At 39.4% G+C, this 140,809-nt stretch overlaps 5 protein-coding genes across 11 annotated transcripts in view; 2 read left to right on the forward strand and 3 right to left on the reverse strand.

Moving 5' to 3' along the window:
- Nucleotides 1-343, reverse strand: part of oxld1 (oxidoreductase-like domain containing 1) — a 3,031-nt gene extending 2,688 nt beyond the window's left edge. The window contains exon 1 of the mRNA XM_042507786.1: nt 176-343. Within this exon, the coding sequence (XP_042363720.1) occupies nt 176-241 (66 nt within the window). The 5' untranslated portion in view covers nt 242-343. The remainder of the gene's footprint in view (nt 1-175) is intronic.
- A 13,282-nt stretch (nt 344-13,625) lies between these two features.
- Nucleotides 13,626-26,651, reverse strand: gprc5c (G protein-coupled receptor, class C, group 5, member C). Of its 5 annotated transcripts, none has more exons than XM_042508602.1 (5): nt 26,391-26,651; nt 20,966-21,968; nt 17,097-17,197; nt 16,045-16,176; nt 13,626-14,725 (listed from the first exon to the last, which is right to left on the reverse strand). In XM_042508602.1, the coding sequence occupies exons 2-5, from the start codon at nt 21,951-21,953 to the stop codon at nt 14,693-14,695; spliced, it is 1,254 nt and encodes a 417-aa protein (XP_042364536.1). In that variant the 5' UTR covers nt 21,954-21,968; nt 26,391-26,651; the 3' UTR covers nt 13,626-14,692. The 5 variants fall into 5 exon arrangements, with proteins under 5 accessions (XP_042364536.1, XP_042364535.1, XP_042364537.1 ...); XM_042508601.1 differs by having other exon boundaries at nt 16,045-16,179; XM_042508603.1 differs by lacking the exon at nt 16,045-16,176.
- Nucleotides 26,652-33,681: 7,030 nt separating this feature from the next.
- Nucleotides 33,682-43,363, reverse strand: gpr142 (G protein-coupled receptor 142). Its single transcript, XM_042508428.1, has 3 exons — nt 43,296-43,363; nt 37,163-37,317; nt 33,682-34,668 (listed from the first exon to the last, which is right to left on the reverse strand). The coding sequence occupies exons 2-3, from the start codon at nt 37,299-37,301 to the stop codon at nt 33,710-33,712; spliced, it is 1,098 nt and encodes a 365-aa protein (XP_042364362.1). The 5' UTR covers nt 37,302-37,317; nt 43,296-43,363; the 3' UTR covers nt 33,682-33,709.
- Nucleotides 43,364-52,229: 8,866 nt separating this feature from the next.
- LOC121959206 (BTB/POZ domain-containing protein 17) lies at nt 52,230-57,297 on the forward strand. Its single transcript, XM_042508429.1, has 3 exons — nt 52,230-52,317; nt 54,878-55,169; nt 56,223-57,297. The coding sequence occupies exons 1-3, from the start codon at nt 52,236-52,238 to the stop codon at nt 57,295-57,297; spliced, it is 1,449 nt and encodes a 482-aa protein (XP_042364363.1). The 5' UTR covers nt 52,230-52,235.
- A 2,694-nt stretch (nt 57,298-59,991) lies between these two features.
- On the forward strand, nt 59,992-86,462 carry map2k6 (mitogen-activated protein kinase kinase 6). 3 transcript variants are annotated; one of them, XM_042507890.1, is made up of 12 exons: nt 59,992-60,379; nt 73,730-73,793; nt 74,930-74,978; nt 76,470-76,583; nt 76,883-77,002; nt 78,389-78,505; nt 78,586-78,637; nt 78,933-79,060; nt 80,617-80,694; nt 83,924-84,063; nt 84,997-85,042; nt 86,124-86,462. In XM_042507890.1, exons 1-12 carry the CDS (start codon nt 60,289-60,291, stop codon nt 86,232-86,234), a joined length of 1,110 nt encoding a protein of 369 aa, XP_042363824.1. In that variant the 5' UTR covers nt 59,992-60,288; the 3' UTR covers nt 86,235-86,462. The 3 variants fall into 3 exon arrangements, with proteins under 3 accessions (XP_042363824.1, XP_042363825.1, XP_042363826.1); XM_042507891.1 differs by having other exon boundaries at nt 60,052-60,082; XM_042507892.1 differs by lacking the exon at nt 59,992-60,379 and adding an exon at nt 72,508-72,528.
- Nucleotides 86,463-140,809: the final 54,347 nt, after the last annotated feature.

Below are 140,809 nucleotides of genomic sequence, written 5' to 3' on the forward strand. Positions count from 1 at the left end.
TGCTACCCTGTCTTCACCCTAACAGTCGATTACAGCTGTTAAAACGCTATAAATAACATTAAATATATAATATTACAAACCGGTGTTAACAAAATTAAATGTAACATTTGGGTCAAGAAAAGAATGCTAGTTTGTTAGCTTCACCGTTAGCTTCACTGTTAGCTAAGCTACCAACCTTTTGTAAAGACACCGACGACCTCACGGCGTTAACGCCCAAACACAGCATCGTCCTAGTAAACATGAAGCTCCGTTAAATGTCTGTATAACTCATTTTTCTCCAAACTTAAGATTTCATAACGTTTCTTCCTTCTGAATGTTATATGAACGGCACCTTGCGGCTAGTGGCGTCACATTATTTCCCTGATGACCTCTGTGTGTAGTTGTAAACAGAAACGCTGATTGGCCGACAGGAAAAATCGTGACCAATCAAATGGCTCAGTTCTGATTTTTAAACCAATGGGAAGCGGAGAATGGTTCCTGGGGCGGGTCCCTGAAAATATGACGAGCTGCATTTCCAGTTTCTGACCAGCAGGTGTCGGTGTTTCATATGAATAAAATAAAATTATATATATATATATAATAATATATATATATATATATATATTTTTTTTTTTTGTTTGTTTTTTTTAAATGAAAATTGAAATTACCTAGACAAAATATATATATTTTAAAGTTCTAGATTTAGATGTTTCTTTTCTTGGGAGAGGAACTTATGTCTTACATTTGTAAAGAAACAAATGGACACTTCTGTCACTCCAGTATCACTGTCAAACAGTACCTCTGTGATATAAACCATCTTATTTTTAAAGTTGATTATAACAATTAAGTCCAGCAGCAGAACAATCATGCATCATAAAATATGCTGCTACTTAGATTCATGTTTGCTTTGTATTGTTGCCATGCACCATTTAATTGCTCTGCAGATTGTGTGTTTAATCAGCATCATGTTCGCATGTCCTGCTGAGTACTTTTCCATCGAGCAGCACTGATCAGCAGAAAGGAGAAGACTAATGCTGCAAATTTAATGTCTCTTGTTATTTACCATGTTTTGTCAAATCTGATGACTCTCGACTTGACAAAATCTAAAAAGACTTGACTTGTGTCTTCAACTGGACTTTAACTTTGTAGATTCAATTGGTTTTATATCCTCTCTATGTCCAGAGATAAACCCTTCAAAACCTGAGTAAATTGGCTTGATTTCTTTCCAAAACATGGAAGGGTGACGAGCAGCTTAACAAGAAACGACCCAAAACTTAGCAAGAAATTTGTAAAAAGTTATGAGAAAATTACCTGAAAATAAGTACAATAAAGTTGGAAAAAGCAAAATACGAAATATGAATTTCTGGATATTTTCCCCTTGTTTTTTGTATAATATCTAATAACCCCACAGCAAATTTTGGTTTTGGTTTTTTGTCAACTTACACTAATCTTTTGCAAGGCATAAAGACATCTGAATTCAGCAGAGGAAAAGGGATGTCAATCCAGGAGCATCATGATATGTTTAGGACTCAAAACACAAAGTTCAGGACTTGGACTTGACTCAGGACTTCATGAATAAGACCTGAGACTTTCTTGTGTGTGCAGACAATGACTCGGTCCCCCCTCAGGTGGAGGATGTGTTTCTGATACACCTGTACTGAAGGTGGGATCATATTTTGGTTGTATAATGTAAGCAGAAACTATTATTTAAGACAGTTGTTGCCTTGAGGTTTTTCACTGGCCTGGATTTGGATGAATTATGTGTCACTGAAAGAGCTTTACAGAAACTAAAGCAGATTTGGTTTGTGAACGAATCCTTTATGCTCCTGAGTGAAAGTAAAACCTCTGATGTCGTTTTTCTGCAATTTCTGAAGTATTTGACCCACGCACTGATGCATGACGAGGTGCGTGTGTTTATTAAGAAGTGTGAGCCTGAGGTCCCCAGACCTCAATGTTTGCAAGCTGCGTCCATGGTAACGCGGTGTGGAAACACGCAGCTGCTCAGCCTGGCAGCAGATACCAGGTGTGTGGTGGGGCATGCTATCTCACCAGAGGCCACGCTGTGACTTTACCCCGAGGAGACGTTCTGCCGCAGTCACGCTTCATAGAAACTCAGACCTTTTATTCAAGCACATAAAGCCGACCACAACTAAAGGCTGCAGATATGATTCTGAAAGAACAGATTGGACAAATAATCTCTGCCGAGTAACAAACAGAAGGAAGCTGAGCACAGTTTTATTGGCCTCCATGAGTCAGTTTTTATCATTACCATAATAGATTAAACAGAGTTTGAGTTATCAGGAGGCTTTTCTTCAGGGTCATATTTCAGCCATATGTAAGAGGGGCGGAGCAGATTTTACTCTTTCATGGAGTGACATCATATTGTGGATATACTGTAATAAATCATTTCCTGTCAGTTATATGTAGATATAATGCTATGATGTCAGATGTTTATGTTTCATATCATTTTCAGATAATGAGGTAAAAATATGTAAAAGTGAGTAAAAAACCTCAGATGGTTCTGAATACACTTTATTTTTGTTTTGCATGTCTTTGCAGTGGTCGTCATCTTCTTGTGGTTTTCTGTCTTTTTATGTGTTTCTCTAAGGTCAGTTTGTGTCTTTTAGAGACACATTTGTCCTTTTTTTGGATGTTTTTGATGTCTCTTTGTAGTTCCATTGTATGTATTTGTTGTTGTTTTGTGTCTCCTTGAGGTCGTTTTGTGTCTCTTTGTAGTTCCACTACAAGTTTTTGTTGTTTTTGTTTTGTGTGTTTTTGTAGGTCCATTGCATGCTTTTGTTGTTGTTTTGTGTCTTGTTGACGTCATTTGTGTCTCTTAGTAGTTCCATTATGTCTTTGTTGTCTTTTTGTGTGTTTTTAATTGTCATTTTGTGCATCTTAGAGGGACACTTGTGTCTTTCATAAAGTTTTGCGTCTCTTTGTTGTTGATCTGCATCTTTTTGTGGTCTTTTTGAGTCTCCTTCAAGTCCTTTCTGTCTCTCGTTGTAGTTTCTTTGCATCTCCTTGTAGCCATTGTGTGTCTCCTTTAAGTCATTTTGTGTCACTTTGTAGTTCTATTGCATGTCATTGTTGTCACTTTGTGTGTCTTTGAAGGTCAATCTGTGTCTCTTTGAGGTCAATCTGTGTCTCTTAGAGGAATATTTGCATCTTTTTACATCATTTTGTCTATTTGCAGTCCCTTTGCATCTCTTTGTGCTCATTTTGAATCTCATCCTGGTTGGTAAATATGAATTTGAGTGACATTTTGCAGGTAAAGGGCCGGTGTGGCCTCTGACACTTTGGGCCCCTGCAGTCTTTTCCCGGCCACAATGATGACGCACAATTTTAAATGCAAGACTTTGGCACAGCAGTAATCTGACTTTGCTTAAGTAAAGGATCTGAATACTTTATCTTTCTCTGACTGTGACATTGAGGCACACTACAGCAAATAATAAAATGATCACAGGCGAAAACATATCACATCATATGAAAAAGGCATTTTATTCATGTGTGATGTGATTCAGGTCATGGCTGAGATGACCTGCAGTGTTTGGTGTCACCTTGTGTTGCGAGTATTTCAGGTATGTGAGCGCTCAGGAGGCTGAGGGGTCCGTTTTCCCCAAGACTCTCCTCACAAACAGTCCCCCCTCAGACCCGCGGCTGGATTAGGTTTCTATCAACACCTTTTGCCTTGGAAATCCTGCAGCCTGGCTTCACCTCCGGCAGGCGTTTCCTGAGGGGCCCTTTGCTGGAGGGAAAGATAGATTAAGTCAGGCACATGACAAATACTTTAAGAAAATAAGCTCAAGGGTGGGAAGGAGACTATTTTTATGCAGTTTGTTACTTCTGAAACTTTTCACATGACCCACTGGTTCCCAAAGTGCAGCCTGAAGACTCTCGTAGGCTCTATGGGAACTCCCGGAGGCCTCCCAAGATCCCTTCAGCAGGTCAACATTATTTTACTGCGTGGAAGTTCACATAAGGATAATATTGTGTCTATAAAGATGCCAACTTTACTAATAGCTCTGATAGGGTCATGTTTATTAGTGGCAGAGATCAAGAGTTTTATGTACCAGGCTGTGAACATGTTTATTTCTGCTGTACAGCTGGACATTTTCACACGACGCTGTTTATGAGCCAGCCTCAGGTGGACATTAGTGGAACTGCAGGATTTGATGTCTCAGTGTAGTCTTCATTTTTCAGCCCCTGAAGGCTAACAATTACCATCATTGTAAAGCCCTACAGAGCTACTAGCATAGCGGCAAAATTTGGGGACGTTATTGGATCTACAGAAAAGTCATAAGAGAAAAAAACTTCAGTGATAAAGTCAAATGCAGAAATGTTTAAAGGGATTCTTGATATTAAAAAAAAAAAAAAAAACACACAGCTCTGCTGCAGCTGCAGGCGTTGTGCATGAGAGGGATTATCTTCATCACTGATAATCCTGGTGAAACCCTGCTGGCAGAGTTTTCTAACAACTTGCTGCACATTCAACAGTTTTAGTTTAGTTTTTGTTGGTTTTAATTTCTGTAATGCCAGTCTGGCCCATCCCACACGGGATTTAGAGGACGGCATCACAATACAAAGCATGTGTCATCCACTGCCTTTACAGATATTTCCAAAAAAAAGAAAGAAAACAAATTAAGTTTAAAATAATATATTGTCAATATTCCTGAAAATGGGAATAAGAATTTTACAAATTTGACGTTTTTACAAATTTTACAATTTTTTTAAACTTTTCAAATCAACAGTTTACCTTGTCAACAAGCTTGTTAAATTAAGAAGCTAATTTAAATATTTCATACTTAAATAACCAACTCAGCCTTTATGCATCATCCATATAACTCAATGTTTGTTTTTTGTTTTAAACATACGACAACTACAGCACTGTTCCACTATGAATGTGACACATTTTCCAGGAATGCAAACTGAGAGCAGATAAAGAGAGAATTTTAGAAATGCATGAATGTAAAACAACAGTGGTATGTTTAAATGTTTAGTTTCTGACTTCAGAGGTTTGATTTCTCTCTCCTGCAGGGTTCAGCAGAGTTTGGGCTGTCTGGGCTCCTGTAATGTCCCTCTGATACAGTCGTGCAGTCTATAAGAAGTATTTTCTAGCTGCAGCTGTGTCAACACTCTGAGCAAACAGCTCCCCTCAAATCCTTCAAAACACAGAAAAGCAGCAACAAGGTTTTTCTGTTTTACTTAATGTGCTGAAACGCACCAACGATAACACCTCTGATGACCTAACATCTCTTCCATCTGTGGATCTGCAGGACAGATGAGCTCAAAGTGTGACGGGCTGCGTTAAACAGGTAGTGGAGAGGTGTTTTGGGTGCTCAGGTGTCCTTCGTCAAGGTTCTCCGGCTGACTCACAGCACCAGCTTTGTCCCGAGCACACAAAGACCACACTGTTCATTTAACCAGAGAGGACGGCGTCCCTGCTGCTGTCCAAAAATGACAAGTCAATGATATACACCTCAAATGGTGACTCAGAAGTGGCAGAAATATGTTTGTGTCAGGAGGCTGAAACAGGAGAGTGGATGGAGTTTATTAAGAAAACAGAGAAAACTTAAATTCAGATACATTTTTGCTATCGATATTTCTTTCAAAAACATGGGGAAAAAGGCATGAGAAACTAGGTAAAAAAAAAAAAAAGTTCCACAAAGTGCACGAAATTAGTAGATTTGGAAAAAATATTTTTTAGAAAGCTAGGGGAAAATAGGGAAAAAAGAATTGTTAAAGAACTATATTTATGGCTAATCATCATAATTACAGATTTAAAATTATGTTAAAGAATTTGTAGGATATTTAAATTACTTTCCCTTTTTATATTATATTATATTATATTATATTATATTATATATTTTTATTATAACTTTTGAACTATTTTTTCTTTGCTAATTTTTGGGCTATGTCTTGTCCAGTTGCTCCTCGCCTTCTCCCCATGTTTTAAAAAAGAAAGACAATGTGCTCAGGTTACAAAACGTAAAAAAAATAAGAGGCTGATAATTGCAATAACCTCTATAACACAACTAAGACTTTTCCCTCGGAGGACGAGACGGTAACGAGACAAACAAGGGAGAGTCTAATGAAGCACAAAGGCGTGATGAACTGGTCCAGGTGAAACTACAAGAGGTTGTTTAAAAAATGCATCCAGTGGTTTTCAAACTGGGGACCACGACACACCTCAGACTGGAGCCTGTAATAAAGGGTTTGCATTGCTGTGTTTTGCATCGCGTGGATATGAAAATGAAGGCGCAGCTGACGCCTCTAATCCTCTAACCAAAACCACTCAGTGAATCCACTCTGTGTTTACCCGAGTACAGTTCAGGCTGCTGGTAAATCATTCTTCTGCCGAGGTCACGTGAAGGTCTGCGATGGCTGAGTAACTCCAGTGAATGCAAACGTGTTTCTGGGTATTAACACTCACGCTGCTCAGACCTCTGCAGCACGATGTAAAGCCGTTAATGAACTACAGGCTCGGTTTACTTTCTGGAAACATGAAATAAGTTGAATGTGATGTGAAGTCATCGATGGCCGCGGGGCCGTGGGAGCCTGAGGAGGAGGGGGAGCTCTCTGGGAGGGAGGTGGTGTTATTTTGGAGGGACAGAGGTGCTTTGACACAGACTGTGAAGTGCCAGAGCTTTGAGCTGCCAGCTAAAGTACGCCAGGCCGACTTTATCAGTCGGAGCCTCACCGGGGTAAACAAAAGCCAACGCAGAATGTGGTCATGGAAAATAGCAAAGGGCATTCACTTTAGCTCTAATACAAGATCTGAGCTCGTAAGTTCTCACTCTCGTGTGGTCACATAACGCAGCTCGGTCAGTGGCCCCTCGAGGTAAACAAGGTTTGGGCAACCAGACAGTTTCAATAGCAGAAGCACTTTAGATTTAGGAAATAAGATGATTTTACCACCAAATCTACTCTGAGTGCAGGCAAGAAGATAATTTAGCCTGCAAAAGTACTTCAACTTTATGCAACTAAATGTTTTTACCACCAAAACTACCTCAGGTTAAGACAACGAGAGAATTCACCAGAAAAAGTGCTTTAGGTTGAGAAAACGAGATGATTCAACAAGCCAACAAGACAGTTTTATAAGCAAGTAGTTAAAAGTACTCAAAGTTTATTCAGCTGCATGGTTTAACAATGAAAACTACTTAAGTTTGAGGCAAAAAGATGATTTGACCAGAAAAATTATTTTAGGTTTAAGCAACAAAATGGTTTTACTGCCAAACTTCTTAAGGTTGAGATAACAAGACAATCTGGTTTCATCAGCAAAGTATTTCAGGTTCAAGCAACAAAATAGTTTTACCACCAAAACTACTTTAGGCTGAGGCAACAGGATGATTCAACTAGACAATTTTATCAGCAAAGTACTTCAGGTTTGGGCAACGAGCTGATTTTACCAGCAAAAATACTTCTGGTTTAGGCAACAAAAGTATTTAGTTTGAGGAAAGATGATTTATCCAGCAAAAGTATTAAATGTTTTGGGCAACAGAATGGCTTCACCACCAAAAACTACTCACATGTTAAAGCACCAATAACAATCCACCCATATTTGTGCAGTATTATCTGCATGATGAGTAGTTTTACCTCCTTATGATACTTTACTCACGTAAATGTAAGTGCAGGACAGGTTATAGAATATTTTTACAGAGCAGTACTGTAATATATGTATAACTGACGTGCGTGACTCTTTCGCGCTGCATTGTTATTATGGTTTCTCTGCAGCGTGCAGAGTGTGTGTGTTGTCTCAGAGATGACACGGCGCTCTCACTGAGTAAACAGCGTCTCTGACTGAACATTATGTCCTCTGTGTCCTCTGTGTCCCGAGAACCAGAGCAGCGTTTAAACATATCGCAGACTCCGCAGCAGCTTCTTCTTCTCTCTTGTCGTTTTGTTCACTGCACATATGTTTGTGTGTGTGTGTCACTGACTAATTGGGCAAAGCTCTATCAGCAGGATGCAGGCGCCGGCTTCTAGCACCAATTAGCTCTCAGTGAGACGACTCACACCCCCGACGCTGCTGTTCCAGGAAGCGTCCATATTCCCCCGGACGCACGGCCTCGTCCTCCCACAAGCATTTCAGACGACCCGCTGAGGCTCGCGCAGGCACCGACATGGCAGACTTTAATCGGGCTTGTTTGTAAATCAGGAAACAACTGTTGACAATGTTTCCACATGTTTGATATCAATGTTGTTTCATGCTTTTCTCTATAGCAGTGATACTAACTTAGGGCCCAAATTTGGCCCTCGACTGGGTGCTGGGTGGCCCCACAACCATTTTCTAATTCACAATAAAAATAAAGTTATTCACAGTGAGAATCGTTTCTGTACTTTTATAACACATAAGGTGTCAGAGTGCAGAAAACAACATCAAAATAGAGCTTGATTATAATAAAAGTGCCAGTGGAGACGAAGAGGAAGCAGTGCTGCCAGATTGGAGATGTTATTGTATCAGAGTCTCAAAATTACCGAATTTTGAGGAAAATGATCGTACACCACTCACAGTCACAACAACAAATAGGTTACATTTATAACTTTAGTAAACAAGTATTTAAATGACTTTCTGACACATCTACAAGTTCACCCACTGCGTCAGAGAGAAGCTGTTTCTCAGTCTACACGGCTGACGCAGGGTTTTTTTTTTGAGAGTATATGAGTGGGAGGGTTCAGGTCACGTTCATGTCATCATGGCCTACACCAAACGTGATTGGCTGTGAGGAGATGGTGTGACAGGTGATGCGTAAACACAGATGTAGCAGCCAGGAAATGAGTTAAACTGAGAGGTGTTAACTGAACTAAGTGCTTATTGTAAGTGTCACAATGGCCGCTCCCACGTATAAGGGGCTCACCTTTCCATTATGGCTCCATAACACGCCTACGTGGCCTTCGCAATTATCGACATTTCAAAAATATCGCTAAAGTTTTGTGCAAATCTGTGATGGAAGCCATAACACCGTCCACCATCACAAACAGCATTTTCTATCAAACAATAAGGAGCATTTTGCATCACGTGCAGATTGTTATGTAATAGTAATCTAACCCAGGTCTAAAATAAGGAGCTGCATGTCCTCTTTTCACCCTGCAAATCCAACATAATACATCAGACCTATTATTGATATCCTCGGTATAATAACCTGAGGTCATAGCTTTTGTAACTCGACATTATCAGTGAAGAAGTGAAATCCTCCCGCTGGACATAAAAGGTGAAAAAGACAAAGAATATTGTTGCATATTTATCTCCTCATGTGTGTTATCTGTCCCGCTGCAGCAGCTCTGCAGAACTTTTACTGCTCACGTTAAAATGAGAATCAGTGATAAAAAACACAAGCAGGGCCGAAAATAGAGCCGGGACGTGGCCTCATATCGCCTCCTCAGGAGACTTGGAGGTTTATCAGGCCACAGCAGTTGGACCGCTGATAAATCACAGTCCGACCTCTTGACCACAGAGCGTTACCGTGGCAGCAGGCAGACGGAGCCGGCTCAATAAACACACATGAAATATGAGCACGGGGAGGAGATCTGTGTGTGTGTTTGTATGATCATGTCAAGATTACATAAGGTCCTCCAGCACCTAATGATGTTGTAACTAGTGGTAAATGTGATAACTTTAACCAAAAATAAATAAATAAATAAATGAATAAAATAAGATAAAAAAAAATAAAATAAAAGATAAAATAAAACAAAAATAAATGAAAAATAAAATAGAATAGAATAAAAAAATAAAATAATATTTAAAAAAATAAATAAATTAAAAATATACATATCTTTCCTCTCATCTGTAGTGCTATTTATTAATCAAGAGAGAGTTTTGGTGAGATTTTTAGCAGTACATTATATCATGTGTATAATGTAATTTAATGGAGAGAAAAGAAATGTTTTATTTTATTTAAAGAAATATTTATTTTTAATTTACCTGATATCTTGCATTTCAGTCCAGCATCAGTCTTTATGCTAAGCTATAGATAACCACCTCCTGATTTCAGCTTTGTACGAAACACACAGACATGGCGGTGGTTTTGATTTTCTAACCTCATTAAGAAATCAAATTTCCATTTCTAAAAAAGTTGAACTATTCCTTTAAAGTCTGTACAATTTGTTATTTCAGTCAGAATCTTTTTTATTTTTTATTGATTTTTTTTTAACTTCATTTTACATTTTACATCCTTTGTGGAATTATTTCTCTTTCATTTTTTAAAGAGTTGTGACTTTATTGAAAAAAATTTTAACATTTTAGCATTTTATCTTTTTCTCTTTACACACCAGAATGAACCGGTTGTCCGACAGTTAACTCAGAGAGGCGGTGAGTCACAGCTGGACGGGTGGAGCTGGTATCAGACAGTAAAAGCAGAGACGGTGGACTCCGCCTCGTAAACAAACGCCTGTGCGGCGCGGGTTTGATGATGAGAACCTGAATGAAGGTTCGTTTAAACAAATATTTGGATGAATAAAGTTTCCCCTGGGTGTGGATGCTGAAGTGTGTTTGAGAAGACGTTCAGTGATTTAACCTTTTTATCAGTTTTCTTGTGCTGCATTCAGACGCCTTTCACAAGCTATTTAACCCTTTAAATCCCTTAATGTTTCAGACCCAAACTCAAACATGAATAAAAGTACGTTGCCTTTAAATTTTAATGTTTTAAATCTTTTTTTCTGATTTTGCAATGCACTTAATGCACAGATAATAATACAAAATTTTGCTTTGAAACCTAGAACCACATCCGATTTCTACTGTTGCATTCAGACGCCTTTCACACGCATTTAAACGTGAATGAATTAATTAGATTTCTTTTGTGAACACCGGGGGAAAATTTATTTTAAATTTAATTTAAACCAAAAACCGTTTTTTTTTAATATTAGAGATTATATATACTATTAGAGAATAATCCCCCCAAATTTGGAAAAATGCAGATAAAACTATTTTAATAATTATAATTTCATATTTCCTATTGTTACAGAAAAAAATATAATAAAATATACAAAACTTCTTTAATTTCTTGTTTGTTTTTCTATCTTTTTTTTGCTTTTCTTTTCTTGTAACTTTTTTACTGATTTTTTGCTATTTTTTGGTGATGTCTTGTTTAATTGCTTGTTGCCTTCAGAGGGTTAAATCCAGCCTGCTGCTGCTGTTTTCCTCTCGAGCAAAGAGATTTGGCATCACAGGAAACAGATAACTGAAACCACCATCAGTTCTCTTCGTCTCCTCTGATGACCTTGATGAATTCGGCCATCTGATGTCCAAGGATCAATAAATGTGTTTGCACGAGTTGACGAATGATTGAATGTGTGTGTGTGTGTGTGTGTGTGTGTGTGTGTGCCTGCTGTTATTCTTCTCATTAAACACTGCACAGCCAACATGTTTCCAAACTGCAGCGTCACGTCCTGCACAGGCATCATGCGTGTGGAAATAAATCATATGTTAAACTGTCTGACAGGATATACAAAACACACGTCCGACTGAGCATCGACACGCATGAACATCATTTTGCATTTTTCATAAATGCAGAGTAGCTGTGAGGTCTCGAGCTGCAGAATCAGTTTCCATTCACATCATCTGAGGTCCAGTTCAAATATTCAGCTTCATCTATACAGTAAATTTCATAATATCACAAGTAAATATTTATTTGCTGAATAAAAATCAGGCAGTAGCTATGGCAAAGAAAAAGGCCAACACATAAAAAAAAAAAAAAAAAATCAATAGTTGTGAGATCCTTCCTTGCAATGCAACATATTTTCTCTTTAAAGCTCCACTTGAGTGTCTTAAGCATTTTTATGATATTTCATATTTTTCTGACAAATATGTTTTGGCAAATAATAATAAATTTGCGCTCAAAGTCAGGAAAAATAAAGTTAAAATAAAATAAAATAAATACAAATTTTTAAAAAAAAGACAGATTTCCACATAGTAAAGTCAAGTGAAGAAGTACATACCAATTTATTTAAGAGTATGGACACAAAAGATCACATACTATCATGTTTTATGAAAGATGATAAAAGAAAATGACAATGAGCATTAAAAGTTAATGAAACAGCGAATCACAGGTGTGATTTCAGCTCTCTACTCTCATGATTATTTGATTAGTTTACTGTAAAATCGGACAAATTCATCATACTTTAAATAATTTGGCGATTGATTGCTTTGAAAAAGTAAGGTTAATACAACTATTAATGTCAATTTCTGTTTACTTTATATCAAACTGTTTACTCAAAATTTTGCCGTGTTTACTTAATTTTCTGAAGTTGATAAAATTGTTATAATAAAATAAAAATAAAATAATAATATAATAACAAACAATAATAAATGATTTATGATAAAATAATAAATAGAATAAAATAATAATGAATAAAATAAAATAATAAATTAAATAAAAAAAATAAAAAAAAAATAAAAATAATTAGAAAATGAAATATTTAAACTTAAAAATGATAATTGAAATTGCCTCGTTCTGTCTAAGTGTCAGCAACTTCAGTAATCCCAGTTTTGTTAACATGTCTAAGAACAAACAAATATGATGCAGCCAGCAGAGTGCAGATATACAGCTCAGTAAACGTGGTTTACTGACGTTGCTAAAACTTAGACAGTAAAGGTAAATTTGTAACTTTTAAGTTGAAACCACTTCAACAAAATTAAGTAAATACAACTCAATTTTAAGTACACTTAAAAGTAAACATTAATTAAGATTAATAGCTGTATCAACTTACAATTTTCCAAGGCAAAGTAAAAACCAACTTGTCCGATTTTACAGAAATGAGATTAAATAATTAAATAGCACACAGAGGTGCCCATAAATAGTATTAAATATACATGCAGCGTAGATCCATTGACACATTAAAGACATATTTACATGACTTGACACCAGCGGCTCAATTTACGTGTGAACTTTGCAGTTATTAACAATATTCACAATCCAGGCACAGAAATAGATACAGACTCCTATAATGAACTTGACTGTGCTCGTAACTTATTAAATAAGAGTGAATTCTGAGTTTCTGTAACGGATTAAAGAGCGTTTCTTTGGTGTTTGCTGTGGTTTGTTTGTTGTTCAGGGGGAAGAAAGCACTTTTATAAACGTGTCTGTATATGTGAAAATCATCGTGAGCCAAAGACACTTCACCAAAAATTTAGCCCGATTATTCTCTTCAGCCATGTTTTTCGCTCCGTCAGCTCCGTCTCTCTCCAGCATAGCGCACTCTCAGTTCTCTCTGAAAGGGCGACCGCTTTTTTTTCAAAAAAGTTCTTTTTTCCGCAGCAATGCCGTGGCTTCATCCCCTCGCTTTCACTTCCAAATGAAGTCTTTACTGTCTGAAACCCAGCGGCATCATGGGAAAACCAGTCAATAGGAGGTTTATAGGCGTGACCCGGCGTTTCACCTCCGCAGTTGGTCGACGGGTTCCTCTCAGAACCAGCTCAGGGGGAACCGTGGTGCTGAACGGTTGTAATACACATGGTTGATGTGGGGGTTGAAGTTTCAGTGTGGATGGTGACAGTTGGTCTAGGCCGCTGCGTAGGGCGCAGAGACGATGAGTTTTGTAGGTTAACGTGGGAACATACCGATGTGCGTAGTAAGGGGGGGGTATGGTTTGGTGTTATTAAAGAGGTTTTCTACACGACTCACATAGAACGTAATTAGAAAATGAAATATTTAAACTTAAAAATGATAATTGAAATTGCCTCGTTCTGTCTAAGTGTCAGCAACTTCAGTAATCCCAGTTTTGTTAACATGTCTAAGAACAAACAAATATGATGCAGCCAGCAGAGTGCAGATATACAGCTCAGTAAACGTGGTTTACTGACGTTGCTAAAACTTAGACAGTAAAGGTAAATTTGTAACTTTTAAGTTGAAACCACTTCACAAAATTAAGTAAATACAACTCAATCTTAAGTACACTTAAAAGTAAACATTAATTAAGATTAATAGCTGTATCAACTTACAATTTTCAAGGCAAAGTAAAACCAACTTGTCCGATTTTACAGAAATGAGATTAAATAATTAAATAGCACACAGAGGTGCCATAAATAGTATTAAATATACATGCAGCGTAGATCCATTGACACATTAAAGACATATTTACATGACTTGACACCAGCGGCTCAATTTTACGTGTGAACTTTGCAGTTATTAACAATATTCACAATCCAGGCACAGAAATAGATACAGACTCCTATAATGAACTTGACTGTGCTCGTAACTTATTAAATATGAGTGAATTCTGAGTTTCTGTAACGGATTAAAGAGCGTTTCTTTGGTGTTGCTGTGGTTTGTTTGGTGTTCAGGGGGAAGAAAGCACTTTTATAAACGTGTCTGTATATGTGAAAATCATCATGAGCCAAAGACTCTCCCAAAAATTTAGCCCGATTATTCTCTTCAGCCATGTTTTCGCTCCGTCAGCTTCGTCTCTCTCCAGCAGAGCGCTCACAGTTCTCTCTCTGAAAGGCGACCGCTGCAAAAAAGTCTTTGTTCCGCAGCAAAGCCGTGGCTTCATCCCCTCGCTTTCACTTCCAAATGAAGCTCTTTACTGTCTGATACCCAGCGGCATCATGGGAAACCAGTCAATAGGAGGTTTTAGGCGTGACCCGGCGTTCACCTCCGCACGTCTGGGTCGAGGGTTCCTCTCAGAACCAGCTCAGGGGAACCGTGGAGAACAGCAAATACACAGTCAGAGCGCAGATGAAGAGTTACCGTGACGAGGTGTCGAGGCCGCCGCGAGTTCACCACTGAGACGTCCTATGAAGACCGTTCCCCTGCAGAGACGAGAGGCGGTGGAGGTGGTGAACAAACAGAAAAACGATGAGATTTTTAAGGAGAACTCCACTAAAAACCTTTTTACAGAACCAAAAACTCTCTGAAAGACTGACAGGCCACTCTGACAAAGTTTGCAGTTTTCTCCTTCATGGAGGACAGCAGCAGAAATTCACAACAGTCACCGGAGGATTCAGAGGACGTGTTTGACATCACTGCCTGTTTTCTACAGAGTACACCAAATTTACCCTGCATTATCATATTTCTGGAGAAAAAGTAGTTTGCATAGTATCTACCTCTGCGATATACATACTTTTTTTCGTCTTTTCTAGGTCACATGATGCTGTGAGGTCACATGATGCTGTGAGGTCACGTGATGCTATCTCTATGTGCTTGTCAGTAGGAACTGGCTCCCATGATGCAGCAGGAGCTACAAGAGCTGTTATTGCATCACATAACGCTGAGAAAGTTTTGAATCCGCGATTCCTCTGTGAAATCGTGGACTACATCTCCCAGAAATCCCTCATACGTGGCCGCTCCCACGAATAAGGGGCTTGCCTTTCCATCACGGCTCCATAACACGCCTACGTGGCCTTGGATTGGAAATAATGACAGGTAGTTTGGTGGCTGCAATAGAAATAAAGCTGCTAATGTTTTGAACTTCCATCGCCATGGTTACTGGGATGTTATAAAGATAAAAAGCTAAGTTATCTACCAAATTATGTCTAGTTTCTGTATGAACTGGAGTCCCATTAGAATCCACTGTAACTGCTGTGAGTCCAAACTGATGCTGCAAATGAGATGACGACAAACTCTTCCAGAGCCACCGAAAAAAACCAAGAGGGGAGTGTTTTTTTATTCAAAACACAGGTTTTGAGTCAAGTATTGCATATGGAAATAACATATTTGGCAATTAGACTTCAGACATCAGGCTATCAGACTTTTAGAAGATAAATGATGAGTAAAAGGAAATATGGGAAACACCACAATAAGACCAGAAAGAGACAAATCAAACCGAACACGACCCTTTTTCACCAACACTTTTCATGGCAGTGAGAAAACAGACGGATCACAGAGTCCAGACGAGCTCACAGACAGGAGGCCTTGAGAGAGAGACAGAGCTCCTCCAGGTAAGAAAAAGAAACTCCAGACAAAGAGGTGATTCATAGTCAACCTGCAGAAGAAGTTGCTATGGCTACAGCGGAGCGGAGAGGTCGACATGCACAGAGGCGGCGGAGCAGAGAAGCATCTGGGGGGGAGCAGGGCGATAAGGAGGAGCTGCAGAGTGAGGAGGCGTCGGGGGCTCGGGGCCACGACCTACGCTATTTCCGTTAGTCTGTGCGTGTGTGGCGCCGGCGGTCTCGGTGTGCGTGGAGGGGGTGCTGGTCCCGCTGTTGGCTGCAGAGTGGGCGGACGCTCTGGGAATGACGATGTCATAGGACACGTCCGGAGGCTGCTGCGTGAGACGATCCGTGACAAAAACATCCAAAACATGAGGGAGGAGATATCAGTGAGCTCCTCCTCCACACAGAGTCACCGTCACCCTTTAGACTGCGTCTTTAAGCCCTCTGATGATTTAGAGGCTAATTTACAGGGTTCACACACATTATTGTGGTTAAGGACCCAAAATATTTTTCTTTCTTGCCTGTTTTTTTTTATTTAAACAGATCTAATTCAAGCTCTGTTCAAACATAATTTTAGTGTCCCAGAAAATGTTCAAAGACCATCAGAAATGCGAAAATTCAATGATAATTTCTGTTTTTACAGTTTCTGGCTGTAATAAATGCTGTCAAGAAAACAGTCATGCCAAGTTTTCTATTAAAATTACCAAAACAAAAACAACTAAGAAAAGAAAACATGCCTTCCTTACCTGTTTTCTTTCTTTTTTTCAGTTTTCTATAAAAATCTCCATTAGAAAAAATATCCAATAATAATAATAGTTTTCTGGCAATTTTGCAATTAAAAATAATTCTAACAATTCTTTCTCTCTCTCTCTGTTTATTGTAAATTTTTAGTTAATTTTCTTGTCACCTTTTCTTTATTACTTGGAGTTTTGTGGGCATCTCTTGCCTAGTTGCTCATTGTCTTTTTTTAATTCACACACATTTGCTCCAGTTTCACAGGTTTAAATGATTCTGAAAAGCAGCTGAACTCAGCACAATAAATCAGGTTTCAAAGGGTTAAACTGGCAGAAACTGTGCTCACACACGTTCAGTGTGTCTCATTTGTTTAAATGTTCCATGTAAATCATTAAACCTAACTGCCAAAGGTCCTTATTTCAATAATAATTTGCAAACGACAACAAACATATTCAAATGTGTGTGTGTGTGTGTGTGTGTGTGTGTAAACAAACCACACCAGTTTATTACTCACATTTCCCACTGCTTTGCTGATGAGAGCCAGCTCAGTGGGCTGGTAGACCGAACCTCGCAGCTGACCCGTGTAGCCGCTGTATGGAGACACGGGCTTGGACGCTGTGGTGGACAGACAGAGACAACGAATGGCTTTAATTTATCACCAAACAAGCAAAACGGCACGACTGTTTCCAAAAACACGGAGAGAAGGTGATGAACAACAACAAAAGAAAATTCAGAAAATTTGTAAAAAGAAAATCACCTAAAAATTAGCACAAATAAGGAAAGTAAAAAAACAAAAACATACAAGAATATGACCTGAAAATCATGCTGAAAATAAAAAAATATAGATTCAGTAATTTATTTTGAATATGTAATTGAAGTAATCATAAACATAATTTCTAGACATTTTTCCATTTTTGGGGTAATTTTCAAACATTTGTTACTTTTCAATCACAGTCACTTTTTACCAATTTCTTGCAACTGTTTCAGTGTGTATATATATATATTCTGTAACATATCTTTAATATATTATACTTTTTTTCTCTTTGTGGGGAAATAATTTTCTAATATTTTTTTTTCTCTCTTGCTCTCATTTTTAACATTAATTTTCAGGTTGTATGGAGACACGGGCTTGGACGCTGTAATGGACAGACAGAGACGACAAATGGCTTTAATTTATCACCGGTCGAGCCCTCTGTGTGATATCTTCAGGCCTCTTAAGTGCTGTTTCACCCAAACAAGCGTCTCCTGAATCTTTGTGCTGGAGTCTCATCAGATAAACGGCACTGAGGGGACGAGGCTGCGAGGCTCGACTCTATCTGTCCTCTATCTGTCCTCTATCTGTGATTTCAGGGACACGAGGAGACGCCCTGCAGAGATGCAGCTGACAGATGACTTTGTCACACTTTTGGATGAAACTGCTGCCACGCCTCAGTTGCCGTGGAGACAATGAAAGCACAGGGCGTGATGTTTGTGGTGGGAATCAGAGCGGGAGTGTGTGTGTGTGTGTGTGTGTGTGTGTGTGTGTGTGTGTGTGTGTGTGTGTGGGCGGGCGTATATGTATATGGCACACTCTCAGTGAGAGATTTGATACACGTTACCACATACCTCCCCACATTTTTGGGGAAAAAACGGCTGGTCGACTGTTCCCGTCCTGCACTGACGACTGTTTTTCACGTTGGGGTCGACAGATTATCGGCCTGCCAAATATCGGCCCGATTATTGGGGCCGATATTTGTCATTTTCCTGATGATCTGTATCTGCATTTTATTTAAATGATCGCCGATAAAAGAAATTAATTAAAAAGTTCATCATGGGAGGAACTTTTACTCTGCAAAGCCTCAGGGAGCTATTTTTATTTATTCATTTTTTTATTAAAACTTTCACTTGACTTTATAAAAAAGAAAAAAAATCATAAACTTGCTGATGTTGAAAATCTAAGCTTTGATTGTATTGCACCTTTAACCCTTTAAAAGCTGAGCAAATCGGCTTGATTGATTCCAAAAACATGGACAGAAGGCAACAAGCAACTTAACAGAAAAGGACCCAAAAAAGAAAATTAAATGACAAACTAAAATATATGACTTAAAATAGACACATAAACTATAAAAATGGGTTTTAAGAAGTAACTAAAAAAGTAAATTACTGGTACTAGGAACAAAATAACAGAATATATATTTTTTTCACCCTCAACTGTGTCACTGTTTCCACGCTTTCCGCCGATTCTGCTGCCCTGAAACGTCACGCAAACTTCACAACTTGGCAACTCGGGTGTCATCGAAATTTCCCACTCGTAATTACGACTTTGGAGGGCCGTTCATGTGCTTGTAACTCTTAAAAATTATATTTCCGAGGAGCACATAAAGGCAGCATCAGCAGCCACACATCCCCGTCATCATCCACGATGATCCATCGACTCCTCCGCCAGACTGCAGGACTTCATGTCCTGATCTTTGTGGATTTTTTACTGCAGCATCAGATCCTTTCAGCTCAGGACGACGACAGCAGCGTATCAGATTCAGCGGGCTCATCACGTAGATGCAAAACAACCTTTAAGGACATTCTGCAGAGTAATCTGTCTGTTCTGGTGTTTCTGTGAAACTTTAACTCATCTGCACAAGGTCACTGCATATATTCTATCATACGTCTATAATGCAAACAGCCAGTGCAAGAAGAGAATAAACAGCTCAACATTTCAAACGCGATGCAGGCCCTGGTAGACATTTTAAGGAACCTACAGTTTAACTGTGAGCGATATGTAGTTACTGTGTCACTAACGTGTCACATGCAAAGTGAATAATGTGTCAGTTGCAAAGTGAATGTACTTTTAGGCTCAAAGTTATTTGCTCCCAAACAAAGTGGAACTTTTTAAATACGTCAACCAGGCAAATATTTGTTTTACAGGGAACTCGGCCTCCTGCCAGACAGACGTGTGGAGTTTTGCATAAAACTCGGAGAAGTAAAGTTGATGGTATAGTTGTTGTCATGTATTTGGGTTTATTGTGTCAGACTGCAGTGAAATTACTGTCATGTACGAGTGTGTGTACGTTCCTGAGTCAACGGGGAAGATATTGTTTCGACACTGGGGGGAACACAAACGTACATCTTCTATATTTTTGAGAGGAGAACGTTTTTTTTCATCATGCTTGTTGAGAATAAAGTCGAAATGTCGAGAGTTATGTTGAAATACTATGTCGAGAAAAAAGTTGAAATGTTTAGAAAAAAAGTCGACATTTCGAGAATAAAGTTGAAATAAAATTTTGAGTTATGTTTGGAAAACATTTTGCTCGAGAGTTATTCATCACCAAAGTTCAAATCTGTCAACATCTTTCCAACTTTGTGTCACATGCGTTGTTTGTAAGTCTCACAAGGTTGACTTTATTATCTCAATTTTATTCTCGAAATTTCAGCTTTTTTCTCGATGTTGTATTTCAGCATTATTCTTGACATTTCAACTTTATTCTCAACATGAATGATGAAAAAAAAATCTTCCTCTTCTCTAAAATATTTCTTTTGCCTGGCTCGAATCCTCTTCCAAACCAAGGAAAGTGGGAACGTCAAAAACTTAATTTCCATCATTCTGAGACATTTTTCACCATAATTTGTGCCTTTCCTTCGTCAATTCAACGTGTCCTCTACTACTTTCATGTTTTTATTGAGGAGGACAAATGCATGTTGAGCGAAACATGTCTCTTGAGTCCCCTCTCAAATCTACGCCTGTGATCCAAGTTGGCAGAGTTTTGTAATTAGTGTACATGATTCATCAAAGTCAACAAAAAAGCGGCATGTGCTTCTGGTTTGGACTAGAACCTCATATCCTCGTAGAACGATTAGTGTGATTTCAATAACTCTCGATAACGAATGGCATTGTCATTGTACGTCTGAGTTTGGTTTTGGAAAGTAAAGCTACGTGTATTCGTTTTAAGAAAGTAAAGTTAAGTACGCTATTTTCGGTTGTGTTTAGGATGATTATGTTGGTTAGGTTTTGGAAAGTAAAGCTACGTAAGTTTGGTTTCTGAAAGTAAAGTTTCGAAGGTTAGATTTAGGAAAAGAAACATGTCGATGTTTCTAAAAGCATCTCAAAGTTCACTTGTTTTCTCATGATACATCTTCACTGTTCTGATGGAGGAAAGTCCCGTGTTTGTTTGACCACCTCATCCCGCCTCCTCAGACGAACTATTTATACCATTTCCTTCCCTACTCTTCTCAGCATATCCGTAACGTGACCCGAGTGTCGTGAGTTTTAGCTGTCCGTATGAACAGTGCATGAGAGCGGCCCGACTAAAAGATGGACAACAAACTGTTCAGTTCTACAGGAGTCGAGAGTTTTACATCAAAGGTGAAATAAACGTCAGAGCAGCTTTGACGCGGCGGCGGGTCACGTACCTTGGTTGGGCTCGTCCATGGAGAACGCCTTGTTTTCCATGAACATGTTTTGGGAGCTCTGCTCCTTCAGGATCGTCTCGTAGCCGACTCCACGGCTCGGGTACAGGTCTTCGCCGAAGCTCTGCTGGCTGTCATCGTCGCTGGCCAGACTGCAGATGTCGGGGATGGTGTAGAGGATGAGGAACGCCCACGCGTTCGCTACCAGGGCGATGGCCAAGGTGGGGTCGTCCCACGTGGGCCCCCCTGTCCGCTCATTCCCGTAGACGTACATGACGATCCACGCCACCCAGATCCCCACGGACACCAGGCTGGTGACGAAGATGAAGGCGCCCTCCTTCTTCCACTGACTGTGTTTTCCCGCCATGATGGCGAGACTCGCCACCACCACGGCCAGGATCAGCGTCATCACGTAGATCAGCGCCATGACGAAGTCCTCGTTGGCGATGTTGCAAGGCGTGGCCGTGGCTCTGCTAGCTGCGGCTGTGGCGTTGAGCGGCCCCAGTGGGTGGCGCACCACGGTGATGATGAGCCACTCGGTGTTGATGACGACTTCCACCAGCCACAACGCCAACGCCCCCAGACATAACGGCCACACACGGGGCGCGCTGTTCCGCCTGGCGAGGATGTTCAGCCTCACGCTCTGCATCAGGAGGCAGGCGAAGCAGCCGCCGAACAGCACCCCGAAGAGGAACCTCCGCGAGGCGCAGGTGGAGAAGTCCTTCCCCACGATGAAGGCGAAGGTGAGGCAGAAGAGGCCGGCGGTGAAGACCAGGAACCAGGCGCTGAGAGCCACCGAGCTCTTGCGGTTTTTGTCCCCCGTGAAGGGAAGGCTGGCCAGCAGCGAGATGAAAAGCACAAATGAGAAGATGATGCCGGCCGCCGCGAAGGCCTCCAGCACGATGCCCCACACGGCGTTCAGGTCACACAGGTTGTAGTAGAGGGAGTCCACGTTGGGGCCGCAGCCCTGAGGGGTGGCGTTGGCGGCCATTAGGACGAGGATCACCTGTTCAGACGGACACACAGGGAGAGTCTGAGAGACGGCGGACGTGGACAGATCTTTACAAAGACTGAAATACGTCACTGATGCTGGATTAGGATACTGTCGTCTACACCCAACTGAGCAAACATGAGTCAGAATACACGCCGTCACACATGGGATCAAACCTTTGTCGCCATGTTTACATGAAAATTGTAGAAAGTGACTTGACTGTTACTCAGAGCTGGAACGATTCAGAGAGCGGCATCCTCGACGCCAGCAGCCTCCAAAATATCACAGGAATGTCAAACTGTGGACTTTTTCCAACTCTGATGTTAATCATTAATGAGATCTGGGGACAAATATTGTTTCTGTACATCGAGACGCCCGAATCAATGAGGCAAAAGTGCATGAAGTGCTGTGTTTCAATCGAATCAAAACCAAAACTTTTTCTGACAGTATCATCTTTTTACGTGAAGTTGAAGACATTTCTTTGTGGCCACGTATTCCAGAAGTGTGGTTTGACAATTTAATAATTTGATTTGATTTGATTTGATTTGATTTGATTTGATTTGATTTAATTTAATTTAATTTAATTTAATTTGATGTGATTTAATTTAATTTAATTCTATATTATTTTATTTATCTTGTTTTTTTGGTTTTAACCCAGGTGTGCTTTTTCTTTTACTGGTTTACTTGTTTATCTATTATTTAATCTTATTTTGTCAGTTTTACTTTTATTCTTTTTTTAGTTCTTTTATTCTATCATTATTGTTATTGTTAGTTTATAAGTATTGTCCTTTTTTAATGGCCTATTTTTAGTATTATTATTTATTTAATTTGAACAAAAATGTATCAGTACTGACTCACATGTGCTTACACCTTTTATTGGTTTATTCTTCATCTTAATTAATTTTATGAGGTTTTATTGCTAGTTTAATGCATTTGATTCACTTTATGGACTTTTGCTCGATTTATTTTGTGCCTGAAACTTAAACCTCACACCTGCAATGAAATGTGCTTTAAAAGTAATGTTTTGCTTGATTTAAGGATTTTTTTAATAATAATAACTTTAGTTATATAACATTTTTCAAGCTTTATAACAAAGCACTTTCCATTTAAACGATTAAAAAATTTACAGAAATTTGAAAACATAACAGATTATGGAAGTGCAAGTTAAAATAAAAAAAACTAAATGAGTTAATTGTGCAGTAGAAAATTAAAATTAATACAATTTTGAATATTTTAAATATTTTAATATTATCTTTATTGTAATATCACATTATTTTTTAAATATATTTTCTATTTAAATAAAGGAAATAATCATATATATAGACAGATTATATGTAAATATATAAGACGATCTCACATAGAGCAGATAAAAGGCCAATAAAAAAAACCTTTGAATTTAAAACAGATGGATGTGTAAAAAATATAAAAATGCATATAAAAATTGAAACATGGTTACACTGAAAACATTTTACCAGGGCAACAAGCACACCAAGAATATTAAATGATAATTTAATGAGAATAAAACACTGTCATTTTATTTTTTGAAAGTGCAGGCTTCTAATAAACAACATAATGTGTGTGTTTGTGAATAAACGTCTCCACACTTTTGTCTTCTTTATGTCCGGCTCGTTGTTTTTGTCCCTCTCTGACTGAATGACACTGAACTGAGGACAGTCTCTGAAACAGATCATTATAAGTGTGGTGACGGACGTTTAGTTTATCTAACTTCACAACAAAGATCTTTCTGGAAGAAAGTGATTTAAACGTTTCTGTTTCTGCATGGATCCGTATTTGGTTGGTGACTCAGGTTTTGGTCATTTCCAGCAGCTCTGTGAGCGCTGTCAGACCTGCAGCGCAAACTAAACTACTATTAGGTTTGTTTTCATTTGAGGGTGCGACCTCTAATCACACGCTCAGCGCTGAAGCTCCTGCAGTTTTATTTTCTAGATTTCAGGCCAGTCAAACTGACCCTGTGTTAAAGGGACAGTTTGCCCCAAAAACAAAAATACACATTTTCCCTCTCAGCTGTATTTCTGTTTATCAAGCCAGATAGTTTTGGTGCGAGTTGCAGAGTTTTGGAGATATCGGTCGCTATAATGGAACATCATAATCTCACCGCGTGGTCCTTTTAGTGGCTCCTCTGGAGCTCTCACTCAGTACATTTGCATGATGTCGAATTATTGTGTAATTTAGACTAAATCTGGGCTTTTAAAATAAATGTTATCATGTTTGTCTGACTGAAATCGGACTACACTGAATTTCTCAAAATCGGACAAACACACCCAGATAATTCGATTGGAAGTCGAGCTATTTCGTCATGTCGGACTCGGCGTTCTGCACATGCACCCAGCTGCTGCACCGGCCACCATTAGTGTTTGTTTGTTATTTATGAAGGGGGGTGGGTGCTCCAAAAAGGTTATCGCATTTTAAAAAAATAAAAAAAGCACTGAGGAGGAACTTGTGTTTTTAATTTTGGCTTTGTTGAGGAAAATACAACTTGAAAAGGTTGTATTTTATATTTATTTTTGATTAAAAAATAACACCCCCAGCTGTGCCCCTCCTCTGATAAATAAATATAATAACACCCCACAGCACCGACATGGACGCTAAGTGATGTCCTGCTGGGAAAATCCCAATCAAATCCCAAATGATAAAAATGGATACAATATGTAGAATATATTGCTACTTTTGTAAAGTTTTTTTTTCTATTTTATTAACTATTTTATTGGTTATATTTTATTCTAATTTAAATATTTTTTAAAACTTTTTTTCTGCATATGAATGTTGTCCTCAGTGGAGTCTGGTGTTTTTAATATATAATATAATTCAAACCTGCGTTGGTACGAGCTGTCTGACAGTGAGGTAAAGCACTGAAAATATTCTAAATATAGTGTAAACTGATATTATTTTTTAGGAGGCTTAGAACTAATCCGTAAAAACAGAGTTTGCTCAGTATTATATAAACATGACGCTGCACTTTTCTACCCTGAAATTACTGTAAATAAACAGTTGTGTCTGTGATTGGGTGTATATCAAAGACTGTATAAATAATAAAGATGTTTTTGCATTTAGCTGAAAGAGGGCAGATCTCCACCTATACTGGGACGAGGACAGCCGTCCAGTTAAATGACCTAATGCAGCGTAACTGCAGCTCCACTAAAAGTGACGTCACACGGTCTTTATCGGCAGGAGTTTACCTGATAATCACGGTTTTTAAAATACAGGCGGTCAAAGCTTTGGGACAAACTCCCCCCACTGATAAAGATCGTACGATGATGTGATGAAAAGCTCGTCAGCAGATTCCTGAATGGACCCTGAGGTGTGACGATTGTTTTCTCAACAACAGCTTCGGTGTGTCAGACTGTAAAACCGTCGATCCAATCACACAGAAAACAGAAGCACGTTGAGGGGACCCCGGACTCCCCGGGCTGTGAGGTTTACTGTATCGTAATATTTGTGATTTATTGAAAATGTGTTTAGTAACATGAAACACTGAGACAGACATTAAACCGAGGTGGAATATAATGACGTGTCCTGTTACTTTAACACATCATGAAACCAGCAGACATGTGAGCATGTTTTCGTCTCTGCAAACCACACATACATTTGCATATTTCATACAGGAAGCAATGACCAACATGGCAAGAAATATCCCCCAAATTGCAAATAAAAAATTGTAAAAGGTGACAACAAAATTGACCAAAAAAAATGTTTGAGGATAAATGAGGATTAAAAAAATTGTATTTAAAATAATATCACAGATAAAATATAATAATATATATAAAATAAATTCACATATATAACTTATTTATTTATTTTAACTTTTTTGTTATGTTTTTCTTATTATTTTCTTGTAATTTTTTTATATATACATATATATGTGCTCATTTTTGGGCCATGTTTTGTTAAGTTGAGTTCACAAAAGGGGAGAATTATTCGAAAGTTATCATAAAAATGGGAGAAATGTCAAGAAAACTATGTTTATAGTTAGAAAACACGTTATATTGAAAAATATACCACAGAAAAAAAATCGAACAAATTATGCAAAAATAAATACATATATTATTTTATTTTTGAGACATTGCTTTTTTTTAAACAATTTTTTGCTCATATTTTGTCCCTGTCTTGATTATTTGCTCTTTGTCCTCTCCACATGTTTTTGACAGAAATCACACCGGTTTGAATAGAAAAAGAGCCCATTATCGGACACCTTCTCTGCTTCTTTAAAACAGACAAAAATAACACTTAGTGCTGTTTTACGCACGAAAGGCAGCTTGTAGTTTGCAGTTTCTACGCATCAAGATGAATATTTTGACATGAAATGTTTGTTAATGTGATTAAATCTCTTAATACAGCCTACATAAAACCATATCTAAACACGTACTGATGTTAAAATAAAGGGTGCACAGCAGGGAGGTGAGTGTGGGAGCTCGGTACCTGAGGGTCAGCACACTTCTGTCCCAGCTGCTCGCTGCTCTCTGCTCTTCTTCACCTGCTCCAAACGGCGGAAAACACCGCAAATCATCGAGAGGAATCACCGCCAAAGTTTCAGCTCTTCAGTGTCTGAAGTCAAACCTCATCAGCCTGAGCTCACACACTTTCTCTGCAAATGAAAAAGCAAAATAAAAAAGTTAAAAAGCCTTCACGAGCGCCTCGCAGCGAGCTGACTGCTGACAAACTCTCTGTCTCACTCTCACGTGCACGCACACGCACGCACACATGCACGCAAACGTATGACAGCTCTCTCTCACGGTTTCATATAATTGTTTTTTTTTTAAATAAATAAAATAAATATTGCACTTCTTTATTTCAGAATTCTGCACTTCTCTTTTTACTGGATGATGTTTTATTTTATGGGAGATAAAATAAAAAAATTGATGAAACATGTGAGAGCTCTCTGTTAGTGGTGTCCGGAGACATCTGCTGGTGAAAAGGGTTAAATCTTACAGCAGCAGAATGGTTTGATTTCTTTGAAAAATGTCGAAATAAATAAAAATAAAGTAAAAAGTGACATGAAAATGACCTAAAACTAGTTTTAACAAAGAGTGAAGGATTATCCCAAAAAAGGGAAAAATGTCCAGAAAACTGTATTTATAAATATAATAGTTTTATATTTAAAATTAGGTTTTAAAAAATATTTAAAATCTTTTTAAATAAATGCATATAAAGTAACAAGAAAATTATAACAATTAGAATCAGAAAACTATATTTATAATACTTTTAGATTTAAAATTAAGTTTCAAAGAAATATATAAAAATATGTCAAATAAATACACAGAGTATATATTGTTTTTAATTTTCAGGTCATTTTCTTATTCTTTTTTTTTTTTTTTTTACTTTATTTGTGTGCTTATTTTGATTTATTTTTTGGCCACATCTCTTTCTGTTGCTTGTTTCCTTTTTTCCATAATTTTGAGAGAAATCAAACCAGTTTGCTCAACTTTCGAAGGGTTAAAGAGGTTCAGCCACAGGAGGGGGGCAGCAGAGTACAGCTAGTTCTGTTAAAGTGAACATTTCAGTGGTGGAGGACGTTTTATGTCTTAAAGCAGCTCCTTGTTAGATGATGCAGTCACCTGGAGGACGACAGGTAGAGACACACACAGAACAAGCAGACAAAGTGGAGTGAGGGGACGTGTCCCTGTATTTGTCCTGAGAGGCTGATGAGGGAATGAGATGCAGGTGAGGCAGGTTTCCAGTGAGCTGATGGGGAACAGGTGTGTCCATGGGTGGAGCGCTCAGGTGACATCTGGTGGTCTGGAGTCTGAGGGACGGAGGGACAGACTGTGACACACAATTTAAATGTCCTTACTGCTGAAAGCTACTATAAGGGTGAAAACAGGACAAACAAAATGTTTACTACAGAGGAGCTCACAGGTCTGACAGAGTCTCACTCTGTCAAACTCTCCGAATCCAAAATATGACCAAATATTTTTTTTAAACCCTTTAAAACCTGAGCAACAAAACATTAGCAGAAGATGATCAGTTAAAAAAAAACCCCACAAAAAACCTATAAGAAAATTACTGAAATAATATAATAATAATAATAATAATAATAATAATAATAATAATAATAATAATAATAATAATAATAATAATAATAAGGTAAAAAAAAAATAACAAAGAATAAATAAGGAAATTACCTAACAATGTGTTGACAATAAAAAAGATAGTGTGATTTTTAGGTAATTTTAATTATCAGTGTCCTTATCAGACTGAATTATTTATGTTTTATCTTACATTTGGCATCTATTTGAAGCCATAAAGCCATTTACTCTTTACTTAAAGCGATGGATCGGTTTTATTTAATGCAGCAAACTTGATTTACGCTTTAAGTTTTTTACCACACATTTTAGACAGATTTACAATTATTAATATTTGTATTCATTTAGTTTTATTTATTGGTTTTACCGACTTACTTTTACTATTATATAACTATTTTATGACATTCATTTTTGCAATAAAAGGCACTAAAAAAATGTTTTTTTCCTGATAAATACATAATACATTTTGTACATATTCTACAGACTGTATTTTTTAATGAATAAAAAGCAACTTTGGCAACACAATTTTTGAAAAAAAAAAATCCACGAATGCCTCATTTATATTAGTTTATGCTAGAATTCCTCTAACTGAATGAGTCAACCCAACAAAAAGTTAATATATGTGGAGTGAAGAACACAATTTTATTTTATTTTATTTCATTCTTTTATTTTTTATTTTTGTTTTTTTTATCTTATTTTATTTCACAAATGTATCTGTTAGTGTGCCTGCTGTGCTGACAGTAGAGGGGTAAGATTTCAGTTTTTGGTCAATGATTAAAGGAGCAGTCCGCCCGCAGATGCGCTCTCCCTCCTGCTCTCCCTCTGCTTTCCTCTCACTCACACTTGTTGCTCAAGAGTCGATTACTCGTGCTTCATTTCCCTCAGTGAGGCCTCCGGCTGACCTCTGCAGAGTGGACCGCGTCTTGTTTGGATGTTCAATCTCTCCTTTCAGCTCCTTCATGTGTCTCAGTGATGCGACGTTGGCTCTCAGCTCTCCTTTCTGAGTAATTAAGTCCTTTTTTATTAATTCTCTCTGCAGCTCCGTCCATGAGCCCCGCCCCCCAGCTAATTCTCAAATCATTTCCTGGTCACCAAGTTTGCGGGACATTTCTTGTTTACTTCTGTATGTTTTTCCTGTATTTTTGAAATCAAGTCAGTTTTCTTAAGATTCAGAGGTTCAAATGCTTTTGCAGAAAGAGTTAATGCAGCTTTCTTATTGACCAATTGAACCTGAGAGAGGATGTGCAGCAGAGCGTCCTTCACTCCCTGCAGATTCATTATTGTTGACCTTTTTTTGATGTTTCAGTATGTGCAGAGCTCTATTTTTAGCTCGATATAACTTTATTATAATACTTTGGCATGATCTGTATATAAATCAAAAAAACATCCAAAGCACTGACTGATTTACATCCTTATTTCTTTTTCTATAATCTCCACTTTAACAGACTGATGTAAAATATGTGCTTCTCTGCAGTGATTGCACAAGATCAAATAAACTGCACCAGTCCTTCGTTCAGCATTTATTTCTTCTCCGTGTAAAACTCCTGTCAGTGCTGACAGACGAGATCATTCTGCGTCACAATTGAGCCAAAACGAAATAATGTAAACAAAGCACGAAACCACTTTAGCAACAACAACAGGCCGAAGACAGCAGAGAACAAACCTCTTCATCATTCACTGCAGGAAAAACGCCTTCTGACTGTGCATCCAAAATAAAACTTGTTCCATGTTAAATTAGTAAAGAAATATATGGAAGCCAATAAGAGACACGAATATTTTAATTTTAACCGCCTCTGAATACTGAATTCAACTGAATTCATAGCCCTGAAATATTTCACGTTAAAAAAACTTGTAACTGTATTTATTTGCTCTGATTTTGCCACCGTGAAATTAAAATATGAAATTTCCTGATTCACAAATTCAGATCCAAAAATTCAAGCTTCAGAATTTGAAATAAACAAAAAGATTCATGTCACTCAATTTCAGTTCACAAATTTTATATTATTTATATTAATTATTTATATATTTTTTTTAAATTTAGTTTTTTAAATCTGAATTTTTGACAATTTTAAACATAACTGCTTGAATCTGAATTTTTGATCAGTTAATTTTAACATTTTTTTACCTTAAATTTTTATTTCTCACAGTTTTTCTCCTAATTTAATAGTTTACAACTTATGTTTTTTAAATATATCAAATTTGACAGATTTTTTTCTATTTAAAGTTTTAATCTTGATTTTTTAAAATTAAAATTACCAGTAAAGAACGTTCATATTTTATTTTCAAAGGGGTGAGTTCAAACCAAATAAATTCAGAGTGGTTGTGTGTTTAACTTTTCATTATACGTTTTTGGTGTTAAAATTAAAATGCATTACAAACGCAAAATTACTCTGGATTATTCCAACTGTTTGCCACAGGGTCCAGATTTGGCTTTGAACACAAGGAATAAAACATATTGACCTAACGTGAACATTTTCCTTTAATTCATTTATTTATTTGTATTTTTTATTATTTACTTTTTTTTTTATTGTGGTTTATTATTCTTGTTATTTTTAAACAGACTTTTGATTTTTTTTAAAAAAAAATCATTTATTTATTTATTTTTTATTATTATTTTTTTTTTTTTGTCTTTTTTTTATTGTGGTTTATTATTCTTGTTATTTTTGAACAGACTTTTGTTTTGTTTTTTTTAAATCATTTATTTATTTATTTATTTTTTTATTATTTACTTTTTTTCTTTTTTATTGTGGTTTATTATTGTTGTTATTTTTAAACAGACTTTTTAAAAAAAATAATTAATTGATTTTTTTTATTTTTTTTTTTTTTTTTATTTTTTATTATTTATTTTTTTGCCAAACAGCTGTTAGTTATTTTTTTATGGACTTTTTTTTTGAATGATTTTATTGTGGTTGTTATCATATGTTATATATACCCCTCCTGCCTGTATGAATGTGAGTTGAGGACATCGCTGTGAACGAGGTCAATGGTCAGCCAATCTTCCCTGAATAAACAACAGCTGATGATTTCCTGTATTTAGACATTTTTATCTGATAGGAAACACTCGTCACTCTGGGCGCGCTTCGTCTTTCATGTGGTGCTCAGCAGCAGCAGGCGGAGCTGAATAGGCGTGGAGTTGTGGGACATGTCCAGTTGTTTGAACAGGCACAAAGGACAGGTGGCAGGCAGCCGGGGGGACGTGTGGCGGCGGGCGTTTACCTCCCTCGCTCCTCTCGTCTCTACGGCTCTGCGGAGGCTCCATTAAAGTTTAATCAAAGCCTGCTCTTCCATCTCAGCGTCACATTACAGTGTGTTGATGGAGTCATCTGTGTGACCCCCGCCGCCTGATCCAGTGTAAGGTCACCGCCGCTACACGCCCTCTAACGCCCCCCTCTGCTGCTGTCAGCCAGCAGGAGACGTCTTCAAAGACACTGTGTGAATCTCCGTCTGTGAGAGGACTCTCAGAACTCAGTGAGGGACGACTGACACGGGGACACACAGGGGGACGGACACTGTGTCTCTGACTGTTACAGTAAACACAGAGGGGACTGCAGAGCGACCAGAGCAGAGAGCCGGCTCACTCTGGAAACGTTAAACCTGTTTGGGTGGTCAGAGGAGTAAATGAAACAGAAGACGTATATGAAGTGTACGTTAGAAAACGTTAAAACGTTTATACAGAAAGATTTCAATGACTGAAGTTAGAAAGCTTCGAAGGTCGATCACGTCACGTCCAGAAAGACTTTTCCCACATTGATTTACATCAGGAAACCCAGACAGAAATGTTTGGTTCTGAAAACGTTCTGAGAACATTTAAAAGCAACCACTGAATGTTTTAAATAGAAATTAGCTTTTAGAAGTTTAAGTGCAGATCTGTTATTTTTTATATAAAACTGATTGAAGCGATGCAGACAGAGAAATTCTGATATTGTTACATGAGAATTCCTGTTGCAACAAATGGAAATGTACCAGCTGACATCTGTGTGTGCATGTGTTCGTACATGAATGAGTGTGCACCTTCGCATGTGTGTGTGTGTGTGTGTGTGTGTGCATGTGTTCATACATGCATGAGTGTGCAACTTCGTGTGTGTGTGCGCAGACCATCAGGCTAATCTGAGGTTTGTTTAGCTGGAGCCGAGGCCGTGTTGGTGATGTGTGTTTGAGGAGCAGAAGGTTTTCACTCATTTCAGGCTCCATCCAGTTAAATCTCATGAAAAACCAACAGACGCCTCAGCAGCGTCTGGGGGAGACGGAGTGCCATTTCTTTGCTCGATTGGCGATGCTCAGCAGGGCGGATTGTCTCTCAGGCATTCGGCGTCTTTACACAGCGGCAGAAACAGCAGCCAGAGCAAATTAAAACTCTTATTTATCCGGTTTGCCGCTTGCAGAGTGGATATCACAGCAGGGACATTAAAGAAGACTGAAGCAAACTGAAGGCCACTTGAGATGATGAAAGTGGGATTGATGGATGAATTGTTAAAATATTATCCTTCTCCGGGACTGCTCTTTATTTACAGGAGGAGGGGATGGCTGGCAACAAATACTTTTCGGCATGTTTTCTTTAAAAATCTGTGGTAAATTTAAAAAACAACAACAAAACAAAAACTGCATTTAAATGAATCCAAATTACAACCATTAAAGAAAAAACTTGGCAAAAGTTTGGCAAAAAAAATTTAAAAGAAAAAACTTGCCAAAAAATGTTTTTAAAGAACAAAAAAATTGGAGCAGAAATTGCTAAAATATTATTTTAAAAAATCATCAAAACTTTTTAAAGAAACAACATCACCAAAGATTTTTAAAGAAAAAAAAGAAATACAAAAAAGTCATAAAAGAAAAAATCATGCCTTAACCACAGTAAATCTGTGGTGAAATAAATATGAAATACAGCCATTTAAATGTGTGTGCCCCTCCCCTCAGGCAAAATAAATAACATAAGTCCCTCCCCAGGGCTTAAAATATGGTTAAAAATTTTTAAAAAAAATCCTTTTTGCCTCACCGTCCCCTTCATACATAATAAACAGTTCCTTAAAAATAACTTGAATTTAATAATAATATAATAAATTATTTATCATTTTTAACAAGAACTCAAACTACCTGAAATTAGCCGTTTTAATGAGATGTAGAGTGATTTTATCAAGCAGGATGTTTTCTAAGGACTGTGGGTAATTTAAAAAGTCAAGGATAATTTTTGTTTTTACAGTCTGGCTCTGATAAAGTATGTAATTTGGGACATTTTTAAAGAAAGCTGGCAGTAAAATAAATACAAAATTCAGCCATTTACAATAGTATACCCCGGCCCTAAGCCAAAATAAAAATCATGTTTTAAGCCCTCCCCAGTGTTTAAAAAACATAACACGCATCCCTCTCATAAATAACCAACAGTTTCGTATTATTTCTTTTCCTTTCTTTTCTTCTTTCCCGTAAAAACATAAAAAAATATTTTGTCTCATTTCTACCATGTATGGAAAGGGAAAAATACCAACTTTAAATGTGTTGAATTCTTCAGAGGAAAAATAAATATGCTGTCATCTTATCGGATTTACAAACAGCAGCCGGTGACAGATTATAATACAAAACACCGAGCGGCTCTCTGACGGAGCTCCAGGGCTGACTGGCAGCTGTCCACGGGCCGGCTGGAATGCAGTGTGCGTCCCTGGGGTCAGAAGTGCTCGGGGACCGTGGGATGATGGGCGTTTTGGATTAAGAGCGGAGGTCGCGGGGTCACGAGGGTTTCCTGGCCCTGCGAGGTGACAAGGGGGTGGAGTCCCGCTGCGAGCGCTTGGCGTTCCCACTGTACAGAGAGGAGATGGAGGCGTTGTTTGGGGCCTGCGGGTGAGGCAGAGAGCGGTGATGATACAGCGGGCCCCCCCTGAGCAGCACGACGTCCCGCACGGCGCCGCGGAAAGGCTTACTCACGAAGCAGTAGAGGAAGAAGTTGACGGCCGTGTTGAGCATGGCCAGCATGTTGGAGAGGTCGTACGCCAGGTGGACGCGCCAGTCTCTGTGGACCGAGGACACGTACAGGTGGTAGATGACCACCACAGTCCTGGGCGCCCACAGAACGGAGAACACAGACGTGATGGCGAGCAGCATCGCCGTGGTTTTGCCAAGTCGGCGAGGAGGCGCAGACTTCGGGCCGCGCTCCTCCGAGCATTGCTGCTGCCTCTTCCTCGCCCTCAGCGTGCGGATTATCAAAGAGTTCAACACCAGGAAGATGCTGCAGGGCAGGAAGTAGATGATAGTCACGTGTGTCCATATGAGGACGGTGTCCAGGGCCGTGGGCGGGTTGCTGTTCCTCCACATGTCCGACCACCAGAAGAAAGGCACGCCCGACACCAAAGACGTCGCCAGCACCGCCGCGATGATCTTCCTGGCTCGGGCCGGGTAGCTGATCTGGCGGTGGAGCAAGGGGTGGCACAGCGCCACGTAGCGGTCCACGGTGAGGGGCACGGTGGACCAGATGGAGGCGTGGTTGGCGGCGAACTCTGCAGCGCTGACGGAGTGCAGCAGGAGCGCGGGGACTTCGCGGTGAAAGACGGCCGTCTCCAACAAGAAGCCAACAAAGATGATGAAGAGCTGGGAGAGAATGTCTGAGCCCGTCACCGCCAGGAGGTAGTAGTACAGAGCTTTCTTAGTGCGGCAGGCGAGTCTGGACAACGCCACGGCCGTGAGGATGTTCACTGATGGAGACATATGGAGAAAAAATAAACATGATGTGCTCTTTATGATATTTCACTGCAAATATGTGATGTAAAGGTAAATATCCCAAAACAACTCATGCTACTGAAGAGTCCGAGCAGTTAATATTACTCTACAGATGTCTGTACATCAACACTGATACTTCAGCTCATCTCCTCACTCCGAATTCCTCACATAAGTCTACTCTGTCGCTGCTTCCGACCGTGACGCTATCAGACACCTTCCGCATCTGAACGAATTGCGGCTGGATGGCCTTGTTATTTCGGCCGACGGCACCACGCGGATTAGAACTGAATATCTGAACATAACTCAAGGACTTTTTGTTATTTATGAGAGGGGAGGGCCAACAGACGGGCATATTTTCTCTAAAAATTTTGGTGATTTTTGAAGAAAACATTTTTTTGGAAATTTTTAAAGATAATATATTGGGCGTCTTTTTTAAATTTTTATATTTCTTATAATATATTTGTAGATTTTAACAGTTGGTTAAACACAGAACCTAACGCGTCTGCGTGATACACCGCTGGATGGCGTCAGGTTGAAACGCTTTCATGCAGGAGTCCCGTGTTTGCCTCCCGTCTGAATGTTATGTTTTTTCAGCACCTCACCATGCGCTTCTTTTGCCTAATCCTAACCATCCAAGCCAACGTGTGTGTTTGTTGATTTCCCGCCGTTGGTTACTATGTGCTTTTTTTGCCTAAACATAACAACCTGCAGCAAAATCTTACCATGTGCTTGTGTTAGCATCATCGTAGCACCATCCCAGAACATAAACAGCGGACAGAGGGATACCTAGAGCGTAATATGTAGACGGAGGAGTTCACCGCAAAGCGGCAACATGTGACGACCGGGTATGAGAACCTGTTGGACACCACCATGTGATGCACTGTTAGGAGGCCACGGTCATATATCCATTTTAAGCTCTATTTTTTTTATAAATCTAATGAGCTTATTCATTTCATAGGGCAAAATAAACTATAAATTGGCCTTTTTAGGGAGAATGGGTTAAGTAATCCTGCGTTTTAAAGGCTGTGTTGCATTTATGGGAAAGAAAAGACATTTTTAGCACTATATATTACAAACCATTGGTTTTGTTTGTCTCCCTGCAGCACGTCTCATACATCATCTCTTCTCTAGACACAGAATCTGCAAAGGATCTGTTCTCTGTATGGTCTTTTAAGACCCCTTCAATCACACCAAAACTCATCCCAACTCGTCACACGGTGCCACTTCGTCAGTGACCTTCAATGTCTACTAATGACGTTTTTCGGTATCCTTCTGCGTCAGCCGTTACGCTCCGGATGAGTTTGGAATGAGAGTGTGCTGGTCACACAGCTGTAGACTCTGGCCTTGATATATTTATTTCCCTTTGGGTCTGATTACATGACGTTATGAATGCTCTGGTGACACTCTGCTGGATCGATACCAAATCAACGCCATCGACTTGTAGTCAAAGCACAGCAATGAAAACAACGCCGAGCTGAACGCTGTCCATCAAAGTGACAGTAATTTCCACTTTATGAGTTTCTGAGGTGATAAATCTGGATGGATTGCTGGATCAGTGGATGGATTAATACACATAAACTCAAGCAAATTGATTATCAGATTATTGTAACCTGTGAAAAGAGGCATCAGCGCTCAGTTTAATGTGCTTCTGCAGCATCACTGGTCCATTAGAGCGCTGTAATGTACCTCTAACTCACTGCTGTATCGATTTCTTCTGTCCTCTGCACTTCTGTTGTAAATAGATGTCAATGCAACAATTCAAGTGTGATTCAGTGCAAATGCAACTAATGAAATTACGAAGTGCATCAGTTAATAAAGAAGGCAAGTAACCCAAGGTACTCTTCTTCTAATAAACAGCTTCATTATAAAGGCTAGTTATTACTGGAACAGATCAAATCAAGCCAACATGTGTCGGCCACACAGGGTCTTTATCAGGGTCTTCATCAGGGTCTTCATCAGGGTCTTCATCAGGGCATGACAAAGAGAGAGGGGCAACATCTCTATGTAACCTGGGCTGTAATTAGCCAGATGAACATCAGCTGGTGGAGGAACAGGCCCAGGAAAAGGGAAACACCTGGTGAGACGGCTACAGCTAACAATGGTACCATGAAGAGGGAAGAGAAACAACAAACAAAGAAGGGAAGATAAATAAATAAAATAGAATAATAAAATAAATAAATAAATGAAAAAAGAAAGAAAAATAATTTAAAATAAATAAATAATAAATTAGAGGTTAGGTTAAATAAAGATGTTGTACCTCTTTTTTTGTCCTTATGAAGGCCATTTGTGGCCGAATCTTTTTGAAGGCCATTTGTGGCCGAAACATTGATTTTATCTGTTCCACTGATAACTAGCCTTTATAATAAAGCTTTTTGTTAGAATAAGAATGCCTTGGGTTACCCGCCTTCTTTATTAACTGATGAACTTTGTGATTTCATTTTGATCGTTGGTGGCATGGCAACAGTGTACCTGGTACTCCCACACAGAGCAGGATGCTGTAGTAGATGACCGGGATGAAGCCCAGGACACATTTGGACTTCGGCAGCTCCTCAGATTTGGGGCCCAGCTCCTGGTGGCTGGACGCTGTCACATTGGGCCAGTCGGTCATGACCTTAGCACTTCCCCTGGGAAATGAGGTAAAGATGGAGAAAAGGCGCAGTCAGTGTTTTGATTTCTTTAGCAGTGGCCAAGAAACAATTTACTATCAGAGGACAAATCTGTCTGGAACATGAAATGTATAAATTAAAAAGCTTTATTTTCTGATATGACGATATCAAACCGTTTGCAGACGATGACCCGCTTTATTTCGCTGTTTCTTATGACTGTGCTGACTATGACTGTTGCTGTTTTGCTGACGCCGATTCGTTGTTTACTATGACTGTGCTGTTTGCTTTTCCGAGCTGCTTGCTGTTTTTTCAGAGACAAACTGTGGAAACAACAAGTCCACTCAGTCAATTAAACTGCAGGTGGACAACAACAGATGGGCTGATGGTGATGACCCCGTCACCCTCCCCCCGAGTCATTATCGTCCCCTATCCCGTCTCACCTTTTCACCTGGTGAGCATCCATCCTGTTTTTCTCTGTCTGTCTCTCCTCTGCCTGCTCTCCTAATTTACTCCACTCATCCATGAAGCCATATTTGGACTGTGTTATCTCTCAAGCTTTCACTGACAAACCATTTGTGGATGCTTAACCAACGTAAACATCATCCGCGATCGCCCGAACTGTGAAACCGGCTCTCACGATGTGAGCGGGGCAGTCGGTCATACTTAATAGCTGCAATTGTAAATGCTATTTATGCACCAAAACCCTGCATGTGCACCATATGACGGCTGCATTTTATGACTTGTAGCAGGAATGTGATCATAAAAGAAATTTTTTTGGCTGCTCTGATTCACCTCAGCACAATAAACGAGCAGTAAGTGGGATCGAAAGGCAATCAGCGAGATCAATGGAGCAATTCAGCATGTGGGTGTGACGAGAAGAGGTCAGTGTGAAAACTGTCTCACGTCTGTCTTTGTATTTAGATTCTGGTCTTCAGTTAGCAAACAGCTGCCTGAAGACAGTTTATGACAGGGACACTCGACCTGCTGTGCTCAGGGGCCACTTTTGCAAAATGACAGGAGGCCAGGGGCCAGACGCAGCAGCCACATACAAGTTTCTAGGATTTTAGGACATTTGTAAGATTTAAGGACATTTCTAGTATTTCTGGTTGTTCTGTTTTGTTTTGGACATTTTTTTAGGATTTTAGCATATTTCCAGGTTTTTAAGAACATTTCTAGGATTTTACAATGTTGCTAGGATTTTAGGATGTTTAGAATTGTACAGAGTTATCTTTCGGTAATTGTCTTGTCACATTTTAATATACAATTTTTTTGTAACTTTTGGGATATTTCTTGCCTTGTTTTCAGCTGAAATCAACCCAATTTGCTCAGTTTTCAAAGGCTCAAAAAGCTTTTGAAAGGTGTTTGAAAGCAGTACAGAAAAAACTGCTGCTGATACAGGTTTCAAAGGGTTAATCTGACAAATGTTTTCTTATGTTCACATTAACATTTAGTGTGACATGAGATCGGGATAGATTATCACTCTTTTGTAGCTGCTCTGTCTGAATTAATCTGTTGAGCTGATGTATTTTTTGTTTTTTTTTTTTTCGGTCTCAGCTGCGTCTCGTGTCGTGATAAGAGGCCTTTATCACAGAACACTACACACGCGCAGCGTTTTGGCACAGAAAATCAATGAAAAAACTACAATTTGCAGAAGAAGACTGCAGAAGAAATGTGAGCTCAGTTTGCAGTATGATTTGCTGTTTTCTTAACTCTCATGTCCTTTATTTGCTTTGTTTATATATGGAACTTTCTCATGTTTCACTTTCTGATGTAACAATATCTCACGTGCTGAGATCGGATGTCATGCACAGTTTTAATAAGAGCTCAGCTCCCATAAGAGGTGTAACGCAGATATACATTCATTCCTACTGTGTTTGAACTCTTTTCACTTCGTTTTTTCCACAGTTACAGTGTGTGTTCATGCATAAACTCTGCACTGGTAAAAATAGAGACTATCCTCCTACCTACAAAAATTGACCACATTAGATGTTTTTAATCATTCTATCAGCGTTTCATGTGCAAGTTTTCAAGTGACGCCACCCATGTGCATTGCATGTGGATGCACCTGAATGCCTTCTGGCCATCAGCGTACAATTACAACGCTGAGTTTAGAGTGAGAACAAGCTGGTCCAGCAGCATATCTTAACACAGCATCCAGTTCTGTCCGGTTGCATCCGGTTGTGTATCATGCGAACACAGAAGGTGATTTTTGGCATCAAAGTCTTGAACCAAAATCACTGCAAAAGTGGTGGCATATGACTTTGTAACAGAATTGCTGCAACGTGGTCTCCTGAGGGAAGGTCCTGTGTTTGTTTGACCCATCAGCCACTCCAACCTGCCTCCTCATATGAACATTATACTACTTCCTGCTTTACTCCTGTCAGTGCATTGATGTGATTGCATCCCAACCGACTACATGTTACACATGACTGGTGGTGCTTTTGTAGAAATATGAACTAACAGTGCATTAGAAGAGTCTGCAAGTTGATATCTTCAAATAACTTGTTTCTTTCAAACAAGCAAAGAATACAATAAATCAGCAAATATTCACATATAAGATGCTGGGATAAAAAAAAATACTTGAACAGTTGATTGATTATCAACATTTTCTTTGTTTTGTTTTATTATTTAGCACCTGTTACATTATCATCTGCCTCAAGCACCACTGCATGATGTAATGATGTTTTTCAAGATTGAAATAGGATATCAATATGAGAGGCAAGCTAAAATTGTCTTCAAACACCACTGCTGCATAATTTACTGTTAAAACAGACTAAAATGGCTCCTGCAGACCTGTAAGAGATGACTTACTGCGTCTTTCAGACACCTGATATTTTCCCTCGAGAGGTTCATCTCAGGACCAGCAGAGAGAAAGATGACCGTTATGAATGAGAGGGTTGTCTGCAAAACACGGCACGAGGGAGCAGTAATTACACCGACTGATCGATATCCCTGCAGCCACTTCTTTTACATCTTTAATCCTGAGAGCAGATGCAATCTTGAAGCTGTGGGAGTTCTCTGTCTCCTCCATTTACTCTTCACTGGATTTTATTCTGCGGGACGTTTCCGGTGCAGACTAATCATGGTGTACAGTCCCTCGGGTGCCACAGATTTGAGGTGGGAATTGAGCTTTTCTCACGTCAGGGGTGTTTGATTAAATCCGCTCGTAGACTCTCACAGCGGTCTTACACAGTGGGAATGAAGTCTGACAGAATCATACTAGACTTAGACTTAGACTTCGACTTAGACACGTTTATTTATCCCACTTGTGGGAAATTAACTTTTAACAGCAGCCGTGTGTACAGAAAAAATATATCAAATATCAATATATACAAAATATAAAATATACAAAAGTGCACAAATGGCATGTATCAAAGAAGAAGAAAAAAATGTACAGGTTTTAAATACTAATCCAGTAAAGTGCCAGCGGACAGAGGGCGGGTTTCCATTAACCCTCAGATTGTGCAAATTGAAATTGCGAATATAAAATACGTCTAATTTGAGTCTAATACTTGCTAATTTGAGTGTATGAGTACATTTACACTGAGAAATATGCAACACATACCCTGATGGTGCACTCAAAACTCCCATTTTAAAAAGTTTTTAAGCTCGCATGAGGTGGAATTTCAGGCAATTCAAAAAAGCCATATTTTGCAAAACTGCAATGGAAACCCTTTTCTGGCTTTTCTAGGTCACATGATGCTATGGCTATGTGCTTGTCAGTAAGAACTGGCTCCCCCATGATGCAGCAGGAGCTACAAGAGCTGTTATTGCATCACATAACTCTGAGAAAGTTGAGCGAATCATTCAGAAGTTTTGAATCCACGATTTGAAATCGTGGACTATCAGCATCCAGAAATCCCTCATACATGGCCATTTCCATGTATAAGGGGCTCACGTTTCCATCATGGCTTCATAACATGCCTATATGAGGCTTGGATTAGAAATAATGATGGTTAGTGTGGTGGCTGCAATAGAAATAAAGCTGCTAATGTTTTGAACATTCATCGCCATAGTTCTTTTAATGTTATCGCCAAAGGAGAAATTGCGTAACATCACTCACAATCATCTCGCAATTTTGTTTCAATCTACATTTAGAAAATACTGCTTGAGTTTTGTGCAAATCTTTAATGGAAACCCGTCAAGCGATGCTGCCCCCCAACCCCCCCCCTCCCAAAAAAAACATCAGCTTTAACCAGAGCAGCTCGAGATCACAGGTCGAGGCATGTTTCTGATTAAGACTCTTCCCAGGGTCGAGATGCAGCTGGAGGCTTAGGGACGTGGCTCTGCAGGGGGCTCAGTGCCCAGGAAGCTGAACCTAATTTTATCTTTGCTCCACTGAGTCCTCTCAATAATTCATCAACAGACGGAGCACCTGAAACAACAGCCCTGGGAGATAAAGGGTGCTGCCAGCACAGTGCTCAGCAAACATATCAGTGTTTCACATGAGAGCGAGGACGATGCATTTAGGTGTCTATCATGAAAGTGAGCAGCTCAGTCAGCAGAGGAAAGTGTTGGTATTGCAAGTTTCTGCAAACCACAATTATGTAACATTTGCCTGGACTGTGCCACAACCCCCCCCCCAAAAACAGCAATTTTTGGCCAAAACATAAATTAAGACCTGCCAAGCTGCAGACCACTGTTCAAGACCAACAAACATCAAATTGCCTGTTTTTTTGGCTGTGTTTACAGCTGTTTTTTAGCCTCCAACATTGGTGTTTCTCTGGGAATTGTCACTGTTTCTCCAATCTAAGTAGTGCCACAAAAAAATTGGTGTTCTTTTTTTTTTCCCAGAACGACCATTGTATTTTCCGCCGGAAAAACATTAAAATGCCTGCGAAGCTGCAGCCCAACACGCAGCAAATCATCACTGTGTTTCCAGTGCCTTATTAGGGCCCTGTCACTGTTTTTCCAGTGAGTATCACAATGTTTCCTACTAAGATTATGCCACAAAAATACTGGCTACTTTTCTAACCAAAACCACTATTTTTTTGTGCCAAAATCACTGTTTTTCCAGCGGGAAGAATCAAGCCAAAACATGATCTTTTTTTCTAAACATAAAAAAAGTATTTTCTGTGCCTAACCCTATCCACTCATTATCCACAGTGTTTTCAAAACATAAAGGAGTGTAAAGTTTCAACCTGTCTGCTACAGAATAATGTGCAAATATCAAACAAGCTGCAGACAATGATTTGAAACTTTAGAGAGACATTACTGTGTTTTCAGCAGCTTTTTTGTCACCAAACATTTTTCAAAACAGGTGTTTTTATCCAAAACATGATTTCTTCTTAACATCAAAGTGGTTATTATACCTTAACCCATTTTCACCACAAAGTTGTTAAAATGTTAACATATCTGCACAATAATGTGCAAATGTAACATTTCCATGGTTTGCAGAAATGTACAACATTTATTCTGACAACTGGGTTGAAGTGAGAGCTACTTCAGGTGTTTTGTTAGAAGCTTTTTGATGTACATTAACACCACAGATGGAAAATCAATTGCTCAAAGGCAACACTATCTGGCCTCAAAGAAATTTCTCTTCATGCATGTGATGCTGTTCAGAGTTTGTCCACGAGGCCAAATCCTGACCCGCCAGTGCTGTTAGGAAGACAGAATCCAGAAGTGCATTTGGTAGAAATTACCGGCTCGTATGATGACAAATGTCTCTTTCTCAGAAGATTTAGTGGGTAAAATAACAAGGAAACACTTCAGCTAAATGTTGTTAATGTAAAAGAGCGAGTTCAAGACAATGTAAATTATGGAACAACTGGAAGTGAGACAGTCCAGACTCACTTCTCTAAATAACTTTAATAATAAGACTGTACCTTGCAAAAACATCTGAAGTCAGTGATGTGCAGCAGTGCTGATTGCACAAGAAACAGAAACATTTAATCTTTTTACAACAGAGCAGCTCAGACACTCGGACATAAACAGAGATCGCAGAGTTTTCTTTGGCTTTGTTTGTCCTTGTATGGTCCGTCTCACTGTCTTACCTTCACATCCAGATCTCACAGCGACTCTGCACCTGGATGCAGCCGGTCCCCTGCTCTGTCGTCCCCGCAGAGGCCCCTACAGAGTCCCCGACATCGCTGCTGGACACCCGCTGAGGAGACGTGGAGGAGGAGGAGGAGGAGGAGGAGGAGGAGAAGAAGTGGAGTCCAGGCAGCCGGTACATCACTGCAACGAGTGAGCAGAGGGAGAGGAGAGAAATGAGGCAGAGGGGAGTGACAGTGAGGGGAGGAGGGTGAGGAAGGGGAGGGATTGATCTGTAAAAGAGATGAAGGGGAGAGAAACAAGATCAAAAGAAATATAAGGAGATAAGGAAGAGTAAGGAGAGGAATATACAGGCAAAACTGACAAAGTCTGAAGGATAAAAGTGATAATGTTTCAGGCTGTGTTCCAATTTCACAATCAAACTGGAAAAGAGACAAGATAAATATACACAAAGCCATCAGTATGCAGACTGATGCTGCGTCTAAATTCCACTCTACATACTAACTGGAACTAAATGTACTCATTATCAGACAGTGGCACTCAGAATATGAGAAACCTACATGCACTCTAGAGTGAGTATTATGTAAGTGAGTATATAAACAGTCACTATGGAAACAAAAAAAATAATGCTTGGTATCTGAGTCTGTTGTTGATGCAAGCTATTGTCACATGATGCAATGCAAGGAGAAATCTGGAGCTACTCACAGCTGTCAAATAAATACATTGCATTTGCAAAGTTGCAAAACTGCATTGCAAAGAAAACGTGCATAACTTTTTCAGAAATTTGCAGCTTTCCAAAGTGCTCTTTTTTTTAAAAACTTTTAATGGAAACATATTATGCTTTCTTTAAATCCAATTTTTAAGTCCAAATCCATTTTTTGCCTATTATCAGCCTGAGGGTGGAGTATTATTTAGATAAAAATAATAATAATAATAATGCTCGGTTGAGTCTGCTGTTCAAACACTTTTGTCCCACAATGCAATGCAAAAAGAAATCTCACAGCTGTCAAAAAAGAAGAAAAAAAATACAAAATTGTTTTGCAAAAAAGTGCCCTATTTTTATGTGTGCAATATTTATTACGTGCCACCTGCTGCCTTTTATGCTATCTTTTTTATTATTTATTACGTATGTGAAAACGTGTGTGTGTGTGTGTGTGTGTGTGTGTGTGTGTATTGTTTTAGGTACTGCACAGCAAATCTTGTTGTGCAAATATGTTCAGGGACAAAAAGGCTATTCTGTTCTATTTCTGGTAAATTTGTGACTTTAATTGTGGAAATTCAGATTTTAAACTTACATTAACCCTAATATGTCATTGTACAATCAAAAGAAATAGACACAAAACTATCAAATTAATTTCCACAAAAATTAGCTCATATTTCATAAATACATAGTGTAGTATGTAGCATGGTGTTGGGACACACTGTTGGTGAGAGCTGAGGTGTTCATCAGTCTTGGAGGGATTAAAGGAGGACGGTGCATTGATCTGCATCCATCCTGCTGACACTGAACCTAATCGCAATCAAACAATAAATTTACCTTGTGGGGATCAAGTTTGTGTCCCCAACTAGAGCGTATGTCCCCATAATGTGACATAACATGTGATCAGATGTCCTTACAACATCATTAGAACAAGAACACACACACACACACACACACACACACACACAAACAAACAACAGGCACTAAAGCAGTGGCAGCTTCCTAATTTTGTGCATGTATTCTTAACAGTGGTTGAAACTAACACAATTACAAGCGAGAGAATAACTGAGGTCAGTCGATGTGGACGCTGAGTTGTTGTTCTGTTCAAGACGAATGTGTCCTTAATTTAGCTAAACCCTTCGAGTCGCACGACTGCAAATTGTTGACGATAGCAAAGCTCCAAAGCAAACATTCATACTAATTCATCCATCAGTTTGGTCTGTTGACCAACCAAACCTGAAGCCTACGTGAGCTCGCCGAGATCCAATTTGGCTTCCCGCACCCTGCAGCTGCATATCATTTTACGTGTTTATGTGACACACTGAGTTAGACCTCTGACTTTACGCTGCAGCGGGGGTCAGTCAGGCGAATAACCAACCTCAGCAGTCAACAATCATGCAAAGACATGACCGGCTATCGATCAGACTGGTTAGATTAGAGGCTGATGATGCAGAGGGAATAAATAAGATTAATGTGAGAGGTTAAACTTAATGGATTCTACTTAATGATTCTGATGCAGAAGTTGATATTCATCACCACGGTCAACAGAAATCTTCCTTTTATGGACAGCAGTCACCTCAGGAAACCCAGAGCGAGTCACTGAGGCCTGTGCGAAATGCAAAAAAGTATTGGAAAGAGAGCGTAAACTGAACATGCTTATACTTTTAGTGAAAAGTGAATTTGAATGTAGAAGTTTGCAACAAATTAATATAAAGTTGAGAATCGGTCACTTTGCAGTTAACGATGCTTGTGCAGTGTTTTGCATCCTGGCGCAACACTTAGAGTGTTTCTGATACAGATTTGTGCAAACTTTAAGTGATATTCTCAAAATGCCGATAAAACACAACTACGAGATGATGAGTGATGTGGTGAAACTTCTCCTCTGGTGATAACAATGTTCAAAACATTAGCAGCTTTGTTGCTATTGCAGCCACCACACTAGCCATCATTATTTCCAATCCAAGACCACGTTGGAGTGTTATGGAGCGATAATAGAAATCTCTCTTGTAGCTCCTGCTGCATCATGAGGGAGCCGGCTTTTTAAAAAAATATCTCGGAGCAGCTCTTTTTTCTTTTAAAAAATGGAAAAAATTAACATAAACTCTTCACTTGACCTGTGACTGTGAACTTAGTTCAAAATTCAGCTTGTTTGCTGAATGGATGTGAACTCTTTTTAATCTGTGTGAGCTGAACTGTGAGCGAGCGCCTGTGAACTTCCAATTCAATTGTACCTTCGCTTGCGAGTCACTTTTAGTAACTCAATCATTTGAAAACACCAGCTGTATCTTTTAAATGATAATCCTCCGCAGGTTAAAAAAAAGCTCCTGTTTACGAGAACTTTTTTGAAAATCACCCAAAAGCGGAATCAACACAACCTCAAATATTTACTAGACTTGAGTAAATGTACTTAGTCTCTTCCTGGCTCTGATGACATAATAGTGGATTTACACCAAGAGGTCGCATTCAGATATGTAATGACCATCTTTTTAGAGGATTTATAACTCATGAAGCCAATTTCACTTATGACTTTCAATTTCTCATCCCTCACAAACAAACACTGAAAAACAAATCTTTTTGTGCAGCTGCCGGAGGAGAAAAAAAGAAAAGGAAAGGAAAGAGCTAATGGAGCGGCTGCAGTGAGATAAAGTGATGCTGAGGCAGAGCTCGTCTCGCAGGTCACCTCAGTCTGGACGCCTGCCATAACCTCAGCTCTCCAAAGCGTCACCGTGTGCAGCTCTCGAGCGGTAAGAGTCTCTGCGACGGTAACATGAGCAGCTCTCCAGACAAACACCGTCATTTTATCTCCGCTCAGACACACACTCATGACTTCATGCTCTGTCTGTGGCGACATAACTCTGCTGAAAGACAATCTCTATGTTTGATTCAATGCTTCACTTGTAGATGCTTTTTTGAAAGGTTTTCTCTTTTTTTAATTTTTGCTCATTAATGTGCAGTTTCAGTATAAATAGAGGTTTTCCTTCTTCTAGTTTAGTTTAGTTTTTATTGCACTTTTAATAGTATTTTTGTATTTTTTTTAGCCTAAGTTCATTTTTTCCATATGCATTTACTGCATATGACAGTAAACGTCTGTTTAAATCAAAAGTAAAAAGTGTATATTTATCAATTTACCAGAATAAATGTTGGCATTGCACTTTTCTGCAAACCACAGATATGTCACATTCGTACACTTCATATATGGTTGATATTTTAACTCTTGAAGTTTCTTAATGGTTCAGTTTGTGATTGTATGTTTTGACAATGCTGTGGTTAAAGGTGAATATGTTTAGGCAAAAAAAACCCACCAAAACTACTTTGGCTTAACACTTTAAAATTCCTTTAAAATAATGTGGAAAAGAATTGTTGCAATGACATAATCTTATGAGGAGTCAAGTGTGTTGATAATTGCGGCAATTAAGCATATAACACTTTAAAATGTCTTATTATGTAAAAGAAATTCTCGACTGTGCTTAGTTACCATATTTATTAACACACATTTTTACATTAATAACTCATAAAAATAATATTGTTCCAACAATTTTTTCACATTATTTAAAGGGAATTTTAAAGTATTAAAACACCTGTTTGATTGCCATAAACACCAATGGAAATGTTGCAATGTTTCGTTCAAAAAAAAAAAAAATCACTTTTATCTCCAGAAACAGACTTGGAAAAGTCTCAACATCTTGTCAGAAAATGCTGCTGCTTTTGTTGCCACAAACACAGCTGGAAATGTCCAAGATCCTGATAAAAAAAATTCCCACCTTTGTTGCCAAAAGCATGGCCGAATATGTCCTGATGTCTCGATAAAAATACCTGCTTTTGTCTGCACTAACACGTCTGGAAATGTCCTGTCGTCTTGCTAAAAATTCCCACTTTTGCCGCCATAACTACGATTATAAAAATGTCCCAGGGTTGCGTTAACGGTTTCTAGTTTCATCACCACAAACATGATTGGAAATGTTCTACGTCTCGTTAAAAAAACACAGTTTTGTCACTACAAACAGGAAACGACCAGACATTTCATTTAAAAAAACAACAGCTCATATGCATGAAATTTGAAATACAACACTTTCAGGCGATTGGTCTGTCTCGATCAGCGTCTGGCAGGACGGTCAGATTGGTTGCAGCTTGCTCTGATTACAGCAGTAACGAGTAACTGTGTCCTGCAGTGAAATATCTTGTGGTTATCTTGTTCACTGATATCACATTTCTGCATTATTTTCTTAGATCATACCAAAGCAGTGACTCTTTACCAGAACAAATGCTTCATTATTCACCCAATTAAATCTGCCTTTGATTTATTTTAGTAAAACAAACAAGCACAAATGGCTGCATAGTTACCTCGGTCATGTGAAACAATGAATCACTTCATGTGATTAAAGAGCATCAGCCAGCTTTCAGTCCACCGAAACACACAACACAATCACGACACAATCACAACACAATCACCGCACAATCACGACACACTCACAACACAATCACGACACAATCACAACACAATCATGACACCGAGGCTTAAACTCATCACAAATACAGATCAAAACTGTCAGGATGTGCACGTGTCCACAGATAATTCACCTCATGGAGACTGTGCAGGATTTCATTAAGGTAATTTTTTTAAGGTATTTTTTTTTTTCCAATATAGATCTCTAAACATTTTTCCAGAGTTGCTGTTTGTTTGTTTTCCTTGTTGAAAATTATTTTCTAAATCTACTCATTTCTTTCAATTTGTGGGACCTTTCTTATCAGGTTTCTTATTGCCTTTTTCCATGTTTTTGAAAGACATCACACTTTGTGAAAGCTGTCTGAATGCAGCACAAGAGAAGTGATGTCGCTCCAGGTTTCAAAGGGTTAATGCTTTTTGTGTTTTTATATTTTAAAGAAATATTTTTTTTTCTTTCACTCAACTCAGCCAGTAAATTTTAATGTTGATTTAATTAGAATAAATAAGTGTCTCATCTTTGAATGTTTTTTGGCCACAGGTGCTCTCCGTAGGGGGTTTGAACCCACTTTGCCAAAACTCTGTTCATTCCTGTACAAAATTACCATTTTGCTTTCCTCTGACAACATTTATTATTTTTGTAGCATCCCTCTGCTTTTTATGTTTCTAACTGCATATTTCCACCAACACCCACTCTTACATGAACATATATTCATTTATATAATCAACGTTTGTGATTCTACCCGCATCAGATGTCACTTTTTACTTAAACAATCTGGTAATCAAACTTGCTTTTCTTTGTTTTCCCCCTTATTTACCTGTATTCTTTAGTTTTTCTTTTCATCTTTTCACATCCTGACGTCTTGTGTCGTCTGATTTTTGTTAAGTCAGGTCATGTTAAATCCATTTTGTTATTTTGCACCTAAAAATGGCCATAAAGATGTTTTTCTGTTAGAGTTTGTGATAAATCAGATGTAGATCATGCTGACCTCTCAGAGCTCACTGATGCTGAGATGTGGTCAGTCTGCTCTCTAGTGGACATAATGTGTAAATACATTAGTGGTATTTTATACAGCAGATTGTTGGCGAACATTTTGGCTGCAGCCTCTCTGCACACTGTGACCTCGTGCACATGTTGTAAAGACTTGGGATAGTTTAGTACATGCACCTGGATGAACTGAAGTGCAACCACAGCATTTTCAAAATATTAAAGGGCATGTTCACCCAAATTACCCCAACATACATTTATAAAACTACTCTCTTGCAGCATCTTTTCAGGCAGATAGTTTTGGTTAAATGTGTCCAGATTTTGAGATTTCTGAGATTCTCACAGAACTTGCAGAAGAAGAAAGTGATGCATTATGTAATTTTTGCAAAAGATCTCAGAGACAAATATTTCTAAACATTTCCACATCAAATCAAATCTACTCTATGATCAGAGGAGCAAAAAGGCTTCTGTTGTAATTTGGGTAAACTAACTCTAAAAGGAAGTAAAGGTCAAAAGTTCAAACCTGCAGCACAAAACAACTCTTACTTCCAGAAAACGCTGCAAACATGGTAACGTTTTCATAATTCATGTGTGTCACATCATTGCTTTTAAAGTGACGCAGTAAAAATGAATTGACCTTGTTGTTCGGGTTGTGAGGATGCTGTGACACCATGGCATGAAAAGCACCACCATCAGATCCTACATGTCGCTAAGCAACCAGATTGCACACCAACACCACATGACAGCAAAAAAAAAAAAGTTTCCATGCAATAAATATTTCCATAATATTAGTTACAACCAACAGAACTTATCACATACAATCTTGTTATGATCAAGCCGAGTCGTGACAAACCCCCGTGCTCCTCAGAAAAGTCCGTAGATGACGTGGGCTCTTCCCCTGAAGGTTTCTCATGTTTGGCTTCACTTTGAGTTCAGCTCTGAGTCTGGGAAGGTCAAACTGTCCTCTGTAGCTCTCATTCAGGCTCCTCAGCTCTGACTTGGGAATTGTCTGCTTGAATTTTGGGAACAGTTGTGAATAAAGCAATGCAACAAACAGCAGCCCCTTGTGATCTTCAGAATGCTGTTCAGGCTACTAAAACTGGTGAAGGGATGATGCATTTTTGTAGGCCAACCGGGAGTTAGCATCGTACTGGTTCTATTTATGGGATTTTCCATCATCGCCAAAAATAAGCTCTGTGACAAACACAAGTTTATGATACTTACACCTTTTGTTCAGCATGATAATCTTCACAGATGAACACCACGTTTGTGTGTTTTGAAGTGTAAATGAAAAAACTTGTGTGGTTTGTGGCAACCTGTCACCGTGTTTCAAGCTGATTTTTTGGCTACAGAAGTGTTTTGTAGAGCAGTTTTTCAAGCGGCATTTAGGTACCACGTATTTGTGTGTTTTGTAGCAAATTATAACTGTGTTTCGAGACGTGTTTTGGGCATTGAAAGTAGGTTTTGTCGAGACAGGTTGCAGTTTTTTCCAATAGTTTTGGGCACACTTCTGCCCTCCCTGTGTTTTGGCGTGAGATTTGGCAGACCCATAAGCGTGAGACACACAGCAGATGAATCAGTGGTAGAGTGGGATGTCGGACATGTCCGCGCTACGTCTCATATTTCAGTTGAGGAAAAGTTATATCGAGATTGATATTGTTATCGTTTTATTGCCCAGCACTAAGTGACCTGACACTAGTTTCCAGCTGCTTTTTAGGCACAAAACAACATGGCTTTTCTGTAGCAACCACTTATTGTATCCAGCAACTTTCAAGGCACCAAACATGGGTGTTTTGTAGCAAACTGTCACCGTATTTTGAGCAGTTTTTTTTGGCGTTTTATAGAAATACTTTGCAGCACCAGCAGTGTTTAAGGCACCAAACATGGGTGTTTTTATAGGAACCTGTCACTGTTTTTCCAGTTTTTTGTTTGTTTGCATGTTTTGTAGCAGCTTGTCGCTGCACATTGAAGGCCACTCTATGACCTTTTGGCTAACATCCAAACACAGAGATCCCCAACGCCAGACTGGTACAGACCTCATCCTGCAGGACCACCATCGACTCTGACACACATTTGATCCGTGCACACAGGCCGGGGTCAAAACCACCGACACGACACCACAAAACCACATCATAAACACAAATAGATATCAGCTGCAGAGTCATTCTCACTGACTTTAGTCTGCAACAGAACTTTAGTTTTGGTTTGTCATTGTGTGATTTTCCAAAACATGATGAGACTTTCAGTCAAAATCACAGAGAGAAAAGTATTGACCGTATAACTTACTCCCCCCTAATGAAGCGTGCTGCAGCCTGAGGCCGTGAATAAATTGCTTGTGTTGCTGTGTCACGCACATGAACACACTGACACACATTATTACTGCGTGTGCTAACTTCTGCATGACCTCTTAACACCGGCGCTTCATTATCAAGCTTCAGATTATTATCACTAAAAGGATTCAAAGAAAACCTGCGATGAAGATGCACCAGACAGCAATGTTTTCACTCCTCAACATCACAGCTGCGTCTCCGTCCACAGCTGTCTGAGCGTCCTCATCGGATCAATGTCACGCAGCAGCCGCTAATACCCAAGGATAGGAAAGTCTGAATCAAAGTGGTAGCCATGGAAACAACCCAGGCCTGTTTCCACCAGGCAATCGATGAGGTTCTGTGTGTGTGTGGTGGCGGGGCCGGATGTGGCGAGGAGAACCCCTGTCCCACATTCAGACACAGACCCCCTCGTCCTACACAGCAGAGTGGACACAAATCCAGACGTAGTAGTGAGGACAGAAGGACGGACGGAGGAAGACAATGGGGAAACAAGCTCAGATCCAGGTTTGGATGCTGATTTTGGCCCTCTGCGTGCACTCTGGGGCCGCGCTGCTGCAGGTGAGTTTTGCCTCATTAGTGAATCATTTGTGATCCAGTTTTATTTTAATGTTCTGCAGCACAAAGAGTTTGTTTGGTGGTTCTGGGCGTGTAGGCCACAGGCGATGCTGTAAATGAGTTATGTGGTTTTTGAACTAATAACAGTAATTACAGATGGTTTCCTTCTCATGAAAATGAATGTGTCATTTTGATGAAGTGCCCTTAACCCTTTGAAACCTGAGCAAAGTGCCTTAATTTCTTTCAAAAATGTGGAAAGGCAAAGAGCAACTAAAGAAATGACCCAAAAATTATCAAATTATCAATTATCAAAAAAACAAAAAAAAGAAAATGACCCAGAAAAGGTGCTTTAAAATGTTTAATTATATTATTGTAAACATAGTCAAAATTATTATAATTTTCCCTATTTTATTTTTTTCCTAGACATGCTCCCTACCTATTACTATTGTTATTATGATTATTATTATTATTTCTCAATCTACTAATTTATTGCAATTTGTTGAACATTTCTTACCAAGTGGCTCTTTTTTTTTTTTTTTTTTTTTTTACCATGTTTTATTTATTTTTTTAGTTCATCTTTTTTAGTCTTGATCCTGCAGAAAAAAAGAAAAATTAAATAAATGCTAATAATAATAATAATAATAATAATAATAATATTATAATTATTATATTATTATTATTATTATTATTATTATTATTATTATTATTATTATTATACAATAGTACACTAAAATAGCGTTTCCCTAACCTCTCCTCGCGCACCACCAGGCCTGCATGTTTTAGATCTCTCTCTGCTGCAGCTGATTCAAACCATCAGTTTGTTGTCGGCAGCTTCAGGAGTTCATAATGAGCTGAATCGTTGAATCAGCTGTGTCGGAGCAGAGAGATCTAAAACATGTAGGACAAGTGATGCTGAAGGAGAAGTTTGGGAAACACTTTTCTCACATGTTTTTGCCAGTTTGCCAAATCTCAGTTTTGAGAAGAGAGTGTAGCAATTTTCATTGTTACCAGTTTGTCACAGGCGCCATAACTGTTGTTATATTGAACCTCTAATGTGTGTGTTTACTTTTTTTTGTTAATTTTTGGGTAATTTTATAAGTTGCTCTTTCTCCATGTCTTAAAAGATGTCATGCCGATTTGCTTAGATTTCGAAGGGTTAAAATCTGTCATTTTCCAGTGAAACCTTTTCTTGTACTTTGACTCATTACCACTGAATAGCTCCTCCCACATGAACGGCCTGCACCTGAAACTGTCTGTGGTCCCGTCTGTGATTTAAACGAAACGTCGCGGCTCGCAACTGCATTTGTTCCTTTTTTTTTCTTTTTTTTTAATCAGGAGGAAAGGAAGTGCCAAATATTTATGAAGAATCAGAAAGAGGAAGCTGTCTTTGCTAATACGAATCAGGCCTCAGATCCTGTCAGTTCCTGTCTGCAGGGTGGTGGAGGTGGAGGAGGGGCGGCGTGCTACAACCGCCTCAGCTGATACAAAGCTTTAATTAAACGTGACCCACAATCCCTCATTATCCAGACAGCAGCTGGACTGATCAATGTCCTGGATCTGGATCATACTGCCCCACTATCTGCTCCACTAAACAACTGACATGCAACCTCTGCACGTTCTCCAGGAACCGCGGAGAACGTGCAATCATGTTTTTAAGAAAATCCTTTTAAATAATATTTTAAAAAATATTGGAACAACTTTAACACTTTAAAATTCCTTTAAAATAATGTGGAAAAATCTGTTAATCTGCCGATTTAATTTTTATTAGTAAAAAACTTTCAAATGTGTGTTCATAATTAGTGCATAACCCATAAAATTCTTTTAAATAATGTGAAAACATTGTTGCAGTAACATGATTTTATTAGAAATGAACTGTTGAAAATTGTGGTAATTAAGTGTATAACACTTTGAAATTTTGAAAGTTTTTTTACTGATAAAAATTAGATCTATCTAAAAAGAATATTTTCACATTATTTAAAAGGAATTCAAAAGTGTTATATATCTAATTACCATAATTTTTAACACAGTTAATTCATAATAAAATTATGTTATTGAAACTATTTTTCACATCACTTAAAAGGAAGTTCTTTAACATTTTAATCTCATGTTCAAAGAATGATTTAAGGACGTTTATTATTTCAAATGTTGCTGTGAGGTTGAATGCCGACTAAGACGTAACGTTTAAACTGCAACACTGTGAGGATGTTTTGGTGATGTTGAGAGGTGACAGATCTTAGAACGTTCTTTTATAAAACGTGCCAAAAATGTTACAGAACAAATAACGGTTTTAAAGCAACATTCAGAACATGTTACAGATCTTTTTTTTTAATGAAAATGTAATGTGATATGACAAAAATATAAGTACATTTTTTTATGTTTACAGAGAAACTTCATGAAGAACGTTCTGGGAACTTAAAGAAAACATGCTGCTAAAAAACATTACGGAAACATTGCATTGTACATTCTCAGAACGTTTTAAAAACCAACAATTGCTAGCTGGGAAAGCTGCTTAAAAGTTACATTTTTCTTCTAACTCAGAATATTCCTCCTTCTCTTCCCTCCACCAGGCATGCTGAAAGTCGACTTGGTGCAGGACGGAGGCGCCGGCGGGGACACCATCAGCCACTCCCTGACGCTGGTGCAGCGCCTCGAGGCCCTGCTGGTTCAGGGGAACGGCAGCGACGTGTCGCTCAGGGTGGAGACGCCCAGTGCGGACGAGGTGAAGGTGATCCAGGCGCACTCGCTGGTGCTCTCCCTGCAGAGCCCCGTGTTTGAGGAGATCCTGCTGAGCCGCAACAGCAGCACGCTGGTCCTGAAGGAGAGCTCCGACTGCGCCGCCGTGTTCGACAAGTTCATCAGGTGAGGTTTCATCCTGCTGCACGAAGCACTTCCTCCCTCTGTGTGATTGACTTATCTCGCCCTCTGGTGGCGTGACGTCTGCAGCTGCCGCCCCACATCTGACACAAACAATCGATGAGCCCAACGTAAAACAAACTGACCACCAGTGAGCTGCTGCGCGGCTCGATAGCAGCTCCTGTGGTGCAGCAGTAAGACATCCAGGAGCCTGAGCTGCAGCAGCAATCAATAACTAAATCTATTTTTATCTCGCATGCTAATGAGGTCGATCAAAACCTGAACTGCAGATCTGCCATCTGCCAGACTGACTGAGCCTCTTAACTCAGGTTTTAAACTGGACTTTTTCCACAGAACCAGAGTTCCCACTCATTTTCATGGACAGAATTCCAAAACCTTTCTATGGCTTTTCAAGGACCCATAATAAAAAGAAAAAATAATATTTTTGCCCCACTTGCCGGGCGTATTTTTAAACATATCAGATTTAGAGTTTTCTACAGAAGATGACTGTAACAGTTTCTTTACATGCAACAAAATTCTGTGATTCAAAATTTTCAATGTTTTTTTCTCCAAACTTTGATCACTGATTTTTCACATAATCACAAAAGCACCAGTTAAAAAAAGAAAACAGAAAACTACAAATGATTTATATGGTTGTCTGGATTTGAGAAGGAAGTTTTACATCCACTCGCATTAATTATGTTAACAAATGAATCCACTGGGGTCTCGAACAGTTTCGATTAAACATCTGGAGTCCGCTTTGTCCGAGATAAGACCGAGTCAAAATGCATTCGATTCAGATACGAGACCCTCTAAAAGGGATCTCAAGACCAAGACCGATTTTGAGTACCACGACACCAGTGGTTCAGGCTTTTTGAGGCCAAATTGAAAAAAATTCATTGCTTGCGAATGAGTTGGCGTGGCATTACTCTGTATAAAAACTCCCCTCATGCATGTTTTTGGAGCAGCTGTTTTAGCCTGAATGGTCGCGTCCTGTATGCATTTACGTTGTGCTTCAAATGCTCCTACATTAACCCTTTCCTCCCTCCCTCCGAGCAGGTATCTGTACTGCGGAGAGATTTCTCTGCGTCTGGATCAGGCCACGCCCTTACACAAGCTGGCCACTAAGTACCAAGTGACGGGTCTGCAGCAGGGCATCACCCAGTACATGACCCAGAATCTGGCCCGGGACTCCTTGTCGGGCCACGTGGCGGGCTGGTACGAGTACGCCCTGCAGGCCGGGGACGTGACTCTGAGGGACAGCTGCCTTCAGTTCATGGCGTGGAACCTGTCGTCGGTGCTGCAGAGCGGGGAGTGGGTGACCATCAGCAGCCAGCTGCTCATGTCGCTGCTGCAGCGCTCCGACCTCATCCTGCAGAGCGAGATGGAGCTCTTTGCGGCGCTGGAGGCGTGGATTATTCAGAACGAGCCGGACGGGTTGACGGCCGAGAACGCCTTGAGAGCTGTGCGCTACGCCATGATGCCGCCGCGGGAGCTCTTCCGCCTGCAGACCCAGTCGTCAGTCTTGGCCCGCTATCAGGAGTCGGTGCGTGACCTGCTGTACATGTCCTACCAGTTTCACTCTGCGTCGCCGCTGCACATGGCCAAGTACTTTGACGTGAACTGCAGCCTCTTCATGCCGAGGAACTACCTCTCGCCGGTGTGGGGGGCGCCGTGGATCATCAGCAACCCTTCACGGGACGACCGCAGCACCAGCTTCCAGACCCAGCTGGGGCCCAGCGGTCATGACTCCAGCAAACGGGTGACTTGGAACGCACTTTTCTCGCCGCGCTGGTTACCCCTCAGCATGAGGCCGATGTACACGGAAACTGGCGCCATGCAGCCGACACGTGTGGAGGGAGGACGCCCTCGCATCATCATCACACCGGCTACGTCCAGCGCAGACTTCGCCGGGGTGAACTTCCAGAAGACGGTACTTGTGATGGCGCAGCAGCAGGGGAAAGTGGTGGTGAAACACGTCTACAACTTCCACCAGAGCACGGAGGAGAACGGCGACTTCTTGGCCGAAGCAGACCTATACCGCCGGACGTCTGAGTACCTCATCGACAGCTCGCTCTTCCTCCATATTGTGGTGAAGCCGCTGTACCAAACCCTCATAACCAGCAAGAACTGACTCTCTGCCTTCCTCCCCTGCCCCTTTTCCACCTATTTAGCTCTGGTTCCTGAACCGTTCAGGACTCAAACCTTGATCTGACCGATCCAACGGTGTGAAACAACATCTCGCTCATATCATCACGGGGACGTGAATCTGAATCCTCCTCGTGTGTGATGTTTGGATCGTTTGTCTTGTCTCACATAAAAGCTGTTTTCATTAACTAACACACCAAAGCTTGACTCATGACTGTTGATGACGAGCTTAAAATCACGATGAAACATGTCTAAAAGGATAAATCTATTTTTTCTTACTGTCAAAAAATCCCATGAAAATGCACAAAACCTAAAATTAAGTCTTGTGTATGTATCAAAGCAAAATGTGGATCAATTGGTGCTGAAAATAATCCCAAACAAATGCACGTTTTCCTCCTTCTTTCTGCTGTTAATACTCACTAGATCAACTAATGTGTGTTCATCCGCAGCTGAAAGTAGTGCCCAACAAATGCAGTATTTCCTACTGTTTAAATAACGTTTACTGAAAACTACAGTGCCCAGATGTTTCAGGAAATACTGAACCTTTTGTTTTTTTTGAGATGGTACACCATGAAGTTATCAGCAATGACTGGAAGTTGTGTGCAAACGATGGCCAAGACATGTGGCCTGATGGGGGTACTAATACAAAAAAAACATCTATGAACACAATATAATAATAACTAAGCTGTAAATTGGATTGACCTGAAATCCGACGCATGAGTCCCAAAAACCAATAATGTCTGCGTAACTGTATTTTACGCCATTTAAAAGTTTTCAAAAAATCCAACTCTTTTCCATCTCCTTCTAAATTTGCAAGGCTGATTCATTCCAAATTTTACGTGGATCATTACTGGACAAAGCTTATCAAAAGTTGCATTAATATTGTTTTTTTTTGTTGTGTTTTCCAAGATATTGTCACATGAACTTCAAAAAGGACGTGGCTCAGTACGTAAATCACCCAAACTCAGTAACCGATGGGCCAATCATCACGAAACTTGCAGAAAATGTCCACATGAGACACAAAGAGAGCATCTACTAACATACTGCTGAATAGTGGATTTATTGACAATAAGAAAAACAGAATATCTCCAGTCTCACCCTTTATGCTCAAGCTTTCTGTTCCTGCATTTTCTTTGTATTGTTTTGAAATATTGGTGCTATTTTAACCCCGTTTACGATTGAGGGGTCACGGCTGTCATTCATCACCCAGTGCGCACTGATTTGGTGATTTGCAGGTCAAACTCCATTTAGATATCTCGGTTCAAGCTGTTAACTCACCTACATTCAATAAATCACAACACGCAGAGTGCAGACAATAACGGACATTTTTCCACAGCAAATAGTGCTTATGCATTTTGCAAAGTTATTGTTTTTCGTATAAGACTTTTTGAAAATATTCATGCAGCTGCGTCTTCCCGATGGCAATTTTATGAATTCTTTAAAAATGGGATGAAAAGGATCAGACATATTTTGTCGGACTTTTTGTTTCACATGCGGTTAATACAAATATCACAATTCTTTTTGCTTTTTTCCTAATAATTTTATTGGCCATGCTTGTACATTTGGACGGTCTGCTTTTGTTCTTAGGCCAGAAACAACTGAGACAAAGACATTTTCGACCTACAAATCACTAAATCGGCTCACTGGGGTCATCCTGTTGAACTTCAGGTGCTGCAACATGCACATTTTTACTTTTATTTTATTCATTATGTGTTTAAAATCCACTCTTTATAAGCTTTCACACCATGTTAAATGTCAGAGTAGCTTGTCATTAGTTCATTAATGTGATTAAAGTCTAGATTCACTGTTGTATTAATCAATGTTACCTTATAATAAAGATTTTTACTGACGTTTTAAAAAGAAACTAAAAGTGCGTCATGAATGTCGTTTGATTTTTTTCATCACTTCACCACCACAAACAAAAATAATCCAATTATTTTACTTTAGTCAGGTCTATTTTATCTATACTGGCAAATTAATGGTTTGCATCGCTGCCAAATTACCACTTTGCGATTGGCTGCTGTTTCTGATCAATATGAGACAAAATCCAACAGTTTAATTTTGAAATTTAAACACTCAAAAACACAATTTCTATTGACACGGCTTTTTAACTCTGATATGCATGTAATTTTAAACAATTTTTTTAGTCCACAGTGGCTCTAAGCACAGCAAGATTTAAGAAAAAAACAAAATGTCAGATAACACGATTTTTTTTAAATTCCAAAAAGACAACATTTGATCATTTAAAACTGGAATTAATTGATATTTTATCCCAAGCCCAAAGATTAAAAGGTATGTTATAAAGATCTTAAATAAAATAGGTCTAATAATGACAATAGCAACAGTAACAACAACAATAATAATCATAATGTTGACTTGAAAACTGATATCTCAAACAAAGCCCAAAGATGTTAGAAGAAAAATTAAAAAAAAAAAAAAAAGTTTTTTAAAAAACCTACAAGAGTCAAAACGAAGCAAAATTTCAGAAAACACATTGAATAAAATGTAAAAGCATGTCAGAAATCAAAAAATCAGAAAACACGAGTCACATTTTTTTAAAATCACAAAACAGAGCCTTTTCACCACTGTACAACACAATGTACGTTCACAGTGCACACATAAAAGCGCCAGATACAACAGAGGACGCTGCCTAACCGCTGCAGACTTCATTTCCCATTATCCTTTGCGCTCCAAGCAGGAAGAACGTTCTCTCGCAGGGGCTCACACTGATCCAAGTTAGGAGCTTTCAGCTGCCAGCCTTGGCCCATCATGTAAGTGCTGCGGAGAATTCTTTGCAGTGCAATTGCAAAAATTACCTGTTTTCCCGTCGCCTGCGGGGGCCGTGCAATTGTACCGCCGCTCCTTGCACGGACACGCACGCTCCGGACGCAAAAAGGCTCCAAGTGCATGAAGATCGAGGCTTGTATTTTGCATCTTTGTTGCAAAAGCAAGCCGCTGAAGCTCCAGTGCGAGGGCGATGGAGGGAGGGAGTGAGAAAGAAGGCAAAGTCTTTTGTGCTTCCCCTCCCCCTCATCAAAGCAAAGGGGAAATGTCTCAGCCAAAGGGAGGTAAGAATATGAAACCGATCCGTGCAAAAACTACCGACGTGCAATCACGGCTGCACGGTTTGCAACATGCACCGCTGCAGCTCGAGCACGGCCGGTGCATTTTAAAGTTGGATGGTTTAGGAGGGTCAGTTGCATTTCCTGTTCAAGATGTTCCCCTTTGCACAGTTCCTGGTAAGACGATGCTATGTGTACTCACTCATATTGACGTTATTAGCGGCGCGCAGGCAGGCAGGCAGGCAGGCAGCGGGGATGTTGGGCGCCTTTAACAGTCACGAGATAGACAAGGACACTCTTTATAACTCTTTATAATCAAACTCTGCGCGAGTTGATGCACGGCTCAAGGTAAATACACGAGAGCCATGTCGCGTGCAGCGCCGCAAATATGCGCGGTTTTGGTGCAGGAGGGCAACATGACGTGACAGCCTGGCTGCAGCTGTCAGTGGTCAACTTTGAGTGTTTATTGGCCGCCGATTTGTTTCTGCTTATGGGACAGAAAATGGAAATCTAATAATAGAATTCGTTGTGAGCGTTGAGTTCAAGAACAGGAGCTATTAAAATACAAGTGTCCATTCTGTCAGCTGCACGGTGTGTGTTTCAAACCCCACTGTCCACTGATGTCCAGCTCTGTCCTCAGCGTGCACAGAACAGCAAGCATGTCACCAGGGTTCCCCACAGTCATGGAAATCCTGGAAAAGTCATGGAATTTCACAATCGCACTTTCTAGGCCTCGAAAAGTCATGCAAATAGTAAAAATCGTTGAAAATGTTGGAAAAATCATTGAAATGTGTTTAATAAATAAAATATATTAATGTAGCATAACATGCCTTCCAAGCTGGGCCTGCGGGTTGAGAAGGCATGTTTTGATTTTTTTTTGTTTTTGAAAGAAAAAAATGGCTAAACTTTTTTAGGAATTGTTTTTTTTTCTTTGTTTCTTTTTATTTTATTTTTGGAGATTATTATAAATAATTAATTATTTTAAATTCATTTTGACTTTTTAGTTCAGGAATTTTTTTGAGAAAACTTTAAATATTTTGGAAATTTGTTTTAGGAAAACGTGTGATGGGCATGTTTTTGAAAGGTTTTGCCATTTTTTTTTTTTATTTCTTTGCCAATTTTTTAAAATAGAAAATTTAAAAAGATTGTTTCAAGAAAATAGTTTTTAAAGGCATGTTTCCTTTAATTTCAATTTAATTTTATTTCTTTTTAGTTTTTGGCTATTTTAATAGAAACCTTAATTTTTGTTTGTTTTCTCTTTTTTTAATGTTTTTTTTCTTCAAAAATCACCCAAAATAACATCATTTATTACAACCAGAAACTGAAAAAACTGAAATTATCATTTGGATTTTCACAGTTTTGACGGTCCTTGAACACATCTTGTGGGACGCTGAAATTATGTTTGAACAGAGTTTGAATCTGACAAAAAACAAAGGGAGGGAAAGAAAAGTATCAAGTAAATTCAAGTATCCTTGAAAAGTCATGGAAAAGTTTTGAAATTTTGTTCATGAAAACATGTGGGAACCCCGTGTGACACTTTGACCCCGACTCGTGTCAGCGCTGACGGGCGCCGCTGAGCTCCGTCCTGCAGCCTCTGAGCCCTCACATCATCAGTGAATGCAGCAGAGAAAAACAGCTGCAGTGAAAGCAGCTTTTTCCTCCCGTGTACCGTGTTTTCCAAGAAGTCCAAAGTGGTTCATTGCACAACATGCAGCACGCACACACACACACAGACACACAGACACACACACACACAGTGAGAGGCTGTGCACAGGTAGGAGACAGAGCCCCCGATGGTCGGAGCCTCACACTGTTTATGTGCTACAGTCAGTTGTCCTCCCACCTACACACAGGAACTGTCTTGTTGCAGCCGGTTCATGATGATGAATAATGCACAGACATTTTTTGTATTTGTAGATGAATGAGTCGGTTTGGGACTTTCCTGAGAGCAGAAGTAGGTTTCTGTTGTCATTCATTGATGTGCAGGAAACAACACACACACACACACACACACACACACACATACACACATCTACAGCTGAAGGGAAGTCGATTAATTGATGGGTTGATTGTTTGCACTGTGAAGTTTTCGGCTTGACTTTTTGGAGTATGAAATGACGCGGGCGATGAAATTACTTCTGCTGGTCTCCTCTCGGCCTGATGAATTGTTTTCGCTGCAGCTGTGTGAAAGCACGAATCCTTCGTAGTGTTGATACAGATCATTCAAGTAGGTGTTTTTTTGCAAGGAAATTGTCAGTGCAAATTAGAATTGCAAAAATAGCTTTTGTATATTTCAGTAAAAATGAAAGGCCACTTGTTTTAAAGTAGACAGATTATCGGCCTGGCTGATTATCGGGGCGGATATTTGGCATTTTGCAGATTATCTCTGTTATCTGTTTTAATGATTGCAGATAAAATTAATGAATTAAAAAGTGCAAAGGAAGTGTCGGCATGGGAGGAAGTTTTACTTTGTATTATATTTTTATTTATTCATTTTTTTATTCATATTTTACTTGAGTTTAAAAAAAGGTTGCAGGGAACTGGAAAGTTTTGTGTTGGAGTTTGTTATACTTCAAATTCTAAATATTGACAGAAAGATTTTCATTTTTATTGCAAATGCATATCGGTTCCAAATATCGGTTATCGGTTTCATAAACTGCTAATACTCTGTATCAGTGTTAGTCCTAAAAAAAGAGTTTACCGGGAATGAGTTTTTTTTGTAGGCCAACCCGAAAGCTAACGTCGGCCTGACTCACTCGTCAGAAAGCCTTTAGGACTTAGGTTTTAGGCTCAATACTGGGTTTTTATAAATCACAGCCCCGTGGAAAAGCTGCTCGACATGGCCTTTGGATTCAGTTACATTTTTCCATGTTTAAATAATTGTTACTGTTGTGCTTACAGCTTTTTGCACTGGTCAGAAAACCAGTTTGTGCTGGTTTGAGGTAGAATTAGATTAAAGTTTTTCAAGTTGCAAGTTGTTCTTTATTATTTATTTCCGTTGCATCGTGTGACCTAGAAAAGCCAACCCCGTGCAGTTTTGCTAAATGGTTTTCCCAGATCACCTGAAATACCGCCTCACGTGGGCGTAAGAACTTTTTTTTGCGATAAATTAAATTTTATTTTATTTTTTTAATTGATGTGTTTCCATTAGGCGTATTTTATATTCACAATTTTAATTTGCACAGTTTAAGGGTTAATGGAAACCTGTGTGATGAACACATTTGGGCTGGTACCATAAAAAGATCCAAACTACTTACAGTTCCTCTGACACAGACTGAACAACATAAAAGTGTTGTATAACTGACACCTACTGAAGGAAATGAGTACAAATCTGCAGCGCTAAAATAAGCTCTGCGTCCTTGTGTTTTTATTGAAATCGTGCCAGACTGAGTCAAGTCCTTTCACCCTGCTGCTGCTTCTGTTCTCACATCACGTGCACGTAGAGTGTGTCCTCCTCGAGCGCTGCCCTGCGTGGCCCCGACACTTTGGCCCTCATCATTGTCGCTCTGTGCTGTAGCGCGCTCGGCTCGGCAGTGACGGCGGCCCTCCCGGCTCGTGTCCCCTCTGCAGCCTCGGGCGGCCCTCGCGCCCCTGCACAAATGTCCCATTTGTCATGCAAATGCGGGCTGCGTTTTTCAGCTGCACAGATACTAAATTTGCTGTTTCGACGGGCCGATTGTTGGTCCGCTTCCAGGCCTTTAGTGCAGGAACAGTAGAATTGTTCAGAGCATTGTTCACATGATCCACTGACTGTACTTCTCTTTTCGGGGGGGGGGTTGACTGAGTGCATACATTCAGACTCCTCTGACTGCACGCCAGCAGCAATATTCAGGACATTTAAAGCAGTTTGTGTTTGTTTCAGCTGCGTTGCATGCGAGCACAGGTTTATGCAACTGTGAGATGTTGCTGTTCTTTGCAATAAAGGAAAAATATGAGCGTGCGCTCTGCTGAAAATGAGAGAGACATAAATTCAGGTCTCCTGGAGTACGTCTCGTGGTCGTGATGGCAGCAGGTTTCCACATTTCGCTGCTGAAATAGGATGAGGATGTGGAAGGGAGGGGGTGTTGCACTGTAGCATGGCCGTGCAATGCAGGATACTGGCTGCAAATTAAAGGGATCGCTTAGGTGATTTTCAACCAGCTTTGGTTCAAAACAGCATGGGTAGTGTGTAGCTTAGGGCGGCATTGTAGTTTTACAGTATACCAGAGTATTTAGAAATACTGTCATTAAGCTTTTAAAACCTGAATATATTTGCTTGAGTCTTTTCAAAAACACATAAGCAACAAAGAAGAAATCACCAAAAATTTGCAAGAAATTTGTAAAAAAGTAAAAGAAAATTACCTGAAAATAAGTTTAAAAAAAAAAAATAATAATAACAGCCAAGTTTGATTAAAAAAAGTAAAAGAAAAGACAAAAAATGACCTGGAAAAAAATTTCTAATAATTTTGTAACGTAATTTTGAATTTGTAGTAGGATTTTTAGGTTTTTTGGCTCTTGAGCAAAAGTGTTCTTTTCCTCTGTTTTTTTCTGTCATTTAACACCAATTTGAAAAGTATTTACGTCTTTCTGCTGCAGCCTAGTTTGATTAAAAAGCCTTCTTTCCAGCAGTGAAATGTTTCTTTAATTGCAGGTGATTGTAGATGTTGATATGCTTCATTTAATTTCAAGATGCATGTTTTTTTTAAGTTGATCAGTTTGTCTGGAAAACTAAAATGAAAGCTTAAATTCTCTTAACTGTTTAGATAAACAGGTTTGCACTACACTGGAGTTGCATGCACTTGATGAGCGAACATCATCTGTCTACCAATCAACAACTTTGTTTTTGCCAAACATTTCTCTCCACGTGTGGAGGTTGATTTTAGGAAAGTGTCTGCACCGGCTGCTGTTTTCTCCGAGCGAAATTTTAAAAGGGTTGTAATCGTATGAGAGCGTCCTGAAAGCACCCTTCACGCAGACGTTACCCCTCAGTCAGCAGTTTTTGTACATGTATGCCTTTTTTTAAGCTCTAAATCAACATCAGCAGCTCTAATTAGCACCTCAGAAAATGACCTGCAGTAAATTGGCTCATGTGTCTTTACATGTGTGCAGAAAGAAAACAGAATATTTTACACGTGCTTCTAGGAGGTCGAGCTTCAACCAAAGATTATGAGCATAACAGAATAATCTCTATATATGTTTCTGATTGAATGTTTGATATATTAAATGTCTGAGAAATGTGTGCTCAGGCCTCTGAGATCAGACTGTGTTGGTTTAGTAACTTGAAGGAACATTTTTAAACTCTGTTTGTTTTAAATTATATGTGCTTTTGCCCCTGGCCTTTGGATTTTGAATAACTAAAGGTAATAATATTGTCTGTTTGTTTATTATTATTATTATTATTATTGTTGTTGTTTTTGTTGTTGTTGTTGTTGTTGTTGTTGTAGAGGTAGTATTTTTACATTTTATTTATTATTATTAATTTATTTATTTAATTGTAAACAAACCTTAAATACAAAATAAAGTCTGAAAATGCTGAAAAGTTACCATAAAATGTTCCTGAGCCCAAATTCATAATTTATTTTGCATTTTTCTCGATGGAGGAATTAAACAAGTCATTTTCTAACAATCAGCTAATTGATTAATATTCACAGCGTCATCTCCAGGAGCAGTTATAGTCCAAAAATAGACACGATGGTTTTGTTTGCTTTGCTTTGGGTGTCTATCATGTTTTCTGCAGATGACGACATTCACGTCACGCAGACTCACAGCTGCGTGGATGATGTATGTTTCGAGCTTATTGTCTGAGTTCTCAGGCTGCATCAGTGACTCCGTTTTTAAATATTTTGCAGTAGAACGGCTGTTTGCAGACGATGTGGCTGATGAGTGTGTGTGACACTCACCCTGGTTGTGTGTGCTGGTGGATCTATAATACAGTAAATGACCTTTGTGCATAATGTGTCCTGTGTGTTACTGTGGCGGCATTCGTCTCGAGCGTCAGCCGTTTTGGGACTTTTACAGAAAAGTGGTCTACATTCAGACATGAAGTGATGTTAAAGGGTAGCTTTGGCATTTTGTTTTGCCATGTTTTTGTGTCTAAGTAACTGATGTACACAACAGTTTTTGACACTGGTCCATCATTGAGAGGCCAGAGTAACAGCCACACTGTAAGCAGATGTTGCGATTGAGCACCTTTGCTCTACTTCCATTAAAAATGGTTAATTTTGTTGTAGACGGGATCAGATTGCTATTTCAGGTGTGAATTTTATTTTTCGCTTGATTCGGCCTGTGCCATGCGCTTATCAGTGTAGTTTTGCCGTGCGGTCATTGTTAAGTAGGGACGTGTGTAGGCGGGGCTGACCGGAGCTCCTCACCATGATGCCGGCTCTCATGCTGCATCATGTTTGTTGTACTATTTCTGTAGTTCAACACCTTCTGTCAATATTTGATTGATTCTGTTATCTTCTTGCTTTTATTTCTGACTTGAGGCTCAAATGCCGCCACACTCCTGATTTGAAACTGGACGGAGCATCTTGTCTGTCAAAGTGGCCTGTTGCCTTTGCTTCGTCTTATTTACATTGGTGAGCTGTCTCTAGTCTCGGACATGAAGTAGGATGTTGAACACGAAGTGACTTGGCACATCGAGAAAGCAAAGTCAAAAGCAAATTACGCCTTCTCCTGTTCAAAAAAGTGTTGCGGTTCATTTTTAATTTCACCGATTTGAATCTCACATATTTTGTATCGATTTTTGACTGCCTGGCAATGCATCATTATATCAAGCCCCCAGGAAGTGCACCAGGTGTTGATGCAAAATTTACATAGTGGCTGAAAGTGGAATTACACCGGTTGGGTCGGTCACGTGATGCACACTGGCCCAGAAAGCCTTTTCCTCATTGACATACATCAGGGAAGAGATGTCTGTAAATCAGTAAATAATTTTTTTGTGAGCGTCATTATATACAAGCCAGAGCTGGAGATCTATATTAAGGTCAGTGTCAATGTTTTGGTACAATTTGTTCAAGATTTTGAGGTGTCAAGCTGCTCCAGATGACAGGTGAAAATCGATAGAAAAGGTCTTGAAATTTTTGGTAGTTGGTCCAAAACGGCAGTCCAAGATCACAGTGGACACACGACAGCTGCTCAGACTCACATCTACAAACCAAACAGTTAAGGTCAAGGTGAACCTGCAGGATCTCTCAGTTTATTTGGGCCTCTATCATGTCCGTCCCAGGTATTTGTCCTGGATTCTGTCGGTGGAAGCGGCTCTTCCTCCGAGGTGACCTGACACCCCGACGCTCTCCGTTTCCTGCACTCGAGTTGAGCCGAGTGCACAGGAAGAGTAGCGCGAGCCGGCGACCACATGATTCCCAAAGGAGCTTCTGACAGCTGTAACCTAAAGGAGCTGCCATCTTTGGAAGTGTAGAGTATCTCACATACTGCCAGAGCTGCCGGCTGGAGTTATTTTCAAATCTCTCCCTCCCTCCTGTCCTGTGTTGCTCTCTGTGTCTTCCTGCCCCTCCTCGTGTCGCCGCCTCCCACCGTCTGCGATTGATCCGTCTTCCTCCGGCTCTGTGGAATTCCATTGAGAAACTCTTGGGATTGTTGGAATTCCAGCCGGAGTGCATGTGTGGGTTAGCAGTGGGTGGCGTGTATCCCCCCCCCCACCCCCCGTGATCCAGGGCTCATTATCACGCAGGGCCGGCCGTCCTCTGCCCTCACACGGCGAGGCTTTCTGCACGCATGTTTCTGCACACTCTGACCGCCCTGCAAACCTCCCCGTCAGCAGTATTTTTTCCTCTCGCTGCTCACATGCATGATGAGGCCGATTGCATGCTCGCAGCGGGCGTGGCAGGAGCGCAGGCACCCATCTGTGGCCTCACTCTGGCATTTCGCTGCATACTTGAGCTCATGTGCTGCAAATCTGTGGGAATCATATGTACCGCTGCTTTTAATTAACCCCACGCTGCCTGCTACAGGACGCAAGTTCAGTGCTGAGCTCAGCAACAGGAAAGGAAGGAATTGTGTTGTCGAGTTATGCAACATAATCTGAAGAACAACTGAAACTGGATATTTTTAGATTTCTCTCTGTTTCCTAGTCAGCTTGGTGGAAAGTAACTAAGTACATTTACTGTACTCAACCACAGCTTGGGGTATTTAACTTGAGTGTTTTCCATTTCAAGTTACGTAATACTTTTACTTCACTGCTTGTCAAAGGGAAATATTGTAATTTTTATACCTCCGTGCCGACGATAACTGAGACTGGGACAGCATCCTTCTCATTTCATGAATGCGATTTCTCCAGAAGGCTGTTGGAATATTTTTTTTCTAATTTGGCACAAATGTCCATGATGAACTGATCACATTTTGATTGTCCATGATCAAAGGTCAAGTTCACAGTTGTCTTACACCCATTTCATTCTTTTAAATGTAATATCTCAAAAGCACCTTAGTGGGAGTTTCCTCAAATTTGGCACAAACGTCCCCTTGGATTCAAGATTGAACAGATTAGATTTTAGTTCACCTATTAGCAACAAAACAACATTTTTACATGTAAAGAGTAACATATAAAACCTTTAAATCAAGGATCGGAGGGCATCATTACTTTCTGTTGTGATAAAAGCGGAGCACATGCTTCTTCCTGTCAGCCACATAGATTACATAACCCACCGCCCCTCCGACCCCCCACCACCTCCTCTCTCTCTTTTCTTACACCTCTGTTCGCTCCTCTTTTTTTTGTCATTTCATCTCGGTCAGTAGCTGCAGCTCTGAATCCGCTGTGTTGATGCGTGTCACTGTGCATGAGCTGCATGTTGCTGTGATTTGCATGTTGTGCTGCTGGATCGCCTGCATCACCACAACATGCAGCTCCTCTTAACCCACTGTACTTTACAAATCTGTGCCTGCAGCCAACATTATTCCTGTCTCGCTCTGTGTTTATCAAAGTGGGCTGGAACACACTGTGCATGTTGATATGCACGCAGAGGTTTGCAGAATAAATGCTTCGTCCTTTGAGGAGCACGCTGCCTCTCGTCTCATGATCTGAGCTCACTGAGCTCTAGATTCGGTTGCACGCAGAAAGAAAAAAGGATGCTGTCGCCTCATTGCGATTGCACATTGCAGCTTTTGTTCTAACATTGTTTGAGGTCAATCAAGTTTTATGTCAGGTTAATGCAATGCAAAGTATTTATTGATCTGTTGTCTCAGTGTGGAACCTGGAGTCACTCCTGCAGAGGAAGCTGTTTGTTGTGAGCAGTTGTCTCATAGAGCAGTGAAATAAGGAGGAAAGCTGGTCCACATGACAAGAGGAACTGCTTGGTTTTGGGTGTGGATCTGGATCTAATCCTTTAGCGCACAGCCTAGAAAGTGTCAAATAAAAAGCCTAATTTGTGTTCTTGAACTTGTAATTTTTGCAGAAAATATAAAAAACCTTTCACTGTTCACTTTGCACTTAATGTCTTTAACCCTTAGGGACTATATAGCACATTTTACGCACTTTTAGTTTTCAGCAGTTTCATGCGCATAGATTAAAATAATGACAAGATTGCGTATTTTTGTTTAATCAGTGAAATTCCAGCTCAGCTCCTACAATAAGTCTAAAATACACCGTGGAAACTAAATAGTTACATTCAGACTCTTAAGGTAAAAAATGCTCCATTGAAACCCATTCAAACTGACATTTTTGATCCCACAGCCATCAGAGCAGAAAAACAGGACTTGTATTATTTCTGGGTGTCATTCTGGGCTTTTGACTCTGAATTTGTCATTTTGATTTTCCATAATACATGCTATTTCATTGTTGCTGCTAATCATTGATATATCCCAGGCTGTGCAGAGCGGTATGTGTAAGTATTTAATACTGCACAAAAAATAATGTAAAAAAACAAAAACAATGTTGTACTTTGCATGTTGTATTTGGAAAATAATTCTTTTTTTAATTCTAAAAACGTGACATCATGACAAAAACCTGATATATAAAGGGTTAATATTTATAATGATTATGCATCAATAAATAGATGTTTTTCTACAGAACTAGGTTTAATATCTATGTAGGCCAGCCATTAGGAATTTTGTGCAAAAAATATAGAAAAATATTAAAAATATACAAAGGGAAAAAAAGAAAAAAAAACAATACAGAGGACAAAAGTGCAGCACCGGTAGCAACGTAAACTGTATGGCATGAAGTGTTTTTTCTATGTGCAAAGTGCAAAATTCAACATATGTTGGTTGTGTGCATGTATCATGGATCACTGAATAAGACAAAGAGCTTTTTTTTAAAAAAAAAAAATCCCTAAATATATAATTCCTTGCAACTAGTGTAACATTTCTCATCAAGTTCCTCATTTCCTGTTTTCCCGTGTTTCTGAGAGAAATTGCACCAACTTGCTGAAGGTTCAAATGTTTAAAAAAACGTGTAAAAAGCATCTGAAAGCAGCACAAGAAAAGTAATATCGTTCTAACTTGAACTGTAAGGTTCATTCAAGTCAGGTTTTAGACTTTAATCAAACTTTTGCATTTTTTTTTTAAAAAACAGGCGTCCAGTCACTAAAGTAGCTGTGTTAGCAGCAGGTTAGCAGCTGTGTTTTGATATTTAGGTGTCAACAAATATGGAATTTCCTTCTTCTTTTTCACATTGTTTTATATATTTGAGCATTTTTGGCCTCCTCTCCTCAGTTGTCTTTTTTAACTCATCCGTGCGGCCACATTGAACGCTGTTTGAGCAACATTGATGTGAAAGTGAAAGCTGTCAGGCTGCGGACAGTCTGATCTACATGAGCCGCTTTGATTTAACGCAGTTTGGTTTTGATTTTTGTAAAGATGTGAGAGTGAGAGCGTCGGGCTGATATGAGCCGTTTTCAGCTTGACCTGTACGAGTTTATGTCGCACTGTGTGCAGCAAATTTCTGCTGATTAACGTGCAGATAATAAAACGTCTTTCTCGTGTTAAGGTGACTCACTGAGAGGACGTGCAGGTGCTGTCTCTGTCTCTCTGTGTGTCTCTGGGTGTTTCCTGGTTTCCAGTGTGTGTGTGTGTGTGTGTGTTTGTGTGTGAGCAGAGAGTTGGTTTCCAGTTACTATTGTTGTCTGTGTAAATGCACGTAGGAGGGGCTCAAACTGACATTTTAGTGCAACAAAGCTGCTTTGGAAAGTGGAGACCAGGAGGAGGCCACCGGTGGAGGGACGCATAGCACAGCCCGTCACGCCCTGCACTGTTTGAACAAACAGGGACACACTGGACGCACCGTGTGTGTGTGTGTGTGTGTGTGTGTGTGTGTGTGTGTGTGTGTGCGCGCACGTGCGTGTGTGTTTGTGTGTGTGTGTGTGTGTGTATGTGTGTGTGTGTGTGTGTGTGAGTGTGATATGCCTCCAGGACAGTTGTTTGACTGACAGATTTGTCCACAGCTGTATGGGTTTTCTCACAAGACAGCAATGTGAGATATTCCAGTTATTCTTCTGGAGCCGTTCCACGTTTTCTGAAGAAGAAAAGACACACCTGCAGTTTTTGCTTTTATTAGCACAGAGTGACATCATAGGGCGCCGCACAGTGCGGTGATTTTAAATATCACCTTAAAGCTTTGTGCGTCAGCTGCTCAGAGTACAAAAAAAAACACTCCAGCATTTCCCAAAACACCACAACATTTTTGGAAAACTAAACAGCATTTCCCAAAAGAAGAAAAACAAAACAGCATTTCTCATAACAAAACAAAACATTTCCCAAAACACTACAGAATTTCATAAAACTTAATAACATTTCACAGAAGAAAATTTTGCAAAACAAAAAAACACTTCAGAAAACTAAACAACATTTTAGGAAATACAACAACATTTTAAAAAAACAAAAACTTTACAGGAAATGCTCCGATATATTACCGAAGCCAAAACATTTCCGAAAACGCTGCGCTGCGCTGGCGTCTGTCGTCAGATCAGAGCTGCGTTCGCTGCAGCAAACAGACCGGCAGCTGTTTGACCCAGTCTGAGGAGGTCTGAGCCAGATGAGTCACACCCTCAACCTGCGACGCCCCGTTAGCACGGCGCCCGCTCGTTTAACTGTCAGTGCGCCACCTCCAGATGGAGCGAGCACACCTGAGCTGCCAGACCTCCTCCTCCTCCTCCTCCTCTTCTTCTCGCTCTCGGCACCTGTTGCATTCAGTTAGGATCTGGAGTCACTTCCTGCATCCAGCCGTAAGTGTCAGAGACGAGATGGAGCTGCTGTTGCTATATCAACAGGAAATTTAGGAACGGTGGCCTGGATGTGGAACGTAATAGTTGTGGGTCTCTGTTTTTGGAGTGATGGCTGCAGGAAGTTTGAGTCATTGTGCATCAGTGGGAGTTTTGAAGTGGCGGATGGACAGACGCAGGGAGTCATCAGATGCATGCAGGCACTTATTCAGCATTAAAAACCAGCTCTGACTCACTCTCAGTGTTCTTAAGCTTTGATTTTTTACATTTTTTGATCTGGAAATGGTTTGGATTTTATCTCGGTTGCAGCAGTTTGTCCAGAAACTGCTATAAAGTTGTTGTGAGGTTTGCAGGCTGCGCGCTCAGAGCTCGATGATCTGATCGATGATCCTTCATCCTGAGCTATGTTAAGAAGCGAAGTATGCTTTCATCTTGTGGTATGCTCGGCCGCCGGTGGGACCGTCCTCTCCGGAGCCTCATATGTCTTTTGTCTCACACCAAACTATCTCAGGAGTTTGCACAAATGCTGAGATGCTGGACATTTTGCATTGCTCCAGCCTCTCAGATGTAAAGGTTTTCTGCATTTCTTTGACCTGTTTGATAAAAAACTGAATGTTTTTGTGCTTTGAAGTTTTGGTTGGCCGATATAAGTCATATGAAGACTTGTTGCGATCAGCATTTTACTGACCAAACAATGAATCAGCTAATTTTAAAAAAAAAAGAGATAGAGATTAGTGAACAATTAAATCAAGATAATAATTAATTAAATGTTTGTCTTTAGATTTTAGCACTTAAATATTAGATAATATGTAGCTTTCATTACTTAACATAGTTGAATTTTGAGGTGATTGTGTGGAATATTTTAGGTATTTGAATTTTTACAGTCACTGAATTAATATAATTTAAATACAGAAAAATCCACACTCAATTAATAATAATTAATATTTTAAAAATGAAAATTCTTGAATTGAAAAATCAGTCAGATTCTGAGTCAAAACTCAAGTTTCAGAATTTCAGTTTCAAAATTGAGGCCAGCTGCAATTTAAAATTTTGGGTCAGCATTTGAGCAAACAATCAAAAAGATTGCTCACAGCAGCCTGACACAAAATGAAAAGTACAATCCTCTGCACAGTCAGTCAAATCTGTAGTTTCAGTGTTTCTGTGGAGAGTTTTTAAGGATATTTTGTGTTTTGTGTGTTTTCAGGTAAGAGGAAGCCGGTGCTCAAGCTCCCCAGGGAGGTGTTTGAGCAGCCTCCTCCCGCCGCAGTGTAAGACCCTTTATCATGTTTACAGTCGCTCTGTCACATCCAAGGTTTTTCACTCATCCTCACCTCGTGCTCTGCACACTCGAAGCTGCTGACTGTGTTAAAAAGATCTAACAAACACATTTAACAGGAGACTGAAGATGCTCGTGCCATCGTTTCCTCTAACGAGTTCATCGTGTTTTAACTCGAACATATAAGATTGATTTCTTCCTCTCAAACCCCTGACACGTCCCAGCACGGGAAGACTTATTTGTGCATGTCGTTCTTCCTTCATGAACTCATGAGCAGCAGATCCTAAAACGAGTCTGAGCTGCAAAAAACCCAAAATGTTCAGTTTGTCTTGAAAGTGAATGATTTTCATTCAGAAACAGCAGCAGAGGCGTTCTGGTTTCAGGCCAAAACATAAGAAATGTCAGAGTCAGACTTCAGCTGTATTACACTCTGTTATCATATTCACATAATATGTTTTTCTCCTAAATTTCATTTTAGTTTTATTTTTACTTAAAATTTCATTACTTTTTAAAAATTCTATTATTCTATCATTTATGAATATGTTTAATCTGTGTTAAAGTCATTTTAGTTATTTCATTATTAATTTATTTTATCATTTTGTCATTTGTCATTTCATATTCATCATTTTATCATTTATTATAAAATGTATCATTTATTTTTTTAATTTAAAAATTGTATTAATGAAATTTCATTTGTATATTTATCTAAAAATATATATTTTTATCTTTTAAATTTTTAGAAATTTATGTAGTTTAAAAATGATGTTTTATTAATTAATTTTGTGTGTGTTTCCAAAGTAAAAAAAACAAAAACAAAACATTCAGCTTGTTTTTTGGGTTTTTTTTTTGCTAATGATCATAATTTCTTATTAATTAATTTATTTTTTATATTTATTTAAGTTTTTTATTAATCTTTTTTTTTCTTTTTTCCCTGAAGACACTGCTTCTCAGTGTCCTTGGACTAGTGAAGACATGGACATTTTCATTGGAAAAAAACCCCAGACTGTACCATCTTTGTCCTGAGAATTTTCTACTTTTTGCTTCACTGTGTTGTTTTTTTGCTCCTCAGAAGTCAAATTGAACCAGTTAATAGTTTATTAAATCTGTTTGTTCGTGTGTTTGTTTCAGACCCCCCAGAGATTTGGATTCAAAAGCTTGTGTAACCATCGGAGAGAAGGTAATTTTTGGGATCATTCTTTAATCTTCGCGTCTGTCCTGACCTCATTCATTCTGATTTTTCTCTCCCACCTCTGACTCTTACGTAACTGCTCTGTGTTTACTCTCCGTCCTCCTGCCCGTGTGTTTTTGGTGGAGTCAGGTCCGCAGAGGTTGGCTCACTGAAGGCTCTGTTAGCTATAAAGAACGGCCTGGTGAACATTACGGCCGAATTGAACACTTCTGATTGTGGTGAGACTGGAATGCCTTTTATTGCCCATCAGGCAGTAAAAATATTTATTTTGAACTCGTGAAATAAGTGGAATTTTCCATTGGCACAGATGCCAGCTTTTTTTCCTCTGCTCTCTGAGTTGGCCAGAAGTCAAAGTCAATGATTTGTTGTGTTTGCTTCAATCATGTCAAAGGAATGAAGTTTTGCATCCTGCTGCACGGTGGAGGATTCAGACTTCAGAGACCGGAGACACACCGGCACCTGTTCGACTCTTTTAATGTCTCTTCCTGTGTAAAAGGGGAACTCCTGGACCCTGTTTTCCCACGTTTTTATGTCTTAGAGGCTCGTGGGAATTTCTGTTTTTAGAAACGTGTCCAGTATTGGGAGGAAGAGCGCTGCAACCGACAGAAACAAGCTGCAATGTAACCACTCAGGGCAAGTGCACCCCGTCAATATACGACTATTAAAAGTGTGTTTTTGTCTCTGACAGGCTCACTCACTCACTCACTCACTCACACACTCACACACTCACTCACACACTCACTCACACACTCACTCACACACACTCACTCACTCACACACTCACTCACTCACACTCACTCACTCACTCACTCACTCACACACTCACACACTCACTCACTCACTCACACACTCACACACTCACACACACACACTCACACTCACACACACACACACACACTCACTCACTCACTCACTCACACACACTCACACACTCACTCACACACACTCACACTCACTCACTCACTCACTCACTCACTCACACACTCACTCACTCACACACACACACACACACACACACACTCACTCACTCACTCACTCACTCACACACTCACTCACTCACTCACTCACTCACTCACTCACTCACTCTCACACACACTCATTCACTCACTCACTGCTTCCGTGTGTGAATCCGGCGTAAGTGCGGGGGGAAGACGCAGCTCACTTTAAAGTATGGAAGCCTAAAGAGATCGGCAGAAATCAGCGGAAATCTCGATTTTCATTTTTTAAGAATTGCCCCAAACCACAAATTTTAATTTTAATTGATAAAATCAATTGATTTCCCAGCCCGAATTATGACCCTGCAGCCTGTTTCGCGGCTGCCAGCTGCAGCGCTCCCTCTCTACACTGGACCAAAATTTCCCATGAGTCACTCAGACTCCAAAACAGATAATGTTCCCCTTTAAGTCTCTGTCATCACAGCTCCGTTTCTATTTAACGAGCGTTTGTGTCCGCCCGGTTTTCTTGTTTTGTCCGGAGCAGAACTTCGAGGTGAAGGCCGATGACCTGGAGCAGATCTGCGAGCTCGGCCGAGGAGCGTACGGCGTGGTGGACAAGATGAGGCACGTTCCCAGCGGCCTGATCATGGCCGTGAAGGTGAGTCAGCGGCGTCACGTGAACCACGTGCACGCTCTCACTCTGAAGGTGAGTCAGCGGCGTCACGTGAACCACGTGCACGCTCTCACTCTGAAGGTGTCGACTTCATGAATGAAAGAATCTTTCAAGGCCTCGTTCTCAGAAAAAAACACGTCCTCTGTCTGATCAAAAGAAAGAAAAACCTCAACGCCGCAGCTGCACGCGTTCAGTTTTTAAACACTGAGGAAGAAAAGCATAAAGACGTGAACATGAAAGAGGCCCGCGTTGCGTCTCACTTCCTGTCGTCTTTCTGTCGTCAGCGGATTCGGGCCACAGTGAACACGCAGGAGCAGAAGAGGCTGCTGATGGACCTGGACATCTCCATGAGGACAGTGGACTGTTTCTACACCGTCACCTTCTACGGAGCGCTCTTCAGAGAGGTAACACCAATATACACGTGCAGGTCGATCGTCACTGATTCGTGCATCACCGCCGCGTCAATCCCAAAATTTACAGTTTTTGCATCTTTATATTTCCCACTGAAATTTGTCTTCAGCAAGTTTTTCTGCCGTCAATTACCAAAAGTTCGCCTGCTCATATTCAGAATCTCGATCACTATTTTTTCTCAAACAAGTTCTGATTTTATTTATTTATTTAGAAAAAATGTCTATATTTCTCAAAATAAGACAACCAAAACATGATTGCTTCAGTAATGCACTGAAACTGCTTTATATCTGCATTAGTATGAAAATAAAAAAACCCTCAAATTCTTCAGCTGGATTTTAATTGCTGATTTTTTTTCCCCAACAATATATTTACTGATTTTAGCAACGATAAACAACGTACATATGTAAATATGTATATACAAATACAAATACACAAACAAAAAACCAAAAAAACTGGACACCAGAACAAAATATCAGGTAATTCCTCCCAACCCCACCCCAAAAAGATTAAATCAATTAAAAAAAGATTAAATTAAATTGGATTTAAATTAAAAAGAAATAAAATTAAGTTCAAAATAAAATGAAATCTGTGAAATGATTTATGTACTTATCTTTTGGACCCTGGACTATATCTGACCTCCCTGATAAAAATAAAATAAAAAACATAAAAATAAAAGAAAGGAATAAAATGAAATCTGATATTGATTTTTAGAGTGTTTCAGGACACAAAATTCACAGTTCAGTGTGTTTTTGGTACAGCAGGAAACAAAATAAATACTGAAAATTAGCAACATGGATATTTCATTAATTTTGAAAAATGTATTAATTTTAAGGATGGCGTTTATTCTTAACTGTAACAGTTAATTAGCTCAATTTCTGGCATTTTGTAAGCTATAAATAAATAAACAAATAAACAACAGAAATGTGAGTAATTAAATGTGGATGTAGTGCTCCACTTTCTGACTGCACTTGTGCTCCTTCTGCAACACAACAATGATTTGTAGAAAAATCAGTCTTAAATTCGAATAAAAAATATCCTTAAAGGTGTTAAAAAGCATTAAAAATTAAAGTTCTGTGATATCTGTGGACTGTATGGACGTTTCAGTGATGAGACCTCATCAGCCGCTATCTGATTCATTTGATTTATAGTCGAAATCTCCATGTTGACGTGCGTCAACACTTGCGTGTGAATGCATCTGTGAAGAGTTTCGGATGCAGACGACTTCCTGCAGCAGCGAGTGGATGTTGAGGATTTCCTCGCCATCGCTGAAAACACTGGAAAATCTGTCGCTTCCCGTCTGGCGTGCGTCCTGCTGCTTTGTTGCCTTATTTTATTTTTTAAATTTTTTTCCTGATCTGTCTCCAAACGTCTGTTGCCAGGGCGACGTGTGGATCTGCATGGAGCTGATGGACACGTCCCTCGACAAGTTTTACAAGCAGGTGATCGAGAAGGGCATGACCATCCCCGAGGACATCCTGGGGAAGATCGCCGTCTCAGTGGGTTCAAACAGCAGCGTCACGATTAAAGAGTCCGTCTCCGCTCTGGTCTGGTTGTTAACGGATTCTGTTTTTTACAGATAGTCAAAGCTTTGGAGCATCTGCACAGCAACCTGCAGGTCATACACAGAGGTACGAGCCCGAAAAAACCTCACACACAAAACCTGTCAATGTCCATGTCTGAGCTGCTGTCCGTCCGTCTCTCATTAAAGGACCAGTCCACTGTTTTTCATGTTTTGGCCCATTAGCTTAAAAGGATTTATTTATTTATTTATTGTAATCCTGAACATGAAAAGAACGTGACTGCTGGTTTTAAGAAACCATGAAAGTGACCCTGTTTGTCCTCTCTCTGTCTCTGTCTCTCTGTCTGTCTGTCTCTGTCTCCCTCTGTCTCCGTCTCTCTGTCTCTCTGTCTCTGTCTCTGCAGACGTGAAGCCGTCCAACGTGCTGATCAACACTCAGGGTCAGGTCAAGATGTGCGACTTCGGCATCAGCGGCTACCTGGTCGACTCTGTGGCCAAAACCATGGACGCCGGCTGCAAACCCTACATGGCGGTGAGACAGACGACGTTCGTGCGGTTTTATCGTTGAGTTGGCCAGGAAAATAAATCAGGGCGGAGAAAACCCAAAGATATGGAGGACTGTACTTCCATATCTTTATTTTAATTTTTTGGACACTCGTCCAGCTCGCAGTGGTCCGATGGACAGACAGTCCCGTCTCTGCTGTGGAGCTCTGCAGCTCCTTCGGGGTTTTAGGGAGCGACAGCTTATTTTCGGGGCATTTTTGCAAATTATTAATTTCATCGATGATAAAATGAATCAATGATAAAAGTGTCCGTAATACAGTCAACACCAGGAAAGGGAGTTCATTTTATTTATTCATTTTTTTGTTATTTATTTATTTTTTTGACTCTAAAAAAAAAAGAAAAAACATTGCTGGGAACTTATTACGTTTTGGTTTTGATTAAAATTTCTTTTAAAGGCATTAAAACAAAGTTTTGTGTTGACTTTTGATATATTCAGAATTCTAAATTTCAACAGAAACTTTTTCATTTTTCATTTCATCAAATATCAATTAATCGGTCTCATTAAGTGCTAATCATCTGTAGCCACCATTTGTCATTATTTTATTTTTCAGATTTTTTTTCATTTCACATATTAGAGAGAGAGAATTATGTCTATAAGATCAAATAAAATATTTATTTAAATATGTAATTTATCTTAACATTTTTAATTTTCATATATTGTCATTTCTTATAGATTTTATTTTAACCCTTAAATTTAAACATTTTTTTTATTTTACATATTAAAATTTGAGATATTCATTTTTACTCGATGCATTTATGTTATTGTGTACAGTCTTTGACAATAACAAGGACTGGACTATATCACCAGTACATAACGTCACATCCTTTGGTTTTTCCCAAAATAATTCCAGCGTCCTTTAAATAGAAATCACTCCGGGATGTTAAAGGAAACCAGGAAAGTTTAGAAAGGTCTCAGATACATGTGAAAAATGACAAACGGAAGCTATAAAAGTCAAAAAATGCTGATATCACAGGTGAAGACATGTAATTTACAGAGATGATTCAGCCGGATTTTAAGAGTTTTTTGACTTTATTATCATTTAATTTGTTGTTCTCAGATTATTGCTCTGGATTATAAACGAACGACAGTAATTAGAGAGAAAAAGAGAAAAACTGAGAGTCCAACTTCTCAGCTAGATATCATAACGTCATGAGGATTCGATCCAACTTTGTGGATGAAAAGTGTTTTTATATCTGCGTTCTCTGCCGTCGGCGGGTGAACGGGTTCATTTCTTCTCTCATCATCAAAACATTTAACGAGCCGCTTACACTTTAACTGCTGCTGATTGGCTCAGTGGGTTTTAGGGCCAGGTTAGCACTGTGTGTGTGTGTGTGTGTGTGTGTGTGTGTGTGAGTGAGTGAGTGTGTGAGTGTGTGAGTGAGTGGTGTGTGGTGTGTGTGTGTGTGTGTGTGTGTGTGTGTGTGCGTGCACGCACGCACAGGAAGTTTAGGATGTTGGGGGGGGTGCGTGCAGGTCGTCCTGACAACCATCAGTGACATCGTCCTCTCTTGTGTGTCCTGCAGCCGGAGCGAATCAACCCGGAGACGAACCAGAAAGGATACAACGTCAAATCTGACATCTGGAGTTTAGGAATCACGATGGTAAATCAGCTTTTTATTTTTGTGCGGATTCATGAATCGTTTAATTTTTTTCTCCGTGTTTTTATGACGACAGAAACAATAAAAGTATGTGGAGGGTAAAAATGATTCACAGTAAAAAAATATATGGCTGTTATGAAGCGCGGCTCTAGAAAAAGTAACATCTAAACCTGGAATACTCAAACTTTTTTTTTTAAATTTGGGGCCACTTTCGCAGAATGTCAGGAGGCCAGGGGCCAGTCACAGCAGCCCTATACACGTTTCTGGGATATTTATAGGATTTTTGGACAAAACTCAGATTTTCAGACATTTCTCTAAATTTAAGAATTTTTAAATTTTATTTTATTTTTATTTAAATTATCATTTTAGGATTTAAGGACATTTCCAGGATTTTTTTTCTACATATTTCAACTTTTCTGACATTTCTCAAAGTTTAGGTAGTTTCAGCGATTATGGGACATTTTTCAAGTTTGAGGTCATTTCTAGAATTTTAGACATTTCTGGGCTTTCAGGACATTTTTAGGATTTTAGGAGATTTCTCTGATTTTCTGACATAACTTTGGTCTTCTTATGTTTCTTGGATTTTCGAATGTTTCTTAGATTTTCTGACATCTCTAGGATTTTAGGAGATTTCTCAGATTAAGGAAGTTTCTTTGATTTAAGGACATTTCTTGGATTTCTTTTGACATTTCTAGGATTTTCTGACATTCTGGGATTCTCGAATATACCTTGGGTTTTCAGACATTTCTAGGATTTAAGAACGTTTTTAGGGTTTTAGGATATTTCCAGGATTTAAGGATGTTTTTAAGATTTTTTGATAAACGCTATTTTGATGCTGTTTTGTGCACTCTGGCACCTTATGGATACAAAAAGGACAAAAACAATTCCCAGTGTGAATCACTTTATTCTTATAGTGAATTAGAAAATGGTTTTGGGGGCCACCCAGCCCCCTATGAGGGACCAGATTCGGCCTGCGGGCCATACTTTGGTCTGGACGTTTTGTTATGCCTCCTTAAATATTCATTGCTTTCTCGTTTGCACATTTCCAGCTCAGACTGGAGAATATTTTGTCGTCAAGGATTCAGCAATCTGTGGCAATTTGCCTTCGTTTGAGCGCCGGCTCGTCCTTCTCTCTGCTGCTTCTTCGACCGGCGATTAAAGACGAGCAGCAAAATGTTCCAGCAGAGTCTCATTTGAATGGCAATAAGAGCGCTAAGTGTTCGGTGGGCAGGAGAGACGAGGGTTTTCAGTGATAGAGGTGGAAAGAGCAGTTCAGATTTTGGTTGCATTATGAATTCTGAGCGACGGAAAGTTTATGTCTTTACTCCAAATCTGCACGAGACCGAGCGAGCAATCAGTGTGCGGAAGAAAAACACACTTTAGGCTGATTTTTGGAGCATCAGTCAGAAGTGAAGAGCCACCTGGACAGTGAAAACTGAAATAATCACAAAGCTGATGAGATTTTGGTTTGAGTAAGTTGGTCTGAACAGAGAAAACACGTCCATCTGTAGCTGTTTTCATGAACATCCCGGCTGAAATATGAATAATATTTATGACTTTTCTTGCAGACGTGTACTCTGGTTTTGATTTGGATTTTTTTGGAGTATCCCAAACACTAAAACTGAAGAAAACACAATCAGCACGTGGTCAAAAAAAAGGACGCAAATAAATGAAAGACAAGAAATTTAAGAAACACCAATTTGACCACGCATCAAAAATGTCAGAAAACCACAAAACAAAACAACTAAATGACATCAGAGGAAAACTTTTCCCTCCGGATGATTATCTGAGCATCGATTGCTCGCTCCATGTTTCGTTTAGTTTGTGATGAAAACTTCTCGCATGCCTTTTCTGTGAACGACGAATCCAAAAATCAAGAAAATTCTCCATGTACTGAATTCAAAGGCGTCCACGATAAACAAAAGCAAAACTAAATCTACACATCTGTTTGAAACTGGTGATTCGAGGAGTTTGAGCTGTTTTGTGCAAACGATTCTGTTCTTAACTTTAAGAGTTTTCTGCAACAGATTTTAGTTTAAGGAAACCTTTTCTCCGACTCAAAGGAATTTCTTACCTTTAGGTGTTTTGTATAACCGTTTTTATTTGAAGTAAATCTAATCTTTGACTCAAAGGAATTTCCTAATTTGAGGTGTTTTGCACAACTAATTTTGTTTTAAGGAAATCTCTTCTGTGGCTTAAAGGAAGTTTTTATCTTGAGGTGTTTTGTTCAGCCATTTTTATTTTAAACACTGATGCACGATAATGATTATTTCAGCCGATACCGATAAACTGACCAATAAACCGATAACCGGTTATTTGTTTTTGTTTGTTTTTCATTACCTGAGGGTATGAAAGGCTGAGATGTGGTGAGTACAGATGAATGTAATTTGTGCATTTTCATAAAAAAATGTCATTTTCAGACAAAAATCGCATTTTTGTAAAAGAAAGTCATTTTTATGTTTTGGGTTTTTTTCCCTCTTCTTGTTTCAACTTGAATTATACAAAAATAATGCTGAAGATAATATTGTGTTTGAGTTATAGTGGGACTACAGAGGAACGTTCCCCAAACTGTCAGGAAGCAGCAGCTACAGAACCGTCCCTAAGTAACCGCTCTGCTGTGATCTCTGCACATTTACACCAAACATCAGATATCAGTTTATTCTTTCAGCAGAACCGAGCTGGAAACTCACTACACCTGAACTCAAACCGCGTCCAGCGTGTCCTCTCATTGTGTCCTCTCATCATGTCCTCTCATCGTGTCCCCGTCACACACACACACACGGAGCAGGAGGAGGGAGGGGGGAGACGGCGGCCGCTTACACCGGTGTTCAGCGGTTACTGTGAGCAGCGAGCTCGCTTATAAATGACAGAATCAGGAGCGGGTCGAGACATTTCGGTGTCCTAGAAGAGACTGAGATCACCTGAAGGACAATGAGAGCGTAGCAGACATTCGGAGCAATTTATGCTAATACTATCGGTTCTATTTATCGGCCAAAAGTTGTAATATCGGAATTATCGGTATGATGTCATAAGTCCCATTATCAGGCCGATAATTATCGTGCATCCCTAATTTTAAGGAAACCTTATCTCTGACTTTAAGGAAGTTCTTAACTTAAGGTGTTTAGTGTAATTGAATTTATTTTAAGGAAAACTTATTAACTTGAGGTTTTTTGTGCCTCCTGGTGTTCTCGAACGGTTTGTGTTCTCAGTGTCGGACTGACCTCTCTTTCAGATCGAGCTCGCCATCCTGCGCTTCCCGTACGACTCGTGGGGGACGCCGTTCCAGCAGCTGAAGCAGGTGGTGGAAGAACCTTCGCCCCAGCTTCCTGCCGACCAGTTCTCCCCCGATTTTGTGGACTTCAGCTCTCTGTGGTTCGTCTTTTTTCTTCTCTTTGTTCAGTTTCGTTTTTCACCAGCCAGAAAACGTCCAGTTCTGGTTTTATTCTCTCGGACACAATAACTGCTGACGGCTGATGTCTGCAGGCGACAAACCAGCAGAGTTTCTACAATAACTCAGACAGAAATGTGTGTTTATGGCAGCTTCAGAAAATCTCCTCATCAGAGTGAGTTCATCGTGACGGTCCGTTCTGACAGGCTGCACAGACTCAGAGCGCTGCATGGAGAATATACTGTATATTCAGGGTTCCCACAGTCATGGAAAACCTGGAAAAGTCATGGAATTCCATAGTCAAAATTCATGAAAAAGTTTAGGAAAAAACACAGAAATGTGTTTATTATGAATTATATTAATGTAACATAACAGTGAATTTATGAAGATATTTCAAAATTGATAATAAAAATGCCTGCAGGTCTGCAAGGCATGTTTTCTTTAAAAAATAATTGGTGATTTTTATAGAAAACCTTAAAATTAAAAATATATATAAATAAGAATATGGCTTTGCAAGGCATGTTTTCTTTGAGGAATTTTGGATTTTTTTTTCTTAAAAATGTTTTGATTATTATGGAAAGCTTAAAAAATTGGGGTATTTTTTTTGTTTTTCTTATTTTTTTACTTATTTTTTTGAGAATGGTTTGAAGGGTAAAATCAATATCTCTAATTAAAGAAAATCTAGAAAATAAATTGATATGAAGCTGCCAGGTGATGTTTTATTGATTGATGGTGAGTTGCTGTGTGATTATTTTTTTTCTGTAAGTACTGACAGCTAAGTAACTAACGGACGGACTGTCTGTTTATAGTGATATATTTTTTATAAAAATTATATTTTTCCTCTCCCTGCCTCTTTTTCAATCATGGGATGAAATGTAGTTTTGAATTCATTTTAATGTTGCTTTTTGCTTCTGCAGCTTAAAGAAAGTTTCCAAAGAGCGGCCGACTTACACAGAACTCATGGTGAGTGCTGCACGTTTCTAAAATATGTTGTTTTACTGAAGGGGTGACCAACATTTGTGGACTCAGAGCCATATGCCGAAAAATAGAAGGCGCCAAAAATAGAAAATATATAGTTTTTAGCAAGTTACACGTCAAGAAAATAAGTGTTTCTAGACCCAAAAAAGCCCATTTGCCATAGAACATTTTTGTTTTATTTGTTGTTTTTTTTACAAAATTATTATGTAACACTGCTGAAGTTTGACATTGTGGCTTGTTGGAAGTAGGCTTTGTTGTTTAACCCTTTGAAGAAGGGGCAAACTGGTTTTATGTCTTTTAAAATCATGGGAAGAAGGCAATGTAAAGGTACTTAAAAATGATAATAATCCTGTACAACAATTTGAAAAAAATTGATTTAAAAAAATATTTTCAAAATCCAGTGAATTCTGGCAATTTACAGAACAGTTATTGACAAGTTGCTACTTGTGCTTAAAACTATAAAAATAATTCTTTAAAATCATTTCTAATATTTAATAATGATGATTATAATTGTAGTTTTTGGATGTTTGTCCCTTTAAAAACTTTCAAATCAGCCAAATTCTTGCAAATTGCTGGGACTCCTCTTGCAAAGTTGCTCTTTGTGCATACATTTTATTTCGTATGCACAAAGATATATATATATATATATATATATATATATGTGTGTGTGTGTGTGTATATGTGTGTGTGTGTGTGTGTGTCTATACACACACACATATATATATATATAATTGCGGAAAAAAAGTTCTTGCCATGTTGCTCCTTGCCTTCTTTTTCAAAAAGACATAAAGCAAACAAGTCTGCTCAGATTTTGCAGGTTTGATTAATTGTGATTTTTTTTGTGAAAAGTGATTTTGATTTGGGTTTCAAAGGGTTAAATGATGCATAACCTGCATGCATGTTGTAATGCTGTGTGAATGAGACTCTGGAGGGCGCACTCGGATCATTATTGCCATGAGGATGAGAGTCTCTCACATACAGTATGAGTGGATCAGCTGACGTTGATGCTTCAGTTGTGATATCTTAAAGACTTCAGACTAAGTTTTTTGTCGTTTTTCCTCCTCAGCAACATCCCTTCTTCACCTCCCACGAGGCCAAAGAAACCGACGTGGCTAGCTTTGTGAAAGTCATCCTGGGGGGACTGAGCCGCCGCTCTTTGCGCAGGAGGGAGGTGTGATCCATCAGAAAGAGGGAAAAAAAAATTCAACTAACTAACAAAAAGCACCAACCGCAGCCCCCCCAACCCCACCACCTCGTTACCCGCAGGACTCCCCCTGCCTCCTCTCACCCCTCGGAGCCCGGAGGAGACGCTGCAGGGCGAGGAGCCTGACCCCGCCCCCCACCTGGCTCCCTCATGACCCAAAGTGGGAGGGATGGGGGAGTTGTTCAAGATGTCTGTATGCAAAAAAAAACCTCCCTCTTTGGTTCAATGTGTCCCGCCTCCGTGCACCGCCGACTACTCAAACATTAGCGAGCGTGCGTGACGGTCTTTTTTTGCAGAAAAGAGGTGCAGATTCTATATATTAAAAAAAAGAATGATATAATGCTATCTATGTATAATCTAAATGTTTGTATACTCAAAGCAAAGTGTTGCATCGGTTTATGAATTGACTGCATGTACAGAATCTGCGAGGGTTAAACAGGCTCAGAGGAGGCGCAGGTGTAACAGGCCCTCCTGGTGGTCACATGTAGGTACTGCACTCCAGCTGCTCTCCCTGATTACAGCAGAGGTCTGCTGCACCATTTGGGCTCTGGCTGCCTGTGAGTGTGTGTGTGTCAGTGAGTGTGTGTGAGCTGGTGCATGGTATGTGTGTGTGTGCAGGGCTGCACGATTTTGGAAATGGCGACTTTTGTGCTCTTCTTATTGAATGAAATGTTTCCTGTGCAGTCTCAGCGTTTCCGTTTAGACCGTCGGTTACAGTGATGCTCCTGATATTTGTGTGTTTTTTTGGGGTATTTTTGATACCTTCATGTTGTTCTTGGTGGTAGCATTTCAATGCAGTGTGTGTTTTGAGCTTGCACAGCACACGCATGCGCTCGTTTTGATGAAATATGAAACGGTTCTTCACAGAGAAGTTAGACTTTTTCTGAAACTTCTGAAAGTTTTTGCAGAACTCGAGTCTGTTTGAATGAACTGTTTGACTCTTTGTTTGAAATCGGTTCCTTGCAGTTGAATCACAGTCACGCCTGTTGTTGTTTTTGTGATGCACGGGCAGGACGTTTTTGTCGTCTTGGTATTGGTAGTGAAGTTTTTTAAGGTTGTTTAGATGAATTTGTTTCCTTGATTTTAAATGTCGGGGTTTGTATGGATTCATATTTGTCAGTGCAAATTACACTTTCTTCGTTCACACGTCTGTCAGCTTAAAAATAGCGACAGTGTGTGTGAGTGTTGTCCCTTTAGGACTCAGGCGCATTTTAAACAGCAACATTTTGGACAGAAATTCTCATTTTAATTACAGCAATCTGTAGATTTCCAAAGTTTTATTTTTGAAATGAAATAGGAGAAGAAAAAATAAAATATGAGCAAGAAAAACAACACGTCAGACCGCATTCAGTAAACAAACGGAAGTTTTGCATGTTCAGCAAGGAAGTGAATTCTTATGAAATTGTAATTTCTTGCTAATTTTTCGGCCCCTTCTATATAATCTAAAATTAGGTTACAGAATAAAAGATCTAATTTTTTTGCCCTTTTTTTGGTCATTTTCTTTATCTTTTTTCTTTAAAAAAAATTTTTTTTGGCCACTTCTTATTAAGTTTCTCCTCGCCCTCTTCCCATGTTTTTAAAATAAAAAAGCCAAATTTCTTGAATGCATAATTGAGGGCGTGGCCTCTTTGAGTGGGGAGCTGTCCGTGAGGCGTCACGGCTCCGCCCCTCTCTATATATAGTCACTTCTGGAATAACGCAAAATTTGAGGATGCAAAACTTATGGCTCGTCCGTTATTTTTTTACAGTTTACGAATGCTGTGTCGTACAAATACACCTGCATTTTCGAGAATTGTCTCCTCAAAGAAATTCATAGTTTCAGTTTCACATCATGAGCAAAGGAAGTTTTTATGAGGAATAAAGAGAATTTTAGGTGTCCTCTAAAAACGAATAAATGCAATCGCTTTGTGTTTTTCTCTCTCGTGTGTTCACTTGTGGAACTTTTAGGAAAATAAGTTTATTTTGATGCAGCGCGGCGTCCTGCTAATGCATGTTCACGAGCGCCACGAGACTGCACGGGTACGAGGCGAAATGAAAAGTTCCGAAGAGTCGTGCAGCCCTACGCGCCACATTTTAAAGTGAGGTGTGTGTGTTGACATTGTGGTCAGTTGTGGAGAAGATTACCCAAAATTCTCCTTGTTGTCTGTACTGAGCCAATCACAACCCTCTCCACTCCATGTTCAACATGAAGAGAACTGGATGTTATTATTATTATTAATATTATATTAATTATTGTTGTTATTATTTTTAGATCCAGGTTGTTTTTCCCCCCCGGAACATATTTACTGCAGTTTCTCTTATTTATTACAACTGCTGTTTTCCCTCTGAAAACTTGAGCGCCCCGTCGGACACTTCTCTCTCTCTCTCTCGTGTTTTTTGTCGTGTTTTTCTCGGCTCAAAAACTGCTTTTTAACTGTAACTAGCCTTCTATGTGCCTCTCTATAGAAACTCTGTCGTAATAAGGATGATGCAGGGATCTCTGCCTCTCCCATCACATCAGCGTCCAACTTTTCACACTCGATCTTAATTCCACTTCCTGTTTCATGACGTTGTGTTTCCTCTTGTGGACGGAGCTCCACATCGTCAGTATTTTCCTCCGTTTGTCTCCATCGCTGTCTTTGCCTCGGCTTTGGCTTTTTGTTTCTCGCGCTGGTTTCTTTTGGCAGGAAGCTTCGGGCTGCTGCAGCCTTCGGTCGTTATGCAAGTACTACTCTAAAGACAAAATGGGAAACTTGAAATACTGTAAGCGGCAGGACGGCAGGGTAATGCCACAGTTGGATCATTTACATCTTGTTGCCTATAAATATTTTGTTGCTGGGTTATCACTTGATGTTTTCTGCGTTTGTGTCCGCCTTTTGCGCAGATGGCTCATTCTGTGATTTAAAAGAAAAAGAAAATAGGATTGAAATCTGTCATATGAATCGACAGGACTTCTTTTTTAAAATTTTACCGCCCACTAAGAGCCCACGGGACACTACCACTTAATATTAACAAAAAATATATATTATATATGTTAGAAACATGGCACAATGCTTGGTTATCAATGAAAACCTGAAACATCCGTTTTCTTGTGCTACAATCAGATGCTTTTTCATGAGCGTTTAAACCTTTGAAGCATGAGCAGATTGATTTGATTTCTTTTGAAAATGTGGCTAAAAATGCAACGCACATCCTGGCAAGAAATGTTCAACAAACTGCAAGAAATTAAGAAAATGCTATCAAGAAAATGAATTGGGGGGAAAAAGAGAGGGAGAAAATGAATAATAAAATAAAAAATGGAAAAATGTCCAGGAAACTAACAATAATTGTAAATTTAAAGTTAATTTACATTTAAAATGTTTGCATGTTGTCCACGTAATCCCTTGTATTTAAAGGAAATTAAGCCAGTTAGGTCAGGTTTCAAAGGTTTAAATAACTAAAACTGCCCACTTCTTTAGTTACAACTACATTTAAAGCTGCATTCATTGATTTTCTATGTTTTGTTTATTAATTTGGGTTTTTTGGCCACTTGGGGGCAGCAGAGTATTTTCTACAATTGACATATTAATACCTCATAAGATAGGTTTGGGCTCATATTTCTGACTACCAGTTTAAGATAACTGATTTCCCAACGATTAAGATTTACCCTCCTCAGCCCGGTGCTCAAAAAACTATTGAAAAGTGCAACTTTTAAGTAATTTTCAGATGATTAAAGGGTTGTTTACTTTTTAAATTTGTAAACACGGCAGAAAAATAGGCCTAGAAGCTCAATTTCTTCTCATTTTTCTTTGTCAAACTTTGACAGTAACTATCTGAACATGTTTCAGGCAAAGTACTCAAACACAAAATATACGCTGAAAGATTACAGATGGGGCCTTTAACCCTTTGATACCCAGAGCAACATCCCTTTTTTTGTGCTGCTTTCAGAAGCCTTTTTAAACCTTTGAACCTCGAGCAAATTGGTGCAATTTTTTGAAAAAAAGAAGAAAAAAACATCAGGGAAAACAAAAATACAGTTTGCAAAGAAAAGTTCCAAAAATTGCAAGAAATCAGTAGAGTTAATAAATATATATATATATATATATATATATATATATATATATACACACAATGCTAATAATTACATATTTAAAATAACATAACAGAATTAATATAATTTCTAAGCACTAATTCCAGGTCTTTTTTGCCTTGTTTGTTGTTGTTTTTTGGTTATTATTATTAATTTTCAGTTAAATTTCTTGTACTTTTTACTAATTTCTTGCCAATTTGGGGGTCATTTCTTTATTTGTTGCCTCCTTACCTTTTTTTTTTTTTTTTTTTTTGGTTTTTTAATCAAGCCAATTTGCTTAGGTTTTAAAGGGTTAACAAACTTCACCAGGTTGTACTCTCTGAGGTTTACTACCTTAATTACCTTAATGATTTTTTTTTGAAAGATAATACTCAGTTTTTGCTGTTTTGTCTCTTCTGTCTGTAGTCCAGTTGAGTCCTCTCTGCTGTCTAAATGTTTTTGTGTTTTTTTTGTTGTCTCCTCTCAGCCTTCACTCCATAATCTGCTCTCTGCTTGTCCCACAGCCTTTAACTTGATGTCCACCAGGTAAAAAGACCAACATCTGGTTCATAAAGCTTTGCTGAACTAAACGCCCCCCCCCCGTTAGCTCCTCCCATCACGGTTACCAAACCGTCGCTGAAAGCAAGATGACACCTGCTGGGTGTGATTTCCCTCTGAATCTGTCTTTCCTAACTTTGTGATGAGTCAGACTGTGGGTGGCGGTCCGTCAGACGATGCCAGACGCCATAATGAGGACATTGAGGGCTCCCTCATTAGTATGTTTTTGTGCCAAGGATGGAAATATACTCTTGAGAAACTCTTTGTGCTTTATTGCAAGAGGACGTCACTTTTCTCTGTCACTTAGTGTCACACGTCTGTCCTGATGATGCAAAGATCTCAGAATGAGCAATTTAGCTTTGGTCCTCTTTGTCTGTCAGATAAATGGCAACATTTTCACAAATTTAGTGATGAAATAGCCGGGGTAGAAAAACGAAGGCTCTGATGGACTCTCTGAGAAGGGGGAGCAGCTTGATGTCCGCTCAGACACCCCACTTGCTCCGCTCTCATTTCTCGCCCCCCCCTGCATGCCGTCGTAGCGGTGATCTCGGTGTGTGTCGTGTTTGTGGGTCTTCTAAGTGCCTGACGACGTGTTTCTGTGGTGAACTTCTCCTCCGTCTTTGTGAATGAAGCTTAAACACTGATGTTGTCCTGCGGTTCGTCTCTGGGACGCACTGACTCTGCATGTTGCTGTGATGTTTTGCACTGTACCGAGGAGCCATGTCAGATTAGTCACATTATCGGTTTGTTACTGTAAGAAAACTTTTAACATGAGGGTATGCAGTATATGGACTTCATTTAAGCAAAGTTTGTTTTGTTTTTTTGCTGTAGAGAGAGTTTGGAGTTATAAGGTTCCAGTGATTCCTGCAAACTTTCCTTTTTTATTTATTCTTTAATTTTTTAAATATATTTTTGTCCGTGTTTCTGTCCCTTTTTTATCATTTTGTGTCCCCTCTGTAAATTGTTTTTCAGGTCCCTGAACACGGTTCAGGTGGACTGCATCATGATTTTTTATTATTTTTTCCAGCCAGCAGCAGTTTGTAGAGTTTGAGTTGCGGGTTAAATAATTGATCAGCTGAGAGGAGCAGCTGCTGGAGAGACAAGTGAATGCAAACTTTTAAAGACAGCACAATTGACGGTCACGTTTCACTTTCTCTGCTTCTGACATTGTGCTACTCCAGAGTACACTCTGTGCTCCGACAGTGTGGTGCAACAAATAACCAAATAGTGTATATATTCCAATCTTGCGTTTACTTCATAAAATAGACTAAATTAAATATTTCAGAAATATCAGTATACATGCGAAATTGGCTTGATTTACAAGTTTAATTAAAGTGTTTTTGTATTATATTACCGGTGTCACAGATGCAGTTTTTTTTAACCAACCACAGTTCTTCCCCAAATTTAAGTAGTTTTAAGTATTGTTTTGTGTTCTTTAACTAACTGCAGCTGTTCATACGAGGCTTTTCATTGGCATTATTTTTGTGTTGCAAGTACATCATTTTAGTACATTTTATCTCATGATTTTGACCATTCATTTATTCATTTGTTGCTTCTTATCCATGTTACCCTTTCGTTACAGTCTCATCTGTGACTTTATATCCAGAAAATTCCGAGTTTAATCTCATAAAATTATGACTTTTTTCTTGTAAATTAACCAATTTAATCTGATGAGATTGATGCTGTTGAAATGTTCGTTGTGAGTTCAAGTTTATGAAGTCTTAATATTATGCAATTAAACTTGTAACTGTACTAGAAAAAAGTCCAAATATTACGATATTAAAGTTTTACGAGAAAAAAAAGGATTTTGTAGATAAGTTCGTAGAGCTTTTAGTGAAAGGAATCCAAAAACATTTTTTATTTCATGCCATGTTCTGACTATCAATTGAGAATTTACAGTCTCCATGTATCGATTATGGTATTAAATTGATTTGTGATTGTGTAAAGAATTTTTTTTTTTTTTATCATTGGAAAACCATTTACTAAAGTACTTCACAGTTGGATTTGTCAAATATTTGGCACTCAGCGTCCCAAAGCTGCATTCAGAACCTTATAACTCCACACTTTATTTCCTCTGCTCAAGCAAACAGCTTCTGGTCACAGATGAGTCATGTTCAGTTTTCAAAGCGATGCAGTGAGAAAAGAGTCCAATCATGCATTGTTTTCCTGTGTGTGTGTGTGTGTGTGTGTGTGTCTGCCTGTCTGTCTGTGCCGGTCATTCTGCTATCTTTACCCTGCTGTTCCTCTCCGGGGAGACAATGAGATGAAACGGTCATCTCCCTCCTCAAAACTTGCATCAAAGAAAATCCCTTTTCTGTATCCGCTCCTCTGCCGTGTCAGGTCGTGTGTTTTCTGCACGAGCAGTCGTGTCTGCTGCATGTGTGTGGGAATTCCCGAGTCTATTTGCGACTCTCGCTCACCTGCTGAGTAAACCTCTGTCACTGGGGGTCAGCGGGGGCAGGACGTCCGAGTGGAAACTGTCCTTTGCGGGGCGATTATTGCCACATCCCATCACAAGTACCCTCTTAACCTCTGAGTTAATCTGAGCGCCTGACAACAGGCACGTATTTCTGGATGATGCGCTGGTAACATCCAGTGGGCGAGCTGCTTTTACTGGAACAAGATGCCTGTTTTTATTGTGGGGTTTTTTGGAGGTCAGGTAGATTTGAGAGGTTGCAGAGAATCAGAGGAAATTTACTTCACCTTCTTCCTCCAAATGTGTCAGCAGATGAATCAAAAATATCAAGTGTGTGACGCTTCCAGCCCTTTACAAGAGTGTGTTCTGCCGGATTATATCGAGTATAAATGTGTGTGTGTGTGTGTGTGTGTGTGTGTGTGTGTGTGTGTGTGTGTAAACCGCACTGAGGTTTCTTGAGCGCTTCGTTTTAGCCATCTATTGCACAACACTTCTCGAGGTCGAATACTGCGCCACGGCTTGTGAGGCTTTCTGTTTCTCTGTTGCAGGTGGTAAACTGCTGGTACACACAGCTGTATGTGACTTCTGATGTTGCGGTGTTGTGTTTTTTTTATTCGGGGTTTGGGGTTCGTATCGGGAGATGCTACTGTATGTGGACGATGGTCTGTCGTTGCTGTCGGGTGGGTTCGGGGAGAGTTACCGTGGCTACAGCTCCTGGCCCCGTGGAAAGTGAAGTTCTCAGTATATTTACACATCTCTAAAGCCTCTGCTAAAGACTGATGACTGTTCATTTAGAGCTCAATGAATTTCTATGAATATTTTAGATTGCTCAAACTGATTATGTGCAATTGTAACGATGGAAATTCAATAAAAAAAAGAGGTATTTTTACACAATAAGGTCCAAGTCTGCTCTGTAGTATTAGATCTTTTATTTTGAAAGGCCAAAGAGTAAAAAGACTACAGTGCTTTAAATAAACACACAAAACGGCGTCCAGCTGCATCTAAAGACGGGATTTGCACGTCTCTGTAGTCCCGGCAAAATGAGATGTTAAAATGGTGTTAAAGGCACCCCTTTTTTTGCACTCAGTTGTTCGGGTAAAAAAGTATGGTTTAGTTTCTTTGCAAAAAAAAAAAAATAGGGAAAAAGGCAATGATCATCTTCGAAAGAAATGTCTCACTAATTTCAAGGAATCAGAAAAAAGTGATAAGAAAACAATCTCAAAATTAGCTGGAAAAAGGGAGGGGGGCTTGAAAAATATATTTTTTTAAAAATGTCAAACAATCCATTTTATGTTTACTGTAATTTTATATCCAAAATTATGTTTCAGAAAAAAATCAAAAATAGTTTTCAGCCCTTTTCTGGGTCACTTTTGTGTTGCTGTAGTTGTTTGTTCACTTTGGAGATTTATTTGCTTTTTTTCTGGTATTTTTCTTGTAACTTTTTGTTCTTTAAGTAATCTCCTATGTTTTGGTAAGTAGCACAATGCATTCTCCTCATGTTTTTGAAAATCTTTAACTGACTTCCTTAAGTTTCAAAGGGTTCAAAAAAAAAAATCTTAGATTTCAAGACATAATATTACGAGAATAAAAACATAATTATATACAGAAGTTGTAATATTACGAGATTTCACATTGTAAATTTACTAGAAAAAAGTTGCAGTATTACAATAATAAAATCAGATATTTACAAGGAAAAGGGTGTAATATTATGAGATTAAACTCATAATTTTATGAGACAAAAAGTCACAGATTAAGACAGAAGAATTGGGTAAAGGGTCCCACGTCATAACTTCCACATTTTATCTAAAATTTTGACCATCAATAACTTCTGATTATTAATTCATACTTTGTCGCTTTTTATACCATACAGTTACCTTTTATCTACTATTTAGGGTATTTTAATTATGTATTTATTGTAAATATTACAGTTATTCTTATGGTTTTATTGTATGAAGCAGTTTGTTACAGTTGTGTTTGTATTAAAAGTGCTATACAAATAAAGTCTAATTGATTGAGTCGAATAAAATTATGACTTAATTCTCATAATATTATGATTTTTGTTCTCGTAACTTAGGGAGCTTAATCTCATAATATTGTGACTAAAATGTAGTGTGATTTAACTACTAATGAAACAACTTTTTTTAGACAAAAACAAACAACTTTTCAACTAAATTGAGTTCAGTTTTAACCTCCACGTCTTGCTGTGTTTGACTGTGCATATCCCCAAATGTCTTTTTCTGTCTTTTTGTCTATTTTTTGTCGTCATGGCCTTGGACAAATGTTCAGTGTTTGGTAGTAAACTGTCCTTTGGAGGCCAGAGAAAAGTCACGTAGTGCAGCAGCTCTCAGGCGGCGTGCCTCAGGGCTGGGAACTGGACCCGTTGAACTTCCGTACACGTACAGTGTGAGGATATGCGTGCAGAAAAGCAGAAAATAGAAACATCTCCTGCACACTCTGAAAAAAAAAACAGAAGCAAGATGAGAGAGTGAGAGAAGCAAAACAAACCCCAGAAAACCTAAACAGTGCACTGGGAGATGATTGGACCCCCCGACAAAGCAAACTACCTTTCACTCCTCGTTTCTCACACACCACCTGCTCCTACACACTGTGTGTTTTGACGCACATCCCTCCCCCCTGAAGTCAATTCTCAGCCTCAGACTTTTAAGTCTGGAGGGTATTTTTAGTTCAACACAACATCTTCCTTCCTCTCGGGACCATCTCTCAAACTTTTGGAGGAAAGTTCATCGTACAGAAAAATCATCATCCTGAATTCTTAGAAAGTAAAATAAAATCCAGTCACGTTTTTGTGTTTATTGTTTACAAGTGCGTGAGGATTGTCCTCTCACCTCCTGACCCTGCACACTTTGAGTAAATCAGACCACCTCGCCCAGTTAAGGTCAGACTTTTTCCAAAAGCTCACTTCGATCTGGTGTCACAGGAACACTCTTCTGTGTATTTTTTATGCTCCAACAATATGTTTTCTCCCCGATCCACCAACGTCATTTGAGTTTCCTCTTTCACTTCAGAGCACTTTTACCTCAATGTGAGCAGCGGTGAACTTTGTATATTTTCTCACTGTTACACGACACTTTGAGCTCTATATTAATCTTTTGAAACCTGAATCGACATCTCTTTTCTTGTCCGAAGTATTTAAACCTTTGAAATCAAACTGGCTTGCTTTCTTTTGAAAACATGAGGAAAAAAAGGCAATTATAAGATATCATCAAAACATGGAAAAATGTCCAGAAAACTATATTTATAAATCGTATGATTATATATTTAAAGTTTAAAAATAAATAAATAAATGAATTTTTTAAAAATTATTTTTAGTTATTTTTTTCTTTTTCTTCACGTTTTCTTGCTTGTTTCCTTTTTACTTATTTATTTATTTATTTATTTATTTGTCCCTGTTAATTTTCTTGGAACTTTTTACAAATTTTTTGCAATTCTTTGGCCATTTTTATTGAACTTGTTAATTGCCTTTCTTCCCAAGCTTTTCAATGAAATCAATCCAATTTGCTCAAGTTTTAAAGGGCTATAAAGTATTCATGCTGCAGGTTTTGTGCCACTATTTCTACATGAGGAGTTTCTTTGCCATGTTGCCGCTGCGTGCCCTGGTTTGAATTTCAGAATATAAGCGACTGGCTTCCCATACTGACAGCTGATGATCTCATGGAAACTCTTCTGTGCGGTGCACTTAAAAACTGCAGAATGATTTATAATGAAATGCAGCCCCGGAGTGTTTTCAGGCGGGTGGGTGTGAGGTTTGGGTTCAGCGCTGGACGCGGGGCACGAGCGGGGAGTTTTTATGTTCGTTAAACTTCTGACATTTCAGTTTCTTAGTAACAGAAAGCAGCCGTTACATCATGTCATGTCCAGCTACGGGATTTCTTGTTATACTTGCTAAAAAAAAGAAAAAGTGCCTGCAGACATTTGGGGCCTTAATGTTTTACCTCCAGTGCTGCACAGCTTCGAACTGGTGAAACTTGACCTCTTTCTTCTCGGCCCAATCGCCAGAAGAAAATTTTGACATTTTACTTTTATGCAAACCACAGATAGGTTGCATTTACACATTTTATATGTGTCATATTGATGTTTCTAATGTGACCCAGTTCAGATTGTACTGTATGTATATGAGCAGACTTTGTCATCTGGAGGACCGGAGGATGGCGAATGGTGAGACCAACAATTGTTTTTTTGTGAGACATCACTGTATTTCCACAAACAATTCTGGTACCAAAAGCCTTTTTTTTTGGTGTTTGAAAGATATTGCAGCATTTCAAGTAGCAATTGTGTCATCAAAAGGGGTGTTCTTTAGCAACACATCGCTGGATGTCCAACAGCGATTGTGGCACCAACAGCGGCAATTTATTCTAGCAGCAATTTCCTTCAAAAGTGGGTGTTTTTTTTGGATGTGTGATGTATTATGACATTTCCAGCTGCAACTGTGGCACCAAATGTGTATTTAGTTTGATTTGTGACACATCGTAGCATTTCAAGCAGTTATTGTGGCACCAAAAATGGGTGTTTTTTAGCGATACGTCACAGCGTTTCCAGTGGCAATAGTGGCACAAAAAGGGGGTGTTTTTCAGTAACGCATTGCAACATTTCCAACAGCAATTGTAGCACCAGAAGTGGGTGTGATTTTTGTGAAACATCATAGAATTTCCAACAGCAATTATGGTGCCAAAAGCAGTTTTTTTTTGTTTTGTTTTTTTGGGGGGTTTTTTTCATGGCAATTGTGGCATTTTAAGTGGCACATGTGGGAACAAAAGTATTTCCAGTGGTGGTTGAAGCACCAAAAGTATGCATTTTTGCCAAAAAAACCAACAGCAATTATGGCACCAAAACTGGGTGGGTTTTTGCAAAATGTCGCAATAACACTTCCAGATGCATTTATGTCCCTGATAGCGGGTGTTTTGGGTTTTTTTTTTTTTTTTTTGCAGCATTTCTGCTGCATCACGGCTGCATTTCATGCAGTGATTGTAGAATCTGCTAGATAGTCTGCTATATAAAAGTTACACTGATGATTTGCAGAAAGGTGTAAACTCAAAATTTATTCTTGCATTTGGGTATTCTTCTCTCTGAAATCACCGCAGAAGAAAATCCTCTGGAGCATAACAGCTATCCATTCAAACCCAGTCTGTATGATATGACTGACAAGTGAATATTTTCATCCTGTTAAGACAAAAAAAATTACATAAAACAAAAAAAAGTCCTCCAGAAAAACCTCTGATCCCTCCCTCCTCCCTAATCTCCTCGGGCTGCTAACACAGCAGCGATGCCAAAAAGTCCCAACAACAATAAAAGGCTTTGTGAGGAGAAAAAGTTGCCACCAAAAGGAGAGGAAAGAGCTGTACTTATTTGGGCAAAAGAGGGGAGGGAGCGAGGGCGGGGCTTGGCAGCAGGAGGGCGGGCGTGGAGGTGGAGGAGGTGAAGAGGGGGCTGCTGCTGGTGCACCTGCGTTACAGTTGCTTCTTGGGAAAAGAGATGAAAACAGGATCTGAGACTCAAACAACATCCTGTAAACCCCCCCTCCTCACCGCCCCACCCCACCATCCCAGAAGTGTTTATGCTGTTTTTCCTGCTCGTCTCTGTAGAAAGTGGGAAAGAGATGAATCAATCAGAGTGAGGCCCGTGTAAGGATGGGACTGGAGGGAGGAGGAGGAGGGCGAGACAGGGGTGAGGGGCACTTCCTCCTCCTCATCGACACTCAAGTCGTCTCCCGCTGACACACACAGATTTCCCATTCATTCATCTTTTTTTATTCAAATTGTCGCTCTGGGAAGGAAAACTTATCAGATATTGCATCAGTGAATAAAAACATAACTGTAACACATATTATTATTTCTTTAACCTTTATATATAACAATGACTGTGACTCACATTTATGACTAATACTGTCGCCTTTTGGGAAGTTTTGAAAGAGAAGGAATTCCCTGAAATAACATTATATGAAAAAATCCCAAAACATATTTGTTTAAGAGTCCCTAACAGTAGCTAACAGCTTCCTGGTGACTTATTTCCTTCCTCTATTATTAATTTATGCATATGGTGTAAATGCTTTGATAAAGCATACAAAGAAGTGGGCATTTTTTTTAAAAACTGCTCATAGAAGTGTTGCAGTTTGTTCATGGTACATTCATAAAGGCATGTTTTTTATTTTAAATGTTTTCTAGGCAGCTGTTACCTTCCACTTATTACAGAGTGATATGAATGTTTATTTATTATGAAAAGACTTTTGAAAATAAAAAAGACTGGTTTTGTCTTCATTCCCCTGTAAACTAAGCAACACATCACTGCATTTCCATTGGCACTTGTAGCTCCAAAAGCAGTTTTTTTTAGGGACGTGACTGCATTTCTAGCACTTAAAGCTAGTAAGTGTTTTTGGGGACACATCACTGCATTTCTAGCTGAGATTGTGGCACTAAAAGTGAATGTTCAATGGCGACATATCGCTGCATTTCCAACGGCATTTGCAGCATCACAAACGAATGTCTTTCAGGGACAAATCTATGCATTTCCAGCAGAGATTTTGGCTCCAGAAGTCGTTTAGTGCCCAATCATTACATTTCCAGCTATGTTTATGGAAGCAAAAGCAGATGTTTTTTAGGGACACATTGCTGCATTTCTACCTGAGATTGTGGCACTAAAAGCAGGTGTTTTAGGGGCACATCACTGCATTTCCATCAGAGATTGTGGCATTAGTGTTTTTCTGGGGTAGATTGCAGCATTTCAAGCGACAAATGTGGCACCAAAAGCGAGAGTTTTTAGTGACACATCACTGTAATTACAGCAATCGTTATGGCAACAAATGCTAATGTTTCTTTGCAACACATTGCTGCATTTACAGCTGAGTTTATAGCAGTAAAAGCAGATGGGTTTTTTGGCAACACATCACAGCATTTGCAGCTGTGATTGTGGCACCAAAAGGGTTTTTCCTTAAGTAGTAACACAAGGCATAATTTTTAACTACATGCTGCATAGTTTTAAAACTTAACTTTCTTTTAAAAAATGTTTTCCAGGCAGCCTTTAGCTGCCACTCATTTCAGAGCAATATGACCATCAATTTATTATTATCAGACAATAAAAAAAATTGTGTACGTGCATTAAGGCTTTTTTTTAAATAAACATACTACAAATAAAATAAGACAAACCTATGAATTTAAAGAACAAATGAAATACATACAAAACAAAAGGACACAGTACACTTTCACAGATAAATAGGAACATTGAACTAATCACATTTAAAAAATGAGACCAAAGTTCAAAGAAATTCCCCGGACAATAATTAGAGGTCTTTGCAATCAGACTTTCGACAGAGGCAATGTCCCTCATTAGGGACTGTGCCGAAATAATTGGGGCGGGCAGGAGGGCACGACCCTCCCCAGGGTTATTTATGTTTTGCATCAGTTGGAAAAAGCCAAATAAAAACAGAACCCAGTTGGAAAATACATAACTGGCTCATCCTCGGGGGAGATCCAGCTTACATAAGATCATATCGCTTTACTCGCCCGGTCTGACCACACACACACAGTGAAAACGCTGCTGACCACAGAGGAAGCCACTGCCAGAGAGGAAGTGAACATGTCCCGTTTGTGAGCGCGGCCAAAGGGAAGAAGAAGTGTTAAAGTTATTAGCCGAGTGGGAGCGGTGCGTTTAGAGGGCATCCTGTGCACAACAAATGCTTCCTGCTCCTGCCTCCAACGCCACAAAACAACCACAGCAGGAGGGGCGGGGGGGGCAACTGAGCGACCTCCTGACATGTGAACCTGCCCGCCACTGAACACAGGTGGAAACTATACGGTGCCCTCCGGAAAACGCTCCCCAGAGGGCCGCCTGTCTATCTATACAGCGGGCTCCTATAGAGGTCCTCCAACTCCTCAATGGAAAATTCATGTTTTTCATTTCAGCAGGCACATTCCTGCACACACACACGATGGGGCCCCTCCTGAAGTGCAGTGCGAATAGCTTACTAAACTCCAGAGAACATCAGATTACTGCACATTACGAAATTATTGAATCAAATCTGCAGCAGCGCGATTGACAAAGCCTGTTCCTGGCTCTCCGCCGCCCGTACCTGAGCATCCACATCCCGGCTGGACACGCCAAGTCCGACAGTCATCTGATGAGGCTCACCAAAATCAGAATAATAAGCAGGATGTTTTTATCTCTCCTGCGATCTGGACAAATACACCATCACATCTTTTAGGCTCCAATTTTTGGCTTAATACCTGTATTAACCAAAGTTTTATCTTGCAGAATGTGATGCAAAAAAACCTCTGTGCTACTTACGGTGAAGCGTAGCTCTCAAGATCACATGACAAATCACATGTGCTCAAAGGAAAGCCAATGAGACCAATGTCAAAGGCAAAACAGCTTTATTTGTAGTGATCAGTGAGTTCCTCCAGAGCTCAAGTTTAGTCGGGCTTCACCTCTTAAGAATTATAATTTTATGTTGTCTTTTTTATCACTAAAAGTTGACTGACAACACACGTCTGTTAGTGGGGTTTGTGTTGTTTCTCTTTGAGAGGATTAGCCATTTTTATGAGTATTTGCCTCCTGATGTGCACCAAAACAAGCTCGCCCTGGGCACTATTTTGTCAGAGCACCACTGCATCAGCACCGCCTAAGGCGACTGTGATTGGCTGAAAGAAATACAAACAAGCCAGAGCTTTTTTTTCTCCAGTAACGAAATGTTAATCTGTGCTTTCAGACCTTCCTGTTGCACTGACACAGTACTGTGGAGATAGGTCTGACTCTGTGAGACTACAAATACATGAAAGCAATAACAGGCCATGAATACGGTTCATGGCAGTGACAGTGCAGGAATAAGATGCCGCACGTTCCAAAAAGGAGATAAAACCTCAGAAAAAGTAATAATTCAGTCAAGCCGGGACATGTTAAAGATCATTTTCACTGTGTTTGGTTTTGTCTTAAGGGAATACCACATGAATTTAACCTATATTCTATGACATTTTTCATCCTTAAAAAAAATTGCATCATCGAATGATGTTATTCTGCTGAAGCCGAAATAATTTCAGTTATTTGCAAGACAGTATTTTCTCTGGAATCAAATGTGAAATGCACAGGTTGCCACTGAATCCAAACTGACTGAAATGGAAACAAAAACTAATCAGTAAATCTTTAATTCTCTTTATTTGCAGAAAAATGATGATCCAGCATTCAACTAAGATTCACAGGAAAACCACTTCAACAAGACACTACTCGTTTCTGTGTAACAGAAAATGAACTTCAGAAGAAACGCTTGCTATGGTAGAGCATCTCAGTGAGCAAAAACAGACAGAGCGTGATTAAATTATCAAAATGTATTAATGTCTCCTTCCTCTCTCTGACTGTCATTGTAAAGACAAAAAAAAACAAACAAAAAAAGACCTTTGCTGCAGACAAGCAGGATATAACTCACCCTGATTTTATTTTTTTTATTTTTCTTACTTTATTATTTTGATGTGGTAGTAGTGGCAGTATGCCCCCCCACCCCCTTTTCTTTCTTTTATATTTAAGTATTTATTGATTAATAAATGTGTCTTTTCTTTCCACTTTCTTTCTCACCATCGTATGAGAATGAGAATATAGGCACATGCTTATGTACACACACACACACACACACACACTAACATCAAATCAACATCCCTGACACTTGTGGAAATGTTGTCAACTGACCTGTTTACACTGTTCTTACTTCATGTTGTTGTTGTTATGTTGGTGTTTATTAGTTTTGTCAGCGTTTTGTCTTTTGTCTTACAATTTAAAAAAAGAAAAAAAGGAAATCAGCTATTTGATTCTTTAAATCTGCCCTCTAATCTCGTCTATTCCTGCAGCTCGCTCAGATGTGTGCAGGCCTGTCCGCTCCAAAGTGGGCATAGGTGCCCCTGCCCTGCGTACGTGATGTCCCCGGTGCCAAACATGTGCCCCACCCCCGGTGAGAGACCACATCCCTCGAAAAAATGACCCCCCTCCACTCACCCCTGGCTTTTGTCTGAGCAAGTGGCACTGACAGGTTCAGCTGTTATTAACCATCTCAGGGCGGGCTCACCTCCGGCGCATACAGCCCACCTCGCATGCCCTGCAGAGAGAGGGCACACACACACACACACACACACACACACACACACGCTGTCATGCATTAATAGCATCCAGAGTGGAGTTGAACGCTGCTAATTTCTGAAATCGCAGAGGGGGCAACATGAAGTCGACATCTTTTTTGTGCTGGATTAAGATGTCTTTTACAATCATTTTAACCTTTTAAACATGAGAAAATTTGTTTGATTTAAAAAAAACAACAACAACAACAACAACAAAAAAAAAATGGCAATCAGCAACTTGGCAAGGCATTTTCATAAACTGCAAAAAAAATGTACAAGATGAGAGAGAGAGAAAGAGAATAGAAATTAATTATATTTCTGTAATTACTTACTCATTTGAGTAAGTTATTTGTTATTCTGCTTTGGCAATAATGTGACAAACATTCATGCCAATAAAGCTGATTTGAATTTGAATTTGTGTGTGTGTGTAAGAGAGAGAGAGAGAGAGAGAGAGAAGGAGAATCATCAAATAACTGGGAAAAAATATCAAGAAAACTACATTTATATTTATTATAATTATGTATTAAAAATGGTTACAGGATTTGTTATAATTTAATCCCGTTTTTTGAGGTCATTTCCTGTTTGTGTTCTTTAACTTTTCTTCATTTTTAATTTTCTTGTACCTTTTCAAACACTTTTTTTTTACATACAAATAAACAGACGAGAAAATAAGTGGGTAAATAAATAAACAAAAAGCAAAAAACAACAACAACAACAATAACAACAACAAAAAACCTCTCATGTGACTTCCTTCTGTACTTCCGCAGTTTAAATCAAACGCACCGTTTGAAATCACGCGGGATATTCAACCTGCGCGCGACTGTTAAACCGGATAACTTCGGGATGCTAACCGACCCTGAGGATTCAGTGCAGTATTTCTCAAATATTTATCAATAAGTTTATTTTATGAAGGGATTAATGGTGTTTGGAGCGTCTTCCAGCCGCCGCCGGTCAGCTGCTGTCCGCCGGACGCTTCTCTTGGTGGACACACCTGCTGACCGTCGGGGAAATTAGCCTAAAGCTCACCTGAGGATGCTAACGGAGGATGCTAACTAGCGATACTAATTGAGGATGCTAACTAGCTGTCTGCTGACTGTTTGAGGATCAGAGCTTCACGTCAACAAAGTAAGGACCTGCTGCTGATGCTAATGTGTGTCTGTGTTTGTTTGGCTCTTATGGATCATCTGTGAGGCTGGTTTATGTAAAATAAGGCTAACAGTCACTGTCTGCAGGCTTGTTTTGGGGTTGTTTTGGTAGCTGCTGCTGTTTATCTGCTGCTATGTTTTTAGTGTTTGCACTATTAGATGTTTTGTTGTTGTGGTTGGCATGATTTTAATGTGTTTTGGCTTCTGTTTGGCACATTAATTGTGATTTATGGTTTGTTTACTGTTGAAATATGAATTCTGGTGTTGTGGGCTGAAGTGTTTTTGGTTGGTCGTTGATTTTAATCCTTAGGGACTGTTTGCCGCGTTTTATGCGCTTTCCATTCTTCATTTTTTGATAATTTTGACTGTGTTCATGCATATGGCAGATGTGTGAATTTCCAGCTCAGCTCCTACATAAGTCTAATATACACTTTGGAAACTAAATAGTTACATTCAGACTGTTAAGTGCAAACCCACGTTGAACCAGTTTGAAACCCACTCAAACTGACATTTGGAATTTATAATTTTTATTATTTTCCACCTAATAAGTCATTTTTACCATAGTTGGCATGTGGAGAAAATACATGCTATTTCCATTAGGTGACCTGTCACAATCAATGTTGCCACTAATTACTGACATATCCCAGACTGGGATCATCTCAAAAAATATCTACTTAGCATGTATTATATTGAAAATAATTCATTCTTTTGTTTTTCATCTAAAAACATAGCGGCATCATGACAAAAATGTGGCATTTAAAGGGTTTGAATTCTGATATATAATGAATATATTTTTGATATTTATGGTTAGGACTGACGTTGGTTAAAAAACTAACTAAATGAAAGTAGAAAATAATATTAATGTATAATATTTTATAAAGTTTGATTTTGAAGAACACATTTTGTGCAAAGAGAAATACAAGTGTGTTTAATATTAAAGTGGGATTTGGAGGTGTTTTGTTGACTCACAGCAGGACTGTGTCAGCGGATGTTGTTATGGGGAATGACAAATATAGCAGTTCATTTTCACTGAAAAAAAATGTTGATGTGATTTTTGCTGTGGTCTGTAACAAACAGGCATGTTTCTTTATGTCTGAAATATGATTTGCAGATTGGAGCAACTTTGTAGCACCGCGGTGCTTTATTTATAATGGTATATTGTGACACATTTAAACTTTATTTAAAAATGGCAGCTTCTGTGGCTTGGATGTTGCAGTTGGTTACATTGCAATTCCATAATATTTCAATTAATTGTGAAGCCTTAGTTCATATTACTTGTAATAACTTCTGCCCTCAGTTGGCTACTATTTTCAGCTTGAATGCACTTGTGGAAAACACTCTGTGTGTGTTTCAAGGCAAACATAGTGTTAGGCCATTTTACTAAATGTCAGCTCTAATAGTATTTATTAATACTGTGTGATAATACCACGCGCCTAGATATTTCTGCATGCAATAATTTGACACCTGCACATCCGTAGCTGTGAATGATGAAATCGAGGCGTTGATGCTAAATATTAACTCTCGACATACTCTCGTTCCACGTGACGTTCCTGTCTGTTCTGTATTAGAATAAACAGATATGTTAATGCTGCTTTAATGCTGGTGAACAGACTCATCAATGTTGACCTTCACACACACCATTTACAGACCAGCAAGTGCGTCCAAAATGATCCCGTCCACTGACACGCAGAGAAGTCCTCGCTGTGCGGGGTGTTAAAGGCTCAGGGCCACCGCTTGAGGAACTGAGGATTAACTTCAGTGCAAAACTATTCATCACAACGCTGCCGTGCCTTGTTTTAAACAGGAAACTCTACCCGGTAACAGCAAGGCATCTCCAGGATTAAAGCCACAATGTGGAGGCCACGCTGAATGACCCGGTGGAAGCTCCACACGAAGGAGGTGAACGGCCTCAATAAACCTCCTCAGGCTTTAAAGTGTAAACACAATATGGAGCGATGAACTTAAAGAGTGGTCGCGTGCCCGGGATCCTATAGAGGCTGCTTCTTGATTTAGACACATGACGGCACGGGATGGCAGACCAACGCAGGGCGCTACCGTTCTGTGTTTATCTTTGAGCCTCAGCTTTGTTTTTGCACGATTTATATTCAAACATCAGAATAATATGCAAAAAATATAACACAGTATTCACAAATCCAAAGATTTATGATCATAATAATCAAAAACATGATGTAAGTTGTTGCAAGACTGATGATGTTGGATTTTTGAGGCTGATAACATTATTGATCTTTGAGATTTAAAAAATATATCATAATTTTTATCTGATACTGCTTTGGTTCATAAATGTGAAACCTATTGATACGGACCCCCTAAAGCACCGATAATCACTGACTTGCAACCCACTGAATTACTGAAAATTTGAGCAGATCATCCAGTTTTGAGTCCACATCTCTTCTGTTAAATCGTGGACTACATCTCCCATAAATCCCTCTTATGTGGCCGCTCCCACGTATAAGGGGCTCGCCTTTCCATCACGGCTCCATAACACGCCTACGTGGCCTGTGATTGGAAATAATGACGGCTAGTGCGGTGGCTGCAATAGAAATAAAGCTGCTAATGTTTTTAACATCCATCACCATGCTTCTTGAAATGTTATCCTCAGAGGAGAAGTCACAGAACATCACAAAGTGGAAACTCAGTTACCTCAAAATTGCGTTTTATCGACATTATGGAAATATTGCTTAAGTTTTGCACAAATTTGTAATGGAAACCTGCTTACTGTCAGCCATTCGGGACCAGAAAGAGATCTCTAAAGTGCATTTTACATGGTCAGAAAGCCTGTGAGCTATTATGAACGTATTTATTTTCCATGAATCATTATTTTTTGAAAGCAGACAATTTGGGGAAGAGCATTTTAAAACTTAAAAAGTAAAAAGTATTAACCTATCACACTCTTTATCATGTTTATCAGGAACAAGCACCACAGCAGGTCTCAATATATATTCAGAGATGCTCGACACATTAACCGTTCAGAGGACAACAATAATAAGGTCAATGGGTTAATTAAACACCTCGAGGAAACAATCAGACATCCAGATAATTAGGTCAGAGGAGCATGTTTTCACACAGAAGAGGGGGGAGAGGAAACACACTGGGAGGTGAGAGGACTGCTGAGGACAGCTCAGACTTTATTGTGAATTGATCCGCGCGGCGTAACCTCAGCAGACGGACCCAGATGAGTGTTTCAGGGATGTTTGGAGCGGGTGAGGAGGGGGAGGCAGAGCGGAGATGTTGGCAGCCTCACACGGTTTCTCCCCTCGTGGTTCCATTGTATCGAATGTCTCCTGCCCTTCTTTTTTTCCACTCACTCTTCCTCTGTGTAACTCAAGACCACACAACACAACTGGCTGCGGCTCGGGGTAAAATTGAAACATCAAACGAGGGAGTTGCTGAATGGATAAAAAGAGACTAGAGATCATGTATTTTTTCCCCCCTTCTGCTACTTTGACTCGGCACGTTTTTTCCGTCTGAGCGTCCCGGGCCGATCATGTTGCTTGATTGCAGTTTGTTTCCCCTTGTTAAACAGAAAATAGGAGCAGAGGGTTAAATTTAGATTTTGGGAATATCTGCGTGGAAACCATGCCCTTCTGCTTCTGCTGGGGTCGGTGCATCTGTCTCGCTGTCTTTATTTGTGTCTCTGCAAATAGCAGTAAGGAGGGATGGGCTGACCTTTGATGGATTTAATCCACCATTAAGACCAGTAGGTATTATCGTACGGTGGTAAATTGAACGTGTCCAGATAGATATTAGTCGAGGATTAAAGAGGTCATTGTTGCTAGAAATAAAAATATGTCTCTTTAAATGAATGCAAAAGTTTCTAACTTTTATTAAGTTGCATTAATCAGCATGTTACTGTCACCCTGCATGCTGACACTTGAAATTAAAGTGTTGGACATTACTGCTGCAAAAAAACAAAAAACAAAAAAATGTCCTTACTGGTACTTTTTGCTGAGTTTAGTAACTTTGACTTGCATGCAGCCTGAGAACAGCTCTGAGTCCTATTTTCTCTCCAAGTGGTGCCGATTGCATTTTTGCTTTTTTCGCTCAATGAGGGCAAAACTCATAATCACAATTATTTAACATGAATACTTGCTGACTTTGGAAACATCATGCGTTGTATTTTTTTAACTTCAACTTGTCTTTTTGACAGTGGAGATTTCTGAACTACAAATATAATTCAACTGAAAAACAAATAAACAAAATAAATGTTAAAAAAATCACATATACCCTATGGATCTAAACGGGGTTGGACCTAGCAATTCATTTTTTTTCTTGGTTTATCTAACAAATACATCATTAATTATTCTAAATATTTCAATCCCAATAACAAATACTCCAGCTAATTAAACTTAAAAATCACATGTTCGAAAAAGAATTGAAAGTACTCTCTTATTTATCCCCATACCTACATATACACTTAGATTCTACATAAACGACTTCCCAAATTTGAATGGATGAGAGGAGCAGCTGTTGAGTGAATGCAAACTGTCTAGATCTAGCGCAATACATGATTAAATTTAACTTTTTTTTTCCACTTTTTGTGTCAGCGTGGGGCCTAGAAAATAACTAAAACAATGAAGATTGTAACAGCAGCCACAGACTGTAACGTTAGTCGAAGCCGTTTTCTCACTTGTGCATTACAAGTAAACGCAACATATAAAGTGGCTGAATATTAACATTAGACAATGCAACTTAACATTTGCATTATTTTTTATTTAAGTTATTTAAGTTCTTTTTGAAATAGTATTTTATTGTACAAGATGCAGTTTCAGCAGTTGAGTTTTCAGTCTGTAATGGAAATGTGATTTTCTGCTTTTACTGACAGCCTGTTACTTGACAAAATAAAGATTTTAGTTTCGATCAACTGTAGACTGACCCACTAAAATAAACCGAAATCTGCCCTGATACAGATTCTCAGGCTCAGCTCAGGACATCTGTATTTGTTGCCTTAATACTGTGATCCTCCAGGTTTCACTGACACAGCAGTGACTCAGCGTCCTTTGTTTCAGCCTGCAGTTTAAGCTCGGGGTCGTTATCACTTCTTTGTGATTGACATGACATTCACACAGTTACTGACAAATCTGTCTTCCCCTAATAATCACCAATGACTGAGAGGTGGAAAAAATATGATCCCTGCCGATTCACCATGAGTGTGTGCGTTATTACAGACGTGGAAAATATTTGGATATTCCCATCAGTCCTTTAATAAGTGAGGTGGGAGACACAAAACAGGGTAACCGAAGCCGGAGTATCTGTGGCACGTGCTGTTTACTCAGAGCTCAAGACGGGAGCGTGTAAAAGAAACTATTTTTGAATCTACCCTTCGAGTGGAAGGTGAAACACAATATTTACCTGTCACAAAACGGGGACAGCTGCCCGTCCACAAACTGCAAACAAACACAGAGGTCAGCAGGACAGCTATGAATCGTAGGAGTTAACGGGGCAGTGGGATGGCTGCATGAAGAAATCGCCTGGTTTCTGTGAAGCTGCAGAGAAATCTCACTTCTGCTGTTGTTGCAATACAGGTTCATTTGTCCAAACCGTCATTGAGTAAGAGGACAGTTTCCAAAGAGTTTACCGTAACTTCTCTGAGGGAAAGTTACCAAAGAGGAAGACCGCTGATGTGTCCTGAAGAGTGCACTGCAGCCCAGCAAAGGCTTCCTTTAATCCAACATTTTAATATGTTATAATTTTATCAGGATAAAACTTTAAATCATGCACAAGTGAAATATTCTGTGAGTCAACAAAATAATGGTAAACAGTGCTGGAAATACTTCTTTCTGCGTACGTGCACTGGTGCCATTAACTGCCTTTAACTTAAAATTACATGCATTAAATATATATAAATATTTACCTGAACCTTAAGCTGACTTTGCCTTTAATTTTCTCAAAAACTGAATTTTAGATGGCCATAGTCAAAGTAATGCTGAACAGGATTACATTCAAAATTTCAGCTAACCTCCACAGGAAAACATTTAAGTACTAAAATACAATCAAGTAATAAGAATAAAAATGAGGACATTCTCAACATGTAAGAGTATTATTTGAGTTGAACTCCCCTGTGTAGCAATGTGCAGTGAAACTACTTACAACTACAAATTGAGACTTCTTTGGTCACATATACACACACACACTTAACTTAAATATGATGTGTGATAAATTATTGCTGTAGTTTTAGATTTTTTGTCCTTTTTGTCTGCTCCAAGTACCATAACTGTATGAATAGATGTGCATCCATATATAAGCCCTGCTGGCCTGACATGATTTTTGCAAATGATGGCTCAACTTGACTGCAGTGTTTTTCATGGTGCTGCTGATGCTCTGCCCGTGTGCTGTTAGTGTTCTCTTTTCGTGTCCAGTGTCAGTCATACATTTATTTTTTACTGTGTGAGAAAATGGATGTGTGGCGTGAGAGTATGTAATATGTGTGCTTGAGTCTTGTGGTCATTGTTTGAAAGTTGGCAGCCCTGCACAAAATATTCAGTGTACCAAGTCACGTGCACCCGTGCATATAGAGCTGATTATTAAGAGCACAGCTCACATTTTACGTGCACGACTGTGCGTATGCACGTGGTGTTACAAGCCCTGCAAACAAAATCTGTTCAGTCAGGAAAGTCACTCAGCAGACAAGTAATTTCTGTCACTAATTCTTGAGAATCGGGACAAATGAAGTCCGACCTAAAAGGCCTTAAAATTATAACCTATCAATGAAATAATTCAGTTTTTGGAGTGAAACATTGTCATTAAAGGATTGTTTTAATTTGTATAATTTCCCTTTGCTAGAAAACACTCTTGTCCCAAACAAGAATTAACAATTTCAGACAATTTAAGAATGTGTTCAGTCATTATCATTATAATCATGTTTGTTCAAAAATATGAAAAAATATATTTTTCACATGAAATTATTGGCACTTAAAAAACCCGTCCCAAATTTTTTAAATTAATATAGTACAAACTTTTTGATTATACATCTATTGAAATAATCTTGTTTTTTATTCTAAAAATGTTTAATTCAGGTTTTAAAAATTTGATTTTTCAAACTTTTTGTGTACGCGAGGGTAAGACAAAAGGTTAATTTCCTTCTTGAATATCAGTATCTGCATAATTTGTAAAACATATGGGTACATATGGATGAGATGCAGCTATGTATGATTTTTTTATTATACCCTACACAAAAACTAAATAAAAATTTGATTAAAAAAAAAGAAAAAGAAAAAAAAAGAAAATCTACATTACGACCTGAGCTCAAACCAACTTATTCCATTTTGACTTTTGAGTCTGAGGCCTCAAATGTCGCAGGAGCAAAATCTGCAGCTTATGTGTTTCTGTCCAATCCATCAAACAGGTGCTATAGATAAACTTCATTGTGCTCAGAGTGTCATATGGGGACCTTGCAGCCGTGGGGACCTTGTGATGAAGGCTGACCTTTCCCTGTGAACCGGCGAACACACACGGGTCCGCAGCTCTGCAGGGCCGCGCTGCGATAAACTGTGGGAGAGCTGACGTAGGCCGGCGTCCGGCCTGAGCCGAGCGGCCGGCTGCCTGTAAACAGCTCCTCCACTGAGTCACACCGACTCCCACAGCAGCTGGTTCCACCTATTGTTCCCCACTCCCGGAGAGAGCGTCACAGGCCGCACAGCGACACCTCTCAAGGGTGTCCCCGGAGCGACCCAGAGCACCTCTTTCACACAATTCATCTCAATCTGTCACGAAAAAGGAGTGCGTAATGGAGAGCTACGCGACAAGTTTCACTAAGACTGAGTCATTCACCTAAACATTTATTTACGTACTCAAAGACACTTTTCAAGCCATATTTCGGTAGGCTGTGGATTTTCTCCCCGCATGCTCCTCAGGCCTTTACCTTGTATTTTTATTTATGCCCACAACCACAGTATGAATACATGCCCTTTAAACAGGCACTCTGAACTCATATGAGGTGCGGCTTATATAACATCAGCGTTCAGATCATTCAGTGTGTCAGATCAGCACCGCTGGTAATAAAATGTACTCTGAGCCACAGCGCTGTGAGCGTGTGTGAGAGCGTGCAGCAGTTTGACGTTGTCGTTTGGCAACTGTGAGTGCAGGAATGTGAATCAGACAGGTGTGCAGAGGGTGTTCGACAGGCCCGCCGTGTACTACAAAACAAGACAGGAGATCACCACTGTGGCTGACTGTAAGCTAAACTGTAATTAATAAAAAAATAAAGACATAAGTAAATAAAATTCCTCTGCACTGTTTTATGGCAGGCCAGTATGGCTTATAAATACAATACTGAAATTATATGTTATACAGAGATATGGGCACAACATTTGTATCAATATTGTGAATCTAAAAACTGTAAAATGCTAAAATACAAAACTTCCCGAATGTATTACTGTTACAGTTAAGTTAGATAAGATAAGATAAAGAGATAAATAAAGCAGTTAAGTTAAAAAGATTATGCTGCAGTATTTACTTGTTGTTCGTAATATAGTCATTTTAAGGGGAGCCAGCAGCGATACATCGAGTATAATCAATATATTTTTCCCCCGTGTCCTGTTTGACCTCCGCTGTCTGCATGTTGCCACTGTTTTTAGTTTGTGTTTTTCTTTAGTCGCTGAGGGACGCTAGTACAGGAAATTTAGGGGAGGATCTGAATCGGGCCCTTCCTTCTATCTTTTTTTTTCCTGAAGTTAGGAAGTCTCTCTGTATATTTAGATCACAGCTGTCCACCCTGGAAATATTCAAGGCCCCAAATGGCTCATTGAAGGTGAGAGCGACCAGACTAAAACATAAACTCACACACAGCCAACCAGGGGGTTAACGCATACACCGATGACTTGAATTGAATCCAGCTTCTCTTGTATGGAGTTTGATGTTTTTTGGGGGTTTCATGTCGTTGTATATGAAGGTCCGCAGGTAGTAGAGGCTGTTATGGAGACAGGATGTTAGGCTGAGCTCTAAGAATTTAAATAAACATTTATTTTTTTACCATTTTATAATGTTTACCATTGATTAAGAAACAATCATTAGTTGCTGCTTGGTATGGGGCAATATGACAATTTCATGTTACTACTACTACTATGACTACTACTACTAATAATATTAATGATAATAAACGTTGTTTCTATAGCTTGTTACAAAGTGCTTCACAATAAAATATCCAAAATAATTGCGATATTACCCATATGATCATCACAATATCCTTACATTTTTGAAATGGCGCAAAACATACTAGAATTACATGTAGATAAACATACTGATTACATGTAGTTAACAAACAAATATTTTAATCGCATCACTAGACATAAAGTACATAAGTACATAAAGTACATAAAGATGGACGATGCATCTCCACTTCCTCTCATTTCACAAAAATGAAGCCAAAATATTCCAGACACAGCAGCTGCCATCTTATGCTGCTGACGTAATTTGGAGCCAAAATCTGTGCATTCGTGATCTCTGCAGTATCAAGTTTTCCGCCCAAAAAACTGTCAACCAATCGCTAGCATCCACTGATCACGACAACACCAGCTGGCTCACTCAGCTGTTAATCGTGTCGTCGAACTCCTTTTTATGACATCAAATAACGAATTAATTCCCAATTTCTTGACATTTTTTAGTCTAAACAGTTAATTAATATTAAAAAATCAAATATTTTAGGTTACAGCTCTAATTCAAAATGTACTTCAGGGCTAGTACTCACGTTTATTTATAAACCTATATTTATATAGAAGTTTTGATAATATGCTTCACAAAAAAGTGCTTTACTTGTCAAGAGATACATTTAAACAATTCAAAGCAAAGTGAAACACTTACGCAGGAAGATGTTTAATAACAGCAGAGCAAAAAATTAAAGTGGCTGTGATGGAAATGCCTGATCTTTTTATGAGGAACGAGAAAAAGAAAGAGAAACAAAAGGGAGCAGTTATCAATCTTTACTGTTCTAATAGCTGTCAGAAACTTTTATCCATCAGCCGCTCCTCATCACTTCCAGGGCCTCCCGTTCTGGGATTTCCCACAGTTCAGTGTGCCTCCACTGACCTCGCTAACGTGCACGTTCCCTGCAACCAGCTGTCATGTTCCTCGTGTGAAACAGCTGTGTGAGGGGAAAAAGGGTGTGACGGACGGGAGACAATAACTGTTGGAGGGCCGACGTCCGTTTTTAGACTCCGCTGACCCGTTTCCAGTGTCATCCCGAGATTCCAGAGGAGCTGGGAGTGCTGCAGGAAGGGCAGGACAACTGCAGCGCAACCTGAAACTCCAGCAGAGAGCCTCTGAAAACAAAGTTTTCATCCTCCCATCAGAGAGGTGTTTTTATGTAAAGGTTAGCGAGGCTGGATGGCCCCGTCTTCCTGTCTTCCCAGTCATGCTTCTGTTACCATGACTGAGCAGAAATCGCTGAGAGTGCGATTTACAAACACAAGGGAACGAGTGCTGATAGTGATACGCAGCGCGCTCTGAACTGTCGGCAGACACTGAACACACATATTGGAGCACAAATGTCTAAAAGCAACATGTGTTTACATTTGGAGCTCCCATGCAGAAACAGCATTAGGCTGTGTGCTGATTTTGGGGAACTAGTCACAGATTTTAACTATGACCCTAACCTGAAAAAAGCTCTTTAAACATCATTACAAAAGTAACAGATCAGGTTTTTCTGTGCATTTAGTTATGGCAGTCCACCATATTGTGATTTTTTTATTTATATTTGGAGCAGGACCATTGATTAGGAGCACCTTTGAAATGTTTATACCGTTCCGTTATTCATTGGAGCACAGAGTGTACTGTTACTGAGTTCTCAGTGGGCCAAAAAAAATTACAGCCTGAATCAAACTGATCTGTGAGAGTTGAAGCCAGAATCTGGCTCTGAGATCATCACATGAAATACTGACCCCGAGCCCGAACCCCAAACAGCACGAGCCGCCCTTTAACGCTCTAGGCGGCTTTGTGGCGGCACAAACCACACGTCTCCAACGCAAAATCAACTGATCAATCATCCATCAATAAAACCCTCGGACTTAAACTTCACAAAGTCCTGCTGAGGAAAAAAAGAGCTCTGGACCTGCAAAATACTCCGAATATAGAGAGGGGACACAGAATAATAGCATGGAGCAAGCTAAAAGAAAAACAAAAAAGAAAGTTTACCGTTTAATTTGCCAAAACAGAAAAAATGCACAAAAAATAAAATTAAACATCAGTTTAAGTGATGGCCTTATTATGATGATTTTACATTTTCTTTAGATATTGTGATAATATCTTTATCATCAACTCTTTTGGCCACAATATAGTGAAAATCTGACATCGTGCCGACCCTATGTGCTCCCGATTAGCCTCTACAGCAGACACAGATTTGCCAAATCTTTACGGGTGGACACACTTCTACCATTGCACCGTGTTCATAATGCTTTTCTCTACTCCCTGCATTGGCCCCGAATAAATGTTGGTGTTGGACATGCATCGTGATGTGGAGATACTGGGCTGTATTTTAGTGTCATTTTGGAAGCAGTTGGTCAGAGGAAAACACCGATGCACATATGAAAGCTGACTGGCTGACTCGAACTCAGGCCTCCTTTGTTTTTAAGAAAATTAAATGAGACAATGGCACCAAAGATGGCGTCTTTCAGCTCTTCATACACGTTGAGGGTTGAGGGCAGTTTGGACCAGCAGCTTTGTGAGGAACAGTTTGAATTTATCCTAAAGATCAAAAGGAACAAACTGAGAAACATCCGGAGAGATGCACACAAAGCTTTTCTGTGATTTAGTTCAGGACTCCCACGATCACAGAAAACTTTTAATATCAGATCAGGGAGGTCCTAACAGGTCAAAGGTCAAAGGTCATCTCTCCTGAGCAAGTTCAGAGCTGTCGTTTAGTCTTTGTTTGACGCCACCGCAGCCGAGAATCCCAGTATCTTTTTACACTGCGGGTTTGACTGGTGCCCAACTCTTCTCTCCATCTTTCACCTGATCGTAGGAAAACCACTGAGGCATGAGACGTCGTCAGCTGGTTTACGGATAATCCACTTTAGTGTAACAGAATAGCAGCTACACAACCACAAAGCACGTGCATTTTGTAGAGAGACAACGAGAGACGTCTACAAAGTAATGCTGAATCAGTTAAAGGCTGTGAGAGATCCGTGTTGTTTATTATTCTGCTTTTTTTATTAGGGCCCAAGCCAGAATAATGACTTAAACCCTTTGAAAAATAAACTGACTTGTTTGATTTCTTTCAAAAACATGGGTAAAAAGCAATAAGCAACATAACAAGACATGGTCCAAAAATTACCAGGAAAAAAAGAAAGATGAGCAAAAAAAAAAGCAAAAAAGAAAAGTAAAAAACAAAAAGAAAAAATGAAATGACTGCCCAACAACTGAAAACTGAAAAAACAATACATTTATTTCTGTACCATAATACAAATACAAACAGAGTTTTCTGGGCATTTTTCCCTGAGATTTTTAAGATTCATTTTCAGGTAATTCTGTCATTTTTTAAAAATAATTTTTTGCAATTTGTTGGACATTTCTTGCCAAGTTGCTCATTGCCCCTTTTATCTTTTCAGTGGAAATCAAACCAGTTTGCTCAGGTTACAGGGGTTAAATACAGTAGGTTGTGAAAGCCGTCTGAGTGTAGCACAAGAAAATTGATGTCTATACAGGTTTCAAAGGGTTAAAGATGGAAGTAAATTGTTAGTTTCTCTTTAGTTTAATTGGGTCTGTTGGCTTGCTAATGTTGCCGGGATCCACACAATAAATAATGCAATTCACAGTGTAAACAAACCAAAGCGTACGTAAATTTAACTCTTCCAATTTCCTAAAGATGCTTCTCCCGTGTTGTGCCAGCCTGCAGTCGCCTGGAGGCCGTGTCACCGTGTCACTGAGTAACTGATCACGTTTCAGATAAGTAGAAGCCGCAGACGAAGTTGTGAGATAGGATTTCCCATCGAAAAAGAAAAGAAAGGAAAGATGGACCCTTTACGCTAAAAGCGTGACCCTGATTGTGATCACATGTAGACGCGCTTCAAGAGTTTTTTGGGACAGAGCTGATCAACACGAGCTACAAGACTGCAAGCCTCACTATGTTCTCTGTTCTCAGTAAATACACACAAAAGAACATATTAGCTTATTGTTTTCATGAAGTCATTAAAAAAATTTACCTCTCAGACAAAAGCAGTGGAGGAGTTGGACGTACTTGCGGACAGTAGTCCAATTTAATGACCTCATCGAGACACAGCTTGACTAATCTGTACATGTAAACGTACTGAGTGACTCCAAATTAAACTGCTGAGGATAAAAACATGAATCTAAGGAGACTTCCATTATGGCAAAAATCACAATCACGATTGTTTTGTGCGATATTGAAATCACGACTATTTACCATTGACTTTGTAAACATGCTGCATTTATTCAACATAAAAAACTTCTACAAACAGTTGAACTTTAATTTCCCTTAATACTTTTCTCATTGAGCTGCTTTTAATTCCTTAATTTAAGCCCTATTGAGTTGTTTTGTATAATGTGTCCTTAACTGATGACTGTGTTGTGGTGGATGTCAATGGGGTTATGGTTTTTTTTTTATTTGGTCATAGACCACTTTGTGTTTAAGACACCAGCAGAAACCAGCATGTTATTCTCTTTGCCTCGCTGGTAGTTTTGGCTGCAGATGTTGAGCTGAGGTTGAGGGAAGGAGGGGTAAAAATGTGCATGCACGTGTCATTCAGGGCACAAGACAAAATAAGGGTACACTTGCAAAACGGAATATGGAAAAAGAATTGTTTTTTCTCGATTACGTTGTTTTTGTAATTGTTGGGAGCCAAAATTGAAATCAAAATTTGATTGATTGCACAGCCCTAGTTCCCCCTTCGCTGTCTTCCCAAACCTGCAAAAACATCATAATTCAGAGAGGGGGCATACAATGATTACACAGGGATACACACATGAGAAAGTAAAATCAACAAAGAAAGTTGTCAGTCTTTTGTCCCTCCCCACTCCCTGTTATACCGCCACACATAGATTCTCAGTTTGTGGGAAACATTAAACAGTCAAATCAAACATCCATGACTCTTTCATTAGTGGAAAGTAACTAAGTTCTGTATGTGGACACAATTTTAAGGCAGATTACTTAAATTCCTCTAGTTTCTATATTTATGATGCTTCTTCTTTATCTTCGTCATTACATTTAATAGTATTTTATAATCTAAGTCAAGAGATGAGAATATTTCACACCGCTGACTTGTACCAACCTGCCAGTCAAGCCACCTCTCTGTGTTTCAGTGACTCAGCAACATTTAAAATGATCCACAGCCACAGAACTCCTGCCAAACGGAGCGGTTGTTTTTGGCCGCCGTCCGACGCACCAGGACTGACAGAGATAACTCCTCACGGGGCATTTCCTCATTCACTTCCTAACAGATTTGTGTCAGTCCGCGGAGCACAAGACGAGCTGAGGTCCACTCAGCTCTCAGAATAAAGGAGAGATTTTACATCAGTGTTTTGTTTAAAGATCCGCTCGGAGCGTTTGGTTTTGAAGAATGTGTCCCAGGTTACCCTCTGGTCTCAGGGATGAGTGGAAAAGTACAACAGGCCCGAATCGGACTGCACAAAAGGCTGATAGGCTGATGGAGGCCTGCTGGTTAATTTCCATAAACAGGCTAAAATAGCTGCCTGACACCAGAGGAACAATGACAGATGGCTCCAGAAGAGTTTCAGCCATGAGGGGCGCGGTGAGAGAGGAGAAGTACTTCCATAAAAATATCTGTCACAAAATGCTTCAAATTCATCCACAATTTAAAGTTATGTATCTGACACAAATTACCTTTAAAAGGATCGTTTTCAAAGTGGTGTGGTATGAGGTACTTATCCATAGTCAGTGTGTTATAACCTGTTCCCACCAAAAGTAGCACATGCACACGCACGGGTTATTCAAATACCCGTAAACCCACTAAATATAGGCGATAGACTGCATTCCCACTGCCTGTGAACACATAGCTGCAGGTATCTTGTGTATGTATGGTTTGTTTTTATTGGTGTGTCTGTGTGATGTCACAGACAATCCGGGGGACAGGTATCTCTCACTTATTCAGTTTGTCTTACAGTCTCAGTGCAGACTTATCTGGAGTACGTTTTGGCACTGCATAGAAGGAGTAATTAGTGTTGGTGTGTCGTTGAATCTCGCTGGTTTAATTGCAGCATTTATCAGGGTGTTGTTTTCTCATCAATGCTGATTGGAGCTGGAGGCGATAAAAACTCGTGTCCACTGCTGAGTCTTTTGACCCCGGTGTGAATGCATATTGTATGTATTCTCCTTGCATCAGAAAGCCAGATGTTAGTGGGTGTTAGCGGGGTCTTTAGCATGTGCAGGAGGGTTTCTACACAGGCTAAATATAGGCGATTGACTGTATTCCCACTGCCAGTGAACACACCACTTACTCAATACAAGTCTGCCTTTTTGTCAGCTTTTGTGTGTGAATGTGTGTCAGTGTGTCTATTGCAGCAGCAAATTGTATTTTAGCCACCTAAAAAATTCCATCTAAAGTTTAACTGTTTATGTTAAGGGTCATTGTAACTGATGACAGTAGTTGTATGATACCATGTGCAGTAACATTAAACTGTGACATTTTCTGAGGCGGTAATCTGTAATCATACTGTGAAAATCTCAAATCGTTGCAACCATAGCGTAGACACAAGTGTTATGCACTCTTTGCATATGGCTTGTTCTCTCCTAAATCTGAAATGCTCCCAAACATTGCGTATATAACATTCAGTGAAGTCTTTTTTACAGGCTGCAGCTGCTGCATGCTGCACGGTGGCATGACAGCTCTTCAAAAGTTAAATCTGCTGCTAGTTTAGGGAAGCGATTGATTCAATATCCATAAGAGTTTTTAATGAGTGGAGCATGAGTGTGATTAGTGTTTGATTAAAGTGCAGCCCTGCCTTATTACCTTATTAAAAAATCAGTTTTTTCTTTTTATTGTCTTTTAATTGGAAAAAGAGTGCATACAAAAATACAGTTAACTTCCACATTATCTGTACAACATCCTTTTCCCATTTTTATTTTTTTTTTTAAATAATAAAGTTGGACAGATATTTGCAGCACAATATCTTGCAAAAGTCTGAGTAATTCCTGGTAGAAAACTTGGCCCATACGAAATGCTGGATTAAAAACTCAGTTCCAGGAAAATATCCATAGGCAGTAAGAAACAATGGACAAAATAGATAAAAAATCATTTTTTTCACTGTGAAGTAGAAAATGCTCAGCAGGCCACCCAGCATCCTCTCTTGGCCCTGCAGGCCATAAGTTGAGTATCACTGCTGTAGACTTTGTCTTGTTAAGTATTTTCCACCCCATTGAGAAAAAATCCCAGTTTTTTTTATTTAAAGCTACCTTGTCTTGTGAAGTGTCCTCTTTCATAAACACAGCACATTTGTGAAGGAGGACATGTTGATCATTTCACCTACGTAACAGCAGGCAGGTCACTGTGAGCCTTTTTTTTTTTTTTTTTTTTTGGATGATGTAATCTCAAAGCCACACAAAGCGCCGACTCTCCCTGACAGTGTGCGTCTGTGTGCGTCTGTGTGTGTCTGTGTGCGTCTGTGTGTGTCTGTGTGTGTGTGAGAGGCACTTGGGAGGAGACTCAGCTGAAGAAACAAACAGCTCTATTGATGACAGAAGAAGAGCAGCGTCTCTTTCCTCTCCTCCTTATCTCAGGATGCATCAGCCCTCTCTTTATACCTGCCATCCTGATTAGATGTGGAAAAAAAAACCTCTGCCATCCTTCCTCCTCTAATTTCATCACCTGGATTGATTGTCTTGAGATCAAATTAGAAAGTTTTAAAATAGACCGATGTGGAATTTTAGGAAAGATGAGGCAGGAAAATGGTGCTTTTAAGTTTTGTGGCGCAGATGTGCTCGTCTGTCGGCTGGTTTTTGATCAGCATTTCAGTCTCATGACTGGGTGACGCACCGATTTATTGGCTGAAATCAACTTGTTGACTGCATTTGATCGGCAAATAAGATGACAGTCACTGATGACAGTGGCTGATGTTTTTGTGTTGTGTCATCTTAATTTTGTGCCGGCTAAAGTCATGATGTGATTATGTTTTCAATGTAATCTTATAAAATGTCATTTTTGGTGAGAAACATGGAGATTTTCTTTTGTTATCACAGCAATATAAATAGATATCAGAGAGGGATTAATATGCAGTTAAAAAATCCTTTTGGAGGATTTTTTTTCCTTAAAAAATATGTTTTAATGTGAAAGGTTATATTGAAGGTTTCATAAAGTTGTTGGGTTGAGCTGTAGGATTCCCACTGTCATGGAAGAACTGAAAAAGTCATGAAATTTCACAAGAATGATTTCCAGGCTTGATAGTCATGAAATTACCAGCAATATAAAATGGATAGTAGAGATGTTTTTAACGTCTTGAGCTCTAATCAGCTTTTAATATATAATTAATACTACTGAAGCCAAGATTTTTTCAAAGTAAATACTTAAATCAAAATATTAGAAATAATACATTTTAAAAAAAGTCGCCACCAAATAATAGAACAGTATTGATAGTGGCATTGTTAAAGACTCCATAATGGTATCAGCATCAATAAAAATTAATGATCCCCATCACTTTTTATAATGGCTCAGTTTTTTTTTTTTTTTTAATAATGACAATTTTTTTGTTCCCCTGGCACAAAAGTGGGGATAAATAACAACAAAAACAACAAAAAATACAGGTATCAGCGGAGAATTTCCCAACCTGTGCATCTCTACTTGTCATGAACTACTTAATTTGCAATGCTGCAAAAGTCACATCATCCATAAACAAAGCGAGTATGTTTCAACCACTTCAGTGTAGGAGCAGGCTGTTTACTATCACTTATTCCTCTGGGACGTGATTGGCCTCTCACTCTAAAGGCCCCGAGGAGGAGCGCTGTCTGTGACCTCAGGGGCTTCACTGAGCCTCCTGAGATCCACATTTAATCAAGTGTCGTCACTGATGGAGCGTTTAGGTGAGTTTGAATATAGTCGTGCTGTTTATTGCATACAAATGTTGTACGAAAGTCTCCTAAAGAGCCAATAGCATCACCTCTACTCCAACAACACATTTATTGATGCACAGCACATTTTGATAATTAAGTCATATGTTACAGCGTATCAATCACCCTTAAAAAAAGTATAGCAAAACAGAGATAATGTGGTTAAAACCTAACCATCGGTAAATGATCTCAACATCACGCTGAAGAATGTCTCAGATGTGTTTACCGACTCCACACACCTCTGGTTGCTATGGAGAGGCGCGAGCTGCGAAACGACGAGTCTGTGACTAAGGACTCCGGCGGCAGCAAAAGCAGGGGCATCAGGCCAGGTGACAGCGGCAACGCACACACACATATACACACTTACACACACGCGGCACCATTAGCATCCATAAAAAGCCGAGGCCTGTCAGCATTAATCACCTGTGGCCTGTTATTGTGAACCCTTTAGCGCAGGTCCTAACGGACAGTGAACAGCAGGTTTTTCCCATCATCATGTGTGCACAGCTCATGTGATCCGACGGGCAGCAGTCGTCCCGTCCTCCACCAGGAATCATCTCACTGAGACGTTTTCTCTGCCTCAAACACCTGACGGCTGTTTTATTTAACACCAGGTGGAGGGTTACTAATGTGCAGATTCAGAGCAGCAGTTTTATTTTCTAAGCTGAACTTCTCTTAAAGTGTCACATAATCTGCTCACCACGTACATCCTGAAATATGTAAACCTCAAATAGCCTCTACATATTTTATTATACTGTATTATACAATGAGCTGGACTATGTAAAACCAACTCAGTGATAAAGTCAGATTTAAAGGGATATTTGGTAGTTTTATGGTCCACAAAACAGTGCCGGAGTTTCACAGGGAAAATCATCTACATAATATAAAACTAAATGTCTCCATATTGCTCGATTTAAGTAATCCAAGAAGCCCCGACGTGCCAATTTGTTTTGAAAAACGTCACTGGCACGCTTAAATATGTGGGTTTTTTTCTATGTTTTTTCCGCACAGGTAAACGCTTCTCTTGGTAATCAGATTTACTGCAGGGGCGCCAATTTACTGCTGATAATTTTTTAATTTTAATTTTCTTTTCTTGAAAGTCTCTGAAAAGAAACATTAACATGATTCCAAAATGTTGTTTGCATTTATTACACAACATCAATGATAAGTTGACTGTTACCCATGAATCCCTGTGCAGTCATGTAAGATATTAGCGTGAAGTCACTGTGCTGCTTGCATTTTTTTTCTCATAATGGCCAATTTGTGTATTTTCATATTAACAAATTGAGAGCTAAATTTTCTTTTGCCATTTCCATGCGCTGTACTAAAAAGTGGCAGCATAGAAATAAACCTGCCAATGTTTTGGACATCCATCGCCGTGCTTCAGTTTTGTGCAAATCTGAAATAGAAACCCAGCTAGTGTTCCTGAAAGGTGTTCAAAGTGTTTTTTACTGGATGGTTTACATCACTGAAAGTGAAATGCAGTGGTCATAATGACAAACTGTGATCATTGGTTTATGATAAGGAATACAGATATATGCACATTGTGGAAGTCTCTCCACACTGCTGTTTCAAAGAGGATCCTCACTATTTATTCACTGTTCTGTGTCTTTTTTATTGAACTGATTGGGACGACGTGGTAAAATCTAGATTTCTCAAGAACAGTGGGCTCAGTAAATGAGGGCTCTTTGTTGGTTTGTTTCCGTGGTGTTTTCAGGACTTAATTAAGCCTCTGATTAAAATGAGCATCTGATCCTTCAAGACGGTGCTCCACTCCTGGTTTTAATAAGACTATTGAAGGCGTCCCCCTAAAAAATAAATATGCAGTTTAAAAAGAAGTGCCTTATGAGGAGAGATCAGATTCATCTTGAATGGAGGATTACTTTTTACTGAAAGTCCAGATTTTTGAGTGAAGTGAGTAAGTTGAACTTATTTAAAAGCATCAGACCTGTAAAAAAAAGAGGAAAAAAGTCATAATTAACTAGGGCTGTAACTAACAATTATTTCAAAGTAATGTAACCATGTTACCAAAGCATTGGCCTATTAGTCAATTAATTGTCTGATTGTTTCAGCACTACAGCATCGCTGTACTTTGTGTGGCGATATAGTGCAGTTACATGTTAGCCAAGTACTGATTTTTATTTATTTTTTTTACTCATATGAATTATTATTATTGCAAATTTAAATTTAACTTTTGGTAGCCTAATAAAATTAGTTGCTCGTAGATGGGATGAACACTGAAAAATGCATAAATAAATTGTAATAAATCATAAAAAAGTTAAGGCAAGAGGTGTTAAGATAAAAAGATTTTTTAAAATGATATAAAATCCAGTTTTAAAAATAGTTTGCAGTCATTGGTGGGTAGTGTAGGCTGTATACACCAGTGTTTTTAGAAAAAAACTGAATGCAAGAAACACCACAAAGGTCAAAAATTACTGTGGCAAAAATAATGAAGAGATCTTTTGATCTACAAAGTTCGTCAGTGGGAATCTGTTGGTTCACGTTCACATAATCTGGTTTGGCAGTGGGCCGGTTTTGGCACTGCTCTGGCACACCAGCGAGCCAAGTTCACCAACCCCCGTTTACACAACCTCTTCACAAAGCTTTATTTTGTAAAACTACATTTCTTTTTAAAAACTGCCCAAAATGTAAATAAAAATCAGCCTTTTTGCCTTTTTTGGAGCTAAATCTCAGCCACACTCAGGTTTGCATAAACCAGTTACAGGATGCTTTGATCACAAACCAGTCTGGTATTTTTGGCAGATAATTTTTTTTTATTCTGCTCCCTTTCAACTCATGTACTCATGTGCTACCTGTTCCTCTTCATATGGCGCTCACAGGGGAGTGAGGTCGTTAGCGTCCTCCCACTCCAGGCTGTGTGCCCATAGCAACTACCGGGTATTTTCGGTGAATGCACAGATAAAGAAATGCATCATGTTGTGCAGACACAGTGCTCAGCGTGCTGCAGTGATCTTTTTATTCACAAACTGTGATACTTTTTGTGCATTTAGTTCCTGTTTGGATGTTTAAACAGTGTGAATATTCTTCCAGTTTATGAGTCCTGGCTGAAAGAGTCGCTTCATCCAGTTTACATAAAGACTCATTTTCTCTGTCAGTCCCGGAGGTATCGAGTCAGACGGTTTCGGTTTCTTCTGCCAAGACTTTCAGATGTTTACCTCTGAAACTTCTGCTGTAATGGAGGTGAATAGAACTTATTTTCCTAAAACCACTGAAAATGAAAGTTTTTTTAAAAACTTTTATTACCAGTGTCCCAGCTGGTGCCTGATCACAAGACAAAGTGGCATGCAGCAAATTTCAGTTATGAGTCTTTGCAAAATAGTTTGTTTGTTTTTAAACCTTTATTTAACCAGAAAAACATCTTCAGATTAAAAAACTCTTTCCAGGAGTGTTCTGGCCAACACAGCCAGCAACAGAAAATACAGACAGAAAACATGAATCAAAAATACAAAATCAAAATATACAACTCCAAAACAAACATTATGACACACAAAAAGAACACAAAGTAAAGTTACCACAAGGAAGGACTAAAATTATGTTCGTACACACTAAAAATAAAAACCACTTGGTGCTGGAATGTTGAAACAAGGTGGTTGTTTGCTGCTAGCTGGCTGGTTTTTGTGGTGGCGTGTTAACTGCAAACACAATCATAGACAGAAACAAATAACTTTTTTTGGAATTTGTTAGCAAACTAGGTAACATGGTCACTAACTGGACTGATGAAGTTAAAGGTTCACCATTTGTTATGTAAAGATATAGCAGAGTAATTGCGTCCTGAGCAGGGAATAAAGTCGTGTGTTGATGACAATACGGTGGCTTGTAGAGCTTCATAAATTAGTGGAAATATCATAGTTACAGCAGCAGGGAAGCTGTGCAGCAGTGCCGCTGCAACAATGCATGTGAGCCGCAGCAGCTCAGCGAGGTAACCGTCAAGCGCTGCTCACACATGCAGTGTAGCACGGCGTCATAAATACTGTTGACAGCAGCACCTGTATATTATTCAGAGTAACTGAGACAGTGTTTCTGGGACGGTGCGTTAATTTTGAGTTTTGCTAATTTAATATTCTACATCATTTTGTGCCACAACGATTGGTGATACGTTTCATTTGAAGATTTTAACTATTGAAGTTTTTTTGTCTTCACCTCTGTATTCTGAGGATATTGCTGCATTTCTACTTCTCACAACTCCAACTGTCTCTGTGCAAATCAAACACACGGGTTTCGTGCTGGATTGGGGCACTTACATTTGTCTTTTTTTTCACATTTGGATAGTGACTTCATCACTGCATTGGTGATGCACTGTTCTCTTACAGAAGACGCCAAAGTCTCGTTTTCTCGTGCCTGCAGGACAGAACGTGAACGTCTGTTAGCTTTTTACTAACTCGCTAATTTTGACCGGATGCTTCTTAGCCGACCCTTGAACTCTGACATGTGATGGTTTAAACTTCATATGCTCGCTGGCTGTAAACGTTGCCATGACAACGGTGTCAAACAGGGAAACTATTACATTAAAGGCCTAATCTCAGGCCAGGATTGCTGTAATAATCTCCAAATAGACTAAATGCAACAAACTAACAATATGCTGATAAGTATGAAACTGTTTCAGAGTAGGAAAGCGTAGACTTAATTATATTGTATTATTGCAGTCCTGATATGAGGTGTGGACTGGGTCTGGATTGACTTGCTGTCCGATCCGGATCCTGACGGGAGTCTGGACTTTGAGAACGTCCGATCTATTGTGTTGCACTCTGCCCAAGTAGACCAGAAAGGTATCTTTTTGTGATTTGGGGTGAGCTTTGTGAACTCTGTTTCAGCTCTTTGATTGTGCAGTTTGTCCTCTGATGTTTTGAGGTCAGGCAGACGTTGCAGTACTGTATCCAGGACGCGGCTGCTCTCAGAAAAGGTGAGAGAAGTGAAGTGGTTGCCAAAGTTCTGCCAGTGTGCGTCTCACTCTCCGAAACAATCCCATCCTGTCCACAGCTGTTGTTTTCTCTCCTCTGTGCCCCAGTCCCATATTAACCACACTGACCAGTGAATACCCCCCCACCCCTCCATTCACTCCTCCCTCACTCTGAATAGTTAATCCCTCTCTCTGTTTGTCTGTAGATATCTGGCACACACAGCAATGCAGCCTTATCCCGAGCTTCTGTGGTGTCCATTTAATCATTGACAATGTCTTTGTATATCTTGCATCCTGTGCGATAAAATCACCATGCTAACAAAGCCACGAGCCCTCCTGACAAAATGAAAATGAATGGCACTGTACATGGAGCTCTGCAGTTACCGTTTTCAATGCTAATTGTTGACTTTGTGCGCTCGCTGTTGGGGAGATTGTACTCCGAACACGTCATGCATGAAGTGTTTGCTACAGAAAAGCTTGTTTTTAATTCATCTTGCAGCACAGGTTTGTCATTCACTACATAAACTCGATCACAACACGATCTTTTCCAGGACTGCAGCTCATGATTTTTGACCACTTTTACTTTTTTGACTTTTCTGTAAGACCATAAAATGTCAAAACAAAACAAAACAAAATTCACAAGACCCCAAAAATATGTCTTCAAATGTCTTGTTTTGTCAGACGAAGAGTTGAAATCCCCAAACACATTAAATTAACTGATATAAACTAGAAAAATGTATGTATTTTCACAAAATAAAAGACTTGAAAAATGTATCACTGATTAAAATCATTCTGTCGATCTAATAATCCAATCAGCACAACTCTGCACAGTTCAGTCTCTCCTCTCTTCCTGTTTTGGTCAGTGACTTGCAGCAGTGATTTGGTGAGGTTATTTTTGCTCCATGAAGAAAAAAAAAGAGACTTCCTGCCACTGAATAGCTTTTTTGCAAACACGTGACGTTATGACGCGCAAAATTCAGATGGAGGGCAGGAAGTGATAAATCCAAATACAGCATGAGTTGGAAAGAGAGGAACATTGCTACATAAAAGGGTTGAATGATGCTGCTGGTATCTCAGAACATCTCATCATGTTGGATGTGATTTTTTTCCCACAAATTGACCGATTTGCCCGCAGAGATGATCGGCGTTAAAAACGATCTTGTCCTCCAGATCTGCTCATAATGTTTCTAATATTACACAGCCAGCTGATGAAAGCATAGAGGAGTCTAGTGGTTTATGACATTTTTCTGTGCAGCTGGGTCCTTTACTATAACTATCATTTACTACTTTTTACATACTAGGTCAATTGTTCGCAGAGGTCTGGTGAAACGTCACTAAAACTCTGGATTGTAGTTGTTACATCATGTTGTGATTGTTTTCAACTCGAGGCATGTTTAACATTACGCTTTAACGTCAATTTTTGATATTTTTGTTATTTTGTTGTTTTATTATGAGATTATCCACATCTGCCTTTGAGTCTTTTTTTGCCTCTGCACAGGCTATAACCCGTGACTGGAGGAATTATATTTTTTGATTTGTCTCTCCTTATGTTTGTGTGTATATATATATATAAAATTTGGTGGTCAGAAGTCAAAGGTCAAGGTCACTGTGACCAGGTATGTCTCACTCTCATAAACACAACATCTCTGTCCGCTTCGTTCTCGTTCTCCGCCGGTGTCTCCGCTGGTGTCTCCGCCGGTGTCTCCACCGGTGTCTCCGCTGGTGTCTCCACCGGTGTCATTCTCTGTTGGTGTCTCTGCCAGTGTCCACTCAACTCTAATTCTCCGCTGGTGTCTCCGCCGGTGTCCACTCTGCTTTGTTCCTCCACCGGTGTCTCCGAATTTTTGCTCCGCTCTCATTGTCCTTCAGGTGATCTCAGTCTCGTCAAGGGCACCGAAATGTCTCGACCCAGTCCTGATCCTGTCATTTATTAGCATTCTCGCTGCTCACAGTAAGTGATCATTATCGTGCATCAGTGATTTTTATATATATTTGACTTTGTCAACACAACAAATGTCAGGACACAATTGTCTTTAAATATATATACTGTAAAACCTATTTTGAGAAAAAAAAGTTACTTTTAATTGTCACATGTCAGAAATGATGCCTTGTGACAGCTCCAGTGAATTAACCCCTTCAGAACCATCACGTGTCCCTGTATGTCAGAGAAGAGGCCTGCAGGTTTTCTTTGTGGACATTTTGTCACATAAGGAGTTGACAGCTACAGAAGCCTCTGAGAGCTCCTGGATTTAGAGACCTGGAGCTCGCTGCATTGTTGTTCCTGTTATAGCACTTCAAATCTTCAAATCTTAGACCTCAGTGAGGGAAGAGTTCAAAGTGACCTTTGTCTTTCGGGATAAACCCACTTAACCAGAGCTAACCCTGTGATTCTGCAAAGACATCCTGACCCAGATCTAGAAGGACATATTTTTATCTCAGCAGAGGACTGAATTCACGGTGACATTAAAGCCCTCTCAGCACACACAGATCATCCGGTCACAGAGAGACCACTCGCCCTGCACTTGACCGCCGTGTGGAGGAAGTGTCACCTATCAGCTGGTTAAACCTTGAGCAAACAGACAGCAGATACTGTGAGGATATCACAGTAATCCACTTATTACTGGAACCGGATTCACCGACGCCTCTGTGTGCCGAGGAGCTGGGGTAAAAGTGTGACACACGATGATCGTGGTCAAACAGTATGACAGCCGGCGCACGGGCCAGCAGGTTGGCATGTGACGCTCTGACTCACGGGCCTCGTGGAAACTCTGACAGGTCAAAGCTTCTCTGTCCAATATGCTCGTCAACAATAGAGAGGTCAGAGGAAGGGAACGCACGTCTGTGCGAAATGTCGAAGCTATCTATTCAACAGTTGTTGAGATATTCGTGCCAGAGACATGCAGCCAGCGTGTGCCCTTTAAGAACTCCAAAATCTCAGCTTGTTAGGCTCAGCTCATCATTTTTAAATTTTGTCAGGCTCAGCTGTGATTTAACTCAATGTTAAACACAAATTTGACCTTTACAGCATTTTACAGCAGTTTTTTTTTTTTCTTTTAGAAACGGGACGTTGTTTTGTGAACGGCACATTGAAATCCGAGACAGCAGAGTAAACTCAGTACGTTTTCATGATGTTAGAAAACGTCAAATTATTGTGTTAGCAACCAACTAAAAAAAAAATACACGTAAACGTGTTAGTCTGACTGAAATTGAACTAAATCGAATTTCTCGAAACCGGACTAACACACTCAGATGATATGACTGGAAGTTGAGCTTTTCTTGTCATATAAACACCTCAGTTGGACTCAAACTGGACAAATTGGTCAAAATTCTGCATTTTACAGTAATATAGTAAAACTAGTTGACTAAAAATGAACAATAAAAAGTGATGTAGCATAAACATTAAAAAAAATCTGTCTCTACTTATTGGAGTAGCAGCATTTCAATTAAAGTTGAATTTCTGCCGCAAATCATGTTCTCTGTTCTCGAAACCTGTGTGACGGCGGACGTAAACGAAGGATCGGGGGGTGTGGGCTCAAAAAAAAAGATGCTGATTAATTAAAAAATGTTGTGCACGGGCCGATCGATATAGTACTACAAAACATAATATTAACATATTTTCTTACATCACTGAAGCTGTGATACATATTCATGGACATTTTCGGTAAAGATTTTTCCTTTTTTTCTTTCAAATAAGTTTTGCTCTGTGGACCTATTTTAAGCTTTGCTAACTGGACCTATTTTAAGAAACGATCTCCACTGACAGCAGAAAATTTAGGAATTAAAGCTTCACGGAAATCCCAGCACTGACGTCAGCAGTCAAAATATGATCGGCGGCTGCGTTCCAGTGGGAGCCACGGGCACTTCAGTCGATCTGCAGCCATCAAACATTACACAATATGATTTAGCTGCCCGGCAGCTGCCAGGCTGGATCCGCACGCTGTCAGAGTCCAAATTTAGGAGAGCAAAGAGCAGAGACAATGAACTCTCATTTACATAAGACCTCAAAGTCCATCAGATGATGACTGAAACACAGCTCATTGATAAATCTGAGAAGTTTTCTTGTGTCCTCGTGGTGAGCTGGGACAAACCTGATAATCAGACTGATCTGTCATTTCGTTTTATTTGGTCAATACAAAAGCTGTAGCTCCTTTAAATATATTGGTTTTAGGAGTTGTTCGTTCTGTAGTCGACTGGGGAATTGATACGATTTTATTGATAACGGTGCCATCATTGAATCTGCTTATCGGTCTGAATGTTTTGTGATTTGTGACCCTAACTTAAAGGATCATGACCGTAAAAGCAGCTCTGTTGTCATCTGTCTTTGTGAAGTTCAGTCACACTTTGGGCCGTTTCTTCCTCTCCGCTGTGACTCCTTGGTTCCACATTTCCAGTGTTGAGTGTGATGTTATTGCCACTTTCAGAAAACACGCTGGTACAGAGCTCATCGTCTCATGCTCATTGTCATTTTTGTAGTAGAGAGTCAGCAGAGGAGCCGTGTACTGACCTGTGCAGCATGCATGGGAATGAAATACAGTATAATATTCCAGAATGCATTTCTTGCTTACCCTGACGGTTGCTAAATATAGCGACACTAGGCAGGTTTCCATTACAGATTTGCACAAATCTTAAGCGACATTTTTGAAATGTCGATAAATCGCAGTTGCAAGATGACTGCGTTTCTACTGAGTGACGCAAAGCATGGTGATGGACGTCCAAAACATCAGCAGACAGCCAGCACTCTGCATGCACACACGGAAACATTGCTTTTTATTGCTCTAAATTAGCCTGGAGCACTAACACACTGTGAGCTGCTTTTAAATCAGACTTAATACCAAAAAGTGGGATCCTATGAGATCCTGATGTCGCTGTGTTGTACTGTATTCATGCACCTGCACATGGTTCTCGTCTCCTCGCCCTGCAGACCTGTGAGGGAAATTCTGCTCTCTGATTCGATTTGTCCAACGTGTCATGATCTATAAAAAGACTAAGTGAGGCCGGATTGAATTAACAAAATGATTCGGCTATGTAATGATGATAGTGATGGGAACGCTTCCTAATTGGCCGTTACAGTGTGTGTGTGTGTGTGTGTGTGTGTGTTTATTGGCGGGATGAGGCAGCAGAGATGGTGTGTTAACCTGTAATGTGGTGCTTGTCACCCTGTGTGAAACATTGTCACCCTGCTGAGGTTGGCCACAAAAGACCAAATGACCCTGGCGTTACGCAGCTCCATCACACGGCCGCTCGCATCACTCACATTCTTTGGCTTTTTTGCCAACCTGACATTCTCGTGGGCGTTTGATGGGCGGATAATAGGAGGATCAGAACTGGAATTTGTTGAACAAACCCTGGTGCTTTGACTCGGAAACCTTTATTGTGGCTCCGCTGAGTCCCTAATGCTGCATTCTTCACCAGGTGAAGCAAATGGAAAATGATTTTTTAACACTTTTACTGCTCATTTCATGTAGTTTTAATCATTTCAGTCAAAAGACAGAAAAAGTACACAAAAGGTAAAAAAGACAATAACAATTATAAACCATGTTTCAAGTCTGTCGTTCCCAATTTCTCTTTCCTCTTATTTTCTTTCATCTGTTTTCTAATAAAGACATAAAATGTCCAAATTAAGTACAGCGGCAAGAGTCAAGTCTGAGAGCAACACTCAGAGCAGTGGCATTTGGCGTTTTCAGTCCTTAATTAGGAAAACAATCAATGCCGTGGCTGATAATGAGTACAGAGCCATAGACGTTTTAATTCAGGAAGGCAGAGTTTCATAGAGCCGCCAGCTGAAAGTTAACATGTTGAATCATCCGTCAGTGAACCCTGAGTCAACTTGAAATTCTTTATGTCATGCCGTCATTTTGTAAACTCTTCTGTTTATCTGTATTCTGCCGTTTGCATACTCGTCAATCATATTTATATTCTTACATGTTAAGAACACACAACTTGCAGTTTGCTTCCTTTGTGGATGTGTGTGTTTTTTACATCACTTAGCCATGTGCCTCTATTGCCTAAACTTAACCAGGCGTGACTTTGTTGTCTAATCCTAACCATCGTGATGGTCCACACTGTAGATATAAGGGCCGTGCTGCGTCCTCACCACGTGAGGATTTGGGATGGGAACGTGTAGGGTAATATTTTGTTTTAAAAAGTTAAAGTTACATGATTTGTGTTACAGTGTTGGTAAAATGTATTTTAATATGAAGCAGATCTTTCAAATATTGACATTAAAATGCAGTTGAAGTAGTTTTATTCATCCTTAATATCAAAAATTGATCCAGCCAAATTCAGCCTGGTTTAAAACTTCGATGATGTGTTTTGACTGACAAAACTTAAAATCATCGCTCACTGGGACATTTGTCTCTCATATATACCGTTCAGGTTCAGACACATGCGTCATGTCTCCTTGCTCGCCGTCTCATGGGGCTCAAAACAAATCACGGCTGACATATAGCTTCGCATCCCAACATGCTTCTTACACTCTCCTCGTCTGTCAGCGTGCATGAAGGAGCTAATCTCACTGTCAAACAGTAAAGCCCTCCTGCTGGGCTCAGGTTGCTCGAGTGGCTGCACCTAACGTGACCCCCACCCCCTCCCCGGTGTCCCGTTAACCCCCGACTACCAGCTCCGCCAGGAAGGTCAAGGTTATCCTGCATGTGCCGGGTCAGATACGGGTCTAATCCTGTAACAGTTTGCAAAACAGACGCAACCTCCAGGGAGAACCCCTGCCAAAATTATCTCCGAACTATGCTCGGCATGTCTTCAAGTTAAATTTGATACTACTCAGTTCACTAGGTGATCCCAGAGGGGTTTCCTTTAAAGATTAGCACAGTTTATTATGATCCCGAAAATATTTAGGTCGATTGGTTCACTTTCAGGAGGATTTTCAATCAACCCGAAGAAAATTAAAGTTACAGAAGTAAATTTAATATTTGTAAGAATGCTTCTAGCTTTGTTAAAACTGTTATTATTTCTATCAAAAAGTCTGTTTTTTTAAATTTTTTATTTAAGTCACGTCTATTAGTTAAAAGATTATCAATCAAATTAAAGTTAAATCAAGGGCTAAGGTTTTTTTTAAGGATTTTTTAAAAATAAATCTTTGCATTTTTAAGGCTTTTAAACAATTTTTTTTTTATTCTTATTTTGTCATGAACTAGCACACAGACTGGTTTGCATTTTTGTGATTTTTTTTCATCTAAAAACATAGTGGCATCATGATTAAACCTGGCATTTAAAGGTTTAAAATTCAGAGAATTTATGAATAATGGATATTTATGATTAGGACTCATGTTTGTTCAAAAATTAATAATTTTTTTTTTTCAAAGCTTAATTTCAAAATTAAATTTTATGTGCAGAGTGATATGAATATGTGGGTAATATTAAAGCGGGCCCTAAGGATTAAACAATATTTCTGATCTGTGTATGCTGCTTAACAGACACTTATTAGAAGAACAGGAGCTAAACTTTTTCCTCTTTGTCGCTGTTTTCTCTCTAAATTTCTCTGCTGTCAGGGTGCGTGTGGGGCAGCTGCCAGTGAGCAGATGCAGGAAACGGAGACTCCTCTTTTAAGGAAATGATTCATTTGTTCAGAAACACTTGAGATCTAATTCTGCTTTCAAAGAGGACAACACACGAGGAAGAAAAGCTCATGAATTATTCAGGATGGGACATAATAGCAACATAATGTTTCCTCAGCTTCTGTTTAACTCGCTGCGATCTGCTGTTGAGATCTTCATCAGTCTGTGAGGTTATCAGTGAAGATGTCTCTGAGGTGTTTGTTCGTGGTCAAATGTTGCTCAGAAATGAGTTTTTTAGGACTGACTCTGTGTGCACACTCTGAGTGACATTGGCTGTGACCTGTTTGTTGACAACACGAACCACAGATGTAACAAAGCACCCGTTTGTCGACCTCGCTGCTCTGATTTTGCCAAATAATGCCACCAATGCGAGCAGACCTCCAAAACACGCCGGCCACCCTCCGCTCCTGCAGCTGCATCCAAAAAACACTGACTGCTGGGTGTAAGAATTTCAGTAATGAGACGGTAGTTTCGATGAATGCAGAAGGAGGTTAAGGTTCAGGAGAAAAACGATTCTGTGCCGTCTGATGACGGGCGTTTTGTCTCTGTCGGTGACAGTGTTTGGCGTCACTTCAAAGAGGGTCAACAGCAGCTGGCAGGGCTTCAAAGTGCAGCTCCAGCGAGAGGCAGCGAGGCGTTCGAGGTCTGCTGGATGGTCAAACCCTCGGAAAATTCCACCGTCGCTCTGCAGGACTGCGGGGCTGGGATACACCGTAACCTGCTTTATTATTATCGTTATTGTTGAGAGGAGAACACGTGTTTATGGCTCAGAGGAATTAGTCAGTCCTGCATCAAATATTTGTAATATTTGTTACATCAGTTATTGGAAAGGTGCATTAAAGATATTTTATAAGAATTATAAAGGACTCAAAGAGAGCACACATCCACCGAGACAGTTAAATTCAATAAATTAATGAATCTAATGCTGCCTTCATGTGCTCCTTGGAAATATCATATTCTCGAGTTATGAGCACATGAGCGGCCCTCCAAAGTTGTAACTACAAGTAGAAAATTGGGAAATTCTGCAATCCGAGTTGCATTGTTGTGACATTTGCATGACATTTCAGGGCAGCGACGGTAAAAAAAATTATGTATTTTATTCATTTGTTCCTAGTAGCCTTCATTTACTTTTAGTGTTGCACATATTAGCATATGCAACTATTAGCTGTAGCAAGCAAGAAAATATATAACTATAATGCATGCAGGCCAGTATACTTATTTTATAACACAAGTTGCTGACTTGACATCATTAATGCATAAACATGGTGGGCAAAAGTCAATGTTTGGTCAATGGTGAGACTCTTTTTTATTAATTCGTGAATTAAATATCAATTTTTGATCACATATAAAGTGTAATATGGTATTAGAGACCAACATTACATATAAAAATATATATGCTTTCAACCTCTTGTTTAAACACTGCACAATGCAACACATCTTCTTTGTAGCTTCCATGTTGTTTCCACTTTACGACCTCAGAGCTCATGAATTGATACGCAGTCCTGCCTGACACTGAATTTGTCACTTGGCGTGTTTCCATTAACCCTCAAATTGCTCAAATTGAAACTGTGAATTTAAAATCAGCCCAATGGAAACATCAGTTTTGTTTTTACGCTGACATGAGGTGCTATTTCAGGCCATTCAAAAAAGCCATATTCAGCCGATAGATTTCATCACATCACGCGGCCCTGATGTGGTCAGTTTCTTGCCGACACGCAGCCCTTTCAGTGTGGAGAAGAGTGAGAGCACCTTCTGTGCCGGTGGTTTTGTCCGGCGGCGCAGGGGTCCGTGTGAAGCAGGAAGACTTGACTTCAGCTCGAGACAAAACAGTCAGAGGATCACAGGTCTGAAGGAGAGCTGAGCCTTTTTGAACGTCAGGTTCCCAGGAGCCTTCGATGAAAGCCGGCGGTTCCGGTTATAGTCCAGGAGATTGTGTTTGTTTCTACGCCTTCATTGTTGTTTGCAGATTATAGACGCAGCCCTGAGAGTCTGAACAAGGCTCAATCAGCTGATGTATGAAGCACAAATAAATAGTGATAAAAACTGTTTGGATACTCGATATGTCGGGGGTTTACACGGGAATAATGGAAGTTGGCCTAACATTTACCTTTGGATGTTTACTGCGCTGATATACAGAGTTATTGTTTTCATAAACAGGGAGAGAGCCGAGCTGCACAATAGAAACACACACCTTCAGCAGTCAGAGCCGCAGCGCTGTTACTCTGCACAATGTGCCACTATTCTTCCTTTCGCACAGGAAGTTACTTCAATGTGCCTTTCCTGGTCGCAACTTTAAATTAATAATTCAATAAATAAATGCAATATTAAATGGTGTGACCGGAAAGTTACTCCTTACTTTCCCACCAGAGTCGCCCTTCAGGGACAAACTGGTTCCACCTTCCGTGTTTCGGGGAAAAACGAAAGAAACGCTTTTGTTTACAAAAAGACAAAGAAATGAGGTGAAATCTTTCACGTCACCATATTGTTTTTGTGTTTTTCTAGATGCTTGGCTTTTTTCGATTGTCTGCTGCAGTTCAAAGCATGAAATGTGATTTTAAATAATGTCTCAGGGAGGAAATGTGAAACACAGATCCTGATTATAATGAGCAACTGAAAGGAGCCTGACTCATTTTCTCTCTCTTCCCCTTTCAAAAATGATCGAGATGAATCAGATACTGTAACTGCTTTATGTCGGGTGAATGGAACACACACACACACACACACACACACACACACACACACACACACACAGGCAGCATCACGTTCAAAGCTCGGGTTCTGACTCCAGAAGTTGACATTAGTGTCAGTCTTCCTTAATGGTAAACCAAGGAATTTTCCATTGAGTTGGGTTGACATCCAGTGTTTTGTTTTTTTTCGGGTCTGTGCAGTCGAGGAGAAGTAGTCGAGCTTTAGAAGGCAATAATGAGAAAGCATGAGAAAAAAAATCCTCCTTCCTCTTTTTCTGCTTTCCAAGAACTCGTAATTGAGAGCAAACTACAATAATATCCTAAAATCAATCACAAAGTTTGAAGATATTGAGTCACGAAATGCATCTTGGTTGACATTAGGGCTGCAAAATATGAGGAAAATATGTGATGTTTGATCACTAAATAATAAAAAAAACATTAATTTCTGCCTTTCTTTTGCTTTAAGATGAAATACAACAAATTGTTGAATTAAAAAAAAAAAATAACAGAAAATATTTCCAACATACTTTTACATCTTAAAGTTTGATTCATTTGACTTAAAATATCACTGACAGCAATATTGCAGCCTTTCGTGTTGTTATCGTACAAGTTGCAAGGATAATTTTAAAAGAACAACAACAAAACAATATATTTTGCAGCCGTAGTTTCCATTTTTGTATTTTACATGAATAGATGTAATAAAGTGGACAATGGAAAAGCACAGAGCAGTAATTCGTAACCTTTTTAGGATGTGACCTCTTTAAAAAGAAAAAGCAAACTTGAGTCATTTAGTGAATTCTTTTTTTTTTTACTATTTAATTTAATTTTAGACCTGAGAGACAAACTGTCCACGGAGAATAAAAAGGATGGAGAGCTTTTAGATTTTGAATTTCCTTAAAATAACAAACACAGTTGATGGGATCACTGAGACCAAAACAGTTAATGTGCAGTACAGACTCTATAACGGATGTGTCCCATTAATTTTAGTTCATGGGCCGCATAAAGCCCAATTTTATCTCAGGTTGGTCAAACCAGTAAAACCAGTGCATAATAACACATAAATAACAATTATTTTTGCTTTTTTTTAGGTGTAAAGAAGTTATGGTTTATTCTGAAAACGATCTGAATACTGAAGAGATGATGAACTGCCTGATGACTTCAGAAAAGTAAGTGCAGATTTTCTGCATTCAGTAACTTTACTCCTCTCTGACATCACGTGCATTTTCCCAAACGTTTGCACTCCCGTACGGTGATGCCGCATCACCTCAGCAAACTGAAGTGGAGGCTACTGAGGATGCAGTTTAAGTCTGATACAGATTATTTAGCACTGAAGCTGCTGAATGACAATATTTTGCACGTTTAATATCCTAACATATCTCCACAGTGAGTTTTTTTCTGTTATTTCATAGAACTTTGTTCTGTTTGGGGTGAAAAGCCTCTAAAGTAGCTGCTCACTGTTTAACGTGCACCTGACACCTGGCACCTCTTAGCTTTCAAGTTCATCATTATCAGCTGTATAACGTCAACCAATGGGCCAGATTAGACCATTTGACGGGCCATCTCTGGCCCACGGGCCGCATGTTTGACCCCCCCGAACTAGAGCCATGCTAACAGCTCTCTGAGGCTGTACGCTGAGCTACATGCTATTGTCAGCTTGCTATCACAGACATGCTGATGTTTTAATGTTTTCCATGATCACCACCTTAACCTTTAGGGTCTGTTCGGTGCGCTTTATGCACTTTTCATTCTTAATTTTTTCATAATTTTGGCTGTGTCTATGCATATGGCATAAATTTTGGCAATATTGTGTATTTTTGTTTAATCAGTGAATTTCCAGCTCAGCTCCTACAATAAGTCTAAAATACACTGTGGAAACTAAATAGTTACATTCAGACTGTTCAGGTCAAAAAATGCTCCATTGAAACCCATTCAAACTGATATTTTTGATCCCACAGCCATCAGAGCAGAAAAACAGGACTTGTATTATTTCTGGGAGTCATTCTGGGCTTTTCCCTTGGAAGTCATTTTAATTGTTGCTGTTAATCATTGACACATCGCAGACTGTGATCATCAAAATAGTCCGCTTCATATGTAGAATATTGAAAATATTTCTTTTTAATTTTTTTTTTTTTTTTTTAATGGCATCACAACAAAAAATGGCATTTAAAGAGTTGAAATAAATAAAAAAATAATATTTTATATTTATGATTAGGACAGATGTTGGTTAATGAAATTAACTCAATGAAAGCAGAAAATGTCAATCAATAATAAGCTTGAATTTGTAAAGCACATTCTGTGCGCACCAGTGTGTGCAGTATTAATGTACGCCCTAAAGGGTTAATTTAGCTAACATTTGCTAATTAGCATTAAAACACAACTTACTTGCTCTGCTGGCACTTGAGAAAACACCAGGAAATCACCACATTCATCAGGATACAGCAAATATTTGTCAACAGACTGCAGTCCTTTCAGTATTTCACAACTTTCAACTTTCAACTTTGACATCGCCATCCATAGAGCTGTGGCTAAAAACAATGAGCTAAACGAGGCTAAAAAGCTTTGTAATGTCGGTAATAATACTTTAATGCTTTTCTTTATAAAAACAATATTGATTAGTGTTACTTTTGATCATTTCAGTACCATTGAAATTGTAAATAATATATGTTTTACCAGACTGTGTTAGTCTGAGGGTACATAAAAACAAAATTTATAAAATCAAAGGAAAGTAAAAGTGGTGGTAATCAGATTTCTTTTTGTTGTGGTTGTTATTGATAATTGACCAGTCTGATTTGAACCCTGCTTGTAGTTTGATTTGGTTGCTGTAAAAGGATTCAAAGTTGAGAAATGAGCAGTTCAGTGCAGGTTATAAAGACCAGAGAGACACAGAGAGACACAGAGAGACACAGAGAGACAGAGAGGATGTCAGACAGGATGAGAACAATGGACGTGAAGAGCTGGACAGAGAAAAGAGAAGGTGATAATCCTTCCTGCGCAGTGAAGGACGCAGGACGAGACAGCTGCTTAGTGTCACAGCAGACTGCTGCTGCTCGACAAGTCCAGGCCTCTCGACTGCAGAAATCTGTCTCTGAAGAGAG

This window comes from Plectropomus leopardus, chromosome 19 (genome assembly GCF_008729295.1).
Source record: "Plectropomus leopardus isolate mb chromosome 19, YSFRI_Pleo_2.0, whole genome shotgun sequence".
NCBI classification, from domain to species: domain Eukaryota; kingdom Metazoa; phylum Chordata; class Actinopteri; order Perciformes; family Serranidae; genus Plectropomus; species Plectropomus leopardus.

Bases quoted from the DNA above. Each gene is read 5' to 3' on its own strand.
- gprc5c (XM_042508599.1), bottom strand. From the start codon at position 21,953: ATGGCCGCCAACGCCACCCCTCAGGGCTGCGGCCCCAACGTGGACTCC. The intron at 17,198-20,965 runs GTACGTGACCCG...TGTCCACCACAG, and splicing joins CATGGACGAGCCCAACCAAG to CGTCCAAGCCCGTGTCTCCA. The intron at 16,180-17,096 runs GTGAGTAATAAA...CGTCTCACGCAG, and splicing joins TCAGCAAAGCAGTGGGAAAT to CAGCCTCCGGACGTGTCCTA.
- gpr142 (XM_042508428.1), bottom strand. From the start codon at position 37,301: ATGACCGACTGGCCCAATGTGACAGCGTCCAGCCACCAGGAGCTGGGC. The intron at 34,669-37,162 runs GTACACTGTTGC...TGTCTCCATCAG, and splicing joins GCTCTGTGTGGGAGTACCAG to TGAACATCCTCACGGCCGTG.
- LOC121959206 (XM_042508429.1), top strand. From the start codon at position 52,236: ATGGGGAAACAAGCTCAGATCCAGGTTTGGATGCTGATTTTGGCCCTC. The intron at 52,318-54,877 runs GTTTTGCCTCAT...TCCCTCCACCAG, and splicing joins GGCCGCGCTGCTGCAGGTGA to GCATGCTGAAAGTCGACTTG. The intron at 55,170-56,222 runs GTGAGGTTTCAT...CCCTCCGAGCAG, and splicing joins GTGTTCGACAAGTTCATCAG to GTATCTGTACTGCGGAGAGA.
- map2k6 (XM_042507890.1), top strand. From the start codon at position 60,289: ATGGAGGGAGGGAGTGAGAAAGAAGGCAAAGTCTTTTGTGCTTCCCCT. The intron at 78,506-78,585 runs GTGGGTTCAAAC...TGTTTTTTACAG, and splicing joins TGGGGAAGATCGCCGTCTCA to ATAGTCAAAGCTTTGGAGCA. The intron at 84,064-84,996 runs GTTCGTCTTTTT...TTGCTTCTGCAG, and splicing joins GTGGACTTCAGCTCTCTGTG to CTTAAAGAAAGTTTCCAAAG.